This window comes from Chrysemys picta, chromosome 3, assembly GCF_011386835.1.
Source record: "Chrysemys picta bellii isolate R12L10 chromosome 3, ASM1138683v2, whole genome shotgun sequence".
Lineage (NCBI taxonomy): Eukaryota > Metazoa > Chordata > Testudines > Emydidae > Chrysemys > Chrysemys picta.
In genome coordinates, this window is record NC_088793.1 from 68,241,994 (window position 1) to 68,386,172 (window position 144,179).

The 144,179-nt window shown below is 43.5% G+C and overlaps 1 protein-coding gene, 1 long non-coding RNA gene and 3 other non-coding genes across 22 annotated transcripts in view; all 5 read right to left on the minus strand.

Moving 5' to 3' along the window:
* The window catches only part of SYNCRIP (synaptotagmin binding cytoplasmic RNA interacting protein), a 36,949-nt gene extending 23,399 nt beyond the window's left edge, over nt 1–13,550 (minus strand). For 6 of the 13 annotated variants that reach the window (XM_024102997.3, XM_065588188.1, XM_065588187.1 and 3 more), the window contains exons 1-8: nt 13,020–13,259; nt 11,503–11,662; nt 10,507–10,625; nt 10,204–10,311; nt 6,774–6,887; nt 6,503–6,679; nt 1,012–1,147; nt 6–211 (exon numbers count right to left, since the gene is read on the minus strand). In XM_024102997.3, coding sequence (XP_023958765.1) covers nt 6–211; nt 1,012–1,147; nt 6,503–6,679; nt 6,774–6,887; nt 10,204–10,311; nt 10,507–10,625; nt 11,503–11,650 — 1,008 coding nt within the window. In that variant the 5' untranslated portion in view covers nt 11,651–11,662; nt 13,020–13,259. Of the gene's footprint in view, nt 1–5; nt 212–1,011; nt 1,148–6,502; nt 6,680–6,773; nt 6,888–10,203; nt 10,312–10,506; nt 10,626–11,502; nt 11,663–13,019 lie in introns of all 13 variants that reach the window. The other 7 variants (XM_024102994.3, XM_024102991.3, XM_024102992.3 and 4 more) reach the window with 5 other exon arrangements.
* Nucleotides 13,551–48,468: 34,918 nt separating this feature from the next.
* On the minus strand, nt 48,469–77,010 carry LOC101940296 (uncharacterized). Of its 6 annotated transcripts, none has more exons than XR_010599528.1 (7): nt 76,986–77,010; nt 57,192–57,247; nt 55,952–56,029; nt 55,155–55,257; nt 53,342–53,371; nt 52,300–52,343; nt 48,469–51,667 (listed from the first exon to the last, which is right to left on the minus strand). It is a non-coding gene; the product is annotated as an uncharacterized LOC101940296 (long non-coding RNA). The 6 variants fall into 6 exon arrangements; XR_002888413.3 differs by lacking the exon at nt 76,986–77,010 and adding an exon at nt 59,073–59,268; XR_006176176.2 differs by lacking the exon at nt 76,986–77,010 and adding an exon at nt 58,489–59,116.
* Nucleotides 51,862–51,930, minus strand: LOC112059189 (small nucleolar RNA SNORD50). Its single transcript, XR_002888443.1, has one exon. It is a non-coding gene; the product is annotated as a small nucleolar RNA SNORD50 (small nucleolar RNA).
* Nucleotides 53,221–53,289, minus strand: LOC112059192 (small nucleolar RNA SNORD50). The gene has a single exon (XR_002888445.1). It is a non-coding gene; the product is annotated as a small nucleolar RNA SNORD50 (small nucleolar RNA).
* LOC112059193 (small nucleolar RNA SNORD50) lies at nt 54,319–54,388 on the minus strand. Its single transcript, XR_002888447.1, has one exon. It is a non-coding gene; the product is annotated as a small nucleolar RNA SNORD50 (small nucleolar RNA).
* Nucleotides 77,011–144,179: the final 67,169 nt, after the last annotated feature.

Sequence of the window (144,179 nt, forward strand, 5' to 3'; positions counted from 1 at the left end):
ATTACCTTTGCCATAACTTCAGGATCTGGATCTTCTATAGGGTCAGCCCATTCAACTGTAACAACATTTCCCCAGACTTTCACTTTTCCACTCATTAACCTACGTCTGGCCTGAGCAGCAGTTTTGTGATCTTCATATTCAAGGAAACAAAAACCCCTGTTCTTTTTCTTGTCATCAGGTTGATGATACAATATGACATCTGTGAGACCCTCTGTGAAATTAAGCAGAATATTTAATTTGGCTTCAATTGATGTGCTATACTATAAAGCGAAGAAATGATCCTACTTAAGGAAATAAGTAAGTTACAAGCCGATGTGAAAGCATGGATGAGCTTCAAAGATTGGTGTGAAGAAACGCCAAGATACATTTCTGTACTTTCAGAATACTAAGTTTTTACATCACATATCACTGCAGCATCTTAGCATCAATGGACATAATTATTCCTGTCCCATAAAAAGTAACACTGTTTTGTGTTTAGAAGACTTCTGAAAGCCTTGCTTCACGTTGCTCTTTTTGGATGCCTTTGTGCAGAAGTAACCCTTCAGCATTAAAGGGAAGTCAGTAACTTTAATCCACTAATGCAAAGGACTCAAGCACAGAACTCTCTTCATATTGGTTAAATTTTGCCTTTAAAAAGGAGACCAATACATTCTTTGATACTGAAGAAATTTTGGTGAGTTGTGGAACAATGCATTTCTTTGAAAGAAACTTTCCTTTTATTGTATTTGCCAATTATTCATTAGGTTAAATAAGTATATAATCTAAGGTTTAGTTACAGAGATTCAAATAAAACAAAATATATATTATTCCAAAACACCACAATGGTTTAGGCAAGGATACATTATTCCTGGTTCTTTCAAAAGTGAGAAGTCTGAACACTCAGACAAAGCTAAGTGATCTCAGTTTAAAAGATTGTCATCATTCAACATCAGCCGAAAGATGGTGAAAAAAAAATCATCATTGATCACTCACATTTATTTTACCCAGTTCCCAATACACTTACTAACTTACCTGTTACTTTACTAAATTCTTCAACAATCTGTTCCTTGGTTTTACTCTTAGGAATAGAGCCAACAAAAAGCCTATTATTGGCAACAGAGATGCATACACCAATGTGTTTTCCAGAACGAATTTCATGATTATTGTACTGAAAGAAAAACAGACAATGGCAAGTTATTACCAATCTTTCACTCTTCCCCACTCAAAAGCATCTACAGCAGGTATTTTACTTCCCTACAGCTGTGATGAACAGTGGGGTATTAACCCTTCAGTGGCCTGATGTGTGCATACAACAGCTGTTAGATTACTACACTTGTGGTATATTCATATTCTTTGCCACTGGTCCCCAGTTTCAGCCCACAACTATTTCTCCCTATGTCTTGACTCGAGAATTAAGCTTTACTTCTGGAAGGAGCTTCTACTATCTCAATCTTCACTAGATAATGCACTATGCAGAATTACAGCAGTTGGCGCTTATTCTACCTGAAGTGTTGACAATAAAGGTACTGCTTCCAGTCACACGGCAGAGAAAAACTTCCTCTGGTTACCAACTATAAGCTCTTCTTAAACTGAACAAAGCACATAATAGCAGGTATTCAGGTTCAGTTCAAAACCCTCAACAAGTCAGGGTCCAAGAAAAGCCTTCTATTGAAAAAAATATATATGGCTCTCGTATAGACAATATGCATACACTGCTTGACCTCACCACCAATTCAAGCAGCTTCTGGACAAAAACTGTAGCAAGAGAGAGACACACACCACGCACAAATTAGCTATTTTCCTTGCAAGCTTCACCATAGGCTGCTCTCCAGTTAGGAAAGTTGATGTTTCTTAGCCAACATCTTCTCAAGGCAGTTAGCTTGCCATTCATTCTGCAAGTGATATTTTGTTTGAGAGATTGACACAGGTAGTTTTTCTTCTATAGGACTAAGTTCTCCCATACTTCCTCTGCAGTGAACGCTTAAGTCTGCTTCTTCCAGGTTTTGCTAGCTCAATTCTCTGATCCTTCTAGAACACTGATTCCGTCTTGCTGAACATTTTCACCAATGCCTGACAACCAACAGTGAACTACAAGGTAATTCTTAAGTACAAACTTCCACGCATGGAGAGGATTCTCATTTCTCTATTGGCTGCAGTAGTAACTCCCAACCAGTTAAGAAGTACCCCCAAACCAAAACCTAAAAATAACCATTAATAGTATCTGTAGCTCCCGTTTCACAGGCTACAAAGAAAAAGCTTCAAAAAGGTTTCAATGAAGTTCCAGAGCTTGCATATCCACACTACGGTAGTACCAGCTATTATGCTATTGATAAACAGCATGTTCTACCTAGGAACTACTAAGTATGGGCATAAGTTTTCATGAGTAAAAACCTCACTTCTTCTTGTTAGTCTTTAAGGTGCCACCAGACTCCTTGTTGTTTTTGTAGATACAGACTAACACGGCTACCCCCTGATACTAAGTATGGTTTCCCTGGAAATTCAGGTGAATGGCCAATATCCCTCAAAGCTGAAAGGAGTCCATTACTTTGTGTGTCAGATAGCCTCAGTTAAATACAGGCATATTAGATCGAAGACTGCATATTACCATTAAAAAGGGCCTTAAAGGTTAGCCAGCATCAAGTCGGGCCCCAAAAGTAGCTTTTGTAAGAAAAAGTACTTACAAAATTTAAGGCAACAGGAATGTTTCCTTTTTTTTAAATTAAAAGTTTTAATAAACATTCCTTGAAGTGTTTGCAGCCCAAAGACATTACAGCAAAGCGCTAATTTAACAAGAAAACTGAGTAACCTATTCTCACTGTCCAATCTAAGAGAAGTAGAAAACATTAATAGCATAGTAAAAAATAAATCAGATCTTTAGTTTAATATCTATGGGTATTACAAATGTACATATGATTTTAAAAAGTTTTGTAAACCAGCAGAGTCCCTTTAAACATACCACCTGTAATTTTACATTAAGTGGGGTCAAGCCCAGTATTTACACGGGAGATTGCCATGGAACACAGACAATAGAAGCAGCATTGCCAATTCAACATATTTATGCTTTCTCCCAAGTCAGTTTTGAATCAATGCCCCAAACTGGTATTAGGCACACAACTGAAGTATCTTTTGAGCATGCAAAACAGGTCTGACCTCTTGGGGGCCAGTCATCTAAGATCCCATACTTTTTTCTGTAAACTAAATGCGTTAATCCAACAGCTCTGATGAGACTAAATCTGTGTCATTTCACCCACCGAGAATTCCAACAGCAGTTTTAGTTAGCGTATTCACTTCCTATATTGGACAGTAAGTTACACTGCTGTGTGCAGATGGCACAAATTACTTGAAGACACCTGTGGCTAATCTCAATTCTATCTGAGCTACTGGTCATCAGTTTTGCATTAGTTCTAGATTTTTCATTACAGAGTTAAATAAAACCATACTCATAATTTTATGGATTGTCACAATAAAACTTCGTTCCTCAAGCAAGCAAAAAGGCTTCTAAAATGGGAGAAGTTTAGAATGATGGAATCTTTCACAAAGTGGCCTGATAATCTTGGGTAGCGGTAGAATAAAGAAAAATATAATCCAGAACAATGGTTATATTACAGCCAGGCATGGAATATTTTCTATCACACACTCCATTGCAGTGCCTCAATCTCAATTTACAATCACCCAAATTACTCTAGTCATGGATTTCCTGAGTGAAGTCTGTTAATAGTTCTAAGTCGTGCAGTGGACTTGTGATGAACACACATGTTCACCGAAGAGTAGGATGACCCCAAACTCGCTTTCAATAGTGATCCATAGTAAAATGTTAAGCCAGTTTATCAGACGATAAATACAGTGTGCTAAAAGTAAAAAGATGTAACCACACACGATTCTCCTGCTAAAGTACTGCTTTGAAATCTACTTGAGATTAAGGGGGAAAAGCAAATACAAGATGACAAATGCTCACTTTAACATGCTGAAGAACAGGCGTGTGTGTGAAGACTGATTATTCCGTTCAGATTTATTACAAGAAATAAGGGTGAAAGCCAAAAAAAAAAAAAAAAGGATTACAAATTCCACAAACTCAATTTACTTCCACAAAATCTAAGGTTTATACAAAAAGTTTGCCACTGAGCAGCCTCCCTAGTCCCATGACAGAGAGGCGTCTCACCAAGGCACAGTGCCCCGATCTTACTGGTATCCCCATACTCCTACCTTCTGAATTGGCCTCTTTTTTCCAAATCATGATTTAACCAGCCAAGTGTGGCTGGCACCTTATACAAAACCAACTAATGCCAAGGTACTTGCTTTAAATTAGTATCTTTTCCCATACCCACTCCTCAGCTGAATGGACGCTGCTAATTTGTCAAGAACACCACATTGTCATGTCCTAGTACTTAGGCTGGAAAGGTTTCCCTGCCAACCCCAAATTTTCCCTTGTATTTCCCTAATCCACCGCGTCTAACAATTTAAACAGCATACGGTTCTTTATACAATGTCTGATTATATAAATATCTTAGATGTAAAGCTTCATACTTTTGCAGCACTAGAGACCCCTTATACACAAGGGAAGGAGGATCAAGTCGAGCTTAATCATATCAGCTTAATATATCAATATAGATGGCCTTCCAAATCTACAAGTATGGTGCATTTAAAGATACCATCTATTTGAAAGTCAAGTTTTAAACCTACTGTTAAGTAACTTCTAAGATTCAATCTTTTTATTTGAGGGAAAAAAAGTGTGTTTCCAGTTTACTTGCAGCATCTGATAGCACTAAACATTCAGTCAGTTTTCATTGTTTTGCTGTTGGTCAGTTGCATCACTCTGGTGCACTAAACTGGACAGAACTCATGCAACAGGGTGTTTAACAGCAAAGCTGAAACCAAAAAGGCAACAAGCAGGTGTGTGCACGGACAAAGTGGATTTACCCCAAGCATGTTGGTTGGTGTTCTTTGAGCCCACCAAAATCTTTTATAAAAAAAGACAAATGCAGAAAAACCCTTATGTTTTTAAAGAAAGTTAAGAATTTGGAGACATTATTTAAAATGTATTCTATCAAAAGTTTAATTTATTTTAGTTCCTATATGAGTGTCCCAACAGAAAGCTGGCAATCCAGTATCTGTGAATCATGCAGAGTTCAGATCCAGATTTCACTATGCTGAAAAAACTAAAACCACAATGGTGACAACATGCTCAACACCAAGAGGATGGTAACATCATGCAATGCTGTCCAGAAAATACTCAGTTCTGAGTGGCCTGTGATTTTTATTCAGCATTAACTGAGTAGCCTCTGATCTGTATTCAGCCTTAATTTGGGGGTGAAGAGGCATGGCCAGGACACCTTAAGAAAAATCTTTATTACTTTTTTTTTTTTTTTTGGTAGAATGGAGGAGACACACAGTAGGTGGTTCAGTGTTCATGCTGCATATCTGAAAGGCCGTGGTCCATACTTTACTTCACAGTATTTCGTACTTTTGTTCAAATTAAATACTGTGTTCTCTTTCTTTAGATGTTGGTAATCTCACCATCCAAAGAGTTTTGAACAAGAGAGGTAGAATAGTTTGCTACCAAGAACAACCTGTCTGAGGTCTCTCACAAAATTCAGTACCTTTTTAAGAACAGTTACTTACCTTACAATAAGTTTCAGAGTAGCAGCCGTGTTAGTCTGTATCCGCAAAAAGAACAGGAGTACTTATGGCACCTTAGAGACTAACAAATTTATTAGAGCATAAGCTTTCGTGGACTAGACCACTTCTTCGGATGCATACAGAGTGGAATAAATATTGAGGAGATCTACATATACACACATACAGAGAGCATAAACAGGTGGGAGTTGTCTTACCAACTCTGAGAGGCCAATTAAGTAAGAGAAAAAAAAACTTTTGAAGTGATAAAGTTTTTTTTTCTCTTACTTAATTGGCCTCTCAGAGTTGGTAAGACAACTCCCACCTGTTTATGCTCTCTGTATGTGTGTATATATAGATCTCCTCAATATTTATTCCACTCTGTATGCATCCGAAGAAGTGGGCTGTAGTCCACGAAAGCTTATGCGCTAATAAATTTGTTAGTCTCTAAGGTGCCACAAGTACTCCTGTTCTTCTTACAATAAGTGTGGTTCTTCAATATATTTTGTCCCTGTGTATCCCACTATCAGCACACATGCACACAAAGTGTGTGCCAGCAGTTGGATCCACACAAACACCTAATTTAAGAAATTCTTCTAGAAGAAAGCAATCCAAAGTAACCCTCCTCAAACACCTCCTCTTGTTCAACAAATGGGGCATCAAGGATTTTTTACTAATTTGAAATTTTGGATTGCCCTACTAGATCATGCCAGCAGTGCATCTAGTTTAGTATCCTGTTTCTGATATTGGCCAGTAACAAATAATTCAGAGAAAGGTGCAATAGACTACCTACAAGTCCATTACATGTGTGACTGGCTCATAAGGGAACTTATTAACCACTTACTAACAGAGATTATAGTAATTGTTTATGGATTAGGGAGTGATCTCATAAAAGGCAAAGAAAACTTACCAGTTTAACAGCCTCCTGAGCTGCCTCTTTAGTACAGAAAGTGACAAAAGCATATCCTCTATTTAGACCAGTTAGTGGATCCATCATTAAGCGCAGATCCCAGATAGGCCCAGCTTTCTCAAATAATGGAACAAGCTCATCTTCAAATAAGTCTCTTGGAATCTTGCCCACAAATATCTAAGTAACAAACATATTTAACATTGTTTAAAAAAAAAAATACATGGTATAAGTGGGTTGTTCTTTACATGAATAAAAACCATCTCCTACTTACCTCTGTACCAACAGAAGGCTGTTGTCCTGAATACACAGAATCTGGAGGAGGACCACCATACTTCCTCTGTCCAGTAGTCACATCAAGTGTGTAGCCTGTTCTTTCCAAGAGTGCCTTCAAGAAGAAGTTGAATATCTTAGGTCACGTACAATTCCCAATTTATCAAGACAAATAGACTATAACAAATAAGTAACCATAAGAACGGCCAATGGCACATCTCTCCCAGTATCCTGTCTCCCAACAGTGGCCAGCCAAATGCTTCAGAGTGAGAGAACAGAACAAGGCAATTTATTGAGTGATCTGATCCATCCCCCATCATCCAGTTTCAGCTTCTAGAAGTCAGAAATTTGGAACACTTAGAGCATGGGTTTGCATCCCTGACCATTTTGGCAAATAGCCATGGATGGACCTATCCTCCACAAATTTATAAGAACAGCCATACTGGGTCAAGACCAATAGTCGATCCAGCCTCGTATCCTGTCTTCCAACAGTGGCCAATGCCAGGTGCTTCAGAGGGAATGAACAAAACAGGTAATCGTCAAGTGATTCATTCTCTGTCACCCATTCCCAACTTCTGGCAAGAGAGGCTAGGGACACTTCAGAGCATGGTTTTGCATCCCTTCCCATCTTTGTTAACAGCCACTGATAGGCCTATCCTCCATAAATGTATTTCCAGTTCTTTTCTGAACCCTGTTATAGTCGTGGCCTTCACAACATCCTCTGGCAAAGAGTTCCACAGGTTGACTATGCGTTGTATGAAGACAAACCTCCGTTTGTTTTAAACCTGCTGCCTATTAATCTCATTTGGTGACCCCTAGTTCTTGTGTTATGAGTAAACACCACATTTACTTTCTCCACACCGCTCACGATTTTATAGACCTCTATTATATCCCACCTTTGTCGTCTCTTTTCCAAGCCGAAAAGTCTTATTACTCTCTCTTCATATGGAAGCTGTTCCATACCCCTAATAATTTATGTTGCCCTTTTTTGTACCTTTTCCAATTCCAATATATCTTTTTTGAGATGGGGAGACCAGATCAGCATGCAGTATTTACAATGTGGGCGTGCCATCTCATTCTTGCCATCTCACTCTTTTTTAAAGAATTATACTTTTGGCCTCCACAACATCCCCAGGCGATGAGTTTCACAGGTTGACTGTGTATCATGTGAAAAAGTACTTCCTTACGTTTGTTTTAAATCTGCTGCCTATAAGTTTCATTAGGTGAGCCAACGATTCATTGGTTCATGTTTTATGTGAAGGGGTAAATAAAACTTCCTTATTCACTTTCTCCATACCATTCATTATACCTTTCTTTGGCATCTCTGTCTGTATTTCCATGTTAACATTACTGCTTTGAAACTTACAATAAACCTACAGTGTATATGCACATGAAACCAGAACCGTTAACAAGTGTAACCATACTGAATATTTTAATATATTCATAGAATATCAGGGTTGGAAGGGACCTCCGGAGGTCATCGAGTCCAACCCCTGCTCAAAGCAGGACCAATCCCCAGACAGATTTTTACTCCAGTTCCCTAAATGGCCCCCTCAAGGATTGAACTCATAACCCTGGGTTTAGCAGGCCAATGCTCAAACCACTGAGCTATCCCTCCCCTTGAGGCGGAACAGTTACTTCTGAGAAACAGGCAAGGTTCATCTTCATAAGAATAGATTCAGGAAATTTTATTTTTAATGTAACAATGAAACCAAGTAAAGACATCTCAGCCAGATACCCTTGTTTTTGCTTGCACATTCCTGCACATACATGCATGTATTCCAATGACTCAATGAAACTACTCACACATCAAGTTAAAGTGCACATGTGAGTTGTTTGTAGAACTGAAGCATTACCTCACCTGTCAAATGCAGCTACTACTTCCTTTCTCCCGCCCTTTGTCTTGTCTAGATTATAAGCTAGGGTCGGGGCGTATCTCCTACATGTATGTACGGCACCCCAGCACAAGTGACTGACCTTGGCTGGAAAATCTCGATACTAACGTAACAGAAATACTAGATAATAGAAAACAAATATAGTTTAACATTTGATATGTTAAATACCTCATCAAGCCTCTATCTGGAACAGCTTTGTTATAAGAGTAGTAAAAACGTTTGATTATTTCTCTTTCCAGAAATATTTCCACAAACAATAAAATGTCACCCATGAGGAAAAGGTGCATTACATAAATTTAATTACATCAAGAACACTGATTTTTTCACAACTGGAGCCATGCTGAATATGATTTTGAATGGTATGGCATTGACTTGCTGTAACCATGAACAGCAAAAGCTGTATTACTCCAGGAAAATGAATGTAATTAATACTCTAGCTGTTGACAAATCACAGCCTGAAAAATTACAAATGCAAGTCAATTTTAAGAAGTGGTGATATAAATCCCAGTAAGCCCTTAAAGTTTTCTAATTAACGCACTCAGGTCACAGCCTGCTTTTTCACCCATTTTCAAGCTGAGGAAAGTAAGAAGTTCTGAGAAGTACCCCACTACTGGTAATGTTAGAATATACAAGTTCATCATTCTACACTCATACAAAAAAGCTAAGGACAACAAACTGTTCTCCTTTCCCTAACCATCCATTTAGAGCATCCTCGGTAAAGCTTAACTTTTAGCTTGAGTCCATTTACTATCAAAGGTCCTTGGACATCAAGGAGTTAATTTTTCAGCCTTTTACTGCTGAGACAGACTTCTGTGCACTGAAACTGTTTTTGAAATTTAAGTTAATTTTTGTATAAAGTTTACTCCACGAAAGCTTATGCTCCAATACTTCTGTTAGTCTTAAAGGTGCCACAGGACCCTCTGTTGCTTTTTAACAGATCATGTGATCTACAATTGGGCTAACTCTCAAATCCACTGGATGTGTCTAAAAAGAGATAGCACTATTGCTACCCTCTTTACAATGAGTGGCTAAATTTCATTATTTAAGTCTGGGTAACAAAGAACAGATTTATCCTTAATTAAAAACAAGGTGTATTATTTGATCTTTATATTCCAAAAAAATCCCGTATTTCTTGACTTGCACAGTAGAACTTTGGGTGGAAACATTTGCCCCTAATTATGGAATAGTAGCACACAGTACTTTTCAACCTAAAAGAGGCATGTCTTTATAGCTAAGCAACCTGTTAAAGGGGTATTTTTACATTTAATATTATAACTCACTCCAATAAAGTGAGCAAATTATACATGCACCGATATGAAGAATTTACTACTGTTTACTTGATAAAAAGTTTTTAGTCCAAAATACATATAATATTTGTGATTACCAGGTTAATGAATTATCTGAATTAACATTTACCAGGCAAAGCACAGTTACTGAAGGAATTAAAAAGTCAGACCTAGATTTTTTTATTTTTTTTTTAATTTTTAAAAAGAGAGAGTGGATACTATCACATACTTTACAACTTCAGACACATACCTTAATTTTTGCCTCATCTGGTCCTTTGCTAGAGTCTGCCACCTTGGTCCCCTGTTTTTCTCTCTGTCTATACGTTTTCATGACTCCACATAAAAAGGCACTTTTGTTCTGAAAAAGAGTTGACATTTTCATATTTGTAGATCTGAAGCTCAGAACCCAATTTGTTTTAAAGTGATTATCTGATTCTAATTGCGCAAAGTTCTACACATCAAAACACAGACCACTGACAAGACTTAGGTACAGTTCTTGCCAATCTAGTAGCAGTTTGTTCTTCCAGTTATATACCAAATTGCTTAACATTACCTGAACATGTGAAAGATCACTGTCTTTAAACTGCTGAAGTACTGCCAATGCACCTTCTTCATTAAATTCCTTTAAAGCTTCAATAGCTCTTTCATCTAGATCACTGTGTGCAACTAGCCCTAGGGAAAAGAAAAAAAAATTACTAATTATATTTGAGCAGCAATCTCTGGTTAACTATATTCATCAAATTTTAGTGGACCAAGATCAATCATTGAGTTTCGGTAACAAGTAAAAAGGCTCATATTACACAACCTACCATTCCTCCTTAACTCATCCACATGATAAAAATTATTACCATTTCCCCATTAAGATAAAAACAAAGATATTCACTGAAATAGTTATTGTATTTATGTACTTATTTTAATACCATAGGGCATCCAGATATTACATGGGCCAAAATTATCTTCATCATCCTGAACTGAATGCGGAATTGTTTATAAGCAACAGACTTCAGCTTGAACTGCACAGTAACTTGGTACATTTTGAAAAGGGGCCATCTAGCTCAAAGAGATGTAAGTGCTCAAATTGATACCACAATCAAAATCAAATACAATGCTTAAGCAGCACAACTTCTGCATCCAAGAGTCCAAAATCAGAGTATCATCTACAACAAGAGAATATAACCAGTGCCTCAGTTACTGAAAAGTTACTTACAACTATTAATATGCACCAAGCACATCACTTGCTCCTACTATGAACAGCTGTTAGCAACAGCTGGTGTAGGTATTGTCTTGTACCTACCCATCTGATTTACTGACCTCCTTCCTTCCCACCTACCCACTCCAAGTGACTTTAATGACTAGTCCCAGACTTATTCACTGGTAATACTAGGAATCAGTTATAGTATTTGATTTTTAAAAAATCCATAAACCAGTACTAAAAGATACAACTGCAGTCCCCATACTTTTGGAAACCACAAAAAGTTGCTATTTTAGCCCAAAGCCAGAAGAGTCCAATAAAAAAACCAAAAGTGATTTTGCAAGTTTTACATCTTACCTGCAACGTAAATTTCATCTAGTTTTTCAGCAACTTTCTGTGGTAAACCAGCATCAAGCAATGTCTGGAAATGCTCAGAATGGGTAACTGCAGCAGAAGTATCCATGGGCTCTTCAGTACCATTCCCATTAACATGTTCAGTAGCCATGTTTCCAGATATCTGTTCAAACGCAATAAGCATCATAATTAAGCTAGAAATCTTCAAGCAGAACAATTCAAGTGACAATACATGCAACCGCCTGCTCTATGCTTCCAAAAATTTCTCAGACCACTCCCCTACAATTTTTGATTTCGGAAGATCCACAAAAATCCTCAAAAGAAAGCACTAACACAAAGGAATACCCTAGCACCACAGCCTATAGGGGGTAGGGTAGCCTTCACTGCAGGTTTTACACAATCCAGCCAGCCAGACACTCTGACTCACCTCCCTCTCTGTCTCTTAACACTCCCTAAGAAGCCCTGAACAAGTTAGAAATGGAGCAAGACGCCAATGGCGGGGGAGGAAGGGGGAAGGGAGGAAGAGCAAACCTGCCACATGCAGCAGCCGCTACCGCGCGATACAGTCACTGACACTCACTACTGCTTCCACCTCGATCGCCTATTTCAAGCCCCCCATCTCTTGGGAGTAAATCACAGGCCATCCCGCCTGGCCGTGCACGGGGTCGGGGTCTAGCCCTCCTCCGCTTCGGGGTCTGCCGAGCAGGCAGGAGGAACAAAGCGCTTCCCAGTCCGCACCCACGGGGGCGGCGGTAGCCGCCATGAGCCCAATGGAAACACGTGCTCTGCTGCGCGTTCAGATGTCCTACAACTTCCTCCAGTGACCGACTTCCCCCTCCCTCCCTAGTCCCTCAGAGATGCAGCCTCACCCCCCAGCCATCCCCCTCTCACCCCAACCCCCGGGACAGCAATTGCAACACCCCGGGCCCGATCTCGCCCCTCCATCGGGAGCTCGCCGCGCCTCCTTACTCCACCGCCTCCTCCGGCCCTGAAACAATGCGCTGGCCCGGCCCGGCTCCCACGCCACGCTGGGCAGAGTCGCCGCCCGACCCCCCAGTCCGTGAGCCGTAGCAGGCGAGGCTCGATCCCGCACGCTGGGCGCCGAGGCCGCAACCAAATAGCCCCTCCGCCGGCGGGCCCGGCCCGGCGCCTCATGGCAATGAATGGAGCTGCCGGGCCGGCAGGACAATGAGGCGAAAGCCACGCGCCCCACCCGCTGCGGGGCCTAGTGCGCGACCACCAGCTCGGGGCGCCCGCCCCCCGCCCGGCAAGAGCAGCCACGAAAGCAGCCAGCTCCCCCGCCCATCATGCAGCAGCTGGCAGCCGGGCCCCCCGCTCCCGGGAGCGGCTCACGCGGCCTAGGCTCCGCGTGCTACTCCCCGCCCGACTCCATTTTCCAGGGAGCCGGCTCCCCTCGCCCGAAAGCCCCAGGCCCGCTCCCACCCCACTCGTGGGGCGGCTGCTGCTGCCTGGAGGGAGCCCCGGCCGCGGATCCGGCCCGCCCCGGCCTGGTGTCTGACCTGTCGCTGTGGGGGAGAAGGCCGAGCGAAGGGGCTCGGGGCGCGGCTGGCGGCTCGGCGTGCGGAGGAGCTGCCCCTCTCCGCTCCCGCGGCGTGTCCGGACAGTGTGCTGGAGCTGGCGTAAAATGGCGGCCGCTCGAGCGCTCACGCCGCTGCTGGCACCAACCCCAGCCCCTTCCACTCGGCTCGGGGAGGAGGGGGGCGGAGAGGCGCCGCGCGCGCTGGCGCAGCCCCAAACCCGGGGTCTCCCAGGCAGTTCCGCAAGGGTTATCGCCTCGCCCCGCCCGCTGGGCCGCCAGCGTGCGCGCGCGTTCGCTTGTCCCTCCTCTTCTTCCTCGCTCTCCTCCTGCCGCGCGCTGTAGGTTCCACGGGAGAAGGGCGCTCTGGGGCTGTCCCCTCCCTTCCGCCTGGGCAGAGTGTGAATGAGCGAGCCCGAGACCTCCCCCTCCTCGCGTCCCGGGGGCCGAACGAGGACACACTGCCCCGGCGCCCAGCATCGGGGGCGCCGCGGCTTCCGCGTACCCCTCGCTCCCGGCATGCCAGGAATCCCGTCTCCCCACGCGGGGGAGAGAGCCGGCGGCACGGCCCGTCCGGGGAACGCGGAGCCTTCTCTGCCTCACTGAACGCCAGGCATTTGCACCCGTGCAGCTCGGGTGCAAAGCGGAGCACGCCGGTGCCCACGCTGCACAAGTGTGAATCACAGCGCGCCGTACCGTGCACGGCAGCGGGTTGAGAGCCATCGGGAAGGCGGCGCAACACTAGCGCTTTGTGTGCTTCGTGGTTGTGCTGCTTTGTACTCCTGAGAGCTCCGAGGGGTTTGTCTTCTCGCGCTGGGAGAGAAACGACTCATTTAGGTTTATAGTGAGCATTTAAAAGAGTTTCCCTTTTCCGATGGAGCGTGCCGTCTGTTTCTCCGTGTCTTACTCAAAGTCCCTTATCCTGCAATTGATTGCATTGGTAGATACCTTTGCATGCCTGGATCCCAGTTGGCATCACTGCATTACCAGCAGGGGGCTTCTGCATGGTTTCAACTCCAGGATGGGGCCAAATTCGAAAAGTTTATCAATCTAATTTGTGGTGGTTTCAAACAGATCCTACAAGTCATTAGCCTGTAAGGAAGCTAAAAATCCAGGATGGGTTTATGGGAGGTGCATATTATGTGCCCATAGTTTAAAATTAAAAGAGATTTCAGTGCCCAGATTTTATTTCATTTAGGCCATTGCAACTCCAGACTAGGTGGAATATGAGAGGATTCTAATGCTTCTATGCTAGTTAAGTGAAAGTGTAGATGCTATCCTGTGAGTAAGCACAGGGGAGTTGTAAAGTTGTTCTGAAATTGTACACATGTATTCTTTCTGTGGAGTTGGCTAAGGCTGTGAGTACACCAGGATCTGTAACTGTTAGTACCAGGAACCCCTGTAAGCATGTGCTATGTGCATATTGAGGCACTGCTGAAAGAGGGAAGATGACATGGGCAACTTTTTTCCCCTCCATTTTTGCTTGTTTATGTTGGAATCCCGTGGGTGAGAGTAAATGGGTTGTCAAAGGAGGTGAAGAGCTTATATATTTCAGCGTTGGCCAAATAAAGGTATGTGTAGTAAAGGGGCATGTAGGGCATTGTTGAAAGAACAGAATTAAGGGCTGCATGGGCTGCTTTTCCTGGTTTTCAGAAGTTTTCCTGGTTTTGCTCAATTCAGCATTTTGCCATTTAATATAGAATTAGAACAATTAGGCCTAACCTTTCTGCACTAAAGCTCCCACGAACATCAACTGGGGTTCTACAACCAGCAAAGTAACAGCACAAGGTGACCCTTAGACTGTAAGTTCTCCACATCAGTATCATACCTCTTAGCAGGGCCGGCTGTAGCGCTTTTGCTGCCCCAAGCACACAAAAAAAGAAGCCGTGATTGCGAGCGGCGGCAATTTGGCGGCAGGTCCTTCGCTCCCAGAGTGAGTGATGGCCCCGCCGCCGAATTGCCGCCGGACGTGCCGCCCTCCTCTTCATTGGCCGTCCCAGGCACCTGTTTGTTACGCTGGTGCCTAGAGCCGGCCCTGCCTCTTAGCTGTACCTCTTTTAAAAGACATCACGTATTATAGTTACAGTGTTATATAACGTTCCACACAATATAGCATCCCCTCACTTTTATTGTTTAAAATTTATATCAAAATAAAAAATTACAAAACTGAGGTAATAAAATCATGTATACTCTTTTAATGTATCCAACATCATTTGAAGCTTTCTGGATGGTTTTTTTATTGTTTTTTTTTGTCCCCGACCTGGAGTGGGGTTTTAGGTCTTAGTCTGGTAGACTAAGAGGTATGGGTACAATGCCTTCTCCCATAGTCCTCACAGCACCAAGAATACCTAATAAATAAGTCTACATGATAGAACAAGTAGAGCTAATTAGGTCAAAAGTCCACTTTTAAGAAATACCTATATATAAATATATCAGATATACAGTAATAGCATATGTGAGTTAAGAATCTAAACACCACAACTAGTAATTAGCCACCTACGTGACAGATCAAAATGCACACATAAAAATAATTTAGTATTTAATTTAAAAGATATCAGTGCTTGTAATCTATCTGGACAAACAAATACAAGTACATTGTAGATTACACTATATCATTATAGAGGTACATTGATGGGAAAAAATGGAAATGGATTTTTAATCACATTTGTTTTTGATTCAGTGAAATAGACTTTTTTCTAACGTGATTTTTTTCAACAACTTTTTTCTAAAACATATTGAGTATTTTTGTTTTCTGAAAACCCAGGTTCCAGTCAATCAAAAATGTTGATGTATTAGTTTAAAAAAAACTAAATCACACCAGTTATTCACAAAAAATTTTAACAATGTCAACATTTCTTCATTAAACTTTTTTCAAAAGGCCATTTTTTGACAAAAAATTGTTTACAAAATTTCAGTCAGTTCTACATACAGGTGACATCTATATCAAGGGAAGGATGTTTTGGAGCCAATTTTCAGGGAAAATGTTGCATGAAAATGTATTATTTATCTTATATAAACATGTAACTATTACAGTTCAGTTTTATTGTGAACGTGACTTCAAAAATGGTATCATGAGACTGATTCCCTATTGCTCCAGTTGCACCAAATTAAATTTACTACATTTACAAGTAAAACATGTTTTTCTTCTGAATTAGATGCTTATCTAAGGATTTTTGTATAGCACTCATCACCACAGTGTCTAATCAGTTAGCAGGTATCTCTTACTTGGAATCAAAACAAATTTGATCTGGAGTTATTAAGACACAAACATACCATTTTAAGTCATTTTGCATGGTAGAATTGCATCTTAATATAAAGTATTACTTATATAAGAGAGTGCATTGCCTTCAATGGGGTTTCTGTGGGCAGAATTTGGCCCTAAACTGGAATGTGTTTCATAGCTAATGAAATTCTGAGCCAGATAGTACCCACCTCTCACCCATAACTGTGGCTTAGCTCTGCAGTACTCACAGAAATAGTAAAAAAAAAAAAAAAAAAAAAAAAAAAAACTTTTGTCACTAAAGTTCTCATAAAAAAAAAATCAGCAGATATGACTGAATATACACATGGAGCAAATTTGTTGAGAAAGAAATTCCCATGTAGACTCACTTTTCAGAGGGGAACTTCACTTGAAGCATCGTCTTCATATTCCCCATCAAAAAATCACAGTGAAACACAGAGTTATGAAACTTTGCCACTAGAACCTATTTCCGACAAATTTATGCTATTGTTCAGGGCTGGCTTTAGGCCAATTCAACCAATTCTCCTGAATCAGGCCCCGCGCCCAAGCCCCGGTACGGCTTCCCCAGGGGGCAATTTAAAGGGCCTGGGGCTCCAGCCCCTGCTGGGATCTTTAAATTGCCACCAGAGCCCCACTGCTGGAGCCCTGGGGTAGGGCTGCAGGGGCTATTTAAAAAGTCCGGGGCTCCCGCTGCCTCTACCGCCCCGGCCCTTTAAATAGCCTGCTGGAGCCCCGCTGCTTCCCCAGGGCTCAGTCGGCTATTTAAGGGGCCGGGGGGGGGGGGGGCGGTAGAAGCAGGGGAGCCCTGGGCCCTTTAAAATAGCCCCGAGCCCTGGGGTAGCAGGGGGCTCCAGGGGCTATTTAAAGGGCCCAGGACTCCAGCTGCCTCTGCCGCCCCAGTCCTTTAAATAGCCGCCGGAGCCCTGCCACTTCCCCAGGGCTCCCTCAGCTATTTAAAGGGTTGGGGCAGTAGAAGCAGGGGAGCCCCAGGCCCTTTAAATAGCCCCCAGAGCCCTGGGATGAAGCGGAGGGCTTGGGGGCTATTTATAGGGCTGGGGCTCCAGCTGCCTCTGCTGCACCCCCTGCCTGCAGCCAGCCCTGCACCCCCTGCCCTGCCCGCAGCCAGCCCATCTCCAGCCAGCCCTGCACCCCCTGCCCGCAGCCAGTCCCTGCTGCACCCCCTGCCCTGCCCGCAGCCATCCCTGCTGCACCCCCTGCCCTGCACCCCGTCCTGCCCACAGCCAGCCCCTGACGCACCCCCTGCCCACAGCCAGCCCCAACGCACCCCCTGCCCTGTCTCCAGCCAACCCTGCCGCACTCCCCTGCACCCCATGCCCTGCCCGCACCAGGCCCGCACCCCCAGCCTGCAGCCAGCCCCGCACCCCCTGCCCTGCCTGCAGCCAACCCCTTTCACACCCCGCAGCCTGAAGCCAGCCAGTCCTGCACTCCTCTGTCTCCAGCCCTGCCAATCCCTGCCACACCTCCCTGCGGCCCTGCCTGAAGCCAGCCAGCCAGGAAGATTTTAGCATGCAGAATCAGCTCCTGGGGAAAAAGAAAAACAGACATCAGAAATGTTTGTATGCAATATGTGTAGGTAACCTGGGATCTTCACCAAGAGTTCTATTTCGTGTGGCTAATTGACTTTCTCTAATATATAGAAAGTTGTGCTTGTACCTGGAGTCTCCTTAGCATCTAAGGCCGAATACATGAAAAAAAGACTTGTGCCTGTACAAAGTCCTACTGGAGTCGGCAGAGCTCTATATGGCCATATGGGTCTGCCCATGTGCAAGATCAGGGCCTGAGACAGGATGAGCAGAAGAAGAATGCTGAAGGCCCAACAATTAAAGCAGATAAGCAGTAGAAGCAGAAACTGGATTTTCACCAGTTTTCAAAAAGGTCTAAGTTTTGTTTCTGATCCACTGGCATATATTTTAAAAGTTATAAAGTATGTACATTTAAAGAATGAAAATCCTTCAAATACTAAGTGTAGCAGCAATCTTGTCTTCACTTTCTATTTGATGCATACCATGGCATCCACAAAAGTGACAAAACAAAAAATAGCAGCACGAGTAAAATGAATGCAGGCAGAAGTCCTGTAGCAGAATGGAACCTATCCAGTTTATTGCACTAAATGCAGCATGCATGATTATTTGCCTTGTGGGCAGGTGGCATATGTGTGCATTTGGTGCAAGGAGCTCAGGACCCTTGGAGACCAAGTACAGGCTCTTGAGACCCCAGAGTGGCTGAACTGGAGGAGCTAAGGGAGACAGAGAGTCATATAGCTTGAGACTTTTCAGGACACAATAGAGTGGTCCCAGCCCCATTCTGACAGCCTCTGTGCTGTTGAGGAGAATGAAAGTCTCAGAGAAGGAAAACATCAAACTGGAGTGGAGGGAAATGACCCAACGTTGGGACCCTCTTTCCAGATGTCATGGTACCCTATCGCACTGAGGATACTCTCCCGGGGAGAGAATCCCAGTTATTAGGAAGAGACAGGTAATAGTAATAGGAAATTCAATCATTAGAAATAGATAGGTAGGTTTGTGATGACTGGGAGAACTGCATGGTAAATTGCCTGCCAGGTACAAAGGTTGCAGATCTCTTGAGTTATATAGACAGACTTATGTGCAGTGTAACAAGGAGCCGGTGATCGTGGTACATGTAGGTATCAGTGACGTAGAAAAAGGTAGGAGAGAGGTCCTGGAGGCCAAAGTTAGGCTGCTAGGTAAGAGATTAAAGTCCAGAACCTCCATGGTAGCATTCTTTAAAGTGTTTCCAGTTCCACATGCAGGGTCAATTAGGCAGAACTGCAAGGTCTCAATACATGGATGAGATGATGGTGTAGGGAGGAGGGGTTTAGGTTCATTAGGAACTGGGGAACCTTTTGGGAAAGGAGGAGCCTACACAGGAAGAATTGGCTTCACCTAAACCAAAATGCAACCAGATTGCTGGCATGTAAAATTAAAGAGGTCATAGAGGAATTTTTAACCAAGTGCTGGAGGAAAGCCATCAGGTGCGGAGAAGCACACGGTTAGGACAGAGACAGCTGATAGGGGAGGATATGTTAAGTGTGATTTTCTATATCGTAGTAAAGAGGAGAGGACAGAAGTAGATAAAATACAGGTAGGAACTGAAGAGAAACTGTCAAATGAAAAAAAGAGTTCCATTCAATTATATCACATGAAGTCAGACAATTAAAAAGAGACAAATTGTATAAGTGCTTATATACAAACACTAGAAGTCTAAATACAAAGAGGGTGAACTTGCGTGCTTATATTAATATCCTTGTTTAATACCAATATGCATCACAGAAATTTGCTGGAATGATGACAGTCAGTCAATGGGACACTGTAATACCAGGGTACAAAATATACAAGAATGACACAATAGGTCATGCTGGTGGGGGAGTAGCACTGTAGCTGAAAGAAAGCATACATAGTCAAACATAGTAAAAATCTGTAATGAATCAAACTGTACCACAAATGCTCAATGGATAGAAATTCCATGTTTGAATAATAAGAGTATAGTGGTAGAAATATACTACCGATCACCTGATCAGGATGGTGATGATGATTCTGAAATGCTCAGGGAGATTCGAAAGGCCATAAAAATAGAAAATTCAGTAATAATGGGAGATTTCAACTATCCCCTATATTGACTAGGTACATTTCACCTCAGGATGGGATGCAGAAATAAAGTTTTTAGACACCATTCATGACTGCTTCTTGCAGCAGCTAGTGCTGAAACCCACAAGGAGAGAGGCAATTCTTGATTTTGTCCTAATAGACTTAATAGAAAATGGAGCACAGGATCTGGTCCAAGAGGAGAATATAGCTGAACCGCTTGGTAATAGCAACCATAATATACGGTAATTAAATGCAACATCCTGTTGCGGGGAAAAATACCAAAGAAGCCCACAACAGTAGCGTTTAACTTCAGAAAGGGGAACTACATGAAAATGAGGAAGCTAGTTAAATGAAAATTAAAAGGAATACTCACAAGAGTGAAATGCTGCATGGAAATTTTTCAAAAACACCATAATAAAGGCTCAAGTTAAATGTATACTCCCAAATGAAAAAGAATAGTAAGAGAACCAAACAAATGCCACCATGATTAAACAGAGTAAACAAAGTGGTTAGAGGGGAAAAAAGGCATCCTTCAAAAATTGGAGGTCAAATCCTACTGAGGAAAATAGAAAGGAGCAAAAACTCTGGGAAGTGAAGTGTAAAGGTATAATTAGGCAGGCCACACACAAAAAATTGAAGAGCAACTAGCAAAAGACTCAAAAACTAACAGCAAAAAAATGTTTAAGTACGTCAGAAGCAGGAAGCCTGCCAACAACCAATGGAGCCGCTGGATGATTGAGGTGCTAAAGGAGCACTCAAGGACGACAAGACCATTGTGGAGAAGCTACATTAATTCTTTGCATCAGTCTTCACTGCAGAGGATGTCACAGGAAGATTCCCACACCTGAGCCATTCTTTTTAGGTGATTAATCAGAGGAACTGTCCCAGACTGAGTCGTCAGTAGAGGAGGTTTTGGAACAAATTGTTATATTAAACAGTAATAGGTCAGCAGGACCAGATGGTATTCACCCAAGATTTCTGAAGGAATTCAAATATGAAATTGCTGAACTACTCATTGTGATATGTAACCTATCACTTAAATCAGCCTCTGTACCAGCTAACTGGAGAATAGTTAATGTAATGCCAATTTAAAAAAGGCTCCAGAGGCGATCCGGGCAATTACAGTACCAGGGAAATTGGTTGAAACTACAGTAAACAGAATTTTCAGATATATATAGATGCATACGATTTGTTGGGGAAGACTAAACACAGCTTTTGTAAAGGGAAATCATGCCTCACCAATCTATTATAATTCTTTGCAGGGTCAACAAACGTTGACATGGATGATCCAGTGGATATAGTGTACTTGGACTTTCAGAAAGCTGTTGACAAGGACCCTCACCAAAGGCACTTAAGCAAAGTAAGCAGTCATAGGATAAGAGAGAATATCCTCTCATGGATCAGTAACTGATTAAAAACAGGAAACAGAAGGTAGGAATAAGTTATCAGTTTTTAGAACGGAAAGAGGTAAATAGCAGTCTCCCCCAGGGATCTCTACTGGGACGAGTGCTGTTCAACATATTCATAAATGATTGGGAAAAAGGGGAAACAGCGAGGTGTCAAAGTTTGCAGCTGATACAAAATTACTCAAGATAGCTAAGTCCAAAGCAGACGGCGACAAGTTACAAAACTGGGTGCCTGGACAACAAAATGGCAGATGAAATTAGATGTTGATAAATGAAGTAATGAACATTGGAAAACACAATCCCAACTATACATACAAAATGAAGGGGTCTAAATTAGCGGTTATCACTCAGGAAAGCGATCTTGGAGTCATTATGGATAGTTCTCTGAAAACATCTGTTCAATGTGCAGCAGCAGTCAAAAAAGTTAACAGTGTTTGTTAGAAACCATTAGGAACAGGATAAATAATAAGTCAGTTAATATCATATTGCCACTATATAAATCCATGGTCTGCCCATACCTTGAATACTGCATGCAATTCTTGTCACCCCATTTAAAAAAAGCTATATTAGAAATGGAAAATGTACAGAGAAGGGCAACAAAATGATTAGGGGTATGAAACAGCTTCCATATGAGGAGATATTCAAAAGACTGGGACTATTCAACTTGGAAAAGAGTCGACTGAGGGAGAAAAAAAGTCCAGAAAATCATGAAAGGTATGGAGAAAGAGAATATAGAATGTATTATCCCTACACATAATACAAGAACCAGGGGTCAAATGAAATTAATATGCAGCAGGTTTAAAACAAACAAAAGGAAGTACTTCTTCACAAAATGCACAGTCAACATGTGGAATTTGTCAGGGGATGTTGTGAAGGCAAAAACTATAACTAGATTAAAAAAAGAATTAGGTAAGTTCCTGGAGGATAGGTCCAACAGCTATTAGCCAAGATGGTCAGGCATGCAACCCCATGCTTTGGGTGTCCCCAAGTTGCTGACTTCCAGATGCTGGGAGTGGATGACAGGGGATGGATCCCTTGATAATTGCCCTGTTCTGTGCATTCCCTTTGAAGCACCTGGCATTGCCCAATGTCGGAAGACAGGATACTGGGCTAGAAGGATGGATAATTGGTCTGATCCAGTCTGGCCATTTTTATATTCTTATGTTCTTATTATAGACTAGTCAGTTTAACTTCAGTACCCGGAAAGATAATGGAGCAAATAATTAAGCAAACAATTTGCAAATACCTAGAATAAGGTGATAAATAACAGTCAGCATGGATTTGTCAAGAACAAATTGTATCAAACCAACCTAATAGCTTTATTTGACAGGGAAACAAGCCTTGTGGATAGGGGGGAAGTGGTAGACATGGTATATCTTGACTTTAGTAAGGCTTTTCATATTGTCTCGCATGACCGTCTCATAAACAAACTAGGGAAATACAACCTAGATGGGGCTATTATAAAGTGGGTGCATAATTGGTTGGAAAACCATTCCCAGAGAGTAGTTATCAGTGGTTTACAGTAAAGCTGGAAGGGCATATCGAGTGGGGTCCCACAGGGATCAGTTCTGGGTCCAGTTCTATTCAGTATCTTCATCAATGATTTACACAATGGCATAGAGAGTACATTTATAAAGTTTGTGGACAATGCCAAGCTGAGAGGGGTTGCAAGTGCTTTAGAGGGTAGGATTAAAATTCAAAATGATCTGGACAAACTGGAGAAATGGTTTGAGGTAAATAGGATGAAAGTCAATAAGGATAAATGCAAAGTACTCCACTTAGGAAGGAACAATCAGTTGCACACATACAAAATGGTAAATGACTGCCTAGGAAGGAGTACTGTGTAAAGGGGATCTGGGGGGTCATAGCGGATCACAAGCTAAATATGACTCAGTGTAACGCTGTTGCAAAAAAAGCAAACATAATTCTTGCGTGTATTAGCAGGAGTGTTGTAAGCAAGACACAAAAAGTAATTCTTCCACTCTACACCGTGATTTTACGGCCTCAACTGGAGTATTGTGCCCTGTTCTGGGCACCACATTTCGGGAAGGATGTGGACAAATTGGAGAAAGTCCAGAGAAGAGCAACACAAAGTTAACATGACCTATGAGGGAAGATTGAAAAAATTGGGTTTGTTTAGTCTGCAGAAGAGAAGACTGAGAGGTGACCTGATAACAGTTTTCAAGTACATAAAAGGTTGTTACTAGGAGGAGTGAGAAAAATTGTTCCATTAACCTCTGAGGATAGGACAAGAAGCAATGGGCTTAAATTTCAGCAAGGGCAGTTTAGGTTAGATGTTAGGAAAAACTTCCTGTCAGAGTGGTTAAGCACTGGAATAAATTAACAAATACCTTTCAGGGATGATATAGATAATATTTAGTCTTGCCATGAGTGCAGGGGACTGGACTAGAAGACCTCTTGAGGTCCCTTTCAGTCCTATGATTTCTCACTTGAGCAAATTTCCATTGGAAATGTAGACTCACTTGCACACTTATATTTGAACTGATGAAACATGCTAGCTTCATAGTGTTCATAGAACAGACACAGCATGGTTTAGCAGCAGCACAAGCTTCTCCATGCTACTTCGCCTCAATCTTGAGCTGCACGAGCCATCTCTTTGGATTAGATGGTAGTTCAGTTTCCAAATCTATTCAGCCCTTGGCCTCTCTGCTGAGATTGCCACATTTGTCAATGTGTGTTTGTATAGCTAAACAAATATAGCAACAATAAACCTGATTAAAAAAACAAAATCAAACTCTGTGCCTCATACATTTAATCCCTCTCTAAAAACGTGTGCTCTCATCCTGCAAACTAAGTATGTGCTTAACTTTATTCAGTTAAGTATTACCATTTAAGTCAATGAGACTATACATACAAATAAAGTTAAGCATATGTTTGCAGATTCAGGGCTTAGGTCAATTACTCTAATTTTTACAATATACATTTATCAACTGGAGACAAAAGCACATTATTTTTCACTGAACAGGCCCTTTTAAAGACATAATTGAATTAGATTTAATTAATTTTCAAACACAAATGTGTGAACAGTCTTAGGGTTAAATCGATCTCACACTGCTAAATTCAACCTAAACTCATAGTGTAGACTAGGGCTTATTCTGCAATAATAGGGTCCACACATGGGGTTATTCAGGAACAGCAGCTCTTCCTTAATAACATCCTTTTGAAGGCAAGCCTCCAGGGCTTGTCTACATTTAACAGTTGTTTTGGGTTAACTTGAGGATTTTTGGATAAACTACTTTACATTCATACACAAAAGTTCTTGTTCTGAATTATCTTGTGTTTCAACCTGTGTTAATTAACCTTCTTTGAAAGCGAGTTTACTGAAATTCAGGATGCTTTCCTTCAACCAGTAGATGCATCCCCATTTTGAACCAACTGTTCCACTTCTGGCAGTCCTCCTCCCACTATTCTACACTGCTTTGTTGGATACCTGGGTTGGCATGTTTGTTCAGTCTGTGTGCTCTCCACTTTCTGGGGTTAATTTAAATGCTGGCATGCAGCCAGGTGCACCCCTTTGCAATTCCAGCTCATGCTGAGTTCACACACCAGGAATCACATACCAATTATACAGCAATTCTATATAGCTCTCATATAGTGCTTCTGCATGATCCCATGCTTAGGTCTTAGATTTTCTTGTCCTCTAGAGAGAGGGCTGTGACAAAGACACAAAGCTCTGGCAGGATTATAGAAATCTCAGGGAAAATAACAAGACCTCTGGCACAGTTTACACGGTCTGCAGCTACTACGAGAAGCTGGACCATATTTTTGAAACGGTAGGGTGACCAGATGTCCCAATTTTATAGGGACAGACCTGATTTTGGGGTCTTTTACTTATATAGGCTCCTATTACCCCCCACCCCCGTCCCGATTTTTCACATTTGCTATCTGGTCACCCTACACAAAGGGAGCCACCACAGAATAACAGCATGCTGTGTACACCATTAAGAACACCTCTGCAGATGCCATCCAGGACACCACTTAAAAGGACAGCTCAGATCTCTTTGAACTGCTAAACCGTGAGTCAGAGACAGTGCTACAGATCCAGGAGACCCCCAAATCACAGGGCAGTGAACCAACCTGAATCACGTGTGAAGAATCAACCTGCCAGTGTCGGGGAGGCAGCCTCTCTCAGTAAGTATTACACCGCTACCTCAGTATAACGCAAACTGATACAACACGAATTTGGATATAACGCAGTATAGCAGTGCTCCGGGGGGTGGGGCTGCACATTACGGTGGATCAAAGCAAGTTCGATATAACGCGGTTTCACCTATAACGCAGTAAGATTTTTTGGCTCCCGAGGACAGTGTTATATCGAGGTAGAGCGGTATGTGGTATATTACAGTACAACTGAACTGGGGAATTTAAGCAACTTTGTTCTGGGTACTGTCAAGGTGCTGCTGTTTGGCTACCCTCTCTCTGCCTCCTCTTCTTATAGTGTTTCCCCTCCTCCCCTCTCCCCCAGCATACTCAAAATGATGGCCACATAAGAGAATTCAAAAGCTCCATACATACCATTTATTTCTCCAAAATATCAAATCCCACAACCATTGACCAAATATGCTGGGCATCCCCCCCCCGACATCCCCTTCCCATACTGCTGATTGCTCCATCTCCCTCACTCTACTGAAAATAGCAGCACTGTGTGGGTTAAAAATTAAAAGCATTGCATGGCAGGCATGTTTATTGTAGCGCCAGATACAGACAAGAAAAAGCAACAGCAATATTTTGGCTCACAGTTTCATTAATGCCCTCATCTTTTAGCTGACTTGTGATTTTATGAGGTAAATTTGAGATTGTCAGATATCATAAGGCATTCATAGCTATCCCTCTTAGATCCAGAGCAATTACTGCAGAGTTCTGTTTATTTTGCAGTGCACTTTATGCTGATCTGCAAGTGTCACAAGAGAGAACTTTATGCAAAGACAGTGCTTCTATTTTGGGTCATACATTGCAAAGCAATGCAGCTCTCATGACTGCCCATGTAATTTGTGATTTTCCTTTCACTCATACACCAACTCTGGGGGCACCATGCTGGCAAACAGCAGGCATATCTCCTGGTTTGTCCATTACCTTTTTGAACAAGATCCTTTCCCCCTTCTTGGTGACAACTCAGGGTAATGTCCTAGGTCAGCTTACAAAGGTGCACATGCAGTTACTTACCTGTCCCTGCTCTCCCACCCCCATCACCCAACCAACCCCAAGCCAACTGACAGCCTGAAGACATGTACATGCAATTACTAATTACCCCCAACTGCTCTCCAACTCTCCCCCACAAAAAATACACTCCCCATCCCAGAGGTCTATACAAATTGGGAAGGAAGTTGGAAAACATCTTACTAGCTCCAAGACAACCCAGACTGAAAAGAGCCCTTGGGACTGGAATTTTAATTGAAGAAAAAAGAAACATTTTATCAGTGTTGGCAAGGACACTAAAATTGGGTAAGAACTACTTGTGCTTTTTATCTGTCCCCTCTCTTAGCACCTGGCATGTCGTGGTCCCCAACAACCATGGTGCTCTCACCAGGTGAATGCATGGCAAGTCTGAGGGAAGAGAATAAGGGATGACACATTTGGTGACCTTGTGGCTGCATCCCAGGAAAGGGAGAAGACAACAGAAAAGTGCAGGGAAAGTTTCCTTCTCATGATGCTAAGGAGAGAGATGAGAACAGGGCCACAGCAGACAATCCTACTGCAGAACAAAGTAGTATTACGTTCACGACACTACCGTAACCTACCTAAGTCCTGCAGCCCTCAGAGTTCTGCACACTGGGAGACACCCAGCTTCCACAACTCCAAGTAACAGGTCCTTCCCTGACCAATCCACACTACAAAAAAACAAAACAAAAATAAAAAAATAAAATAAAAAAAAAGAACAAGGAGAACAGTGAATACTAGGACAACTACAAGGGGCAAGCCCCTCTATCACCATCCCACACCCCAAGACGCAGAGAACTGCTCCACCTACATAAGTTTGTGACCTCACCTGCACAAACATGCATCACTCAGCCCTTTAGTTGTTTTTAATTTTGCCCTGCTTTTTAAACTTTGCACTATGTCATGTTCAACAAACATTCTTCTTACTTACAACTTGGTTATTATTTACCAAAATTATAAAAAGTGTCATGATATTGTTTGAAAATTTCATAAAATCATTGCATGAGGCATGATAAAAATCCATAACCAAAGCATGAGGAAATCTTTACACAAAGCATAATATGCTTACAGAAAGCCTGATAAAATCCTTCCCAAAGAGATAGCATTTTTCACAACAATGGCCTTGCCTACATCCCTGAACCGCCATCCTGGCTTATGTAGTGGCAACCAGGATTAGGCAACCTTTATGGACCAGTGAGACATTAAGCATGTGGTCAACAGTTTGAAAGGTTGCCTGGAAGTAAGAGACTGATGTCCCACTGTGGTGTTGGCTTCACTACTGGTGGGAAGGTCCTAGTCAGACCCTTTAGAAAACTGGCTGTTATTGGGTAAATAAATATAGAATAGCCAACCACCAGAGAGTAGAATGCACTGATTGCTATGGGTCCACCTAGCAACAATTTAATAGAAAGACCCTGTCAAGCTGTCTGGAGTGACTCAAGAGGATGAGTACCAAAATCAGGGCAGACTGTTACAAAACAGGGCACAAACCCTAAACTGCTTGTGAGTTCTATATTTAGATTTCACCAACCAAGCATCAAGTGTGAATTCCTCATGCACTATAAACATCTTAACATGGAATCACAGATAGATACCCAAAGGGACTATATCTTGCCACCTAAGCAAGCTTGTCTTTTGATAGATGGTCCCTTACATTTAAAAAAAAAAAAAAAAAAAAAAAAAACCACCACAACAGTGTTCAGGTTACTCCCAGCCCCAAAGGACCAGTCACTTACCCCAGGTCAATTGCACCTCAGAATCTCACACCAAAGACACTGCTGGTAGCCAATCCTATAGGAAACTATCTAAAGATTTATTAACTCAGAAAAAGAAATGAGAATTATTTACAAGGTTAAAGCAGATAAACATATACACACAAATGAGTTACAGTCTTACATTCCAAAAGGTGGTAGAAGCTTCTATAATAAGCAATCTCTATATGTCCTTTAGGGCTACCCAGGCCAAGCACTGGTGATCTTTAGCTTATGCCTAGTAATCCTTGCCCCTCAGGGCTTGTATATATGTACAGTGCTGCAGCTGTGCTGCTGTAGCGTTATAGTGAAGATGCTACTATGCTGATGGGAGAGCTTCTCCCGTCAGTGTAGTTAATCCACTTCTGGGAGAGGCAGTAGCTAAATCCATGGGAGATGCTCTCCTGTTGAGATAGCACTATCTACACCAGGGATTAGGTTGGTATAACTAAGTTGCTTAGGGTGTGATTTTTCACACCCCTGAGTGACACAGTTATATGGATGTAAGTTTGTAGTATAGACCAGGCCTCAAGAATTGAGCAGGATTCCTCTTGTCAGGGATTTTTATTCCCTTGCCCCTCAGAGGTCAAACTGATGGGACAAGTCCACATCCATGTCTCCTCTTCATGGATGTGACGGGGGAAGCAATCAACCAAGTCTTTTGTCCTCTGATATTCCACAATGGTTTGTCTGATGTCTATGTGCCTTCTTTTGTTGGGCAGGAGATAACACCTCCTGTTTTAAAATAGTATTTCACTCTTGGTAATTCTTTTTCTCATGACTGGTTAACAGTTTCAGAGCACACACTTTTACAGTTACGGAGCAAACACTTTATAACATGGGATGCAGATATTATAAGTAAAATTAACACATGCAGCAACTAACACACAGGTGAGCCAGACTGGTTTCCAGCTATACTATCTATCACTAGTGAGCATGAGGAGATTCAGGGTGCAGGCACTGCCCAACAGATGCTACCTGCAAGAATTTCCCATCTTGGGCACATGCATACTCACGGGTGCAATACACATAGGGACCAGCACTTGAAGAAGAATCATGTTTTCCATCCCAGGACAGGAAAGGCATGAGGCCTGACACCTAAGGGGGCACTAAGAGAAAACCATGAAGGGGACAGAGGTGCAGCTATCTCTGCAACCATGATATCCTTAGCCTCCAGCTCAGTCTCCTTCTGAGCTCCTCTTGTGGGGTGAGGCTTTTTGTTCTCTTACAAGTGGTTAATTACCCAAATTAGCATTATATATGGCAGCAGATTTTGGACATTAGCAAACTAGTCTTGATATGAAACTGAACCTAGAGGTAACAGGTTCTCTCTCCCATTATCAATCAGTCCCTTAAGCCAATGAGATCAGGTAATACAAACGCCAAGGGATCACATGTATGCCAGAGTACAAATCAAAGTTAACTGTTCCTTCATGAATCTTTAAATTACAGCTTGTTGAAATATAAATATTTCACAAACATTTTCAAAAAAGTTGAAAATGTTTGGTTTTGTTTAGAAGTTATTTTTTTTTTTTTTAAAAACCCTAATTTGGGGGGAGTTTTTCAATTTATTTGTTGTACTAAAAATGTTCAGCTTTTCATTTCTCCCTTTGTGCCCTCCTCCCCCTTTCCAATTTTGCCACTGGAAAATGGAGTCTGGGGAAGGATAAAAGCAGGAGAAAGGGGGAAATGTTTTCAGTTTTAATTGAGCAAAATTTGTTTTAAATCTTTTGCTTTAAAATAAAAGGCCCTTTTTTTTTACTAAAAAAATAATTACAAAAATGTCAATCAGCTATGCTTAAGTGGCTTTTCTAAATGTTGTGCCACTAAAACCTAAAACTTAATATTGCATAAACATTTGCAGAGTAAATTTATAAACCCCTATTTAAAATATTTCTAAATAGCATTTTTAAAAGGAGAAATATTTCTAAACATTTTTGCATATAAAAAAGGGACTGAAGAAAGAGCTTAAATGACTACTTCATTTAATCATCCCTATAACATCAATAATCATAATGGAAATTTCACCTCCGCTAAAGCATGTGCTTATCCAAATTTCCAGTTCTCGCCTTCCTTGCCCTATTTAACCATGTACACAAGTGTATTAATGCATAAATGCTAACTGGATAATTAAAATGATTAATGCATAAGTGCATTCTCCCAGCACAATAACACACAAAGCCTAGTGTGTGGAGCACAGGAAGGTAACCAAGATAATGAACATTAAATGGCAGACTATCTTGTGTTTAATAAAATAATTCTAACAAGAAACTGAAACAGAAAAGATCTCAGTTGACAACCGCAAATATTCAAAAAATGTGTCAGGCCTCCAAAATTCATGAGATTAGCTTAAAAATCATGAGTGGTTTTTTTTTAAATAACAAATTCTATGTTTTTTGTATTTACCTTCTGTCCAGTCATTAGAGAGTCTTGGGATACAATCTGTAACCACATGTCACAAATTGTTGGATATTTATTACCAAATGTTCCTTTGGTAATACTCCTGGGGCAGCCTAGTGGAAATAGTCATACAAAGAGAAATGAAGAATGAATCTCTCAGCTACTAGTAGTTGCTCTGCTATTGGTAGCCTCTCCTTGTAAAAAAAAAAATAAAAAAAAAAATAGCCCAACCATTGAGGAATGGTTCAAAAAAAAAAAAAAAAAAAAAGAGAAAGGGGGGGGGGATGTTGTAGTTATGGAAAAATTAATGCACCAATTACAAACCCAGCAAAACAGACTAAGAATAGATAGAAACTTAGATATTTGGTTACCTTTTATTCAGTACTCAAAGTACTTCCTATGCAAAAAACAAAAACAACAACAAAACCAAACCCACACATCTATCCATTTTTGTTTTAATATTAACATTTGATAGACATATCTGGTCTGTTAAATATGTTGGAGTACCACTCCCTGAATTTGGGCTGCAGCAGGCCAGTGGGCCTGCACAGGCAGGGAGCCAATCGGGGCCCAGATTGGAGGGAGCCAATCAGGGCCAGGCTCAGCCCTATAAGAAGGCTGCTCAGGACAGGCACAAGCAGTCTGTCCCAGGTCTTTAACAGGGGAAAGTCTGTCTGTCTGTCTCCAGGCTGGGAGACTAGCACCCGGGACAGTGCAGTGCTGGGCAGGCCTGGGGAAGCAGCGGGTAACTCCAGCCCAGAGTCTGTCAGGCTGTAGGCCTTGAAGGGAAGGGCCTAGCTGCTGCTAGGGGCTGAAGGGGAAGCATCCCAGGGACATGGACAGACAGACAGATGGAGGGTGAGAAGGAGGGCAGGATGGCTGCCACTAGAGGGTCCCTGGGTTGGGACCCAGAGTAGTGGGCGGGCCTGGGTCCCTCCCCCTTGCCTTATACCTGGCTGATGGAGTGGCCATCTAGAGCTGCACCAACCCCCTGCCAAGAGGGGAGTGACTTTGAGGGTGCAGTTGGCCACATCGGCCAGGACGCAGAGAGGCAGCCGATTGATTCCCCTTTCCTTCCCCCCCCCCCCCCCCCCCGAAGGGGGCGAGATTGGACTAAGGGGCATTGCCGGAGGGCAGTGGGTCGAAGAGGACACTGCAAGCTTGGGAGCAACGTGGGTCCGGACATGCCAACTGAGGGCAAGATGATGGATGGGACACCACCAGGAGGGGGCGCTCCACTGGACAGAGCTAATTCCTGAAACAACCAGTAGGAGGCGTCAGGTGGAGAGTCCCAAACGTCACATGTGGTGGAGAATGTGGGCATAGCGGTCTGCCCCTGACACAAGGGGCAGAGCAAAGGACTAGGCAGTTTGTGCCACAGCAAGAGACTAAGAGACAGACAAAATGGTGGAGAATCAAGACTTTTATTGGAGGGCTTGGGTGGCTCGGCTTGCCGAGCAGCAGAGCGAGGTGCTCTGGCTGCTGCGGGGGTGGGCACCCAGACCCTATAGGGGACCAGGTGCCAAGGGCAAGAGGCCATGGCTTGGGCTCAAGAAATGTTTCTCCTGTGGGCGAAAGGGCCACTTCAGGAGGGAGTGTACCTACTGGGAGAGGGCAGTGAGGCCACACCCAGACAAGGTGCCCCCTGTGAGAGTAACAGGGGGGGCCCAAGCTTGTTGGGCCTGTGGGGAGCAGGGACACCTAAGGAGAGAGTGCCCCTACAGGGCTCCCAAGGCCCGGGCCAGCCCAGAAGGAAGGGCTAGGGCCCAAACAAGTAGGGATAGGGCCGTGGCAGGGGGAAGGTGCCGAGGGTGCGTCCACTGCCACACCAAGGGCCACATAAAGAGGTATTGCCCCCTGAGGCAGAAAGGGGGAGTGCCTGAAGCCAAGGCTCGGTCTGGGACTAGCCGTCAGGAAGGGGTAGTCCAGGCTGAGGCCCTCAAAGAGAAGGGGGCTGGGGTAGGGAGGCCCCACCTTAAAAAGGGAACCCGCGTAGGGGCCGGGAGGGCTGATGTGGGAACCCACATAGGACCAGGGAGGTCTACGGTGGGGACCCAGACAATAGAGGAAGGAGGCAGGTTGCTCAGTTAGTGGAGGGCCTGTGCTTTGAAAGAGATTCCCTGAGGGCCCAGCTGTGAGGAGCACAGGGGCACTAGGGAATCCCCCCTTGAGAGGGTTTTCAAGGGGGAGGGTGTATAGTGGGGCAGCTGCCCCACTCCCTGAATTTGGGCTGCAGCAGGCCAGTGGGCCTGCGCAGACAGGGAGCCAATCAGGGAAGGCCTTATAGGGAGCCAATCAGGGCTAGACTCAGCCCTATAAGAAGGCTGCTCAGGACAGGCGTAAGCAGTCTGTTCCAGGCCTTCGACAGGGGAAGGTCTGTCTCCAGGCTGGGAGACTAGCACCTGGGACAGTGCAGTCTGGGCAGGCCCCGGGGAGCAGAGGGTAACTCCAGCCCGGAATCTGTCAGGCTGCAGACCCTGAAGGGAAGGGCCTAGCCGGTGCTAGGGGCCAAAGGGGAAGTGTCCCAGGGATGTGGACAGATGGCGGGAGAGAAGGAGGGCAGGATGGTTGCCACTAGAGGGTCCCTGGGTTGGGACCCAGAGTAGTGGGTGGGCCTGGGTCCCCCCTTGCCTTATACCTGGCCGACAGACCAGCCATCTAGAGCTGCACCAACCTCCTGCCAAGAGGGGAGTGACTTTGAGGGTGCAGTTGGCCACATCAGCCAGGACACAGAGAGGCAGCTGATTGATCTCTTCCCTCCCCCCCCCCCCCCCCAGAAGAGGGCAAGGATGGACTAAGGGGCACTGCCGGAGGGCAGTGGCTCAAAGAGGATGCCGTGAGCTTGGGAGCAACACGGGTCCAGACACGCCAACCGAGGGCGAGACTATGGACGGGACACCACCAGAAGGGGGCACTCCATTGGACAGAGCTAATTTCCAAGACCTCCAGTAGGAGGTGCCGGGTGGTGAGTCCCAACCCTGTCATGTGTATATAGAGATTTCACTCAATTTAATAAAATCACTAGAAACACCACAGATGTTGTAATGATGCTCACTCTGATATCGTAACACCCTGTTAAATAGAAAGATCTGATGGTTATATTCCTATCTAACATCTCTTTAAACAAAAGCTTACTGTTGTAAAGATTGTTTTGTTTCCAATATTTATATAGCAAGGATTGGTAAACTATAAAGTGTCCTGAAAGAAGGCAATATGGAAAAATACAAAATGTCCATACAAAAAGGTGTTGGAATGTATCAATAACTTCAGAAGGTGGAGGAAACAAGCAGGGGGATAGTCAGAATCAAGTTTAAAATGGCTAACGGAGGAATTGGTTTGAATCTGAAGGTAGAAAACAATTTGTGTTATAGTGATCATGAAATGATAGATTTCAAGAGTCTAAGAAAATGAAAGCGTTAGAGCAGCAGAGTTAGGACAAAGGACTTTAACAAACTCATAGTTGTTAGGTAAGGTTCCCTGTGAAGAAAATCTAAGGGGAAAAGAGTTCAGAATAGCTGGCATTTTTTAAAATAGACAATATTTCAGACATAACAGCCAACTATCCTCATGTGAAGCAAGATAGGATGAATAGTAAGAGGCCATCAGGAGCACTTTAAGGACCTAAACATTCAAAACAGGAATCCTACAAAAAGTGGAAACATGAACAAACTGTGAAGGAAGAGTACAAAAGAATAGCACAAGCATATCGGGACATAATCCGAAAGGCTCAGGGACAAAATTGAGTTATACTTTGCAAGGGTCATGAAAGGCAATAAGAAGAGGTTCTATAAATATTAAGTTACCCATGAGAAAGATGAAGGAAAATGCAGGTCCACTACTTAGTGGGGAAGGAGAGCTGATAACCTTGAGAAGGCTGAGGTGTTTAATGCCTATTTTGCCTCACTAAAAAGATTGATTATGACCAGATGCTTAACAAAATTAATATTAAATAATGAAAAGGAGGGGTGCAAGCCAGAATAGGGAAAGAACAGGTTAAAGAATGTTTAGATCAGTTAGATGTATTCAAGTCAGCAGGACCTGATGAAATTCCTCCCTTGGAGTACTTAAGGAACTAGCTGAAGCAATCTTGGAACCATTACTGATTATCTTTGAGAACTCATGGAGATTGGTCAGGTCCCTGAGGTCTGGAGAAGGGCAAACATAGCACCTATCTTTAAAATGGAAAACAAAGAGAACATGGGGAATTATAGACCAGTCAACCTAACTTTGGTACCTGGAAAGATATTGCAACAAATTATTAAACAATCAATTTGTAAGATCTACAAAATCATAGGGTTAGAAGTAATAGCCAACATGGATTTGTCAAGAACAAATCATACTAAAACAACCCCATTTCCTTTTCTGACAGGATTACTGGCCTAGTGGATGGGGGGGAAAGCTGTAGATGCGATATCTTGATTTTTAGTAAGTCTTTTGACACAATCGCACATAACATTCTCGTAAGCATACTAGAGAAATGTGGTCTAGATGAAATTGCTATATGGTGGGCATGATGCTGACAGGCCAGGTGCCAGCTCTTGCAAAGACTGCAGGCATTAGCTAAGAAATGATACTCATTGCTGGAGACCAGACCAGTTCACTTGTATCTTAGTGTTGCTCAAAAAAGGTATTGGCTTTATAAGAATGTACTTAGTGTTTAGACTCTGTAGAATGTTTGTAAGTTGCTGCATGTATTAGTCTTATTTGTAAAGTCTGTATTCCCTGCTATAAGGAAATATGTAATTTATGCTTTATAACTTTGAAAATGTTTGCTCTAAACTTGTGAAGTCAGATGGGAAGCGTGTTCCCACCCCCTTCTCTTGATCCAGAAGAATATCAAAATCAGATGGGCCAAGGACAACTGGAATACAATAACTCCTCACTTAGTCATTGCAGTTAACATAGCTCAGCAACCTAATAATGAAACCATTAGAGAACATACTCGTTTAAAGTTGCACAATGTTCCCTGATAAGGTTGTTTGGCTTGCCCCGCTCTGTTTGCCCACCTGGTGCTCCTGCTGTGGAGCGGGGTCGGGGCACCGGGGCTTACCCCACTCTGCCCATCCAGCATGCCAGCTGGGGAGTGGGCAAGCAGCTGATTCCACTCCCTAGGAGGAGTGCCGGGCGGGTGGAACTGGGCAAGCCCCTGCTCCTCGACCCCGCTATGCCCGTCTCAACCAAGCTTCACTATCATCATTGGTGAGTACAGTATTAAATTGTTTGAAAGTTATTTTAAAATTTATACTGTATATGTATATAATGTCTTTTGTCTGGCAAAAAAAATTCCCTGGAACCTAACCCCCACCATTTACATTAATTCTTCTGGGGAAATTGGATTCACTTGACATCGTTTTGCTTAAAGTAGCATTTTTCAGGAACATAACTACATTGTTAAGCGAGGGGTTACTGTACAATGGATTGGTGAATGGCCCTGTTGGATCTTGGAAATGCTACATGCAAGGAAGCTCGTCCTTGGAGGCTGAATGAAGGACATAAGAGACACAGGAAAATTTTGCATGTCTTTGCAGATTGAACTCTCACAGGGCCAGAGATGCTAAACTGAAGCTAGAGATCTCCCGCAGCTACCTCTAGGTCCATCCTGAAGGACATTATGAATTGGTAATCACTACAATTCTGTCACTCTGAGGTTTTAGATTGCAACTCATTTGTGTGTCCCTGTTTACATATTTTAACCTGTAAATAACTCATTTCTTTTTCCTTATTGATAAACATGTAAATAGTTTATTACAGGATTGGCTACAGGTGTTGTCTTTGGTGTAAAATCTAGGGTACCCATTGACCTGTGGTAAGTGACTGGTCTCTTGGGACTGGAAGCAACCTGAATATTTTATGGTTTTTGCTGGAAGGGATTATTTATCACTAAGTCCAGCTTGCCTGGGTGGCAAGATAGACTCTCCAGTCTAAGGGGATGGTCTGTGACTCCATGGTAAGACTGATGTAGTGGATCCAGGAATTCACATTTGTTACTAGGTTGGTGAAATCCAATTACAGTAGAACCTCAGAGGTATGGACACCTCAGGAATGGTGGTTGTCCATAACTCTGAACAAAGTGCAGTTTGGGCTCCAGATCCAGCAGCCAACACTCCAGGCCAGGCTTCAGCAGAAGCTGAGCTCCCTACTCAGCACTGGCATGAGATTGCAAGCTTCCCCCATCCAGGGAGGGTGGGTGGGTGTGAGTGTCCCTTCCAGCCAGGGGAGAGGGGCTAAAATAATCTTGTCCCCCTCCTGGTGAAGAGGTGAAAGCCATGCAGACCCCAGCCCTGCTCTTGCTCTGCTGGCTCTGGCAGCCCACATCTTGCTGTAAGAGGTTGCCCTGCATGGTGGGGGTGGGGACAGGCAGCCCAGATGTGCCTACCTTTAAGATAAAATACAAGCACAGAACAGTATTTGTTGTGGGTTTTTTCTCTGCTACTGCCTGATTGGTTACTTTGTTTCACATGGTGTCTGGTTGACCAGTCAATCCATATCTTTGAGGTTTTACTGTATAGAACATATCAGGAGTTTGTGAGGTATGCCCTGTTTTTGACCATCTGCCCTGAGATAGGCACTCACGGTCATGAGTCACTCTAGACAGCATGCCAGTGGGTGCATAACTGGTTGAAAGACCATATGCAAGAGCAGTTACCAGTGGTTCACTGTCAAGCTGGGAGAATGTATTTAGTAGGGTTCCACAGAGGTCTGCCCTAGGTCTGCTACTAGTCAAAATTTCCATTACTTAGATAATGGAATGGAGAGTATACATATAAAATTTGCAGATGATACCATACTGGGAAGGGTTGCAAGGACTCTGAAGGAGAGGATGAGAATTCTAAATGACACTGACAAATTGGAGAATTGGTCTGAAATCAACAAGAAGAAAATCAATAAAGACAAGTGCAAAGGACTATATTAGGAAAGAAAAATCAAATGCACAATTACAATATGGGAATAATGGGCTGGGTGTCAATACAGCTTAAAAGGATCTGGAGGTTATATTGGATCACAAATTGAATGAGTCAACAGTGATGCACTTGTGTGAAAGGCTAATATTCTGGGGTGTATTATCAGGAATATAGTACGTAAAACATGGCAGGTAATTGTCCTGCTCTAATTGGCATTGGTGAGGCCTCAGCTAGAGTATTGTGTCCAGTTTGAGGCTCCATACTTTAGGAAAGAAGCAGACAAATAGGAGAGAATTCACAGAAAAGCAATAAAAATGATAAAAGGTTTAGAAAACCTACAAGGAAAGACTAAAGCAACTGGGCATGTTGAAAAAGGGAACCTGATCCGTCTTCAAATATGTTAAGGGCTGTTATAAAGAGGATGGTGATGAATTATTCTCCATCTCCACTGAAAATAGGACAAATAATAATGGGTTTAATCTGCAGCAAGTGAGATTTAGGTTAATGTGATGGGGTATACAAATGCCACACTGGGCTAGAAGTGGTTAAAGGATAGTATTGGGCCTAGATAGCTTTGCCCCTCCTACCCTGCAGAGAAAGGGTTGAAAAGGGAGCAACGCAGCTCAGAAGGGAGGAGGCTGGGGAAGAGGACAATCCTACTCTGAAGGCTCCTGACAAAGGCACCAGAAGCCTTCTTGAAGGAATAGAACTATATGTTGAGCCCAATTGGGGCTAGGGTGACCAGATGACCTCATTTTATAGGGACAGTCCTGATATTTGGGGCTTTGTCTTGTATAGGTGCCACCCATCCTGCTTTTTCACATTTGCTGTCTGGTCACTCTAGTTGGGGCTGATGGTTTGTTTTCTTCATTCTACCTCATCTGGGACCTGAAGGTGAAGGAGGAAAGTAGCAGTAGGAAATGACCCAGGGAGGGTAACTCACAGGGTCCCCTGGGAGGCCAAATGCTGTTGACCCTCCTAGGGCCCTGGGTCGGAGCCTGGAGGAGTGGGTGGGCCAGGGCTCCCTTACCACTGCCCCCACTACAGGGTGGATGCTAACCACTAGGCCACCCAGCCCATCAAGGACCTTATTACAGTTAGATATTAGAAAATCCTTTCTAATTATAAGGATAGGCACTGGAATAGGCTTCCAAGAAAACTTGTGGAATTCCTGTCATTGGAGAGTTTTATGAACAGGTTAGACAAACATCTGTCAGGGTTTGACTAGTATAGTTGATCCTGCTTCAATGCAGGGATCTGGACTTGATGACCTTTTGAGGTCCCTTCCCACCCCTACAGTTCTATGATTCTATCTGAAATTGGCACCATCTTAATCAAACTCACTCTCTCAATCCACTGAGTTTTAGCTGTTTACTTTAGTGACAAAAGTTTTTACTACTTTCTACTTCTATTATCACTGCAAAGAGCTGACACAACTAAGAACACAATTCTATTCCCTTTGCATGTAATAAACAGAGTTTTTTTTAAATAGCAATTTTGCTTTGAGAAGGGACTAAAAATGGCATGTGGATGGCGGAGGGCAGTTTCCATGTTCATTCCTAATGCCAACTCTGCATACTAAGCCTGGAATTTGAAAGACTATTATTTCTCCCAGTTCATGCATCATCGCCCACAAAGAATCTGCAGAAAAAATCCTGAACTAGTTTGCACCTATCCAAGCCCCACTGGATACAAAAAGATTACATAGGTTTAACTAAGGACTTAATTTAAAGATAATAGGTTTTCAAAAGTATAACTCAGGACAGAATTTAGTTTGTGGAATCTTTTACTGGTGATGATCAAGAAGGAAAGAACCTAAATTACCTTTCAAATCTTATGTTCCCTATGCAGAGACCGAAGTTAGGCAAAAAATGTTTTTATGTATATATGTAATAAATATATGCATACACTTAACTGAGTAAATCTGATTATGGCAATTATTAAAAAACAATAATGATGAATCCCCACTATGCTATTTTTGTGGGTACTTCTCACAATGGAACCACACAAAAAACTGGATCATGATGTTATAAAAATATACTATACATTCAACTTTATATCAAGATTTCAAGGAAAAAATGGTTATTAAACTGTTCTGTAACTGTTGTTTTTCAAGATGTGTTGCACTTGCACATTCCACTCTTGGTGTTGGTATGCCCAGTGCACAGCCATCAGAAACTTCTTCCCTCAGTGGTACCTATTGGGTGGCTTGAGCTTCCCCTACCACCTTTGTTGGTTGATGCAGCAGCAACTAGATACCAACAGTTCAAACAGGGGACCCAGAAGTCTTGATATTAAGTTTAGATCCCACAGAGCAATGGTTCTCAACCTGCAGCCCACTTGCAGTCCAATCAGCACACAGTTGCGACCCATGTCACATCCTCAGGACGGACCATACCGGTAGTATATATATATTGTGTGGATGCAGCCCACATAACACAGAGCAGCATATGTGGCCCACAATGGTAAATAGGTTGAGAAGCACTGCCACAGGGGAATGGGGCATTGCACTTGAGGGTATAATTTTACTAAACTCTTTAAAAAATTTTATGGATGTGTCATTGAAGAAAATGGAGAAATGTAAGAACATAAGAATGGCTGTACTGGGTCAGACCAAAGGTCCATCTAGCCCAGTATCTTGTCTGATAGTGGCCAATGCCAGGTGCCCCAGAGGGAGTGAACCTAACAGGTAATGATCAAGTGACCTCTCTCCTGCCATCCATCTCCACCCTCTGACAAACGGAGTCTAGGGACATTATTCCTTACCCATCCTGGCTAATAGCCATTAATGGACTTAACCTCCATTAATTTATCCAGTTCTCTTTTAAATGTTGTTATAGTCCTAGCTTTCACAACCTCCTCAGGTAAGGAGTTCCACAAGTTGACTGTGTGCTGTGTGAATAACTTCCTTTTGTTTTAAACCTGCTGCCTATTAATTTCATTTGGTGACCCCTAGTTCTTGTATTATGGGAATAAGTAAATAACTTTTCCTTATCCAAAGTGGAGAATAGTCCACTTTAGGATAGAATGCTGAAATGGCAGCCATATGTACTTAGATGGAACTAATTACCAAACCTTGGTATTTCAGGTATAATAAGTCATCCAGAATATGATGCCCATACTGACAATACTAGATGGAGAAACGCTTCCATTTTGCAAGGTAAGTAGCTCTTGTAGAGGGATTTCTACTATTTAGCATGACCTCTTGAATGTCTTTTGAGCAAGCCTGTTCTCTAGTGTCTACCCATGGAGGATCCATGCAGTTAAGTGAAGGGACTGTAGGCTCAGGTGGAGCAGGTGACTGTGATCTTTAGTGATTAGGTCCAATTGTAGTGGAAGTGAAATTGGAGGTTTCACTGACAGTGCCAGGAGAGCAGAGAACCAGTGCTGATGGGCCCAGGCTGGGGCTATAAATATGATTCTGGCCTAGTTCTGTCTTATCTTTAGAAATATTCTGTGAATGAGCGGGATTGGTGGGAAAGTGGAAAAGTCTGCCTGACGATGTCAGTAAAAAGGCGTCTGTTGTAGAACCTGGGCTGTGACCCCACTGAGAGCATAACTGCTGACACTTTCTATTGGACTTTGTAACAAACAGATCTATTTGGGGAAACCCCCACTGCTGGAAGATGTATATGGCCACATCTGGGCGAAGAGAACCTTCATGGTGACTTGTAAATGATCTGCTTAGGTGGTCTGCCAGGTCGTTTTGTACCCTTGGCAGGTAAGATGCTTCTAGATCTATTGAGTTGGCAATACAGAGCTCCCAGAATAAAGTAACTTAAAGTGGGCTCCCTGCTTCTTGTAGAGGTAAAACAATGCCACCCTGTTGTCTGAGGACTAACAGGCTGCTTCCTCTGATCTATGATAGAAATACTTAGCACGCCATTCTGACAGTTTTCAGTTCTCTGACACTGATGTGTAAAGCTAAGTCCTTTGAGGACCATAGACCCTGTGTCTATAGAGAACCCAGATAGATGCTTCTGCTCTGCATGGAGAGACTGTCAGGAGCATGAGTCATTTGTGGGTGGGTAAACACATACTTTGACTGGATTTGTCTACCACTCTAGGGATGTGAGGACATGGGAGGGCACTCTTACCACTGAGTCTAACTAATGCCAGCCAGCTCTGCAGAGATTTGAGGTGCAGTCTTGCATATTGAACATAGGTGGCAAGAGGCCATGTGATTTAGAACCTCAAATAGTTTCATGCCATTGTGACCAGATGAGCTTTCTAACCTGTAACAATTGATTGGATAGCCTGGAACCTGAAGTCTGGAAGAAAGGCCCTGGCTTGTGATGAGTCTATTACGGCCCCTATAAACTCTATCCTTTCTACCAAGGAGAGGAGAGATTTTTTTCTGTGTTAATCAACAGTCCCAGAGCATTGAACATTGACTGGATTAAGGCAACGCTGTTTTGTATTTGCAGTTTGGACTGCCCCCTGATCAGCCTGTTGTCCAGGTAGGGGAAAAACTTGAACTCCTGATCTATGGAGGAATGCAGCTACTATGGCCATGACCTTTGTAAAGACTCTGGGAGCTGCTGACAAGCCGAAAGGCAGTACAGTGAACCAGTAATGATTTTGATTTATCAGAAATTGGAGTTTGATTGCCACGTGGATGTAAGCATATTTTAAGTCAAGGGTGGCATGCCAATCCCCGGGATCCAGGGAAGGGATAATAGAAGCTAGGGTGACCATGAGAAGCTTTGTCTTTTTTAAGAATTTGTTGAGTTGATGCAGGTCTAAAATTGGTCTGAGACCCTGCTCCCCCCTTTACCTTTGTAATTAGGAAATATTGGGAATAAAACCCCTTCCCTCTGAAACCATATGGAAGCTCCTCTATGGTTCCCAAGTGAAGGAGCAATTGTACTTCCTGGATGAGGAGTTTCTCATGAGTGGTCCCTGAAGAGAGACAGGGAGGGAGGGGTAGAAGCAAATTGGAGAGTATATCCCACTTCTACAGTGCTCAAGATCTACTGGTCTGAAGTAACTTGGGATGAAGCACTGTGGAAACAGGACAAAACAGTTTGTGAAGGTGAGGGACCTTGGGTCTGGAGAGATGGAGACTGGTATGTCGACCTTGACTGGCCCAGCAAAATAACTGCTTTGCACCTCCCAGGTGTTTTGAAGGGCCTGGAGTGGAGCTGGAGCAAAACCAGCAGGAGGGAGAGGCCTATGCCTGTAACCCCTGGACTTCTCTTTTGACAAGTCCTGTTGAGGAAAAGGTATGAAATATTGGTGCATCTGCTGTGGCCGATAGTGGTTCCTAACTAGGGCAGGTGTGTATAGACCTAAGGACTTCAAGGTGGCTCTCCTTAAGTCCATGGATCTTACTGTCCATCTGGTCCAAGATTAGGATGGAAGAATCCTATGCACTGCTACAGACTAGGGACCGAATGGCTAGGTAGCAGTTCTGCAGAAAAAGACCTAGGGGTCACAGTGGACGAGAAGCTGGATATGAGTCAACAGTGTGCTCTTGTTGCCAAGAAGGCTAACGGCATTTTGGGCTGTATAAGTAAGGGCATTGCCAGCAGATTGAGGAATGTGATCGTTCCCCTCTATTCGACATTGGTGAGGCCTCATCTGGAGTACTGTGTCCAGTTTTGGGCCCCACACTACAAGAAGGATGTGGAAAAATTGGAAAGAGTCCAGCAGAGGGCAACAAAAATGATTAGGGGTCTGGAGCACATGACTTATGAGGAGAGGCTGAGGAATCTGGGGTTGTTTAGTCTCCAGAAGAGAAGACTGAGGGGGGATTTGATGGCTGCTTTCAACTACCTGAAGGGGGGGTTCCAAAGAGGATGGAGCTCAGCTATTCTCAGTGGTAGCAGATGACAGAACAAGGAGCAATGGTCTCAAGTTGCAATGGGGGAGGTCTAGGTTGGATATTAGGAAACACTATTTCACTAGGAGGGTGGTGAAGCACTGGAATATGTTACCCAGGGAGGTGGTGGAATCTCCTTCCTTGGAGGTTTTTAAGGCCCGGCTTGACAAAGCCCTGGCTGGGATGATTTAGTTGGAAATTGGTCCTGCTTTGAGCAGGGGGTTGGACTAGATGACCTCCTGAGGTCCCTTCCAACCCTGATATTCTATGATTCTAGAGAATAACCTTCAAATAGCAAGTGCTGTATGGTATTTCGGACTTCATAGGGAAGACCAGAAGACTGCAACCAGGATGATCTATGCATGGCAACTGTGGAAGCCATGGTTGCAAACCCTCATTGACTAAATCTTTCTGCTGAATAAGTCTAGCCTCTTACCATCTTTTGGTTTGGAGGGTGGCAGCCTCATGCCCCTGTTGCGCACTCTCATTAGCTGCTGTAACAACTAATGAGCCTGGATGGGGATGAGTATAAAGGTAGTCAAAACCTTGGGAGGGGATATGGTACCGAGGTGGGAGACAGAGGGTGGAATCTGGCATAAAGCCTCTATAAATTCTAGTATTGCCTTGTTAATTGGCAGAGGTACCCTGGTGGAACCCACAAATGACAAAATGTCCACCAGCCAATGTAAGAACTCTCTAACCACCTTGACCTGTACACCTAAGTCTGCAGCCATTCTTGTTAACTATGTCTGATAAACTTTAAAATATCAGTAGGGGGTGAAGTTGTTGAAGACAAAGTGGCTTCATCTGGACAGGACAAAGAGGAAACAAAGACTGGAGGGGGCAAAATCTCTTCTATCAGCAGTTGCTCTGGAACCTCTTTTTCATGCTTAGTACAGGGCAAGGTATCAGACTCTGGAGATGGAGCCACTCAGTGCATAGATTCTGCCCTTCTAGATGAAGGCACTGAGCATGCATGGTGTGGGGAAGATCTGGAAGCTGTGGGAAAACCCGAAGGGTTCCAAAACAGCCACTGGTATGGGGCAGGGCCCCACTGCCCTGGCCACATTCCCATGGCAGGTCCCATTGAAGGGACATGCTGGTAGCTCAGAAAAGAGGATCTTTGAGGAGACTGGCAGATCCTGCTTCAGGATTGTGAGATGGATGTAAGAACCCACCTCCAAGTCCGACAACAAAGAGTCCCCTACCTCTGACCATGGTGGGGATGATCCACTTGGTACCAGGGACTGGTGCCAAAAGCCTGGTGATGGGTGGAGTGATACCATCATTGCAGGCTTCTCCTGGATGGTACCAAAGGCCTGCCTGTCCAGAAAGCAGGCAACTGCAGTTGAATTTCTGATGCGCAGGACAGGAAGCAGAGATTTCCTGCCATTGCAAACACCTCTGGGGTAGCTGGCACCAAGATGGTCTCTTGTTGCCATGCCAAAGAAGTTGATGGTTCCAACAGTGCTCCTTTCAAAGCTGGAACCAACTATGCTGACTTAGGCACCAATTTGGTGGTGGAGTGGTTTCAGGTGCACTCTACTTGACACCTTCTCAATCCTCTTATCAGATTTAGAAGGGGGACACTTCTCCCTGGCTAGTACCTCCCTGGAAGCTTTGTATTTTTTTTCTTGGAATGGGCAAGGAAGAAAGTGCCAGGATTCTGCTAAAGCTGTAGGTGCACTACTCACTGAAACTGTAGCACCTTGGTACCGAGTCAGAGTGGGATGGCTCCAACGGTGGCCTAAATGCCACCTCCATCAGCAGGAATTTCAGCCTAGCCTCCCTATACCTGCAAAGGCATTGGTCCTTCCCAAGTGCTTCCTCCAAGCACTTTAGGCAGCTATTGTGTGGGTCATTCACTGGCACAGGGCTGGAACAAGAAGCACATGGCTTGAAACCCAGTGAGTGGGGCATACCTCGGTACTCTGAATAGAAAAATCCCAAAACGGGGAAAAGTCCAAAAAACAGGTGCAATCACTCAAAGAAAAACAGGTTACTAACCTGCTCCGTATCTGTTGTTCTTCAAAATGTGTTGTACATGTCCATTCTATGAGCCACCCTCCTACCCCTCTTCATCAGTTAGGGCAAGAAGGAACTGAGGAGGCCTAAGGACAGCTACTCTTTTTGTGCCTGCATGCACTGGCACATGGCAGCAGGGGAAGCTTGAGCTGCCCAATGGGTACCCCTAGGGACACGGAGTAGAATGCACATATAAAATCACTTCAAGAAACTGATATTGTAGGATATGGAGGGCTGGGAGACCTGGCTGTGGTAATACATGGATAGGAAACCTTCATCAAATGTCAAAGATCTACATTTCAGTTTCTCCCCCCAATGTTGATGCTATCTATTTTAATATTTTCAATATAATTTTGTTTCATATGGTATCTGTTTCTGATGGAAATTGTGACAATTCTATTCTGATATTTGCTGTACATTAATTATTTTAGCTTAATTTGCTATAGAGGCAAGTTATCCCAATATAAGAACAGCCATACTATATCAGACCAAAGGCCCATTTAGCCCAGTATCCTGTTCTCCAACAGTGGCCAATTCTCAATGTGGATGGAGTTTATCAAGTGTATTACAGATGCTGATTATTCTACAACACATTACAATTAGCATAAATATGTATGTGAAGTGATAAAGTTGTATTTTTAAATGAATGTATTTTATTTAAACATTAGGGTTCTGCGACTATTACAGATACAAAACTTAAAAGAAAATGAGTTACTTATTTGTAACCCAAGTTCTTTGAGATGACTGCACCAGGCGGTGCATTACCCAGAAATGGAAATACACAGAGCCACTCGAAGAAATATCAGTTGCTCTTTATTGGTGGTATTTTATTGCTCTCTATATTAATGCATGCAAATATTAATCATAAAACATTCATTAATTTGATATGACTGTCCTAGTTTAGCTAGGCTTACTTTATGAAGTATATTAAAGTTAAAATTCAATCACAGGAGATCTTCCCTTGACCCAGAAGGACTGTAAACGCTTTTGGGCAGTGAACATCTTACTCTATGTATCATCTCATGTTGAGAAGAACCTTCCTCTGGAATTAGTGCCACTGCAATCCATGGGACCATTCATGATGTACAGCACTACTCAATGTGCATAAGGGTGGTAGAATTGGGCCCTTATATTTGCAAAGCTGTATATTTGTAGTTATATATAACTGATTATGTACTTTTTTGCTCCCACTTCCATGTGGGAAAGCAGAGTAAAGAAGTGACCTTAGGATTCCCATTCTGAGCTGTGGTTTCTGAGCACTTACTTTTTTATGTCTAGATGGAGAACGGGGGAAACACAATGCTAGTATATACCATAATGAATGCCCTCCTTATCAGCTATTAAATAAGCATGTACTTTATAAAACAAACCAGAAATAGAGGCTCAGGGCCCAAATGATTTCTATTAGGAGTTGGATCAGGTCATTAGGTCAATACAGAATTCCAGATCAATACTAAGTTCTTAAATGCAGACATTTTCAAAAACTTCAAAACTTGCTTGGACAGGATACCTGAACACCATTTTTTGCCTCTTTTGTATCTTTTTCAGTATTTTCACTACTGTCAGAACTTACAGCAGAATCTGCTTTTTGTCAGAAGCACCTCCACTTACCTCTTAAGAATCCAGGCATGGCTCCCTGTAATAGGATTCTTGCAATTAAATTTTTCATCATGGTGAGCATCTACTATATTACAATTTAAAATTTTATATTCTCCTGGGCTAACTTGCTCTTGCCCACTAAATGTTTAGTGTCTAGTCTGCCCTTAGCTTATGTGAAGAATGTGTGCAATGGGAGACATTAGTTCTTTCTAACCAATGTCCCCTCAGTGTCAGACCAGCAACTTAACAGTTAATCTCTTCATTCTGTTTGGAATTGAAGATACCATTCCTGAAAGTTGGCTAACAGTATTTCCCTAAGTAGAAGAGTCAGATTCAAACAACACAGGATAAAAGAAATGTACCTAGCTTAGGGTACAGCAGACAAACCATACTGGCAATAACAATTGTTTAAATGTAGTTGCATTTTTAAAAATACAAGTTTTTGCTAATAGTTAAAGTTAAATGTGCATGTTTGATTAGAGTAAAATAGTTATTTACAAACATATATAGGTCTGTATTGGGAAAAATGTGTTGCCCACAAAGCCCCATCCTCAAGCTTTGTGCTGGGCATTAAGGACCAGATGCCTAAAGAGAGCAAGGTGCCTAAACCTTAAATTTAAGCACCACTGGAATCCACAAAACCCCTGCTCAGCTAGTGCCTAACATCACTTGACACCTGAATTTGTGCTGTAAAAGTTTTTTAGGCACCTAAGTTTCTGGCACTGAGCATGTGCACTGCACCATCACTAGGTGTCTGAACACCTGGCTCCTACTTAAGCCCCACTGCTCTACAAAGGGGGGAAAAGGCACTCTCCACCTACCTTACCTGAAACTGTTTGAATTTGGCCTAATGCCTTTTCAGCCTGATGGTCAGGGCACCCCCAAGGAAAGGCCCACTCTCCATTATCCAATGACAAGCTATACACAGCAGAACAGCTTTAATAGGACACACTGAGGGAGACCTCTGTCAGAGTAACCCCAGTTCAGTGGTTAAGAAATTCTCCCAAAGTGCAGAGAATCCTCTTCCCCTCAGGCAAAAGATAGAATTGAATGTGGGTCTGCCCCTGTCCCTACCATAGAAAAATATGCTAACACCCAGCTCAAAACATGTGAGGCACCATCTCCACTTTCTCCATCTTTGCAGTTACCCAATACTCACAAGAAACAGCTTAGGGGCACCTAAACTGTTTGACATGAGGAGAGGGATTTTTGACCATAGAGCACATTCCTTATCTTCCACAGCCTAGTTTAGGGAAGGAGCTGCTTAGCATACAGAATTTGATGGCTCCCGTTCTCATTTTTAACCAGTTTAAGTTCAGTTGCACAAAGGATTGCACACAGGGTCTAACTATTTTTAATGACAGCAGATACTGAGATGGAAAAAGTTAGAGGTTTATAACCACACCCATTATCACAAATTAAGAGATACTAATATTCTTAAATCAAACTTGGTTCTCAGGCAATGTAAGAAAAACACTGCTTAGCTGTGAATTTTTATTGTGTAAAAATAGTGTACAGTGAAATCAATGTTTGCCAACATTTACCATACAGTCAAATCCTTCCTAGCCTACTTATAGACAAGAGTAGAAAGCCCCTTCAGGAAGGGGGTGCAGGCTCCTGCCTCATCCTAGAAAGGTGAGCAACGTAAGAGGTACCAAGGAATTTATGCAGCACCATTCCAAGTTTTTTTTCCCCCTCCCATGGGGGAGGGAAGGAAGAGTGCAAAACTTTTCTCCCTCCACTCCATGATGCAATTTAGATGAAGGTAAAAAAAAAAAGTCTACCTGAGAAAAGGCACATGGTTTATTCTCAGATGTATCAAAGGCCAAAGTACAATAAAACTGAGTAATGTAGCTTTAACTTCTCATTTACTGGCTTGCAACAGACAACATTCAAATCCAATGACAATTGGTACAGGATGTCAACAAAGTTTTGCATGATGCATGTAATGTTTTAATGCTTCATTTACAAAGCAACTGGAGATAGCAGGATCTTCTGGCATGATACCATTTTCTGCTACTTTCATTAAACCTAGATCAAGGAGCAAATCCCAGAGTGACATTTTGGAATATGATGCATGTGAGGTACTGGGGGTTCCCAAAAAGATCTCACCTTTTGAAGGTTGAAATCTTTCAATTTTGCTCCAACTTTCTTCTATTTGATCCCTGATGCTAGAAGAGCTTATTTTCTTACCATTCTAGTAGAAATACATTTAGCAACCGTATCTGAGAACAGTTTGGTGGTATTCTATATTAGACTCACCCCATGGCAGAAAGATAGATAATGCATCTTTAAATCATGGATCTAAAAAAAGGTAGCAAAAATGTACTCCTCAGACCCCCTAATATAAATTATATAAGTCTTCTTTCAGAATGGCTAATATACTATTTACCAAATAGACTGCTGCAATATCATCCACTCTTCTAAACTGTTCTTGCAGGCAGCATAATTTCCCCCCCCTCTGGGAGGCACGTGCAGTACATTTTTTCCCCCCCTCTAGGAGGCACATGAGCAGAATGACTTGGCTAAAACTAGCATAGTTTTAGCTCACCCTTTGAATGCTTCATCAAAAGGTCTCCACATACTACATAGGTTTTTCTTAAAACTACACTAATAATTTTTTATTGCCCCAGTAATTGCTCAAGCACAGAGAGGTGAATCCCATTTGTCTGGCCCATAGTGTTTGAGTTGGTGCAATGGAAGGCTATTTTGCCTTTGCAGTTCTTGTAAAGTGTAAGCATCTGTAAAGGAATAGCTGAAGTAACTGCAGACTTGACATGCAATGGCCAGCACTTCACATTCTCATCTTTGTTCAGAAAAGAATGAATTACTGCATCAAGAATGTGTACAAAGCATGGCACATGGAAGTATCCCCCTTCCTTAATTGCACATACATCTGATAATGGGACTAATGTGGTAATAAATCCTGCTAAAAGCAAGCAAGGGGAAAGCCATTCTGCAATTTCTCCAATACACAATGGAGTGTAGGGTTTTTCAAAACTTCAGTGTTGCATGTTGGGCTGTAGTCTGTAGCAAAGTGTCTAGCTACCTGCTACCATAGGTAACTGACAAGGAAGAGCTACCCAATGAGCTGATACACAGTCCACGGTCTGACCACTAGTCCACATTTCAAAGGTGAGGAAGATCCATCTGACCACTGACATCCTCAATGCCTTGGACACTGCAATATGAGTTTTGTACAACTATGGTATTGCCTTAGCCAAAAAAGTAGGTTTTGCTAGGTATTTGCAACTTGGGAATGGTGTATTCCATTAATGCCTGAAAGCCCTCTACCTTGCCAAATGAAAAGGGCTGCAGATCCACTACTAGCATTATTGCCAGTTTTGTATTAAGCATGGGGATTGTAGGATGGTTTTTCCTTATAGTTTGATGTGTCTTTAAGTGTAGGTTGTGTCAGTCGCTGGGTAGTTTGCCTGTGTATCTTTTTTCATTGTGCTTCCCTTCCTAACACTAAAAGGCATACTGGATGTTATGCCACTGACTGGAGTATTTGTGGATCTCCTCCATCTCTTTCCCTACTGCATTAAGGCTTAGTTGCTGAATGCAGCAGATATGTTTCTCCCACATTATGGCATGGTTATTTTTCAAGAGGTTTCTTAAAGCAGAAGTTGCCAGGTGTGCCTCTCTTCCACACAAAACATAGATGGTAGCAATGCTTTCTGCTCAAGAGAGAAAAAAAAAGTTCCACACCAATGCATTGGTCTTATCATGCGGTTGGGCAGCGGTGCATAAAAACCAACTTCTTTCCCCATCAGCATAAACAGAACCCAGGCTGTGGTTTAAGTCTAGTTTTCTCTTGTGACCACAACTCCTACGATGACTGGTGATTTTTGCTTTCTTACAAATGTCTGATTTTTTGCTTCCTCAATGCCTTCATTGATTAATACCACAACCTGACATTCCTCTTTCACTTCCTGAATGAAATGGCACTCAAAAGGGGCAAGCCTCATTACTATGATTTTCTGCATTAATTGGTACTCTCGCCATCTTTCTACACAGGGTGCCTGGGTTTTCCCTTGCCCATTTTATTACTGTTCAGGGCATACACATTTCCCCAGTAATATCAAAGTGTGCTTTATTTCTTTGTTGTGCTTTTATCTCCTTCAGAGGAAACTGGCTAGCCACTGGGAGTTTTTTTCCAACCCCCATCCCCCAAGCTTATTGTTTGTTGCCCTTAATATTTTCTTTACTGAGTAGGGGAGGCTCTCCTGATAAACAGTGGGAAAAAATAGATTTTATGCTACACTTTTAAAGTATGCTCTATTTCCCTTCAGCCACCATAATCTCCTGATAAGTCATGTCAGAAAACAGAAGATGTTAAATCTGACTGATTCTAGCAAAACTGAATTTTCTCTTCTTTGATCCCACATGCAGTTTCCCTATTATAAGACAGCTTTGGTTTCACTAGAGGGAGCTGGGTCTAAAATTTTGGAAAGATCTTTAGATTTCCACAAAACATGATTGCTCACTGTTTTAAGAGAAGTAGAGACCAACTGGTTCTGTGCCATGTGAAGTTTCATAAATATTAACTACCAAACTATCCCACAAACTATTTCAGAAGCATAAACCTGGTAACATTTTTTGTTGTTAAAATCTTGGTATCTGGGTATCTTCAGGTGTCAGACTTCTTCCAGTGATACAAAAATTCCACCTCATCACTAAAAAGGGAAAACAAACTAAATAAAATGGCTTATTTTACATGAGAAACTGAATCCACAAAGGAAAAAAAAAAGTGTTACAAGACATTTTACATTTTATTCTTAAGCAAATGAAGCTTTCCACCTGAAAGTGTGCCTTTATGGTGGAAATAGTTGGTAGATTTAGCCAATAGAGAAATTTAAAATAAGATCTTATTTCAGAAGCTAGATCCATAGAGATTTTCAGCAACAAAATCAGGTTCAGAATAGGATCATAAAGACCCCAATAAATTACAATTCAATCCACATTTAAAGTACAATACTTATACGTGTATAAGTTCTCTGGTTCATAAATTTAAGTTAAAAAACAAAACAGTGCAAACAATATGCTCAGCCCATAGAAGGAAGGCACACTGACATTTCACAAACACCTCTACAGATTAGAGGAGGGCAGTGTTGATTAATTCCAAGGCTAATTAAGATTACTGACATATTAAGGGCCTTGGAAAGAGGAGGGATGTCCTTTCAGTTCAGGACAAATTGAGATCAGCTCCTGACCAATTTAAGCCTATAGATATCTGTGAAATGAGAAACCCAAAATTACCAATACAAGGCACTTTTCAACAAAGAGTGCATTTTCTTCGAGTACATACCTGAATAACTAAATGCATCTGCTCCTACATTTTCCACCATTTCACTGTTCAAAAAAAGATTCAGTTAGTAAATCATTCATTTTTAATTCTTAGATTAGGCAAGAAAATGTGCCAACGTCATTCAATGGGCAAGTCTAACAGCTATTCATCCTTTCATATAAGACTTCAATAAGCCGTAGTATTAAATATATACTATATCTAAGCATTCTGCAAATTCTGTTGAGTTGCATGTATAACACCATGATTACACATCCCTTTCTTATCCTAAAAGATCTGCTTTTCTGGCTCACATACAATTTGGCACCTTTGTAAGGCTGGGTAAACAAGCAAACAAATGTGATCATGACACTAGACTACTAAAATTCCTATTTTCCCATCCTCCAGAGATTAGAACTGGAGGGAACTCCCAAAGCATAAGTTAATTCTCAGCCTATGATGAATAAAAATCCCAAATGGGCCTAAAAAACCGCAGGTATTCCTAAATTAAAGGCCTACATCCAGGCCACTTTTATTGCACTGTCAGGTATTCAATGCATTTTAATCTATTACTGCAACAAATGGAAACTGAAGTGGCCTCATCCTAGATTGAAATATCAAATATTTCATGATCACACAGTATATCCTATTAGGAAAGAAAGCATACAAACCAAACCATTTAAGTACATAAAATGAGCCACTGATCATGCAACAGCCCATGCATCACAAGTTCAGAAATCAGACTGAAGTGGGGAATAACAGTGCAGTTTTAGAAAAAAACAAAGGCAAGAATTATGCCTTGTGGAAAACAGTAAATGAGGATACAATAGGCAAATTTTCAGTCAGTACATGAAATCTACCAAGTAAACAAAATCTACTTGTTTGAAATACTACTTTCACACAGCTCTAGTATTTAGAAAAAGCAATATGAATCATGGTTGTCTAATCTCAGAAGCCAGATCCGTATGAGTTTTTCATCAAGGACTCAGGTTCGGGATAGTATCATCATTGATCAGACCAGAATTACTCATGCTTCATCAATATCAACCTTTATTAGAATACATACCTTTAATATTGAGTCAGCCTTCGGAGATCTCTGCAACAAGACAAATTGCACAGTAGTTTGGTGAAATTGAATACTCCAAGGGTTAGTATGTTCATTTATTATTTTAAAGAAGTATTTCCCTAGAGCAACTGTGATGAGGAGGTCACACTTTCCCACTAGTCTGCTACCTGTCCAGATGCAGGAGTTGACTGCACAGGAAGTTAGGATTATGTAAGTACTTTACATGTAAACACTTTACAGATGTAGTATGGATTACACCAAGTCAGAAATTTGATATTGGCATTTTATTTATGAAGGTTAGCTTTAGAAATCTCGGATGGGCTCCTGAAAGTGGAAAAAGTATGAATGGCCACGCAAGGGTCCAGCAGTTGTGCTACAGGGCACAATCAATTCTTGTCCCTAAGGATCTGCCCATGCTTTTGGCCTCTATATATGCAGGCTGTCTGCCATAGGGCTTTTCCTCCTGATCTGGTTCAATGCTGTATGCAGATACTCCACTCATTAAATCCACAATACTGTATTTTAACTAATCTTCAAACCTCCTGACTAAGCAGAGACATTCTGATAATTATCAATGGTATTTGAGAGTTTAACTCTTTAGTTCTTTTGAAAATCCCAGCCTAGTTACTATTCTTCACTAAAGGGAGTGTTCTGGGAATTATGGTATTTGACCCCTCCTACTATAATTTCCCAGATTTGCCAAAAGAATCCGGACCAAAGTGTCCAGAACGCAGCACACCAACAAGCCTTGCCAGGAATTCTGGGATAGGTTTCCAGACAGCAGTGTACCACAGTGCAGCACAGCCCCAAGTGTGAACACTACGTAACTGTCATTTTTGTGCTGTACTAGTTGTACATGCAATTTGAGTAACTGCATCAATTGACAGATACTTTTCTAGTGGTAGCAGTAAACATGTCTAAGTAGTGCACAGAACAGAGGTGTAACCAGGTTAACTCTTCTGAATGCCAGTGGTCTCATCTCAGAAGCCAGATCCGTATAAAATTTCTCATCAGCAAGTCAGGTTCGGGATAGGTTCATCACTGACAGACCACTTCAAAAATAAGACACTTTTTGGTATACTGGAACACTATACCAAAATGAACATGTGAACTATAACTCAGTTTAGATCCCATCCTAGAATGAAATTATTTCTCAACAAGTTTAACAGTGCCCTTTATCCATTTGGGTCAGATACCTTTATCAATACAAGGCTCTGCAACTTATATTGTTGCGGGGGGGGGGGGGGGGGGGGGGGAGAGAAATTGCTTTTCATATATATCTATATATCTCTATCTCTATATCACGCATGCATGCCCTGACAAAGGAAAGCACTTAACAGATCCGTCCCTATTACATGTCTTGTCTTGATTTAAAAAGATTGGAACTGCTTAGACACCTCTGACACGATATAACACGAATTTGGATAGAACGCAGTAAAGCAGTGCTCACGCGCAGGAAGGGGGCGGTGGGGTGTGCGCTCTGGCAGATCAAAGCAAGTTTGATATAACGCGGTTTCACCTATAACGTGCAAGATTTTTTTGGCTCCCAAGGACAGCGTTCTATTGGGGTAGAGGTGTATAAGCTAGAAATATCTAAGTCACTTTTATCGAATAAGAGGCAGGAATGTATAGGCAGTTCCACAAGAAAGACTACTCAAAGGTTAAATTGACAAAGCCAGAGCTTACTCCATATCTTAGCTATGTCCCACACTTTACAGTATTTTAAAGTATTTGTGCTTTGAAGATTAGCATATTGTGTTGTGTCAAAATAGTCAGAAAAGTGTATTTTTCAATTGTTTTAAGTTAAGAATACCTGTTTTAGTAGTACTAGAGTCGCAAGTAGTTTTATATCCCAACTGCGGTCAGTTATTCATTCATTAATTCATTATCCACTGGATACTTGCTAATAAGTCACACTAGAAATAAGGATAAAGTAACCATTTAAATTGTTACTAATAAATATTGCATAATACAGCATTTTGAAAGTGACTTAACAAAACAAGTTATGTTCCCTTCAAGCATTTTCAGGAAAGGGAAATACTAGATACTCTTGTTAACCAGCATGAAAGCTGTAAAAAAGTGGTCCAAAGTTTGCACTATTCCAGGGTCACTGGCCAAGACCCTGAAAACCACAGCTAGTTTGCATATAAGTGAGCATATTTTTATTAAAACCACACACCACAATACATGTTCATTTTCTCTGATAGATTTGAATTCACCACCAACAAAAATCCTTGAGTAGGTCAGTTTTGTTCCCATCCCCTTAAGAGTTGAGAACACTAAACTTCTATCCTGAGTTAGATAATTCAGGTTAATTGACAATACATTAACATGGTTGTAAAGCCTAGTGGGGCAACTCCACAAATGGATATGGTTTACAATCAAAATAAACTACACCACCACATCTACCCCCATGAATCTCGCAACTGTTCACAATATCAAGATGGACCACGTGATACCTCACAAGACTGAAAGCAACAATTTTACCTCAACTATTCAGTTAAATATGGATTAATTAAATGAAAACAATGCATTAAAGTCTAGATTTTTGCCAATCCATTTATCCCCATCTTAATATTTATTCCTCCACTTGACCATTCACAAACATACTTCTGTCTTAAATATTCAGGAACATCCACAACTGTATATCATATAGTCTTCTAGAACTGTTGATGTTTTCATGAAGGGCTGCAGTTAAAATTAAACAGAAGAAGGTCAGATTTCAATGTAGAAAAATCAATAGCAAATTCAAGTTTTATAATATGGGAATACTTACGCTGTCTTTGTTGTGATACAACACTAAGTCATACTGCACCATAAAAACTGTTTAAAAGAGTAAGACGTTCCCTGCCCCAAAGAATTTATAATCTAAGTCAGTCAAAACAAAGCTTCAGCTCATGTGTCAGAGAAAAAGTTTACATCTAATCAATAGACACTCAAAATTAACATGGTGTATTATGCTAACCTGAAGTATTGTCTACCTATGCAATGACAGGGGATTTCTGAAAAACCAAGTCATATCAGACATACACTTAGGCCCCAATCCTGCAAACACTTATGCACAAAATAACTCAATAGGACTAGTCACATATGTAAAGCTATTCATGCTCAGATACTTGCAGGATCGAGGCCCTAATTACTGCAGATGACAGTCAACTACCTGGCTTAGTCCATATGGCCAATTCACATATTAACCCTAAAGGTATGTCTAACACGACCACAGCACAGCTGCAGCCACATCTCTGTAGTGTAGACATTTACTACAGTGACAGACGGAGTTTTTCCCATTGCTGTAACAAGTCCATCCCCTCGAAAGGCAGTAACAAGGTCAACGCAAGAATTCCTGTCAACCCATCTACAGTCAACCTAAGTACATTGCACAGGGTGTGAAATTTTTCCCAGCCCTGAGCAATGTAGCTAGGTTGACCTAAATTTTAGGTGTATAACATGTCTAAAACCAAACATAGAACAACATAGTGCCAGGATAAACAGGTGCTCCAGAGTCCAAAATATAGCGTACAGTGTTGGTAATAGCATCAAAGTGCTTTAATCTACTAAGAATAAGTAAGCAGAAGCAGTAAGATGCTAGAGAGCTGATAAATGGAAGATTATATGAAATGAGTCCACTAATTTACTGTAACTATCTTTTCGTTCCGCTCTACCCAGTAATACTGTGACACAGTAATTGACTCTCTGGCACGTATGTAAAAGGGAATTACTTTCAAATAGATAAAGACGTGGAGAGCGCACTATGCAACTGAAGCACTTTGGAGTGTTCAATCTTGACCAAACCCAAAGATATAGTGCCCTTTCCAGCCCAACCAAATTCAAAATATTCTCAGAATCATACCTCAATTATTCTGCACAACTTCCAGGATATCACCATGAAGTTTATCTCCATAGTTCCTAGAATAAACAAAATTGCAACAGAACTAGTTATATGCACTACCTACTTGAAATACAGACAGTTGAAACATAACAAAAGTGGCTAATGTGTGTTATTTAAAAGTTCACATGTCCCTTTAAGCAGCAGTCACCTAATTTAAATAGGTGTTTTGTTATGTGAAAAGTTTGTTAAAACAAGTTTGTGCTTCTACCTTGGTTCCTGCTCTTGGCAAATTCTGAGAGGCTGTTTAGTCTTCTATATAGTCTTGTCTCCCAATTGACAGGCCACAGAAATGTGTAATTAACAATAACAAGTACACAACCTACTTAATTAAGGATGTTTCAACTATGTATCTTAAATTAGGCAATCTCACAGATTAATTGTTGGAGGATGTCCTGTTACAGCTGAATAATATTAATTCAAAAGTTTTATACACTAGTGGTTCCACATTTTGGTGTTCACACCCCAGCTGCCTCAATATTCAATCAAAGCAGCCCACCCAACTCTCCCAAATCAATACAACCACCTCCCAATTGCTTGTTGCAGCCCTTCCTCTCCCAAGGCTGCTGCTGTAGCACCCCTGGTTGTCCTTCAGGAGTCTAAAGAGCCTTAGCTGCTGAAGCTCTGGGCTTTCTGTTCCTTTGCCACCCCTCTCCTCCAAGCCAGTTCCACATCTAAGAGTACTAGGCCAATTCGAGTGAGACTATATCATCGTCGGAAAAAACTCCAATTTGTGTAACTCATCTTGATTGTAGTTTCAAATCCCTAGAGTTAAAGATTAATCAGTAATATTCCAAAAACTAAGATTCCCAGCTGACTTCAGTTTGTGTACTGCTCTGGTTATAGGTATACTAATTCAAGCATCAGCAACTAAATTATACTGGGTGGGAGTCGTGACTGTACAATTGCACTAAAAGGGGATTTCAATATGAAATACCGCAACAACCATAAGGATTAGGAATTAAAGCTATCAGTTTATAGCATTCATTTTATAGCCACGGAGGACCCATGAAAGAGCCCATTTAAATTGATTGAGATGCTTTTAAATTTCTACCTTAATACATTTTCAACTTAATATGACTACAGCAACACACTTACATAATTAAAGCAAGTTTATTGCACACACAGCTACTAGTACCATATTACGGATGCCTGGTCAAGTGTGAACTCCACACATCATACAGCTGAGCAATAAGAAATCAGTTTCACAGGACCAGAGATTAGCAAAAAACGGGCCCCTTGTTTTGCTTAGAACACTAACCGCTGGATGTCGCGGAGAACAGCTCAGGCCCCGAACAGGAAGAAGAGGGACGAAGTACCCGGTGCTGCACAGGAGCAGACTGTTGTCCAGGACAAGTTTCTTTCGCGCTCCCTTTGCGGCGCGGCACAGCACGTGACACTGCGCTATTTCTTGGCGCGGCCCAAACGCGGCGCCGCCACGAATGCAGCACCCTACACCCGCTCCGCAAGGTACGGGACAGAGGCCGGGACCCACCGCCCAAGCCACATTTCACGCGGATCAGCCTCGCCGCGCCCAGTCACGCAGCGTCTCTATGAGCTACTGAGCCCGCCGACCCCAGCATGCACCGCGCCACCTGCAAGAGGCGGCTCAGTGGAGCGCTGCATTTTGGGACTTGTAGTCCCCGCAGCCCTCATCCGGCCGCCGCCGCGAGTCACACAACCCGGCCTCGGCAGGTGCCGCCGGCGGCTGGCCGCTCCGCCAGCGCCGGTGGAAACGCGGCGAGAGCTCCCGGAGAAACCTAAAACGCGGTCTCCCGAGAACAGGGACCAGATCGGACCAGACCAGCTTGTTCCCTCCCCGGCTGCAGGACTCCCCAGACTCACCCACTAGTTGCACCACCATCTCTGACTCTCCGCAGGAAAAAGGGAGGGACCGTCCTCCAGAGACTGTTATATAGCAGCTGCCTGAACCAGAGCGAGGCCGACTCCTCCCCTACCCGCCCATTGGGCAGCGTGCACAGGGGCGGAGTTTTCTGAGGGAGGGTTTGAGTCCCGCTTACCTCATCGTGCAGCCGAAGCCACGCCCCTCGCGCCGAGGGCGCGCGTCCTAGCGGCGGGAGGATTCTGCGCAGCAGAGCCGGCGCGCGCAGGGTGAGGTTCCAGTGGTTAGCTCCACCCGGAGCTTAGGTACTGGCACTGCATTGGCAAACTGTGGTTCAGTCTACAGCCCCGGAGAAGAGCGCTGTGATGCTCCAAAGTGTGTCTGTCCCACCCTAGCCGGCTCTAGGTTTGTTGCTGCCCCAAGCAAAAAAATTTTTGGCCTCCTCCCCCCCCCCCCCCCCCCCAACCTGGGCTCTTCCCCCCCCCCCACCCAACCCCTGCGGCCACCCCAGCGCTGGGCATCCCCACACCAGTGCTGACTCTGCCCACTCCCCCCTTGCCTCCAGCCAGTCCAGCACTGGCAGGGTCGGGGTAAGCAGCAGGGCTCCCGGGCCGTGCCTCAGCCCAGGGTCCCTAAAGCCGGGACTCCCACCTCCAGGACCGGCTGGGACTGGGGAGGACAGAGCCGGGGGACCACCCTGGCAGGGGACTGAAGAGCCGGGGCAGGGCAGCCCCAGAGGGAGCAGAGCCCCTGAGAGCGGGACCTGGGCTCCGCACGGCAGCACCCCGCCCTCTATAGCCCCACTCCTGCTGCTGCTGCTCTTGACCGCCCTGCCGCAGTCCCTGGGCAGCTCTGGCCGCTTCGCCCAGCCCCAGCTGCGGTGCTGGGGGGTGGCCGCCCTGCGGCACCTGCAGGGGGCTCCATGTCCCCGCGAGATGGCCCCCAGCCTGAGTGTCCCGTGCTCGGAGCCTGCCCGGCCATAAGGTGCGGGCACTGCTCCCTGACGCGAACTGCAGCGGCCCCAGGGTGTCCCCGGTGCAGGATGCGCTGCTGCTGCCAGGGCCCGCTCTAGGCTTTTGCCACCCAAGCGTTAAAGAAAAAAAAAAAAAAAAAAGCTGGCTGGAATGCCGTCCCTGAAAACGTGCTGCCCCAAGCACCTGCTCGCTTTGCTGGTGCCTGGAGCCTGCTCTGCTTCCCACCTGCAGAAGTTGAGCCAATAAAAGTTATGATTTGACCTCCCTGCCTTGTAGTTCTCAGAGTGCATGAGAAAAATTTGCATGAGAAAAAATTATTAAACAGAATCTATTTGTACATTGTCTAATTAGTGCCAGAATAGTGTTTGTTAGGGTTATGGCAGCGTTTTCAGCTGTGGCAGCCTAAGTGAGGAAAGAAGATAAAGTGTTTTCTCAACAATTGCATGGGCAAACTATTGTGATTTTTTTTTATGTGAAAAAAGGGACAGTACATGACCTGAAATGCTCAGAAGGTGAGAATCACTATTGCTGCTTAAATTGCTGTAACTGCCCTTACTTGTGTTTTACATAGCTTCAGCATTAAGAAACTCTGATCATATTACCTGTGATTGATCTCACACTTGGTAAGGCAATGCCCATCTTTTCATGTATTTATACCTGCTCTTGTATTTTCCACTCCATGCATCTGATGAAGTGGGTTCTAGCCCACAAAAGCTTATGCCCAAATAAATTTGTTAATCTATAAGGTGCCACAAGGACTCCTCGTTGTTACAAATTTTCTTGTTGATCAACTTTGCCTCTCTCTTACAGACACAGGGAAAAGGTGAACATAGGCTGTGTTTGAATCTGAGGTAACAGTGCAGCCTCCTGTAGCATAGTTAAGAGGGTGCTATGAAAAGACACAATGTGAATGGAAATAGGCTTAAGATGAATTTTTAGTAATTCCCCTGCTGGTTCTTGTATATTTTTCAAAGTAGGTATGAAAACACTGAGGTTTCTTTCAAATAGTAAATATATCTATGAATTGTGTACTCTGTCTCTGTCCATGTTATAGAAGCATTACAATTTTAAGGCAAGCTTCGCAAGCATTATAATAAAGAGCCTGTGTTCTTTAATATTGTATATACTAGCCAAAATAAGCACATAAATGCCAGTTGGCCAAAGGGAGGACCATCCCCCTAAATAAACAGCACTAAGGCCAAAAGTTTAAAACTTGTGTTCCTAAGCTTACATAAAAATCCAATGTCTTCCGTGGTAGTTTTGAAATTGCAGATCTCTTACTTATTTAGGTGCCGAAATAGGTACTTAGTTATTTAACTTTTCTTGAATGGAATTTATTACTTCAGGATTATGAAATTTAGTATTCTTATTTTCAGTACATTTTCTAATTTATTTTTAAATATCCGTAGTGATAGGTCTTCCACTAATTCACAAGGGAGGCCACTCAGCAGTTAAGTTGCACGGTCAGTCACTATAATATTTCAGGACTAGATCACTCAGCCCTTACGTGGAGGACTATTTATCTACAAAAACAATTCCACTAAAGACAGTAGGCCTACTTGTGTAACTGCTCATAATTGCAATGGATGGGGGGGAAGGGCATGGATTAGTGTTCACATCGCACTCCCCATCAGTACCAGTACCAAGCTGGGGAAGCTAATGATTCAAACAGTGCTCCAAGTTCGGTGATGAATCCTAGTCACATGCCACCTGAGGCACGTTGTGCCTTCTCTAAGAAGTGCAATGGATCCAGATCCACAATTGCTCCCAAAGCACTTTTCCTGATATTGAAAAATCCCTTTTCTTTATTTGAATCTATTATCCTTGGTGACCTCCTTACACCATCCTAAAATATTGTTCTCCACACCTGGTGTTTACACCTTTCGTATACTTGTAGAATGGTTAATACATCCCTGTTTAATAACTTGGCTAAGCTATATAATAGACTGATTAAAATAACTTTCTTCACCTGTTAATCTGTTCAGCATCTGGCTATTGATCAAATTTCCTGACACTGAAGTAATAAATATTTCAATGTTTTGTCTCAACTGAGTCATACACAGAGAGATTATAATTTGTTACTCCAGAACATGTCATCTTCTTGTATGCAGCATAAAATCATATTGACATTCTTTATTTTTTGCTGTCATCCTACATCATACACTATAGTCTTATTTCTTTCTTTGTCCCTCCCAGTCACTGCTGGAAGGCTACTTTCCAGGTTTGACCCACCCACTGAATATCTGTTTTCAGATTATTATTCCCCACCTGTATTAACTTGCATTTTCCTAAGGTGAATCTCTTTATTTGCTGACTAATAAAGAGACCTATAAAGGTTAGAAATATAGTTATATGTGCACAATGCCTCTCACTTAAGTATTATTATGCTGAAGAGTATTGATAGCTGCCAGTCAGGAATTGCTCTAGCTATAGACAAACTAGGCCACAGCAGATTTTTGAGATGGAGGCTGGTGGGGCTGCCTTGGACAGGGGCCATCCCCTAACAGGCACTCCAAGGAGCAGGAAGAAGCCCCCCGCTGGGGAAGCACTCGTGCCCCCAGTGCAGTAAGATCATGGCTCAGGGCTGCTCCTGGTAGCACCATGAGTGCTCCTGGGGCTTCAGACACTAATACAATGACTCGCCCTGTTCCCTGTCGGCATGTGGGCTCTGCTACCCAGGCAGCAGCCAGCCCCTGCCCACCTCTGCCACTTCAACCCCACTGTGGCTGGGTTCTGGAGGTGCTACCACAGTGTGGGATAGGAAAGGTGTAGGCTGAGGGTGCAGAGGATGGGCAGGGGTTGCAGAGCAGGGGTGGAGCATAGGGGACTGTATAGGCCATGCAGGCTGGGATGGGCTGGGGGTGGGGAGCGGCGGGTGTGGAGTGCAGGGGACCAGGCAGGTGGCTTTGGGATGGCATGGAGGGCTGGGAGCATGGGGCTAAGATGGGGCTGTGGTAGGCTGGGGCTGAGATCCAGTGATCCTCACTCTGTCCAGTAGGAAGGAACCTGCTGCTCCCTGTACAAGGGGTGATCTTCCAACTTGGAGTAATAGTTGTCAACCTTCTCCCTGTGGGCCCTTTCCAAATGTCAAAATTGTCCTTCCAACAAATGGTAACATCTACTACTACTGTAGTATCACCCCTTCACAAAAACATCCTGCTTATGCAAATTCCCTTCAGTATTTCTAAGATGTGGCTCCACTATTATCTTCCACCCAAGTTTACTATCAGTCACAGCTGAGACTATCCTCTTATGTCTTTTAATCTGAGCATCTTTAGTTTTATAGCACTGTCTAGATATATGTGGAAAGGTTAGGGTGACCATCCCCACCCATCTACACCTAGGATAAACTCCCTAGTTGGATAAATGTTAGCCCTCATTTGTAATGCAGCAATTGAAGAGACCTTGTATAGCTAAATCTTCCTCCTTAAGAAGAAGTTACTGATATCATTCTTACAGTACTTAATACCCACTGTTGTCAGATGCTACCGGTGAGGTGCTCTGCTCAATGTTGATAACAGTTGTCTGTGTGCGTGTTCCCTCTGTGTGCTGCCCCAGCTCTGTGCAGATAGCTGACCCAGCAGACTCCAAGAAAACCCAATTACCACAGACTCTAGTAAGGTATGAAGGCACCTGGGCCAGGTTTATTGTTGAAGAGAAACCGTCTCCAGCTCCCTGAATCAGAGATCCAAGGTGCAGCTAACTAGTACTTATGCGCTCTCTGACAATGGACCGGCTCAGGCAGTGGTAGGACTTTCCCCTGCCCCCTAGGCCAGACAAAGATACTGCCCCAGGGGTGCATTCTTATACACAGGTACAAACAAGTTACACATCACTCCTGACCTAGTGAGGTACAACCCCACTACAAAGTAAGGTGCCACCTCTCACCTTGTACATGTTGGTTTGAACAAAACAACTATCATATTACCCTTTTGGCCCTGTCATTGGGATGGGTCAGCTTGTTCCTAGTTATCTGTGTGGAATGTACAAGTATATGAATGTTCGGATATCTGGTGTCCAGTATCTTTTAGGTATGTCTCTTTTTGCAGCATCAGCCCTTTCCTTGCCAGCTTCTGTGAGCAGGGCCTGCCTCTGGCTCACAGCTTAACTTTGCTTTATGTTAACAAAGTCTTGATCATTACTTTAGTTCAGGCCTTAGGCCTCATACTGGGCCTCTGATACCAAGGTTTATATCTCAGGGCCTCCTCTTACTACACCCACCCCTGACACCTCAAACTACACCATCTGGAAAATTCCTCATCTCTCCATTTCCTTAGGTGAGGAGTATCAGCACTATAAATCAAGATCTTATCCACTAAATTTTTTCCAGTGTAAAAGAAAGATAAATCAATCCCATTATCCCTTGAGACTATATGCTTCCTCCATTTACAAATCAAGATTTTGGGAATCTGCACACTAAATTTTGTTAATGCTAACCCTCCATCTCTTTCCTTAAGATAAAATAATCCATCTGTAGTACACTGTTGGAGTTGTAAAATATTTAACACCTTTCCTAACCAAAACATCCAATCCACTTAAAATATAAAAGGGAGGCTTGACTAAAAGCAAATTCTAAAATAGCCTAGGTAAAAATATATGTCTGGAAAATCACCAGTTTTTGGGCAGGCTTAAAGGGAGCCCTGCATAGACTATCGCACCACTCGGTCAATTTAACCTCTAGAGACATCACCCATTCCAATCCAGGGGTTGATTCTTGCCTCCAGATATTTTTCAAACTGACCTGGTTGCACATAGTCGATACTCTCGCTATCCAATTTCCAATTCTCCTTAAGGTTAATCACGTAAGTCGTATGTTTAGATAATATGTAAAACCCTTTTGTCTTCTTAACACTGAACTGTAAACTAGTAGTCATACAAACTCAGTCTAAAATCAAGATTTTTACGCCTCCTCCGATAAGAGTTACTTAAAATTGCCACATAGTCAGCAAATGCCAATGACATAATACTATTTCCCTGAACATAAAACCCAGACCCCACTGATTCTAATTTAACTAATAAGGGATCTATAGCTATATTAAATAAAATTGGAGACAAAGGATCTCCTTGTTTTACCCCGCTCCGTATAAAAATGGACTCAGCACTATCACCACCAACCTATACCTTAGTAGTGCAAAAAGAAGAACAGGAGGACTTGTGGCACCTTAGAGACTAACAAATTTATTAGAGCATAAGCTTTCGTGGACTACAGCCCACTTCTTCGGATGCATTTATTAGAGCTTCTGCTCTAATAAATTTGTTAGTCTCTAAGGTGCCACAAGTCCTCCTGTTCTTCTTTTTGCAGATACAGACTAACACAGCTGCTACTCTGAAACCTTAGTAGTGCAATTACTATACAAATCCCTAATAACTTCCATAAAATGTTCACTAATGCCAAACCTCTTAAGGCCAGATATAATATGCCCATGTCCAACAGAATCAAAGGCTTTGGCCAAATCAACAAAAATAGCTAACTCGTCCCCATTCTGTTTCACTCTTAATTTAATTATCTAAAATAGAAATATTCCCCTCACACCCTGGGGCTGAAATAAATCCCTTTTGTCTGTTACATATTTTAAACTGCAGTTGTCAATCTCTTGGCTAACATTTTTGTATACAATCTAATCCAAATACATCCAATGGTCAACTGTCTCCAAGAGGACAGTTTTGTCAATTCTTCCTCATCCTGTACCCTGGGAATTAAAATTGTTTTATTTTCTTTAAAATAAGGATCTGTATATATATAAAAAAAATTAAAAAGTGTGAGAATTTGAGAGTCCAAATGAAATATTTCCCATAAATAATTAATAATTACCCTATTAGGGCCTGGGGCACTAGTTTTACAAATAACTTGCAAGGCCTCCCCAGCATCCTCCATAGAGATCGACTCAGTAATAAATTATCTGCATTCTCAACATCTGGGGGCCATCCTCTCATAATACCATGTCCAATATTATCTAATATACCTACATAATATTGTTTGATCTCAATCAGGGGAGTACTACATTTGGCTTTTAGTTCTCCCATAATTATCTACGCCAATCTTTTCTTATCTTTAAGAAATAACTGTTGATAGAATTTGTATTGGGCCTTTTTAGTAGCATACCTTCCAGTAGCGATCTACTGCTTCTTTCCATCTCCATTCCCTTTATTCCTTATCCTATTTCCATTCTTCATCTCTTGTTCCTCAGCACCACAGCTTAAATCAACATCAAGGATTTACACCAGAAGTCAGCAACCTTTCAGAAGTGGTGTGCCGAGTCTTCATTTATTCACTGTAATTTAAGGTTGTGTGTACCAGTAATACGTTTTAACGTTTTTAGAAGCTCTAAGTCTATATTATATAACTAAACTATTGTTGTAAGTAAAGTAAACAATGTTTTTAAAATGTTTAAGAAGCTTCATTTAAAATTAAATTTAAATGCAGATATTAGTTTAGCACAGTGGTTCTTAAGCTGGGGTGCATGCACCCCCTGGGGGTGCAATATGTCCTTTCTGGGGGTGCGAGGCATGCGAGATTTTTTTAAAAGGTAAATCATCGAAAACACAGGCACATAAGTACAACTACTTTGTTTCATCAAACTTATGTATTAACATTATGTTTTAACAATTACTGTAATATACAAAGTTTTTCAGTTTTCAAGTTTTTAAAACTAATTTTAGTGTAATTTTTTATAAGGGCTGCAGAGTGCTGGGATCAGGCCAGGAGCAGAGCCCTGGGCTGGCTGCTGGTACCCCAGCAGCGAGGTGAGCGGGGCCGGCGACTGGTATCCCAGCCAGCAGCAGGCTGAGCGGGGCCGATGGCTGGGACCCCGGCTGGCAAGGGGCCAGCGGCTGGAACCTCAGACTGGCAGTGGACTGAGCAGCTCAGCCCGCTGCTGGTCTAGGGTTTCGTCCGCCGGCTCCTGCCAGCCAGGGTCCCAGCTGCTGGCCCCGTTCAGCCGCTGCCGGCTGGGGGTTCCGTTCACTCAGGCTGGCAGTGGGCTGAGCAGGGCCAGCTGGGGTCTCTGCCACCGGCAAGGGGCCAGCCCCCAGAACCCCAGACTGGTGGTGGGCTGAGCGGCTCAGCCTGCTGCCGATCTGGGGTTCCATCCACTGGCTCTTGCCAGCTGGGGTCCTGGCCGCCAGCCCTGCTCAGCCTGCTGCTGGCTGGGGGTTCCCTTCACCCAGGCTGGCAGCAGGCTGAGCGGGGCCAGCGGCCAGGACCCTGGCTGGCAGCAGTGTGCCAGTAAAAAAAGGCTCACATGCCACCTTTGGCACGTGTGCTGCAGGTTGCCAACCCCTGATTTACACAATTCCTCTACCATCCCTCGACCAACAGAAACCATATGAGCTTCTCTCAATAACTTTTCAATTTCCTCCAGACTACCTAAAGTCTGCTCAGCCTTTCTACTTAGTCTACCTTGCCTACACAATGTAACCACAGTATCCACCGATGGATTCTCTCTTAAAAAGGAACAATTTTTTCCCTAGGGGAATATACACTCATCACAAACTCCTTCATTACTTAAATGGTATAGGTTGGTGGTGATACTTCCCAGGGTCAGCTGGTGGGTTCTGCTATTCAGAATGTCCTTCAACTAGGAACACTTGGAGAAGTGCTTCACTTAGCCAGCTATTTGGTCTCATCAGAAAGGTGTACATCCAGAGCACACACTCCTGGACCTCATGCTGGACTATCATCTAGATCTAAAACCAGACTTTAGCTGCCAGATTCACTTTTATAGAGCTAATAGCAATTTTGGCTTTGCACGTCTTAGTGGATAGTAGATTCCTTTTCTCCAACCCCATTGTCAGATTCCTAAAGGGAATAGTAAGATTGTATTCCCACCCACAAGATCCCATCCCTCCTTGGGATCTGAACTTAGTCCCATCAACTTTGCTAGGACTATCCTTTGAGCCCCTTGCAACTTGCTGCCTACACCCCTCTATGAAGGTAACATTTCTAGTTGCAGTTACCTCAGCCAGAAGGGTAGGTGAGTTGAGAGCCTGATTATCAGAGCCTCTCTATACAGCTTTCCATAAAGCTAGAGTTCTCATAAAAGCAGTCTAATTTTCATGTTAACCAGGAAATCTTTTTGCGGATGTTCTTGCCAAAACCCCGTGCACACAGGGACAAGAAAAAAACAACTTTATTTTTTGGATGTCAGAAGTACTTAGATTTCTGTTCACTGCAGTTGCAGACAAAGCTAAGGGCTACCAGTTTCCACTCAGTCTCATCCTGGATCTCTTTCTGCATTTTTCTGTGCTACCAACTGGCTAATATAACCTCACCAGCTAGAGTATTGGCACATTCTTCTAAAGAGGCAACTTTGGCTGCTTTCTTGGCACAATTGCTGCTTGTAGACACTTGTAAAGCAGCGACTTGGTCATTAGGCCACATTTTTGCTTCTCATTATGCCATTTCCCATTAGTCCAGAGATGATGCCAGTTTTGGACAGGTTGTCTTACAATCACTGTTCAGGTAGATCCAGGCCCACCTCCATGCAGGTTTGCCTGTGAATCACCTACACTGAAATGGATGTGCAATCACTCACAAAAATAGGTAATCACTTTTCTTAGAACAGTTGTTCTGAGAGAGGTGTTGCACATCTCCAATTCCACAACCCTCCCGCCTTCATCTCTTTTGGATCCTATTTGCCTGGTATGAAGAGACTCAGGGGGGATGGGGCAGCCCTGCCCTCCTATACCAGCACACAGGGGTGTGTGGCAACAGAGGGTGCTTGAGCCACCCTGATGGGTACCACAGAGTAGAAAAAACCTGACAAGTGGACAGGGTACACACACACAGTAGAATGGACATGTGCAATGCACCTGGAAGAACAGTTACAGGTAGGTAGCCATTTGTTACCATCATTCTTGCCTTAAATTGTGTTATAAAACTATGGTTACGTTTTGAATAATGCTAGTATTCCTTCTTTGTTACTCATATTTTGAACTAATTTTACTTTAAGCTTTTATATAGCACCATAAATATACACAGCACTTCATAATGCTCTAGTTTGAAAGAAATTATTTTGGTGAAGTTCTGTTGCTTGTATTATATAGTAGGTCAGATTATCTGATCACAATAAAAGAAACAGTTTTGAAGGGTGTTGAAGTGGGAATCGCATAGAAATAGCCTTATCTCAGGTATCAAATCTACTTAAAATATTCCATGCAGGTAGGAAATAATGCTAGTTCATTGAGCCAATATTAGTAGTTATAACTACTGTTTGCCACATCTAAGATTCTTCAAGGAATAAGATGTAAGTGGTCTATTTAAGCATTTGTCTAGCATAGATAGATGTGCAGAGAGGATTGATCTCAGATACAGGAAATGTCAATTGATTTGTTTAAATTGTCTTAGTGATCCAGTAGTTCATTAGCACAAATAGTTCCCCCTGATTTCATTGGGAGATCCACACATAGGACAGCAGGATCAGGCCTTTGAGAGCAAGTCAAGGCTTGAAATAACTTTATTAAAGTATATACACACGGCACATGAACTAGTTATCTTGAACTGCATTCAAATAATTCTTTCAAACACAAGAGGGCACTCACACCTCACTTAAAGTGTATAGCAAATTTGAAAATTAAATGTATTATGGAAAGTCATAAAGGGTCTGAATTTCTGTGATGCTAAGCTTTGCAATACCTAACTTTTAGGCACCTAAAATATCACAGGAACAATGCAGGCTTTGTGAATCAGAGTTAGGCACCTAGCCTCCCTATACAATGAATGAGGAGAGATAGGCACCTGCAAGTCACAGAAGCCAGCATACTAAAGCAGGGCACTACCTAAAATAGCAATGGGAGATTCTGAAAGGGGGAGGGCTTAGGACACACCCCTCTCATCAGCATTAGGTGTTTAAGTCCAGGCTACTGAGATCCACATAGCTCTGCTTGCAATTCTCTGCCATGAACCCTCTCCTGGAGTTATGCACGTGTGACATTATCTGATAAAATATGACCATGTAGATTTGTTGCAATTATCTAACAGTGGTAGCAACAATCTTGTACAAAGTATGTCAAGTAAGGAGTCTATGGAAAGGTTATGATTTGCAGCTTATGCTATTTGTATGCATGTATATTTTTGTATCTGAAGTTATGAATATTAACAATGTACCTGTATTTCAAATATTTGCTCCTGGGGTAACACCCACATGATATTTAGCCTGCACATCTTGAAGGGTCTATTCAAGTTAAGTGTTCCTGATGAGCCTTTTATCTCTTAAAGGACCATGGAAGATGCCTCTCTACACTTAGTCATAGCCAAGGCCATCACAGGAAAGTCCACTAAGTGAAATCACACATGGACATGTGATTTGCCCATGTGACTCCAAACACCATCTTGGTACCTGTAATTTTCCACAGTGAGAACAATGGGATTCCCCTCATTTGGCAGAAGCTATAAAAGGCCCTGGAAACATCTCCCTTTTGCCTCTTTCCTACTCCAGCCTCTGGACTTTACTAATGGGAGCATTCTAACCAAAGGACTGAGGCTCTTCCAGTGATTTGGAAGCAACCAGATTCATCTCTAGGAAGAAATTCCTTTCTGCCTCACTTAGGACTCAACCTGAGTTAAAGGCATCCCTCCATCCTGGAACCTAGATCTTGGGTTGGGGAGGGCTGACCCTTCCCTCCTGGGAAGTTCCTGGTGCCCCATCCCCTCCCTGCATTTCTGTCATGTAGCTGGATGTCTGGGCTTGATCTGGGTCTGTCTCCTCCATGGTGTGCTGCTCTGGTATTTTGGTGTCTGACCTCAGCCTCATGCACAGGCTGCCCTACTCTAGCCTAGCTATTTCATTGCCACAAAGATAGAAAAAAAATTGCTTGTTGGACTTCCTGGCTTTGCAGTAGCCAAAAGGAAAAGTGCGTCCTTCTGGTTCAAAATGATCCCACCACTCTGCCACCATGTCAAGGTGGATTCCCCACTCTGACACTTTGAGTGCAGAAGGTGGGGGCCCGCAAGGATTCTAAAAAACAAACAATACTTGCCACTCCAGGCTTGTATTAAACTTCAAAGGCTACAGCTTCTCTCTGACCTTGGCTTGGTAAATACTGCCACCACCCAAGTGAAAAAGCTGCCTCTTGCAAATCCTGGAAAAACTCACTTGGGAAGTTTTTCCTGAGGCCCCTGAGCTTTTCCACCCCTCCTTTGGGGAAGCTGAGAAGAAAAAACAAAAAGGAAAACCCAGCTGTTGCCACCAGCTAATTGAAAAACATATGCACAGTCAAAACCAATCAGGTTTTTGAAAAGAAATTTTATTAAAAAAAGAAATGAAACATCTAGCAATAGCCTGATTTTCCAGATGTTATAGAGCAACTGAAAAGGGGTTAACACCAGGAATGGCTCCCTGGGGTCCAGCTTAATGTTACAAAGAAAAACATATCTGAGCTTAGCACAGAAGACGTCCACAAGCCAAAATAAAGAAATCTGAGCACATCTATCTAAACATCCCCCTGTCCCAATGAATCATTCTAAGTATGGAATCACACAGCATTCCTGCTGCCTGTCTCTTCAGCCAAGAGGGACTAGAGACAAAGGGAAAGCTATTTTCTCATTTTAAAGAGTTCTAGCTTTCCCATTGGCTTTTTTGGTCAGGAGCTCACTCCCTTTTCTTTACCGGGGGGGGGGGGGGGGGGACGCTTTTAAAACCCTTTACAGGTAAAGCAAGCAGCCACCAAGAGGGACTTTATAGCTGGCTGTCCCACCCCTTCGTTTATCACAGGTACCTTCTTTGTGTTTTGTCAAATCTGCTGTGAAAGTGTTCTTAAAATGACCATGTGCTGGGTCATCATCCAATACCACTATAACATGAAATATATGGCAGAATGTGGGTAAAACAGAGCAGGGGACATACAAGTCTCCAAAGAGTTCGGTCAAATTTAATTAATGCATTAAAAAACAAAAAACCACTGTCAGCATGGAAGCATGTCCTCTGGAATGGTGGCTGAAGCATGAAGGGGCATATGACTGTTTATCATATCTGGAACATAAATACCTTGCAATGCTGGCTACAAAAGTGCCATGTAAATGTCTGTTCTCACTTTCTGGTGACATTGTATAAAAGAAGTGGGCAGCATTATCTCCTGTAAATGTAAACAAACTTGTTTCTTTTAGCAATTGGCTGAACAAGAAGTAGGACCAAGTGGACTTGTAGGCTCTGAAGTTTTCCATTGTTTTGAGTGCTGTTATGCAACAAAAACCCTACATTTGTAAGTTGCACTTTCACCACAAAGATTGCATGCACTGCTGTATTTGTATGAGGTGAATTGAAAAATACTCGTTTTTCATTTTACAGTGCAAAAAATAATAAAATTTACACTGATTTCAATTACAACACAGACTATATATGAAAATGTAGAAAAACACCCAAAATATTGAATACATTTCAGTTATTCAATTAATAGTACAATTAAAACTGCAATTAGAGTTAATCTCACGAGTTAACAGATCAATCAACAGCCCTGAAATAAATCTTTAAATTTTAGATAAAGGATTGGCAACAGTATGATTATATATTGACCTGGGTATGTGGCTGGTCCTTTGGGATCAGAAGAACCCTTTTGTTTGATGAAATTGGTATTCAGTTGTGACCCACAGAGGCACAGTGACAGCACTTAAGGTATTTCTTGCAAGTGGGGGATGGAGGGCGAGGTGAGGGGGAAGAGCTCCCTCAACTTTTAGGACAATGGTTAGGGTAGGGTGGTTAGCCAGGATGTGGGTGAACTATGGGTCCCTCCTTTGCCTGACGAGAAGAAATTTGAACAGGATCTACCACCACTCAGATGAGTGCCCTAACCACTTGGCTAGGAGGTCATAGCTTGAGGCAAGTCTCCCTCAATTTCTACTGTTGAAGCTGTTCCTCTGTGGATAAATAAACTGCCTTTTTTTTTTTTTTTTAAAAGTATCCAATACAGTAATGAAAACCCAGGAATAGAAAATGGAATTTTTTGTTTTTAAATGTGTCTGACTTGCAAACAGTAATGCCAATTTGCAGGGAATACCACCTTTATAAACCTAATATTAGTAACGTTAAATTGGTATTTTGCATTTTCAGAACAGAGGGGTAGGACACCATGGTGTTTCTGGGGCAGGCCTGGCCCTTGTGTTGTGTCAGGGTTGGGTACAGCCTCCCTGCCAAGTTCATGTCCTTGGGGTGGCTGCAGGGTGCTCCCCACTGCCATGTTGGAGCCTCCACATTTGACAAATAATATTTGCAGAATTTTACAATATGGTGCACAGAATTTTTTTTTGGTGCAGAACTCCCTCAGGAGTACTTTATTCACATAAGATGCATCTTGGCCTTCCCTCAACTGCCCTTTCTGGATCAATTTGTGGCCAGCAGGAGGCTTCTCTGGAGTGCAGAGGTTTCCTGCCATCTGCCTGACAGCCATTCTTACCCTTGCACTGAGAAACTATGCAAGGCTTACAGAAGTGCAGTGTGCCTTGCATGGAGCCTCTGAGCCTGGTGAATTCCACTCAAATAAAAAAATACTCTAATATATGGAACAGGTATAGTGCAGACCAAGCAGGTCAGATTATGGTGGATAATTGTGCCTTTTGATCATTATGTATATGATCTTCTCTTTCTGAGGCAAACCTTCCAATAGCCAGCAGGAGCCAGCTCACCAGTTGACAGTTATTTTCCTTATCAAAAATGGTATGGAAAGGAAGGACAGAACATGTTAGTTTCTAGTGCAGCACATTGCTTGCTAGTACTTTTTTGAGAACATTTTCAAAGTATGAAATATTGTGGGTGCTTCCATGTTGATCCTTGAAGCATAGGAGTTTATATTGTGGTGCTCTTCAGCTCCATTTTACTTTAATTTTTTTTTTACAGTACCTAGCAGATATAGGTTAAAAGCAGATATACTATAAATATTTTATTTCCATGTATGAATTTTGTTTTATTCAATTCTTTTCTGCTAGGGGCCAATCAGAAAACATGAACCCCCCCTCAGAAAAACCCACACCAGATTGCCATAGTAACAGTTTGTCGGCTCCAAGGGTCCCTTGAGAAAAGCAGCTCACTTCATTTTCATTTCCAAGGGTAACCTTCTCCTCAGATAAGTCAAGTGATTTGCATTTATAGAAATTCTTAGAGATGATCACTATTAGTACTGATCCCTTTAATGAAAAGGCTGGCTGTACTATAGGAGACTGCCTCTGCCATCAATTGGCAACTGTCCCCCCCAGCAAGGTTTTATGGTGACTATTACATAAATTTTTTTCCCCCTGAAATGTTATTCAGCATCTCCAAGGCCTTCACTGTGAACACACCCTATTCCATCAGGCAAAACTTACAGCAATTTTTTTAGATTCCATTACTGGGTAAAACTCCACTGGCCTATAAGTGTTAGACTAGTGCATACCAGATGTGAATTTGACCCTATAAGAGAAGTTGCCTATTGTAAAATTCAACTTACTGATGTCAGTAAGATGAACAGATGACTATGAACATGGGCAATTGCACTTTTCACTCAGACCTGCCCCCAGGGTGTGTTAGGCACAAAAGTCAGTTTACTGCTTTTTATTCCATTTAGCCCTGCTGAGTCAGAGAGGATCTATTTATCCATCTTCCTTTTTGTACTAGTACCTTTGTTTTCTTCCCTCTACTGGTGGAACATGTTCCCAAAACTTATCTGCTAAGCCACCACCCTTGCCTCACTCAAATCTCTGAAAAGCACTCATAAGAGTAAAATACCACTTTAAACTATTAAAGATGCACTATGGAAGAAATCCACTTGTCATGGAGTTGCTGGACCCTTTAAGGCCAGTCCTAGCCCTGGCTTTCTGTGATGACCTAATTTAAGGGGAACTAGCCCATCCAGGCAGTTAATTGATTAACTAGCACCAGAGCCTGATAAAAGTCCATCTGGGCTCAGCAGCAGGGAGGTGCTCATGGTGAGGTTGTGCAGACTGCAACCCTGAGAGAGGAGACTGTGTGGCCCCCTGCAGAGAGACTGTAGGCCAGGGAGGGGAAAACTCCAGGGTTGTGCAATCCTCTGCACCCAAGTGGAGAGACTTTATTTCAAGTTAATTTGGATTTATTGAAGTGGAACCCCAGCAGGGGAACTTTGTCTTACACCCTTTTGGAGTATATGGAGTTCTTGGGGAGCCTGAGAGAGGAAGGGAGTCTTTAACAAACCAGCTCTCCCAGTCTCTTCTGGTGCTCAGTGCAACCAGACTGAGCTTCATCATTGCTCATATTGGGGTAAATACATCCTGCATGCCCCACTTCTTTAGTCAATACATAGAGTTGGGCAAGCCCTGTGCCTTTTCTTTCGGTGTTGACAACAATTGGGCTGTTCCCTGTCACAGACCCTCCCTGACAGGCTTCTGGTGCTGCTCAGGCATTTCCAAAACTGGAACTGGAAGTCCTACCCCCATGGCTGCCCCTCCATACATCAATGTGGGAGGGTAAACATCTCACAGCCAAGGAAGGGGCTTGCACAGTCATCCCTCCTCAATGGGAGAGATCTCAGAATCCCACTTCTGATATCAGTGATCAGAGGGTCTGCCCAGTAGTGCCCCATGCTGATCTTGTGGTGCTGTAGACACTCATGCCTCAGTTTCCCCTTTCTCAGGGCTCCCCAAGAACTCTGCACAGTCTAAGAAGCATATAAAATAAAAGTCCCCTGCTGAGATTCCACTTTACTCAGTCCAAATGAACTTGATATAAAGTCTTGCCCCTTCAGACCAGGGGGTTGTATTTCTCAGTCCTGCCCTCCCCAACCTGCAGTCTCTCTCTGGGCCCAGGGGGCAATACAGCCCTCCTATCTGGGGGCCCATGGTCTCTGGGATTGTCCTTCTGCCTCCCAAACAGGTGCTCCTCTCTATAACTAATCCCTGATGGCTTTTTCCCCAGGTGCTAGTTATTCAATGAACTGCCTAGTTGGACTCATTCCCCTTATATGACCTCATCACATTATCTGGGCCTGGACTTGCTCTAAAGGAGACAACAATCCTGGGACATCATTCAAATCCAAGTATGCAGACTCCAGGCAGATTGAGTACAGAGGTGTCAGGGAGATAAAAATCATTCTCTTCCTTTGGCAACTCAGAGCCAGGGTAGGAGGCTACTATGCAGCTACTTGCAGTTGCTATTCTAGCTGTGTGGGTGTTGGGGCCAAAGGATCTATGTTAGAGTGTAAAATAGGCAACCATCCTCACACCAACACCTGCTTTCATAACACATTTGAGGGGACCATGGGCATACAGAATCAATTAAGTCAGATGCAATAGCATTACAAGAATTAATGCCATATGAAAAATTATTTACTCCATCTCTGACCCTCACATGGAAAACTCCAGAGAGTCCAACTAATACATATCTTCCCCCTAGCAAGTCCCAGCATACAGAGTGTACTGGGGTTGGGGACAGTGATGATGGAAGGGCTGCAGCACAGTTCTGTGCAGGTTCTGGCCACTGTTGCTGCCAGTGACAGGATGTCCTAACTTAGATAGCCCCAGAGCTATTATGGAGGGAGCTATTCTGGCCCTTGGAGCAGTCCTCAGCTGGGAGGGTGCAAAGGTGGCTAAGTCTGCCTTCAGCAACAAAATGAAAATATTTGGACTGTAACAGGGCACACATCTCTCATGAGCACCCCCTTGGTCAAGTGCATAAGCCTGCACTCACTCTGTTTGTCCCTGCTCCAGGGTAGGGCAGTGCCCCAGGGCTCCCTCCCTGGAGACAATGTCTTCAGCCTGTTGGGGCCTTTCTGGTCACAGGTCTCCAGCCAGGATAGTGCAGTTCAGTTCCTCCTCTGGGGTGCCTCACTGTCCAGGCCACTTTTCCCAGTGGCTAACAGGTCATAGGGGACCCAGGTCAGCCAAATACTCCAGGTCCCAGCTCAGGGACCCTGTGAGATAGCAGCCATCTGCTGTGTCTATTTATCTACATTGAAAATTCCCTGGGCCATTTACCCATGGCCCCACATTGCCTTCACCCTTACCTCAGGGCCTTGTCCTAATGGAGTCCAGCAACAAGCTCAAGGCTCCTTCTCACTCTCCCCAGCTTCTGGCAGCACTGCCCTGTCCAAGGTTCAGCAGCACCATCAGTCACACAAACACCATCCATGCTCCTCTAACTCTAGCAAAGAAATGATCTCCTTCTGCCTCTGCAGCTCTTCTTATACTAGGCTGCTGGGCCCTGATTGGCTCTGTCTCACACAGCCACTCTAGGCAGCTTGGAGGACCCTCTCCACTGCCCTTTTTGGGGGCAGGGTGTGGCAGGGCCACGAGGGCTCCAGCAGGAGGCCTCAGAGGGTCTGGTATACCCCATCACATGGACATTTTAGGAAATAATGAAGACTGTGTAAAATAGCTATTGGTATAAAAAAAAAACATACAGTTAAGAGTATCGTAATTTGGCTGGCATAGTCAACCAGTTGTACAGTGCCTTATATACATATGGCTTAGTATAAATATTAATAATAAGAACAACATAAAACAAATTGTAAGAGAAAAAAATCTGTATGTATCTCTAGCTTTATTTTCAGAAGAACTAAGCACCCACAAATCTCAATGAAGTTGGTGGGAGGCACTGATGCTCAGCACCTTTGAAAATCAGCCCATCAAAGGATAATGCATAGAACTGTGTGCAAAAAGCAACATGGGTTTATAATGAACATAACCTGGCAGACAAACCTGATTGGCTTTGTTTTTTTGTTTGTTTTACATAAAGCTACAAAATGAGTAGATAAAGAAAATGCAAGAGATATGATCTATCTTGAGTTTAATAAGGTATTTGGTACAATGTTTCATGACATTCTGCAAAGTTTGGCTTGGAAGGAAGGATTGTCCCATGAAGTGAAAAGTGACTAAAGACCAAAAACAAATGGTAATGATAAAACGGGGGTAGCGTATTGATTTGGCAGAGATGGCTAGGGGGGTTCTGCAAGGATACATTTTGGATCTTATTTAACATGTTCATTAACAATCTAATAAGCAGGAATGAATTCAATGATAATAAATGAACCTTCCTCAGTATAATTGTTAACATGTAATATATAGCCCCCTTAGTGCTGCTCTAACCTATTCCAGCCTAGCTATGATCTGCAAAGGACCAAACCAGGGGAATCCCAGAATGGGATTTCTGGGCAGTCTCTGCTCTCTGTGTGCCAGCAGAGCAGTACAAAGAAAGTAGAGCAGGGGTGAGAATCTGCCTCAGCAGACTGTATGTACAATTTGCTTTGTAAATTTAGAGAGTAAATGACTGGCACTTGATTAAACAAAATTGGCCAAATTCTGCTATCACTTACCAGATTTAATTCAGTTCAGAGTGATGCTACAGATTTCAACAGTCACTCTGTTGTAAACAAGATCAGAATATGTTCCAATAGGAAGTGTGGTTTATTGTTTTTGAACATGAAAACATTTAGTAGCACATAATGGAGCATCCATAATTCCATGAATGCATGTATCAGCAATTCCTTCATTCCAGCAATTCCTGTTTTCACCAGAGATTGAAGATGAAAAATTTCTGTGTACATAATCACAAGGTCATTCACTCAATCCTTATTCAACCAAAATTCTCTTTAACTTCAATATACGCATAATGTTGAGAGGTTATTTATCCCTGGAGGGCACACTGTGTAGTTGCTGTTCTTATAAATTCTGATGCATTGTTAAGTGCTAGACACTTTAAGTACACTATTAATTGAAGTTATCAAACAGTACAAAACAGTATAACATAGTTTATGGCTCTTATTTATACATGTTTTTATTGCTGTCTTAGAACAAGTTTTAGAGGGGTTTGGACATCTTTTGAGGTAGTCATTCCATGGCAGTTCCATTGCTTTGACTTGACACAAAAAATTAATTTAATGATCATAACACTGAGTCCCAAAGAACAATAGGCCAGATCCTCAGTTGTTGTAAATTGGTGTAGTGTCATGAAACCAATGAGCTACTCTGATATAAACCAACTGGGGACCTGGCCCAACACATTTAAAGTGCACTTCAAGAAATGTTTTGAATAAAAGCTGCAATACTAGTTATATAGTTGTGAGGGTGCAGTTTATCTCGCTGACACCCAGTGCCACCGCGCCTCTATTTCCCTCTTCTATATAAACACACACTATATTTTCAAGTTCACCACAAAATCTCCCTTCCTGTGGTCTTATTCATTAATCCTGGCATTTTAGTCCAATTCTTGTATGGAAAACTTCCCATTCTGAGCCTCCTCTTCCAGTCTGGTTTCCCTCAAGGTTCCTTCTGATCAAGTCAGTCAGTTCCCAAAGTCTTAAGCTTTCAGCTCCAGTTTCCTCATGGCAAGACACCTACGCTGTCCTGATCCCCTGCCAGCAGGGGCCACTACTGGTTCTTACAGATCTAGGACAGCCTGCAGTACACACCGGTTCTTTCAGGCTCCCTCTCCTACTGAGAACAGGCTGCCACTTACAGTGACAATAGCATTCACCTAGATTGGGGGCTAGATTGACTCCAGGATTTACACCGACATATGCCAGTTTAAACCATGGTGGAGGTCCCTGGCAGCAAACGGTCTTTCAGGAGACCAGGATGCTGTGGCTCAAAGTTGCTGCCTACTGTCCTGTTCAGAGAGTGGCATTGCCTCAAACATGGGTGTTGATGGCCAAGAAGGAGATGTGGTCAGAAGAGCCAGGAAATTCACTGATTCAGTATTACTCCCACAGTGCCTCCCACAGGTGAGAAGCAAGCTGCTGCCTCCTCAATCAGAGGGAATGTCCTCTGGGGCATAAAGAGCCTCACTGCTGGACTCTCACTCAGATCTGACTGCTAGAACACATTGGTCCAAATCCACAAATGGATTTAGACGTTGTTATTACAGGCCTGGTCTACACTATGAGGTTAGGTCGACTTTAGCAGCGTTAAATCGAATTAAGCCTGGACACGTTCACACGATGAAGCCCTTTCTTTCGACTTAAAGGGCCCTTTAAACCGGTTTCTTTACTCCACCTCCGACGAGGGGATTAGCGCTAAAATTGGACTTTGCGGGTCGGAATTGGGGTAGTGTGGATGGAATTTGACATTATTGGCCTCCGGGAGCTATCCCACAGTGCTTCATTGTGACCGCTCTGGACAGCACTCTCAACTCAGATGCACTGACCAGGTAGACAGGAAAAGCCCCGCGAACGTTTGAATTTCATTTCCTGTTTGCCCAGCGTGCAGAGCACAGGTGACCACGCAGAGCTCATCAGCACAGGTAACCATGATGGAGTCCCAGGATCGCAAAAGAGCTCCATCATGGACCGAACGGGAGGTACGGGATCTGCTCGCCATATGGGGAGATGAATCAGTGCTAGCTGAACTCCGTAGCAGTAAACGAAATGGCAAAATATTAGAAAAGGTCTCCAAGGCCATGAAGGACATAGGCCATAACAGGGACACACAGCAGTGCCGTGTGAAAATTAAGGAGCTAAGGCAAGCCTACCACAAAGCCAGAGAGGCAAACGGAAGGTCCGGGGCAGAGCCGCAAACATGGCGCTTCTATGCGGAGCTGCATACCATGCAAGGGGGTGCAGCCACCACTACCCCAACCGTGTGCTATGACTCTGTCACTGAGAAACACACAGGGAAGCGGGTTCAGGGTACGAGGAAGATGAGGATGAAGATAATGTAGATAGCTCACAGCAGCAAGGAAGCGGAGAAACCGGTTTCCCCAACAGCCAGGATATGTTTATCACCCTGGACCTGGAGCCAGTAACCCCCGAACTCACCCAAGGCATGCTCCCAGACCCTGAGGGCACACAGGGGACCTCTGGTGAGTGTACCTTTGTAAATATTACACATGGTTTAAAAGCAAGCGTGTTTAATGATTAATGATTAATTTGCCCTGGCAATCGCAGCCAGTACAGCTACTGGAAAAGTCTGTTAACGTGTATGGGGATGGAGCGGAAATCCTCAAGGGACATCTCCAGAAAGCTCTCCTTCATGTACTCCCAAAGCCTTTGCAAAAGGTTTCTGGGGAGGGCTGCCTTATCCCGTCCGCCATGGTAGGACACTTTACCACACCAGGCCAGTAGCACGTAGGCTGGAATCATTGCATAACAAAGCATGGCAGCGTATGGTCCCGGTGTTTGCTGGCATGCAGACAACATCCATTCCTTATCGCTCTTTGTTATCCTCAGGAGAGTGATATCATTCACAGTCACCTGGTTGAAATGGGGCAATTTTATTAAGGGAACATTCAGAGGTGCCCCTTCCTGCTCTGCTGAACAGAAATGTTCCCTGCTGTTAGCCACGTGGTGGGGGGAGGAGTGAAGAGATCATCCCCGATAATTGGGTGTGTGTGTGTGGGGGGGTTAGTTGGGTTTGTGCTGCATGTTAACCCGGAAACCCCAGCCCCTCCTTTTACATTGCAAACCCATTTTAAATGGTCAACCCAACGGGTGCTTGGTATGGGAAATGAGGGCGCTACTGTTTGAAACCATTCCCACATGTTAAGAAGGTTAAAAAAGCCAAAAGACTGTGGGTTACCATGGCTGCCTGCAAACCAAAATCTGTTGCCTGGCACTGCGTAAGTGATCTCTCACACCAAACCGGCAGGCCCTCAATATAAGAGGAAAAATGCGACCTTGTAACGAAAGCACATGTGCTGTGTAATGTGAACAGCAAAATTTAACGTGAAAGAGTGTACCCATTGTTCTCTAAAATGTGTCTTTTCTAACCACCTCTCCCTTCTCCTCCACCAGCTGCAAATGTTTCTCCTTCACAGAGGCTAGTGAAGATTAGAAGGAGAAAACGGCGGACTCGAGATGACATGTTCACGGAGCTCCAGATGTCCTCCCACACTGAAAGAGCACAGCTGAATGCGTGGAGGCAGTCAATATCAGACTACAGAAAGGCACAGTATGAATGAGAGCAGAGGTGGCGGGCTGAATCGCGGGATGAACAGAGCAAGTGGCGGGCTGAAGATGATAGGTGGTGTCAGCTTGCAGACAGAAGGCAAGAGTCGATGCTCCGGCTGCTGGAGCATCAAACTGATATGCTCCAGTGTATGGTTGAACTGCAGGAAAGGCAGCAGGAGCAGAGACTGCTGCTACAGCCCCTGTGTAACCAACAGCCCTCCTCCCCAAGTTCCATAGCCTCCTCACCCAGACGCCCAAGAACACGGTGGGGGGGCCTCTGTCCACCCAGTCACTCCACCCCAGATGATTGCCCAAGCATCAGAAGGCTGGCCTTCAATAAGAGTTAAAGTTTTAAACTGCAGTGTGTCCTTTTCCTTCCCTCCTCCCCCACCCATCCCGGGCTACCTTGGCAATTATCCCCCTAGTTGTGTGATGAATTAATAAAGAATGCATGAATGTGAAGTAACAATGACTTTATTGCCTCTGCAAGTGGTGCTCGAAGGGGGAGGGGAGGGTGGGGCGGTTGGTTTACAGGGAAGTAGAGTGAACCAGGTGGGGGGGTGGGGCGGAGAATTCATCAAGGAGAAACAAACAGAAGTTTCACACCGTAGCCTGGCCAGTCACAAAACTCGTTTTCAAAGCTTCTCTGATGCGCACTGCGCTCTGCTGTGCTCTTCTAACCACCCTGGTGTCTGGCTGCATGTAATCAGTGGCCAGGCGATGTGCCTCAACCTCCCACCCTGCCATAAATGTCTCCCCCTTACTCTCACAGATATTGTGGAGCGCACAGCAAGCAGCAATAACAATGGGGATATTCTTTTCGCTGAGGTCTGAGCAAGTCAGTAAGCTGCGCCAGCGTGCTTTTAAACGTCCAAATGCACATTCCACCACCATTCGGCACTTGCTCAGCCTGTAGTTGAACAGGTCCTGACTACTGTTCAGGCTGCCTGTGTACAGCTTCATGAGCCATGGCATTAAGGGGTAGGCTGGGTCCCCAAGGATAACTATAGGCATTTCAACATCCCCAATGATTATTTTCTGGTCCGGGAAGAAAGTCCCTTCCTCCAGCTTTCGAAACAGACCAGAGTGCCTGAAGACGCGAGCATCATGTACCTTTCCCGGCCATCCCACGTTGATGTTGGTGAAACGTCCCTCGTGATCCACCAGGGCTTGCGCAGCATTGAAAAGTACCCCTTGCGGTTTATGTACTCGGTGGCTTGGTGCTCCGGTGCCAAGGTAGGGATATGGGTTCCGTCTATCGCCCCACCACAGTTTGGGAATCCCATTTCAGCAAAGCCATCCACTATGGCCTGCACGTTTCCCAGAGTCACTACCCTTGATATCAGCAGGTCTTTGACTGCCCTGGCAACTTGGATCACAGCAGCCCCCACCGTAGATTTGCCCACTCCAAATTGATTCCCGACTGACCGGTAGCTGTTTGGCATTCCAAGCTTCCACAGGGCTATCGCCACTCGCTTCTCAACTGTGAGGGCTGCTCTCATCCTGGTATTCTGGCGCTTCAGGGCAGGGGAAAGCAAGTCACAAAGTTCCATGAAAGTGCCCTTACGCATGCGAAAGTTTCGCAGCCACTGGGAATCGTCCCAGACCTGCAACACGATGCGGTCCCACCAGTCTGTGCTTGTTTCCCGGGCCCAGAATCGGCGTTCCATGGCATGAACCTGCCCCAGTAACACCATGATTTGCACATTGCTGGGGCCTGTGCCTTGTGAGAGGTCTATGTCCATGTCAATTTCCTCATCACTCTCGTCGCCACGCTGCAATCACCTCCTCGGCTGGTCCTGGTTTTGCTTTGGCATGTCCTGGCTCTGCATATACTCCAGGACAATGTGCGTGGTGTTCATAGTGCTCATAATTGCCGCGGTGATCTGAGCGGGCTCCATGATCCCAGTGCTATGGCGTCTGGTCTGAAAAAAGGCGCGAAACTAGTATCTGACGGACGGAGGGAGGGAGGGAGGGGCGAGTGACGACATGGCGTACAGGTACAGGGAATTAAAATCAACAAAGGTGGCTGTGCATCAGGGAGAAACACAAACAACTGTCACACAGAATGCCCCCCCCCAAAGATTGAACTCAAATCCCAGGGTGCCCTGGGTTTAGCAGGCCGTTGATTTCACGGAGGGAGGGGAAGCAAATGAATACAGAACAAATCTATTTTTTACATCTTAAGCTGGCAGACGATGGTGCAGCATGACTGATAGCCCTCGGCATCTTCTGGGTGCTTGGCAGAAAATACTGGGCGCTTGGCAGAAAATAGCATACTACGACTGATAGCCATCATCGTCAAAACTGCCCAGGTGCCCATGATTGACAGCCACTGCAGTACGACGACGACGACGGATATCAGTTGTAATATACCATCTTCTACTAAAAGGCAAGGGACTGCTGCTGTGTGCAATGCAGCCCCACGTCTGCCAGCCCCACGTCTGCCAGCACCCAGATCGCCGATGAAGGCTACCAGTCATACTGCACCGTCTACTGCCAAAAGGCAATTAGCTGCTGCTGTGTAGCAATGCAGTACCACGTCTGCCGGCACCCAGAGGACATATGGTGATGGTGAGCTGAGCTGAGCGGGCTCCATGCTTGGCGTGGTATGTTGTCTGCACAGGTAACCCAGGTAAAAAGGCACGAATCGATTGTCTGCCGTTGCTCTGACGGAGGGGGAGGTGCCTGACGACATGTACCCAGAACCCCCCGTGACACCGTTTTGCATCATTCAGGCATTGGGATCTCAACCCAGAATTCCAATGGGCGGCGGAGACTGCGGGAACTGTGGGATAGCTACCCACAGTGCAACGCTCCGGAAGTCGACACTAGCCTCGGTACTGTGGACGCGGTCCGCCGACTTAATGCACTTAGAGCATTTTATGTGGGGACACACACAATCGGCTGTATACAACCGATTTCTATAAAACCGGCTTCTATAAATTCGACCTAATTTCGTAGTGTAGACATACCCACAGTGTCAGGGCAACGGCACCTGTATTCCCCCGCTGTGGTCCACCGAAGGCACCCACTTAAAGGTTTCCATCTCCTTGCCATTGCCACTCCTTGGCACACTTCTGAACACCCCAAGAAAGTAACTCACCCTGTTCCCCCTCTGCCTTAGCAAAAGAGGGACTTGTTGGTGCTAAACTGTGTGCCATCCCAGTCTGTTAGCCAGCCAGACAAACTCCTTAGGACTCTGCCAGCTTTTACTTTACTGGCAGAGTCCTGAGGGATGGAACACAGCTAGGCGGTAATCCACTTAAGATAGCCAATGGGAGATGCCAATGACTGGAGTATAGCTAGTGCTTAATTTGTAGTGAAAGAGGTCCTGGGGCTCAAACAATTTTTTATTTTCATAACTGACGTGGCAAGCCCAGAACTGCTGGCGCTATGAACTGCCAAGCCTAGAGATGCCAGAGCTCAGCCTTGGCACAAATTAAGCACTGGATATAGGTAGGGCCTTACCAAATTCACGGCCATTAAAAACGTTTTACATGAAATCTGGTCTTTTGTGTGCTTTTACCCTCCACTATACAGATTTCACAGGGGAGACCAGAGTTTCTCAAATTGGGGGTCCTGACCCAAAAGGGAGTTGTAGGGCAGTTGCAAGGTTATTTTTTGGGGGGGGGACCCTATTGCCACCCTTACTTCTGTACTGCTGCCTTCAGAGCTGGGTGGCCGGAGAGTGACAACTGCTGACTGAGGCCCAGCTCTGCAGGCAATAGCACAGAAGCAAGGGTAGCAATACCATACCCCATGCCATCCTTACTTCTGTGCTGCTGCTGGTGGCGGCTCTGTCTTCAGAGCTGGGACTGGAGTAGATGACATCTTGAGGTCCCTTCCAGCCTTACATTTCTATGATTCTTTGAATGTTCATGGGTCACTGAGTGCAGAGAAGGAGCTGGAGCAGGGCTGGTGCCAGCCACCGTGGTCTCAGCTGAGGCAGAGCAGATGCTCCCCACTTCTGTGTACAGCCTGTCCTATCTCACCCAAGACTCCCAGGACCTGTTCAGGGAGGAGATGAAGGAATAGACCAGGGGAATAGTCATGGGAGAACACAGAAGAGGAATGAGCATAGCCTCAGCTGGGTAAGGAAGTGATTCTCCATTGTTGCTATGGTTAGGGGGATATGACAACATAGGGGGCCATTATTACCTGTACAGGACCAACCTCTATTACTGTAGTAGGGAATGTTGCATGCTGAAGAGTGGGCTTTTTATGCAATGCCGATAGTAGCTTCACTTGAGGATGGATGAACCACCATTCGTCACCTTGATCTCTCCCCCTCACCTCCCAACCGGCTCCTGCTAGGTAAGTGCAATCCAAGATGGATTCCAAGTGGGGGAAACAACAGTTTAAACATGCAACCAGGGATTTAGTGTGGCATATGCTGCTGCACGTGTGCAAAGCAGGCAGAACAATGCCAGCAAGCACAAGGACAGGTTTGGGACAAGCAAAATTGCAGGGTGCGTTCCTCAAACTAGCATTAGTGTTACACCATTTTTAGAGGAAGATAAAACTTAAAAAAAAATAATAAAAAAAAATAACACGGGCCTAGGATATAAGTCCACTATGTAGCCTATGGTGGTATGAAGACCTGAGCACTTAAATAGTCTCTTGGAAATACAGGTCTGGTGTCTGACTGCTGCAGACGAAAGGGGCAGGAGGTTGCAAAGGCACATCTGTGTTGCTTGTATGCTGCCACATCCTAGTTCAGCTTCCTGTTGGTATTGGCCTGAATTTTAGTCTACTCCTGGGTAATGATACAGGAGAACCAAATGATCTGTCAGGTTTTCAGGCACAGAAAATTCCTCAGACTCCCCCTTTTATAGCTCTGCTAGTTACCTCCAGTCATGAATTTGCCCAGCTCCCTGGCAAAGATGGATAATTTTCTTCCAGAGGCTTGGAACAACTGTTCTTTCCTCCACTTTGGGATCTCAAGCAATTTCACATCTTCCAATGCCATCACAGACTGAACTATGTTAACACCATCACTAGTACTGTTCTACTGTCACAGGCCTGTCCCCATCCCAAACCTTTTTTGATTTATTTAAATAACTATAAAGCACTTGCCATTTTCCTGATGGGGAGTAATACTAAGACTGAACTGCTTCTGAGCAGAGAAACGCAGAAATGAAGAATGAATGCCAAGGAAGAGAAGTTGCAACTTTTCCCTTGCTGTGAACAGAAAGTTAAAGGGAAGAAATGTTTCATTTTTTTCCACACTGTTCAGGGTTACATCATCCATGGCTGTGTCCTGAAGGAGCAGGACTGGCAGCAGCAGCAGCAGCAAGAGCACCAGCAGGAGAGGGGCCTGTTTGAACATATGCTAAGATTGGTGGCTGGCCGCTTCCAGGACAACCTGATTCCAGCCCTGACCGGGGTCAAGGTCCTGGCTCCAATCCAGGTCCAGCTTCCTGCCATGTCCCCCTCCACACTATCATATCCTGCAGCTGATTACTGGTGGGTGGGTTGTTAGCCAAAGTGCACATGGCCATCTGTATTCTGTGCACTCCACCTCCAGGCAGCTATGGTAGAGGGATGACAGGTGCTTTGATGACGTGCACTTCCAGTACATGTGACATGACACTTCACCCAGGACCAGCTCCAGGCACCAGCAAACCAAGCGCGTGCGTGGGGTGGCACAATTCCAGGGGTGGCATTCTGGTGAGGTTTTTTTTTTTTTTGCTTCGGCAGTTGCGCTCTCAGAGATTTTTTTTTTTTTTTTTGGTTGGGGTGGCAAAAAACCTAGAGCCGGCCCTGACTTCACCCTCTTTGCACCTAACCACCCTGTGCCCTTAATTATTTTATGCACTTAACTCGCTGCTAGCAGGTCTGCCAGTGCACTGCCCTGAGGCAGTTGGACCACCAGTCTTGTTCACTTTTGCACTGCATTTACTTTGTGGCAGTTGGGCTGCCACTGTTGTTCAGAATTGTTTGCTGTTCAATGACTTTTGACAAGACAGATAGAAGAACTTCAAAACATCAATATTTTAATGCAGTCACAGTATGACAATACATACACAGGCACACAGTCATCTCATAGGCCCGTTGACACAGCACATTACTGTAATGCTCAGCTGATCTCATTTTCCCCTTCCTCCATTTCCCCATCCAAGTTAAGGATGTGGAAACACAAGGCATCCCTTACTTCCTTAGCTGTCCTGCTTCTAGCTCCAGCTGGTTCATTTTCTGGCAGCCTGTTTCTCTAAAGCAGTGCTCTCAGCCTTTCCAGATGACTGTACCCCTTTCAGGAGTCTAATTTGTCTTGAGTACCCCAAGTTTCACCTCCCTTAAAAACTACTTGCTTACAAAATCAGACATAAAAATATGAAAGTGTCATAGCACACTGTTACTGAAAAGTTGCTTCCTTCTCATTTTTACCATATAATTATAAATCAATTGGAATATAAATATTGAACTTACATTCAGTATATAGTATCAAGAGCAGTATAAACAAGTCACTGCCTGTATTAAATTTTAGTTTGTACTGACTTCGCTAGTGCTTTTTATATAGCTTGTAAAACTAGGCAAATATCTAGATGAGTTGATATACCCCCTGGAAGACCTCTGCATACCCTCAGGGGTACACTTACCCCTGGTTGGGACCCACTGCCCTTAAAGCAACACAATCATTGGTCATTAAATTGTGACCAATGTAATTTCCCCTTATCCTCACATACATTGTTTAGAACACTGCATGCCCCAATGACATGAATGGCATTATAAATGCTGCCAAATGATGGTTCTGTAGATAGCAGCTTCTGGCCTTCAGCCGGCCAAGTGAACACTTCACCACCATTCTGCAACTGAGCAGTGTGTAATTAAACTTCTGCCAGATGCTACCACAGCAGGGTAGGGCTTCATGAGCCAGGGCAGTAGAGAATAGGCTGGATCTTCCCAAATTACAGAGTCTGATTGCCACTGCAGAAAGACCCTCTATCGTATCTCATTCCCTGTATCTGCCTCTTGTTCCTGAAAAGAGAATTCTATTAATGCCAGCATTGGTCCAGGTCATTATTCTCTGGGGGGTCCATGCCTTCCCACCATGAACACTAAACCAGAAGTGGTGAACTGAAATGAGTTGCGAAGCTAATACCACTTCTGCCCACGTGCCCAGGAATCACAGACAACATTTCCCGTAGTACCCCACAAAAGATTTCGAAGAGCAGCTCACACTAGTGCAGTGCTAAGCACCAAGGGATCTGTCCCTAGAAGGCCTAGTGCCTCACTTGGTTCACTGCCTCACCAGTGCGGACTCAGCAACCTGAGTGTGGCTCAAGTTACCTTCTGCAGTGTGAATGCTCTCACTCAAGCTAGCCTAACTGGAGGTCACTCTGTAGTGAAGATATACCTTACATTTAGACTGACTGCCTTTTCCTTTTATTGTGCATTTTCTACAACTGTTCAAATATCTGAGGTTGTGGTTTGAATTTTAATATGCTTTAGAATGTGCTCCCCAATGCATTTTTCACAACACCACCATCCAACACATTACATACCATAGACAGCCAGCAGTGAGATGCTGTACAATTTTAGAAATAGTCCCATAAAATGTAATGCAGATATCATGGATGATCAGTGTAATGCTAAAATGTTTTATGCCCCCACAGTAACGAGATGGCATTATGTTTTTGTTACACTGCTCTGTTTGAAATGTGATATAAATAGGAGAATGATGTTCAAATGCTCTCAAGTATTTACAGACACTTGGATGGAGTTCTAGAGAGTCTGACTTGCCCTCCTCTGCCAAGGATGTCAAAACCTTTGATTACAATGAGAGATTTATCTCAGAGCAGATTGCAGGCCTGGGTCTTGTATTTGGAATTATTATTTCAAGTTTCAGAATTCTATGTTCATCTACTTCCATATAAAAACTGTTTCACACAGACAATCAGAGAACCTATTTAGTGCAGTTCACTGTTTCCAATATAGCAATGTTGTAAATAACTTAATGGCAGCCCACACTAAAATACAGACATTAGAAAGTTATATCTGAAGTTCAACAAAGATATAAACAGTGTAACAACAAATGCTGCAACTTCAGTTTTAGGAAGTGTATGCAAAAGAAACCTAGGAAACTCTTTCTAGTATTAAGGTAATGTGAGTATAAATGTCATGCTAGAGCAGGCTGTGTTTTCTGGTGGTTAGAGTGGGAAACTGGAAATCCATATTATTTATTTCTATTCCCAGCTTTGTCGCTGACTTTCTTAGTGACCACAGTTAAATCACTTAGGCCCAGTGTGGTGAAGCACATGGATAACCCCTTCTAATGAATTCAGCCCTTTGGCTTGTGCAGTCACAGTTTCTGCTGCCTTTCATATTTGGAGAGCTTTTTCTAAAGTTAAGTCTCCTTAATGGAGCAGTATCTCTCTTAACACATTGTCTTTAATGCCACAAATGATTCTATCTCTGACCAGAGACTCTGTCATCTCACCAAAGTCACAGGTTTTACTGAATTTCCTTAATTCTGTGACATATTGCGCTATGGTGTCATCAGTCTTTTGCATGCATGTAAAAAAATTATGTCTCTCAAAGGTTTCATTCCTTCTTGCCATGCAATGTTCCTCAAACGTAGTCAGTATTTTACTTAACTTCATGCTTTCACCTTTGTCAGACTTAAAGTTGTTATAAATACTCAATGCTTCTTCCCAACAACATGCAAAAAGATTGATGATTTCACTTTATCAATTTTCTTCTTTGCCCCTATAGCTACTAAATACAACTCAAATCTCTGTCTGATTTTTTTCCAGTTCTCTGCCACATTGCCTGACAATTGCAGACTGGATGGAGGTTACAACACATCCATTTTTGGCTTCTCCCCCAACTTAAGCTACCCAAGCTACTATTGTGCTCACCAAATACATGCAAAAGCCTCTGTGCCTGGTGCTCTGCGTGCTGCTCTGTTGCCTTCTTTGGCTCTGCTTTCAGTTGCAAACACAAGCGTTTACTTCAAAATGACCGCAGTTTCCTTCTCATTCAGCACTTCTGACACCATGTAACCAGCTTGGGGTTTGTTAAATAACAAACCAGTGAATGAGAACGGAATAAAACAAACCAGAGAGAGTCTTTGGTGAATTGCAGCACACCAGGGCTGGCTCCAGGCACCAGCGCAGGAAGCAGGTGCTTGGGGCGGCCAATGGAAAGGGGCAGCACGTCCGGGTCTTTGGCGGCAATTGGGCGGCGGGTCCCTCGGTCCCTCTCGGAGGGAAGGACCGGCCACCGAATTGCCACTGAAGAACCAAGCAGCACAGTAGAGCTGTCGCCGAAGTGGCTCCAATTGCAGCTTTATCTTTTTTTTTTTCCCTTTGCCACTTGGGGCGGCAAAAAAGCTGGTGCCGGCCCTGCAGCACACACAGCCATGTGGTGCTCCCAACCCCTGCCTTGAGGGCACATCTCCGAATTCCTATGTTCATAGTGTAACCCTTCTGCCCATCTAAGTTGGCAGCAACAAGGGCCGGGTTCTGTATGTAGGGGTTCCGTTTCAATAACGCAATGCAAAACCGGCTTGAGCCCCCACCCAGTGACCTGGGACAATTACATACCACCCCCTGGGTGCCTCTAAGAGGCAATACTTCCCCTCTCACAAGCATGGAGTCTGAGTATAACAGAAAATGTTTAATAACATGAGGTAAATGACATCAGCATTAAATTGGAAAAACACCACAAACAGGATTCATAACACAAACCATGAGCAAAAAAACCCACCCCAGCAAGTTGGGCTGTGTCCTTTCCCTTTGGGTTCTTGAAACCAGCAACCCAAGGATCACCAATGTCCCAAAAGTCCAACAACCCCCCAAAGTCTCTGTCCCTGGTCAGTGCAGCCCCAGAGTTCGGAGGGGGGGGGCACACAGGGTGTTAAGGGGCACCTTATGTGATCCGAGGCCGACGGGGTTCCGCCACAGCCTTCACCACGAGCCGCTCCACTCCACCAGCTGTCCCCGTGAGCTGCTCCCGCCGTCCCACAAACTGCTCTGGCAGCTGCTCCACTCTGCTCACCGACCTGTGAGCCACTCAGCTCTGCTCCACTTCAGCCATCCCTTGGGCCGCTCCCACAAGGCTCCGCTCTGCTAGCTGCTCCTCCAGCCGCTCCGGTCACCGACCTGTGAGTCGCTTAGCTCCACTCTGCTAGCTGCTCCGCCAGCCGCTTAGCAATATAGCTTCAGGCTCCCCCACTAGTTAACACAGCCTCAGTGATCTCAGCTCTTTTGTGATTTCAGCTCTTAGCAATTTCAGCTCATAGTAGGGGAGCCCCAGTGCTAGTGCACCATTGGCCCAAAGTGAATTCAGCTCAGCAGTCTGTAACTAGACTTCTAATGAAATCAAAATTAGCTCTGACATTCAACAGTGGAGAGAGAAGGTAATGCAATTGGTGTTTCAACCCCCTCAGAGAGGGGCCCATACCATCAGGTACAAATACCTGTCCCCATCCTCTCTCCATTCACTGGGAGTTGTAACCCATGCCCCTTGTCAAGCAAGTGCTACTTAGGTAATGGTGAAGGACTCACTCAGTCCTTCTGTCATACAACAGTTTCACTGCCCTTGATTCACAGAATCAGGGTAACAAGACTTTATTCTTCCTGCCCCAATAACAGAGAAGACTGGGGATCCCACACCAGCCAAAGTAACCACTTTGAGTTGCTGTTGTTTCATGCCAGGCGAATGGGTGTGCCTATGCAAACAAGATCAGCCCCTGGAGTTCTTTTACACACTCGCCATAATTCAGCACCAGATGTCAGGGTAGAGCTCATCCTGACTCTGCTTACAATAATACTGTCCCTATGAGGGAGCGTCTCCAAATTATAGTCTTCTACAAACATCTCTCTACAACTACTAAAGACAAGCCACCACAGACTTGGATACAGTGTCCATGCCCCCAACTAAAGGGGCAACAGTAGGAAGTAGCTCAGGGCAGAGGATGTAGTCTCACTGCTGGGAGCTCTCCTACTCAGGGATTGACTTATACAGAACCCTGGGCTGAGACCTGGTGGAATGGGAGGGCCCAGGACCCTCTACCATCTTGCCTTAAATATTGAGGCACCTCAACCACAGAAGTAGGGGACAGGAAGTCAAGCACTCCAACCACTAGGCCGACTGGTCCTCCAAGCTCTCTGTTACACCCAGATCCTCAAAGGTATATAGGTGCCAAAATACCTTTGAGGATCTGGGTTTTAACCTCCCATTCTCAGGTTACCTATGGCTGTAGATGTATGTACCCTACAGGGTGAACATGTGAAGCTTAATTGTTTAACTAATACTTATGAATTGTGGTGAGATACTAAAAAAAATGGTACTATGTTAATTATTATTGATTGATTAATTAATTTGTATTGTGGTAGCTTCAAAGCACCCCAGTCTGAATTGGGGCTTCATTGAGACAGGTACTGTATAAACACAAAAGATGTATTTCCTGTTCCACAATGTACAATTAACCAGTGGAATTAATTGCCACAAGATGTACAGGCCAACAGCTTAGCAGAATTTAAAAGACAATTAAGGGAATATCCACAATTATATTAGATAGGATAAACACAGTTTAAAAAAAAAGGAATATAACTCCTCATATTAAAGGTTACAAGCTGATGCAGTTATGAAAAAAACTTCCCCTGTGCTAGATAGGTTGATAGAGCTCTTCACTTCATGTAAGGAAATATGGCCAATGCTTTATTTTAGCATATGTAACAATGTGCACTTTGGTGATTTACAAAAACAAAGTGAGCCAAATTCAGCCCTAGTGTAAACCCATAGCAACAAGCTTGCATTAGGGATGATTTTGCACCAAGATATCTGTCTATGACTAATGGTTTATCATGCTGTAGTCCTTCTATCTCCCCTAACCAGAATGCTTCCTTTTCCTAGGTGTAATATATGTCCTCAGCTAGAGATACTCAAACAAAATTCTTCTCAGCAGTGAAACTAGAAAAGAAAAAGATTTTTTAAAGGGTTGCAAAGTAGTGAAATAATTTGCTGCAGCAATTTTTCTTCATGAAAGTACAAGCCTGTTTTCACAAATGGAAAATATTTCTCCCCCAAATGTATCTTTTCTTTCCATGGTACCAGTTTCTTTTTGAGTCAAGTAGACAGTAAGATTCTGCAATACTGTAAAGGCCCAAGTGAGGGTTAATTTAGTATTTCAAATTAAATTTTTTTTAATAAACCTACTTTTAAAAATTGGGACAGAAATGATAGATTCCTGATACAGAAACAAAGAGCTTGTGGTCATTGTTTTCTTGGGGACTACCTTTGTAATGCCATCTGTCCAGTGATAGTACTAAGGAGACACATTAAAACTTTAAAAAACTGTCTCAAGGTGAAACAGCTACATAACTGTAAAAACAATTGAGTAAGATCAATACAGGTTCATTTCTAATCAGAGGTACTTGATCTAGATGCCTCTTTAAAGTTAATTATCTCTGTTTTGTGCAGCTGGCTGAAGAAAGTACAGATTGAAATAGCTACCTTAGATCAATGTAGATTTTCCTTCTAATCTTGAAAATATGACTGTCTGATTTTTATTTTACATCATTTTATTTTAAAGAAGTTATTTTCTTGACATAGAATAAAATGTAGCATTGCTGGACATTAGATTTCTTTTTCAATTAATAGAAAAAGAAATGCAGCTGAATAACTACGGGGCATGATTGCCTATTCATACTAGCTCTTTCATAAATTTGTTAATATTTGCTTGCCTTTATTGATTTTGACATTAATATCAGTTTTTGTCACCTCTAGGGGGCAGTTTAAGACAAGCTATATAGTTGTTGGATTACGTATAATTAGAGTAGGCTGCAGGGATGGGAAGATATTATTATATAGTGGAAAACTATCTGTTTTTGTAGCAGATGCTGAAGAATTTATCTCTTCTTAAAGGGTTTGATTAAGCCAAAGTTAGTTTCTGGGGCTGCTGGTCCATGAAAGCTCTGCAATGGGTCTCCTGGACTACAAGAGCACAGAAGCTGATCTGTATTCTCAGGGAGATGTCAGCCTTTCTCAGTGGCTCCAGAAAACCAAATGTGGCTTTCTGAAATTTCCCTTTCTCAACAATAAAGTCCTTCCAGCCCGGTGTGGCAATCAGGCTCTTGGGGATTGTAATGGGGTAACAGCCCTTTAGGGCCAGAGGAGGCAATCTGAGAGACCAGTTATTCCATCATCTTTGCCAGATGCCCAAGGAAAGTGAATGAAGAACTGAAAGAACAACTGAAATGGACACTGGGTGAGAGGCAGATGGTCGTGGAAGGAGAAAGGAGTAGGAAAACTCAGGCCACTGTTCCTTTAAGGGACAGCCTGGGACCAGGTGTCTGGCTGAGTGATGGGACAAGGCTCCCCTCTCTCCCAGATGGCCCCAGACAGGTGTTTGGGGTTATTAGACACCTGGGAAGGATCAAGAACATGGTCAGATGACTGGGCTCCAACTCCAGTTAAGGAGAGCTGCAGAGACAAAGAACTCAGAGGTGTTACAGGCCCCAGAACAACAGTTGTGAAAACCCTGAACATAAAGGGAAGGTTTGGGGTAGGCTGGGAAGCCCAGGACTGGAACCATACAATCCTGAGAAGGATGATGGAGTATCCAACCTAGATGGGGATGTAGTGGGGGCTGTTTCTGGAGCTGGAAATTGTTTAATAAGTTATACCTTGGGTGTAGGAATATAGTCCCACAAATTTGGGTGAACTATGGTTTTAAATTGAGTTGGGATATTAGTATGAGCAATGGGCCCAAAGCATGTAACCAAAAAGAATGAGATCACAAGAAAGAAGAGTTGTGTTAAACTGGCAGTGATCCTGTGAAATGGCAGTGTTACCTTATTTAAGTTTGGGGCTGTAGTAACAGAAATAAAACATGGTTAACTGGGTACCAGGTGCAGTAAGTAACTGGCTAAGAAACTCCTTCATCTGGCCTTAGCTAAGGTCTGATAATTAGCAGTGACATCACTTGTTTGTTAAAAGATATAAAACCAGTAAACTCTTAAAGGGTTCATTGCTAATACCTGCCTAAGTTGGAGCTGACCAATATCGGTTGAAACACCTCTAGGTTTAGCCTGTTTTGTAAGTATCTTGATCAAATGCTTACAAATGTTTTGTTGCTGTTTGGATGTAGTAAATTGCCTATTATTTGGACTTTTAGGCATCTTTAGAGCAATTGTGTAAATATCTTTTAGCCTTTGGATTTCATAAAAAGAATTTTTGGTTAAATTAGTGACGAGGTAATACCCTGCATAAATAATAATAATTCCAACACCAGGAGAGGGGAAATACTGTTTAAAGATTCTGGGTGGTGTTTAAACTATTCTGACAGTTGGAGGGAAACTGAAGCAGGGGACTGCAGTGGCATGCCGGGCTGCCTGGGATTATGCTTGGAGACCATATCCTTCTTTCAGTGATGATGTCAGACTAGGATATCCCCTCAATTCTTTTCTTTTCTTTTCTTCCCCCAAGAAAGGACAAAAATAAGCAAATGCAAAGAATAACACATTGAAATTAATACAACAGTAATTAATACCAATGTCAGGCTGTCTAGGGCAAAGATGATTTTATGGTTAAGGCATAGGGTGTAACTCAGGAGGTTTAGCTTTGGTTCCTAGCTCTGAGACATACTTTATGTGTGTCCTTGGGAAAAATACAATCTCTCTGTGTCTCTGTTCCTACCCCTAAAACAGGGATAGTAGTTACAGCTGGTCCAAAAAAATTTTTTTTTAAACAAATTTCCCACCGGGCCATTTCACCAGCCAGGGATTGGCTGGGTGCAGAAGTGTTCCAACCATGCCTCCTTACCCCAAGAGAAGAGTGTCATAAGAGCCCTTATGCTGGTCCTTATGGCACCTGGTGATTCCAGTCAATGGGTGGAGATCCATTATTCTCATCAAGATAGTTTACCAAGGCAAACTTTGCTTATAACAGTAGTAACCTCCTCAGCATCACTGAGTTAACTAGGTTACATTCACACCAATTAAGGAGACACATTAACACCATTAGCCTTTTTAACCTTCAGTAGGTTGTATTTCTCCAGTTATTTTTCCAAGGTATTACAGTAAGTAGATGTCTTGTTCATGGCATTAACCTTGCAAAAAACAATGTAAGTAGCTCGAATCCTATCATAAATCAGATCTAAACTTCCTCTGAGTCTGGCAGTGTTTGGATTTGGGGTTTTGGGCTGGGTCTATATCTTATAGAAATACATAATATAGGCCATGGGGTATTCTGCAGTCAGATTTTCAAAACTCAAGCATACTGTCTAAACCAGGTAGATGAATGCCCAGTGCAGTTTTGGTAAGGTATTTTCAGAGGTTGTGTTAAGCACTCATATATTTTGAAATTCCAGTCACATAATTATGTATAGACATGGGCTATGCTTAACTGGGATATTCAGAAAGGCTGATGGAAGTAATTTGTACCTGATGAGCAGATGGTGAGGTAACTTGTGGCATGCTGCAACTGGTCCAGTGTGTGGATTTTGCAGTGAAGTCTCTTGTTTCTTGAAGGAAACTGAAAAGTTAACAATGCTTTCCTTTAGTTTATCTCTGGTTTCTTGCAAATATAAGAAAGTAACCATAGAAAGCTTTCCTTAAATCTTTATATCTGCCCTAAGGTGATACAGATGCAGCTTTCCCCTAAGCAACAGCCATTTGCCTTCAGGCAGAAACTCCAAAGGCACCCAACAGTGAGGGGGCATGAGCACAGTAGAGGAAGAGAGAGGATATGACACTGGTATGAGATATGGAACATCTGAGCTCTCACCCTACCCCAACAACCCTCTACCAAAGCTAAAATCTCCATGCCACTGACTATTGGCAGAGAAATTAGACTAGTATCCCCCCACCATCCTTGACACTAACACCCACCTCACAGTATTTTCCAGCATAGGCACCTCCATCCAACTGAAGAAGAACAGTCTCTTTCCCTGCAGGACCAATATCTGAAGCAGATAAGATAACTAACCTTGCAAGTACTGCCAGATGGTCCCTTCCCCAGTGCCTTCAGCATATGAAGAGGAGGTGCGGGTGTCCTGTAACCAAAAGTTCCTGTTAGAAATAAAAGCAGTGAGACAAGAGCATGCTGCTTGGACTGAAGAACAGCTGGCAGTCACCAAGGAAACAGTGAACTGGACCTACACACATGCAGAACATCATGGGGATGACTAGGACTTTCTGCTGGGCTCAGTCATCTTTACGGACAATACCATCAGCATGTAAGTTCCCCCACTGTTCCCACTTAGCCACGTATTTCCTACATAATAACACAGGACTGAAACCTAGACTATCTTATTCTTACAGCTTGACTGGGTTTATGAGCATGAGGGTTAGACGTAGGTTGCGAGAGCATCACAAACCACTGTACCATTAATCTCCAGGCTTGTTATGATCCATTACTACAACATCAGTAATATTGAGAATAAAGACATATTTTATAACAAAATATACCTCATGAATGTGAAATCTGTAGGTAAATTAGAAAGGAATTAGCACAATATATGATACTCTGAAGAAACAGGGCTTCTGGCAGTAACTCCCTGACCTTTTAAAAGAGAGACAAGCTGGGTGGGGAATAGCTTTTAAAAGACACTTTCAAATAGCTGATATACTTGTCCTGTTGGTATCCAGGAAGTGGGCTGGCAGAGCCCGCCCACTGCTAACGTACCTCCCCCCAGCCTAAGAGGAGGATCCACAGGTCCGTGATACCAAATAATTGTAGGGGACAACTAATGAGAGAACAGGAATGGGAGTGAGGTCACAGGGCTAAATTAAGGGAACTGGACAGGGACACCGAGCAGAGAACCCCGGACAGCACCCACTGCTCCTCGAAGGCGTCAAGGGAGCCAGCGGATGCCGCCCAGAGGAACTCTGCCCGGATGCGTGAACAGACGGAGGAGCGGAAATAGGCCCCACAGTCGCAGGAAACCCTGTCGGCCAACCTCCTTTCCCTGGTTTTGTAGATGGTCATTTTGGCCAGGGCTAAAGGAGGCTGACAAGGAGGAGGAGGTTGACAAGGAGGTCTCGCAACTTTGTGGGTCCATGGTTGGGGAGTGCATAGATGAACAGGTGAGAGGAAAAGTGCAACCAAAAACGTAATAATATATCCAAGAATAGGGGTTGCAACCTGGCGCATTCCAGATATATGTGCGCCAGGGTCTCCCTCACACCGCAAAAGGGGCAGGTGTCCGGGAGGGGAGTGAACCATGCCAAGTACACGCCCGTGCTCACGGCTCCGTGAAGGATCCGCCAGTTGACATCCCCGGTGTGCCTCAGGACCAGGGTGGAATATAGGCTGGCCCACCGGGGCTCCTCACCCTCCAGAAGTGGAAGAAGGTCCTGCCACTTCGTGTCGGGGCAGGATGTGAGGGTGTGGACATGAAGGGTGTGGAGCACGAGTGTGTACAAATGTTTTCGTGGTGCGGTCTGGAACTGGACCGGCTGCCGATATACTTGTGGCAGGTGGGCACACTGAACTATTTATCTTTACATTTGGAATCAAGGTGAAAAAAGTTACAACAGTGAATTGCACAACTGAATGAGGTGGGGTGATTGGGTGTACAAACCCCATAATGAGAAGGAAGAGGTTAAAGATCTGCTCTGGGCCCAGGCAGCCCCACCCCACCTGCAAAGTCTGCACAGGCTAGAGAAAAGGGAGGGAGAACAGAGTAGCTCAATGGGAAGTTGATCGTGGTATGGCATGCTGCTGAGAAGGCATGTGTGATGGGGCATCTGCTCCACACTAGCTCATAAAGGGTTAAAAGAACTCTAGGGAGGTGGTGCAACAGGCAGCCAATTGGAGAGGACCCTAGGGTGACTGTGCAGGAGACAGCCTATTGGAGAGGGCTATGAGGGGCAGCCAATCAGGGCTGGACAGACCCATATAAGAAGAGCTGCAGGTCAGAGCAGGTCAGTCACTCCCTGGAGTGGGAAGGGGACTAGTTGCCTTGTAGGCAGAAGGTAATTAGCACTTTGGACAGAGCAGTGCTGGGCAGGATCAGGGGAGCAAGAGTGAGCTCCTGGCTGACTGCTGACATGCTAGGGCCCTGAGACAAGGGCAGAGACGGTGCTGGGGCTGCGGGGAAGTAGATTGTGGGGTTGGAGGGGATGCAGTATGTGGCTGCTATCTACAGGGTTCCTGGTCCGGGACCTGAGTAGTGTGTGGATCTGGGTCCCTTTCCCCTGCCCCCGACTTGCTATTGAGGAAGTGGCTGGACAGTGGACTACGCTTCCCCCAGAAGCGGGGAGAACAGAGTGTGACACAGCTGGAGGGCTGTGTCTTGAAGAGGACACTGTTTGTTGAGACAACTTGCTTCCTGGAGCAGAAGTGATGGTGGTGAGACATCACCAGATGAGGGTGCATGAGCGAACTAAGCTAATTCCCACGACAGCCAAAAGGAGGCACCACAGAGGTGAGTTGAACCCTGTCACAGTGTGTCATAGGAACATCTGCTGCCTGAGAGCTGGCTGTAGTGTGTTGACCCAGCCTACAAAGATGGGACCTGTGACCCTCTCAAGGTTAGAAACTTTATCTTTGTGTTTAGCTCTTTACTTCCCCCTGTAGCAAGAGAGAACTGGTAGGAAGTAATCCAGGGAAGCAACTGCATAGCACCCCACGGTGCAGGATTTAGTTGCCTACCACTGTGCCCTGGCTTGTTGCCTGGTGGAGAGGGTGGGCCTATGCTCCCATACTAACCTCTAAAGAGGCTGCTGCAATTGTTCCTATCTCTGAATGGTGAACCTAGTTGGGGAGAAGACCCTGAAGATAAAAGGGGCAGGGAGATCAGAGGCCCCTATTTAATCCTGAAGGTTCCCCCATTGTTGGATTCTTTATACATACCCTGAAAGAGCCAGACTTGAATATGTGACCTGGCCAGAGGGCAGAGTCACTGGAAGAACAGACCACCACAGGCCAGATAGGCGGTAAGAAAGGAAGATACCTGAGAGGACGGCAACCTATCCCTCTTGTCTGACCACTAGATGGGGATACTCACACGGGGATACTCAAATAGAGCATTTAAAATAACCTTGAAGCATCATTAATGACCTGGATCAGACACTTATTCCTGAGTTATTCATCAATTTACATGAACACTCTTGATGTGTAATAATAATGGGTAGCTCTTTGTATATTTAGAGTACTTCACAAATGCCTGGCTGTTAATCTTTACAACAAGCTTAGGAGGTATTATCCCTAACTGACAGGTGGGAGAGGGTGTGAATGAGGCAGAAAGGTGCAGTGACTTGCTTAATCACACAGCAACTTAGTGGCAAAATCAGGGCTGAATCTAAGGAGTTCCTGACTTTAATACATTGGGCTCATTTGGCTGGCTGACACTGAATGGGACTAGTCACATGAGCAAAATTAGACATCTGTATATATGTCTGAATGACCAGGGCCAGAATGTGAGAGTGTATATACAGTAATCAACAATTACAGACTAGAGTTCCAAGAGAGTTGTCACTGGGATAATGAGTCAAAAATTACCTTCATACGTATTTACATAATGGATTTTAACGGCTTCCTTTTAAGCCCTTATAGAGCTTTTTAAAAGAGTATTAGCCTACATGTATGTGTTTACAAGAGAATACTGTCTTTCAAAAGTCCTGGGTTTATATCACAGTCTGTACATGAGCTGATAGCTATAAATACGATGAAAAATGCCAATGCTCTCAGGCCTTGCTTCTCATTTTTACACAAGGCCTCTTCACACAGCTCTGGAGGGTGAATTTATGGGCTGTGGAGCACAACTCATAGCCATGGGGAGGGGGGGGGGTGCTATGGTGGCTTTAGACTACCTTTGTGCCCTCTGAGTTTGGGGTTGCTCTGGGGTTGAAGAGGCTCTCAGTGTAACTTAGACAAGCCCCCAGGGGATATTTAAGTTACAGCAGTCACCCTGGACTGCTCTGTGGGTCACAATGCTGCTGGGAATCTGCCCAGAATCTGATTTGTCCTTCCCGCTCACAATCCCAGTCCTCCTCCACATATCCCAAGGCTAGCAAAGTGGTCTTTAGAGGACAGCATTATGTCCGCCTTCCTCAATTCCTGCACTGGATGAATCCTCCCTGGTTGGATATGGGGCTTTTAGTGCACCTTTATGCCACTCCAGCTCTTCTCTCTGTGAAAAGTGGGCAGAGTGGCTGTCACCTGGTTGGTTAAAGGAACAATAGTGTAGCTGAGACGTCAGGCCTCAGACTAGGTTATTTTTAAAATAACCGCTTTCAAATATGTTAAAATAATATTGGGGTTAAATTTGAAAGAGGCATATGGAACCCTCTGAGCCTCACCCACTACCTTCAAAATTTACTAACCTTTTGAGGTGAAGGGAAATATAGAATGGAGCAAGTTAAAGCTGAAATTTGTAGGATCTGGTATTTTATCTAAGGGATGTCAGAATAGTGAATGGCCTTAGAAGCAACATACTGTACTTAGATACAATAGGATGAGTTGGGGATAGTTAGTAACTTTGAGCTTTTTGATTTATAATTGGGTCCAGAATATTATTAGGAATAATCAATCGTAAGAGCTACTATACTAAAACCAAACCATTAATCTCTTGAATTTGCCATACTGGATTCGCCCACTGATCTGTTTTCTCTAGCACTAGGCCTTTGACAGTGACAAATACTTGATGCTTCAGAAGGAGGCAAATTTCTTTTAATGCATGTGACGTACTATGAATGGTTATTTGGAGGGGATGATAAATTCTTTCTCAACTCTCACAAGCAATTGGGTTGTGCCTTAAAACATGAAGCTAGATTTCCTTTGTATATTTTTGCTCTAGCCAATACCTTTTTAAATCAAAGGGAGCCTTTCTGGGGATTTCACCGGGGGTTGAGTCAGGTCCATAACAAAAATTATTATTTTATTACACATACAGTGCTCTGTCTTGAAAATCCTTATGCATGTGATTAACTTTACTCAGATGTGTAATGTCAGTTCTGTGTGGAGGATTAGACCTTAAATTCTGTAATCCCTTGAAAGATCCTACTAAACTATTTAACATTGGCTTCCTGTGGTAGTGGTCTAAACAACTTACTGTTAAATTGACAATCTTATCTCAATGTTTGAAGATTTATTTTGAAAATCATTTTAATTGTTACAACTCCACACTACTAAGGCTGAATTTAATTAGTTCATCTAATCTTCACTCATAAGGGGACAAGATTCCTACCAGGTAAACTCAATTCCGTGACAGAAATAATGGCTCTGATACATTCAAACTGATTTGAAATCAAGTTTGCTGATAAATATGTAATGTGGTATCTGGGATACTGAGTGCCATAGAACATTACACGTGTAATAAACAAATGTGGCAAAAAGGCCTCTTTGCTAATAAAGTGATCGAAGAACCTCTGAGCATTACATTAAGCTCTCAATAACTGTCATAATGAGAAACAAACTGAGCTAAAACGTGATCTTTTACACTGGAACAACCACACTACTTCAGTAGTTTCCTCAGTGTGGCTCAGCAGAATTAAGTCTACATTTAAATGTCAATTTAAAGATCAGTTATGTTGTAAAAATGTTTAAATTAGTTGCCTGAGAATATAAACTTAGTCACAGGTTCTTTATTTTATAACTCCATTAACTAAAAATCTGAGTCCCCAAAATTGCTGTGTTAATCAAATCTATAATTGCCAACATAAATTGGTGTATGTGTGTGGTGGTTTTTTGTTTTCAGAAAAGCCTGAGTGTTTTCTCTAAGATGTCTATTTGATGAACAGTAGTGCCTCATCTGGTGAATGACAGAACTAGGATATTGAACATTTTAAAGTAATCTCCTTGTCTCAATGTCAAATATGACCTTGTCTTTCAATGTCAATTTGTCACTTCTTAATTCTAACAGTAGTATCTTTACCATGTTGTCTCGGGGGGGAGGGGGGATTCTGGGTAATGGACAAACATTTCCAGAAACCTTATGCTTAACTCTCCTTTGTCTATAGAGCCATATTAAAGGTTACTGTCACTTGATATTAACTAGTTTTTTGTATGTGAAATCTTTAGCCAAAGTTTGCAGTGAAGCAACCTACAAGGAACTTGGAGGGAGAAGCACAGGCTGCCAGAGGGAAGAGTTTGGAAGAGGCATTGGGAAAACAATCTGTGCACACTTGGCTAGAATGCTAGCTGCAGTTGCAGCATCTCTATAAATAGTTCTCTATAAGAGCCACTTCAGTTTTAGAAACACAGATTCTAAGGCCAGAAGGGACCTGTGATGGGGCATCTGCCCCATGCTGGCCCATAAGGGGTTAATAGAACCCTAGAGAGGCTGTGCTCCTGCAGTCCTCCTCCAATCAGACCTGGGCAGTCCCATATAAGAAGAACTGCTGGGCAGAGCAGGGTCAGTAGCTGCCTGGAGCTCGAGGAAGGAAGATCAGGCTCTAGCAGAAGGAAGGAGCACCAGTACACTAGACAGAGCAGTGCTGCTAGCAGGGACCTGGGGGAGCTAAGGATGACTCTCGGTGGCTGCAGGGATTAGCAAGTTGAGGCCCTGAGGCAAGGACAAAGAGGGTGGTGGGGCACACAAGGAAATGGCCCAGGGAAATGAACTGAGGGGTCGGAGGGGATGCCGCAAGTGGTGGCCATCTACAGGGTCCTTGGGCCGGGACCCAGAGTAGTGGGTGGGCCTGGGTCCCCGCTCCTCATCACTGAGGAAATGGCCAGACTATTGGCTGAAGTTGCCACTGAGGGAAGTGGCTGGACAGCAAACTGCATTTTCCCCTGGAAGGCGGGAGAACAGAATGTGATACAGCTAGAAGGCTGTGTCATGAAGAGGACACTGTGGTCCTGGGAGTGAATTGGGTCCTGGAGCAGAAGTGGCAGCAGCAACACACCACCAGAAGAGGGCACACTGGCTAGCAGGTTGAATCCCTGAGACAGCCAGCAGGAGGTGCTATCGTGGTGAGTGAACCCTGTCACAGGACCATTATGATCATCTATTTGACCTCTTGTATAACATAGGCCACAGAACTTCCTAGAATATTATTCCACAGAATAATTCCTAGAGCACATCTTTTAGAAAAATCCAATCTTGATTTAAAAACTGTCAGTGATGGAGAATTCAACACAACTCCTAGTAGATTGTTCCAATGGTTAATTTCTCATTTGTCAAAAATGTATGCCTTATTTCCAGTTTGCATTTGTCTAGCTTTGACTTCTAGCCATTGGATGTATTATACCTTTCTTTGCCAAATCAAGTAACCCAGCAATCCTCTTTGTTAAGCTAAATAGATTGAGCTCCTTGAGTCTATTACAATAAGGCATGTTTTCTAATTCTTTAATCATTGTTGCAGCTAGCAAGAGATGTTAAGAGTAACAAGAAGGGTTTCTTCAGGTATGTTAGCAACAAGAAGAAAGTCAAGGAAAGTGTGGGCCTCTTACTGAATGAGGGATGCAACTTAGTGACAGAGGATGTGGAAAAAGCTAATGTACTCAATGCTTTTTTTGCCTCTGTCTTCACAAACAAGATCAGCTCCCAGATTGCTGAACTGGGCAGCACAGTATTGGGAGGAGGTGACCAGCCCTCTGTGGAGAAAGAAGTGATTCGGGACTATTTAGAAAAACTGGACGAGCACAAGTCATGGGCCAGATGCGCTGCATCCGAGGGTGCTAAAGGAGTTGGTGGATGTGATTGCAGAGCCATTGGCCATTATCTTTGAAAACTCATGGTGATCAGGGGAGGTCCCAGATGACTGTAAAAGGCTACCGTAGTCCACATCTTTAAAAAAGTGAAGAAGGAGGATCCGGGGAACTACAGGCCAGTCAGCCTCACCTCAGTCCCTGGAAAAATCATGGAGCAGGTCCTCAAAGAATCCATTCTGAAGCACTTAGAGGAGAGGAAAGTGATCAGGAACAGTCAGCATGGATTCACCAAGGGCAAGTCATGCCTGACTAACCTAATTGCCTTCTATGAGGAGATAACTGGGTCTGTGGATGAGGAGAAAGCAGTGGATGTGTTATTCCTTGACTTTAGCAAAGCTTCTGCTATGGTCTCCCACAGTATTCTTGCCGGCAAGTTAAAGAAGTATGGGCTGGATGAATGGACTATAAGGTGGATAGAAAGCTAGCTAGATCGTTGGGCTCAGCGGGTAGTGATCAATGGCTCCATGTCTAGTTGGCAGCCGGTATCAAGTGGAGTGCCCCAAGGGTCGGTCCTGGGGCCGGTTTTGTTCAATATCTTCTTTAATGATCTGGAGGATGGCATGGACTGCACTCTAGTGTCATCAGCAAACTTGCTGAAACTGGGAGGAGTGGTAGATACGCTGGAGGGTAGGGATAGGATACAGAGGGACCTAGACAAATTAGAGGATTGGGCCAAAAAAAAACCTGATGAGGTTCAACAAGGACAAGTGCAGAGTCCTGCACTTAGGACGGAAGAATCCTATGCACTGCTACAGACTAGGGACCAAATGGCTAGGTAGCAGTTCTGTAGAAAAGGACCTAGGGGTCACAGTGGACGAGAAGCTGGATATGAGTCGACAGTGTGCCCTTGTTGACAAGAAGGCTGATTTGTCTTAATTACATTACCCTCTTTTAGTTCATTATTAATTGAGCACTGTATCAGTCGCTCTACTATCTTGCCTGGGATTGACGTCGGGCTGACAGGCCTAGAATTACCCAAGTGATCCCATTTACCCTTAGCTTTCGTCCAATCTTCCCCAGTGTTCAGAACATGGAGTCCTCTCACATTATTATGTGAGCACACAGCACAGGGGAACATGGTAGCAGTGGTCAGTAGCATGACTTGCAGCAAGAAAGTGTGCTTAACAAGAAAACAAAGTAGCAGCTGGAACAGAGTAAACACACAGCATGAAGGGACTTGGACTACTGGAAAAGCCTGATTTCCAGACAAACTTTTCACAAGCATAGAAGCAAGAACTGACTCTGTATACAGAGCTGACTGTAAAAAGCTGATGATATCCTGAACAAACCTGATGGAATTAAGATAAACGTTATTGAATTAGGGATACTACCTTTGGGGTACATTGTATTAAAAATGCAATTGTGTATGTGGTGGTGTAGCATTTATATACCTCCCCTACTAGAGAAGGGAGATGCTAATGTATTTCCTCTGTATTGGCTTTTGAAGCCACCCCCTGGAGATATGCATACACTAATTCAAACTGGATTTTCCAGAGACCAACAGACAAAGAAAAGACTCTTGGATAAAAGCATGGGTCCTAAGCTGACTCAGGCTTGGTCTACACTAAACCCCCAAATCGAACTAAGGTACGCAACTTCAGCTACGTGAATAACGTAGCTGAAGTTCGAAGTACCTTAGTTCGAACTTACCTCGGTCCACACGCGGCAGGCAGGCTCCCCCGTCGACTCCGCGGTACTCCTCTCGTCTAGCTGGAGTACCGCAGTCGACGGCAAGCACTTCCTGGTTCGACTTATCGCGTCCAGACAAGACGCGATAAGTCGAACCCAGAACTTCGATTGCCAGCCGCCGAATTAGCGGCTGGGTGTAGACATACCCTTAGTCGTCTTCCTGATCCAGCAAAATAACAAGGACCCCTGGTCTATGGAGACCCCCAATCCTTAGGGGAGGATTGGAAGGACGTGACCTAGGGCGGTCTCATAAGACTGCTTGTTCTGAGCTGAAGCTATGATGAACTTGTAACCCCAAAGAAACCCCTGGATGGGGTGATTCCTGGTGAGCTTATTAGCATATGTGCAGGTTCTTTTATTATTTGAATGCTTTCTCTGTAATACCTTTTACACGAAGAATAAAGTAGGCTTGCTTTGAAAGAACTGTGAGGTAACATATCTGTAGAAACCACTCTTATCAGTCTCTGAAGAGAAAGCAAGCAGGTTTGAGACAGAATGTCTTAGCTGGGAAATACACAGTGAAGGCGGGAAACTGTGCAGCCTGGTAATACCTTGGTGAGAAGGGAGGGAGGTGTGGGTCTCCACCTAGAAAGGCAACAGGTGGGGAGCTAAGAGTGGGTGGCCTTGCTGAACCACTGAAGGGAAATACAGGTGCAGTTGCCCTGAACTTTGACAGGATAAAGGTGAGAAAATGAAGGTTCAACTTTTTTTTTTTTTTTTTTTACTGTGCAGTGTTGCCAACTCTTGTGATTCCTTTTATCATGTATCTTGTGATACTTGGTGTGTTTTCTTGAAGTCCCAGCTCCAGGAGTCATATGAATACAACAATTTTAGCTTTCATTTAATAATAATAATAAAAATAAAAAAAGCTAAGTTTCTAGCCCTCATGGTTGCAGATATGCTTGAAAACATGAACCCTAAAACTTCAAAAGCCAGAAGGCAAAGATTTTCAAATATATTTTTTATATCACATTTTTCTCCCTGTGATGGGGGTGTATAAACCCCATACTGGGACTGGTTTGATTAAGGGCACAGGTGACTCTGCTCTACCAAACCTCCAGAGCCTACTCCCCCTGGAGGAGATTATAAAAGGGAGCCAGACAGCTCAGGTATGGGGGTGGAGAAGACAGAACTGTGCTGGCTCATGTAGCTCTCCAACACATTGAGATGTTGTCACCCTTAAAATGGCATGGAGGGCTATGAAGGACAAAAAGCAGCTGTACAGCAGAAGGTTGACATTGGTTCCAACAGCTGCAAATAAGCAACACCCTTTCCATCTGCCTCTGGAAGAACGTAGCTGCAATTCCTGCTCACTTGCCACAATTGTCTTCATGACACCCTTCTTGTAACGGTGTTCCAGTACTCATGTCCAGCACTGGCTGGCAGCACTAACTCAGATATACAGCATGTCAGGGACATCACCTATGTCTTTGCCATTTTTCGTACTGTTTCAGGATTGCCAGAGTGCACAGTGTCTCATTGTATATGTCCTATTTTCCTTTCCAGTTTTTGTATCTGAATTTTTTCCTTGTTATACACTGAAAAGCAATTTGTAGTAAAATCCATCTCCTTTTTCCAATGGAAGCTTCATAGTTAAGAAAGGGAGAATGATATGGGGTCCTATAAACTACAGGCTTCTACCTCTTTCACTACAGTCTGGGGTTGGAGTTTATAGTTTAGCTGAAGTTCCAACAGATACACCTAGGTAGGGAGGAGAGTAGGCAGTTGTAGTAATTCTTTTTCTAGTGGTCTGTGTAGTTCATCTAGTTTTTCCCCCTCCTGATATGATTTCACCTGTTCTTAATCTTGTTTACATTTTTACCAATCTCATGAAGGGGAAGAAACATAAATATCACCAGCAATCTGTTAAAGTTGAAACGTTTTCTCCACACTCTCATTTGCCCTGGTATTGATAGGTTGGTGTGTAGCAGAGTTTTATGAAGAGCTGTTTGTTTGCAATAGTTCAGCTGACCTCTTTCATGGGCTTCCATTGTGGCTTTGTATTTCTGAAGTTTCAGGTTTGAATGAACACAGCAGTTTCACCTGGTTCCAATGCAAACAATCACTGGCTGGTCCCTTCTTTTGAAATTGGGGCCCAGCTACTTCAAAGATTCATGAACTTTTGAATGGACTTGAGCTAAGTGTCAAGTTTGAAACAGAAGATGAAACTAGCCTAGTTTTGCCTGTGTGATTGCAAGCACCACATGAATGTAGCAGTGTCACGCACAGATGTATGCATTGCTAAATGTCTCTATGTACACTGCATTGTGCACTGAATCTTACAACAGATCAACTTGTTCTCTTAAATATTGCTGTGTTGAGTGAGACATTAGCATGCTCTTCCTAGAAATAGTACAGAGAACTCAGTGTAACAGAGCTAGTTCCTCTGCAACAAGAGTTGTAATTTTAGAAGTGGACCAGTGTTAATTATAAGCCTGATTCAATAAAAATGTCCAGACTTCCTCACAGAGCTTTGGAAGCCATTGAACTCCTTTCATTTGTTTCTGCATACATAAGCCACACATTTTTCATTTAAGGTAGAGCTGGTCAGGAACTGTTTGATTCTCTTTTTGTTGGAGAATGCCAATTTGTCAAAACTGAAACGTTTTGTGGAAATATACCACTCTCCTCTCTTCCCCTCCTCCTCCTCCCCAAAAAGTCAGAGATGCAGACTAGCCAATAGCTCAATGGTTAAGGCACTCACCTGAGATGCAGGAGACCTGCATTCCAGGCTGTGGTTTGAATCGGGTATGGCAGGCACATGTATCTGTATCTTCCACATCCCAGGTGAGTGCCCTGTTCACTTGGCTTTTTGGCTATTCTGGAGCAGGGCTTTAGTGTTCTTTCATTATTATTTTTTTTAAAGGTTGAGTTTTCATTCCACATCAGAGAACCAAATTTCAAAATCTCAAACTTTTCATGGAACAGATATTGTTTTATGACCACATATAAGGTCCCATTTCTTCAGACTCTGTTTGGTGCTTCTCTTTTGTATCTGATGCAGTGGCAGATAACTGGCTTCAGTGTCCTTGTGTCTTGTTGCTCTTTACTGTATTACGCTTTACTGGGGGGGAGCATGGAGCAGCATTCACATTGCACTCCCCATCAGTACCCAGCCTGGCCCAGGGAAGTTAATGATCCAACCAGTGGACCAAATTCAGTGATGAATCCTGGTCACATGCCACCTGAGGCACCTTGCGCATACGCTAAGAAGATTCTTCATTGACTATAGCAGTATATTCTTTAAAAGCTTTATTAAGTGTTATTGGTGTCTTGTATAACAAACTTTTAATATATTTCATTAATAACTTTTTAAAAAAAACTTTCTGTAGTGAGTGAAACTTAAAATTCCTCAAAGAAATCTTTTTGGGCCAAATCCAATGCTGGTGTAAATTGATGTAGCTCAGTTGAAGCCAACCATACTACATCAACTTACAACAATTGAGGCTGTTACCTTCTTAACTCTAACTGTAAAATGCAGTTATAGAGGCTTTTTACTTTTTTATACATTCTAATACTAGACTTCTAGGATGTGATTTTTTGTTTAAAATCATCAGTTCAAAAATCACACAATTGTACATGTGATTATGTGTGCAAATCTGATTCTTCATTTGCATGCATACATAGCCTCTTATTCCTACAACTATTTTAGTAATAGAAACTTCTTCCAGCTATCTAATAAATTAACATTCTTCCTGAACTGCTCTAATTAATGTCTGCATCCTACATGATCTGCTTACTTAACAAGGAAGTATTTCTAATTCTAATGACAAATCTATTTTTCATATTGCTGCTTTTTTTCTGTTGCAAATACTGAAGTTGGCCCCAGTTCAATAATGCATTCCCTTCCAGCAAAGCATGTGCTTGTCTTAGGCTTGGTCTACACTACCCCCCTAATTCGAACTAAGGTACGCAACTTCAGCTACGTGAATAACGTAGCTGAAGTTCGAAGTACCTTATTTCGAATTAGTTCAAACTTACCTTGGTCCACACTCGGCAGGCAGGCTCCCCCGTCGACTCCGCGGTACTCCTCTCGGCGAGCTGGAGTACCGCAGTCGACGGCGAGCACTTCCGGGTTCGACTTATCGCGTCCAGACTAGACGCGATAAGTCGAACCCAGAAGTTCGATTTCCAGCCGTCGAACTTGCCGGTAAGTGTAGCCAAGGCCTTAAATGCACACTTAACTTTCCTCTTAACATGCACTAAAGTGCATTTCTGAATTGGGGCCTAAAGACCAAATTTCTGTAAACTGGCATAGGGCTATGGAGGCAGCAGTAAAAGTGACCCAAGGAGGAAAAGAGACAAAGAAGATGCATGGATGCAGAAGGTCCATGATGTACATCATCCTTGAGTGCGTATTTGATAGAAGCTAATTATATGGAACTGCCACTTGTGGATCTTCTCTGCCAGGAATTCTAAGACTTAGGACTAGTTACACTACCCGTGCTACATTGGTGCACTGCTGTAGCACATCTGGTGAAGACGTGCTATGCCAATGGTAGAGCGCTCTCCTGTTGGCATAATTATCCCACTTCAATGGGAGGCAGAAGCTATGTCAGCGGGAGAGCATCTCCCACCAACATAGTGCGGTCTGGACACCGCTTAAGTTGATGTAACTTGCATCACTCAGAGGGGGTGACTTTTTCACACCCCATAGCAACATAAGTTACATCAACTTAAGGAGTAGTGTAGACAAGCCCCCAGAGATGATGGAATTCAAATGGGGCTCTGAAAGTATAATGCAGGAGAGGAGGTGATAGACAAACTCAAGATTTGCAGACATCTGCCAAACAAAAGGACCTGGAGGACAGACTACTAGAAGAGGAGGGTGATCCATGGAAGAATGTGACCAGGAGGAGAATAGAGACGAAGAGACCACTAGTGGTGGCAAAATAGAGTTGGGGAACAAGAAGGAAATTCAGGCAGAAGATGGGGTGCAGAGGAAGAAAAGAGAAGCCAGTCTCTGCAGAAGAGACGGAGATGGCTCTGGTCCCTGGCTTAAGGGAAAACATACAGAGGACTGCAAGAGAGAACATAAGACAGCTTTATACCAATACTAGGAAGAGACAGGTCTCTGTGGCTGGGGACTCAGAAGAATTGAGAAGCCTGTCACCAGACCAGATCCAGAGAACAGAAGAGTGTGTCTGCCAGGAGCAAGGATATGAGAGATGGATGCAAAGCTGAAAAGGATCATGATGGGAGTAGGGAAAAATCCTTTGTGCTGCATGTCAGGACAAATGAGACTGCTAGATTCCCAGTGGAATGGATCAAGGATGATAAGCTCAGCTGGGTAAGATGCTTTAAAGAAGGGGAAGCTCAGGTGATCTTCAGCAGAATACTGTTTTTCCCCTAAGAAGGAGTGCAGAGGCATGACAAGATAATGAAAATCATAGAACTGGAAGGGACCTCAAGAGGTCATCTAGTCCAGTCCCCTGCACTCAAGGAATGACTAAGTTATATAGACCATCCCTGACAGGTGTTTTTCCAACCTGCTCTTAAAAATCCCCAATGATGGAGATTCCACAACCTCCCTAGGCAACAGGGCCGGCTCTAGGTTTTTTGCTGCCCCAAGCAAAAAAATTTTTGGCTGCCCTCCCCCCCGCGCTTTTTTTTGGCTTTTACACATGTTTGCACTTTGCAGTTTTGTTTTGATTGTTTAAAATAAAAAAAAATGAACACAGAGAATTTGTACTTAGTGAAATAAAACAATTTCCTACTAGTGTAATTTTAACATTTAATTTTAACAAAAACACAATAACAAACAATTTGAGTTCAACTATACACTGTAATGAAAAACTTTAGTGTCTTCCAGTTTCTCATAAATTAAAAGAATTTATATGAACTGAATTTTTCCGTTTTTTATACTTGCGTAGTCTTTTAATAAGTCAGTGAAATCTAATTTTTTTGCAATAGTACTTTCAATTGAAATTAATGCCAGTCCTGACATACAATTTTGAGACATGGTGGACCTCAAATAATTTTTTAGTAATTTCAGTTTTGAGAAACTGCGCTCACCAGAAGCCACTGATACTGGTAATGTTAAAAGAATGCGTAATGCTATAGCAGTGTTTGGAGTGAAAAAATCATTTCTTGCTATAAATTCTAATACTTTTAGAGGAGAAGTTTTAGGACTTATTAGCTCAGATAAAGCTATTAATTCATCATACAATTCTACTGCATCAGTGTCAGCAGTGTTATCAGTACTGAGCGCTAAATGTAGGTCTTGGCACTGCTTCATGAGGTCTTCTTTGGAAAACTGATTTTTAATATTTCCAATATCGTATAAAAATTCGAAAGTTTCACAATGACCATGCAACTGACAAAATCTTTCTTCAATGGAAGTTATAGCTACATCCAAAATACAATAGAAACATTCAACTTTAAACCTTTCGTTTGGCTCGAGAATAGGATCATCATGAGCCTCATAACAAAACTGTCTTGTTTTTTTCCGAGGATGAATGAATTGTTGAGGTGCAAACATTGCTTCAAAATCAAGATCCTCTGCTACTGTTGTTGCTTCTTTGACAGTTTCTTCAAATCCTTCATCTGAACGGTATTTTTTTAAATATTCCAGCGTTTTATTCAAAATCATCTTTGCCTTGGATATGTCTATGGTTATGTTCTGCATAACTTTGCTGGTCAAATTAATTTGAATTAGAATATTGTGCCAAATAACCGTGCAACATGAAAATTGAAACTGCATCATTTTCTGAGCCAATGTTTCAGCTTCATGTCGAAATGAAGGATCATACGACAAGTCCTGGCTTATTTCGAATAGTGCATCGTAAATCTCTCCTGATGAATATCGGAATGGTCTAATAGCTTCTATCCTGCTTTCCCATCTAGTTTGACTCAGAGGTTTAAGTGTGAGGTTTTTGTTCAAGATGCTTCTTCAAGACTGCCCAACAGTGTGTGGAAGCACTAAAAAAGTTGTAAATTGCTTGCACTGTGGTAAAATATGAAACGGCATCTTTAGATGATTTGGCGGCATCACTGACAACCAGATTGAGCGAATGCACATGGCAAGGAATGAAAAAAGCTCGATTGTTTAAATTCAATATTCTTTGCTGTACACCTGCATGTCGTCCTCGCATGTTTGAGCCGTTATCGTACCCTTGGCCGCGCATATTTTCTAAAGGTATTCCATAGTGTTCCAATCTCTGTAGAATTACATCTGTGAGGGTTTTCCCAGTAGTTTCATTCACTGGTATAAATTCTAGAAAGTGTTCACAAATTTTCACTTCTGCATTTTCATCAATTTTCAGAAATCGTAAAACTATTGACATTTGCTCGGTTTTGCTCAGATCTTGAGTACAATCAACTATAATTGAGTAATATTTGGCATGTTTCAAATTCAATAAAATTTCATTACGCACTCCATTAGAAATTAATTCTATTATCTCATGTTGTGTATTTTTACCCAAATAATGGTTGTGAATCTCTCCATCTTTCACTCTTCGTACATGCTCAGCCATAACATTATCAAATTTTGCCAATAACTGAACCAATTTTAAGAAATTTCCATTGTTATTCTCATATAAAATATCCGAGGCTCCACGGAATGCGAGGCACTGTTCGGCTAGGAAATTAATGATTGCCAGTAAACGTTCCAACACTGCTTGCCAACGTAGAATTTCTGAATTTAGTTGACGTTGCTGTACCGCATCGATTGTTGTACCGGTACGTAATCTGTTTGACAGCTCAATCCAATTTGTCAATGAGCGTAAATGATTTTTTGATGTTTCATGTTCTTTGAAATGCTGATGCAAATTTCGCCAGTCATTAAAACCTGCAGTTGCCAGAACAATATCCGAGTTACAGAACAGTTTGCAGCAAAAACAAAAAACTACATCTTTGGTCTGTGAATACACTAACCACGATCTATTAATTTGTTCCCCATTTTTCATTTTTTTTCTTCATACTGGATGGCATAAATTGACGATTTGACTCATTAAATGGATATTCAAATGTAGGATCTAGTTTTGAAGGACCTTTTTTCACAATAATAATTCGCATTGTATCAGTAATTATTGTCGGCCATGTACTTGGATCCGATCCTATGTCAGTCTCTCCACCTTCCAATAATTGTTCTTCAGTTTTAGATTTGGATAACAGTTCTTCATTTCTGGACTCTTCAGCTGAAGTAGTAAATCTTTGGATGGATTGTGATTGTTCATCTTTATCAGTTAGTGAAGATAATCTTTGGTCAGATTGTTGTTCATCTTTATCAGTTGATAAAGGTAATCTTTGGTTGGATCGGTCTTCATCAGTTGATGACTAATCACCTTCAGTGCATTGCTTAGAGCTTTCTCCTTGATTGTCGACTTTTTAAAAATACTTTTTTGAAGTACGAGAGAGTTTTTCTAATTCTTTTTGCCGTTTCTCTCTTTGTTGCCGGTAAGCAGCACCAGAAAGTCGTTTTTGTTTTTGTCCCGGCATTTTAGCCCCATAACCACTGGCACCGACGCGAAACGGAAATTAGCGCGAATGGCGCCGATAGGGCAGCACAGTACACACACGTAATCGTGATTTGAGTGACCGTGTCACAACATGACATGATATTTTTCATGTAACACTCCTATTGCACTACTGTACTTGCCGTAGATAAGGTGCTAGTCACTGGGGCGAGACAGCTCCCCACGAGCTCGGATACACACTGGACCCAGCCTTGCTGGCGTTTTCCCAGCGCTGAGGCCACCCAGCTGGGAGCCCGAGGGGCATGCAATGGAGAGAGCTCTGGGGCTGGAGGAACCAAGGAAGAGGTGCTGGGCTTGCTGGGCAGATGCTACTCCTCTCTGCCAGGTCACTCGCCCCCTGCAGGAGGGGAGGCAGAAGGAGACTCCAGGCACTGGAGTGCTGTGAGGGGCTGGGGAGGGAGGCAGCAGCCTCTGGGGCTCCAGCAGGCAGAAGCTCCTCAGGGGTCCTGGGGACCCTCCCGCCTGGCCCGACTCTTACCTTGCTGCAGATTTGGCCTGAGGTGGAGTCATCTCTGGTCACCGCCGCTCCCAGGGCCAGGGGTTGGGGCTGCTGCTGGATCCCAGCCCTGTTCATCCTTGGGCTTCTGTGACGATATTGATATAATCTGGGACCATATAGATCATTGTTGCAACCAAGGTCCTGTAGTGGCACGCAAATCTTGTATAAAGGGGGTCAAATGGGGTGTCTAAGACAAGGTTATGGTTTACTGGTTATGATTATGCTGTCTATATGTGTGTATCACTTTTGTAGTTGAAGTTATGAATATTGGCTCTATACTGTCTGTATTTCAAACTTATGCTATGCTGCTGGGTGACCTTCCAGACAAACTGGTGTTAGCTCTGCCTAGCCTGCTTGATGGCCCATTAAGGACCATCAGCTATACAATGGACCCATTGAGAGAAGGCAGACACGCCTTGTAACTCAGCAAAGTATGCAGGGACTGGCCCATGTGACTCCAGACTCCATTTTGCTGTAATTTTCCACAGTAAGAACAAAGAGGTGTTCTTACACCTGGAAAAGACTATATAAGGCTGATGCCTCATCTCCATCTTGTCTTCAATCCTGCTTCATACCTCTGGAGGAACTTTGCTACAAGCTGAAGCTTTGAACAAAGGACTGAGGACCCATCCCAGCGGGGGATGTATTCCAGAGACTTGATTTGAACCTGCAGTTTATTCCATCGCTGCTGCAAGCCTGAACCAAGAACTTTGCCATTACTGTATGTAATTGATTCCATTTAACCAATTCTAACTCTCATCTCTATCTTTTTCCTTTTATGAATAAACCTTTAGATTTTAGATTCTAAAGGATTGGCAACAGCGTGATTTGTGGGTAAGATCTGATTTGTATATTGACCTGGGTCTGGGGCTTGGTCCTTTGGGATCAGGAGAACCTTTTTCTTTTACTGGGGTATTGGTTTTCATAACCATTTGTCCCCATAACGAGTGGTACTGGTGGTAATACTGGGAAACTGGAGTGTCTAAGGAGATTGCTTGTGAGACTTGCAGTTAGCCAGTGGGGTGAGACTGGAGTCCTCTTAGTCTGGCTGGTTTGGTTTGCCTTAGAGGTGGAAAAAACCCCAGCCTTGGGCTGTAACTGCCCTATTTGAGCAATTTGTCCTGAGTTGGCACTCTCAGTTGGGTTCCGCCAAAACCGCATTGTCACAGCTTCGCCTTGGCTCTGGCACGAGCTGGGCTCAGCCCGGGCTGCCGCTCCACTCCCCTCTCCCCTCCCTGGCAGGAGGCGGCACAGGGAGGAGGAGGAGGCAGAGGCGGGGACAAGCTGAGGAGGAGCGGACCGCCCGGGCGCCATGTTCCCCCGTCTTCTGCAGCCGGAGCAGGGCCGCGCTACCGGCTCCCACCTGGGGGGGGTGAGGCGCTTCCCGCTGCCCGTGGGAGAGCGGCGCGAACAAGCCGAGGAGTGGCCCGTCCTCTGAAGCTGGGGCAGGGCCGCGCTACCTGCTCCCGCCGCTCTCCCGCTGTCAGCACCCACCCCCCAGGCGGAGCCGGTAGCACGGCCCTGCCCCGGCTGCAGAGGACGGGCCGCTCCTCGGCTTGTTTGCGCCGTTCTCCTGCGGGCAGCGGCCACTTCCCCCCCAGCATTTTGCCGCCCCATACATTTTGCCGCCCTAGGCACCAGCTTGTTTAGCTGGTGCCTAGAGCTGCCCCTGCTAGGCAATTCATTCCAGTGCTTAACCACTCTGACAGTTAGCAAGTTTTTCCTAATGTCCAACCTAAACTGCCCTTGCTGCAATTTAAGCCCATTGCTTCTTGTCCTATCCTCAGAGGTTAAGAACAACAATTTTTCTCCCACCTCCTTGTAACAACCTTTTATTTACTTGAAAACTGTTATGTCCCCTCTGTCTTCTCTTCTCTAGATTAAACAAACCCATTTTTTTTCTGCATCTAATAAACCCCACTGGGTACCTTTCTTTCCTTTTGGCTTTCTTTTTTCTCCTCTTCCCCCACCCTGCCGAGCCGCAACATGAAATACACAAGACACTTGTGGGCTGTATATAGGTTTAATAGAATTAGTTAAGTGTAGAGCACATTGAAGTTGTAAAATGCTATATAAGTGCTAAGTATCATTATTGTAGGTGGGCCTGGTCATATGCCCTATTAAGGTTGCCAAACACTTCCCATTATAAGACCCTGTTTTTAGATACTTTGCAAAACTCTGGGCCAAAAATTTTGATGATACATTTTTGCCTCAATGTTGTTGAAAAAGCTTCAGACAAAATAGTTTTATCAATTTCCTAGAACATTAGGAAAAAAAACAATTTGGCTTTTTCCATGTTAAAGACGTTGTTGTTGCTGTGAGTGCCCCCTTTCCTATGGAACAGGAAAGTGCAATTTATCAGGGATGGCCTCTGTGTGGTAGGAATGTGCTTTTTGCTATTCCTTTGAAAAATCTGTCCAAGTTTGGCTATAAACTTTTGAAAAAAAATCTTTGTACTTGAACAGTAAAAGCTAAACAGTAGGAAGTTTCTAAAATTGCTGAAGATTCAATGTGCACTGAACGTGCTTCAGCCTCTCACTGAAAGTGTGACTCTGGACTGTGCATATGTCATCCCCACAAAGCAACTGATCAGGCTCCATCCTCTCACAGCTGCTCTAGCCCTGGGTGAGGCTGGACACTGGAACAGAGCAGTGAGCCTGTCTCTTCTGTGCCCAGTGACCCCTCTGCACGCACCCAGGCATGCGGATGGGGAAGCTGCCTGACTTGGTTCCAAAGGGAACAAGAACTGGATAGTGCGGAGGGAAAGAAGTATATTGGAATAAGGAACTTGGTCAAACTGGGACTGGAAGTGGTGGGACAAACTAACTGGGAGTTGGGGGGAAGACTGGGACTGGCTGGGCCGGGAGACTCCGACTAGGACCTGAGGGGAACGGGAGGCTGGGTCTAGGTGCTGCTGAGGGGTGTGCCTAGGAGACACTAACCTGGAATTGAATGAAGAGTGGGAGAGAGGGGAGTAGAATAGGACTGGCTGGGCAAGGAGACTGGGAATCAGTATTGGGAAATAAGGAGGGGAGCAGTATCTGAGGATAGTGCAAGGGGAATACTGGGACTAGATGAGCAGAGAGACTGGGAAAAGTAGCCAGTGAGGGGTGTGTGTGTGTGTGGGGGGGGGGGGGAGAACTTGGACAAGGAGCCAGGAAAAGGATGCGGGGGTTGGTGGGAGACAGATTGGATGAGGAGCCCTGGGGGAGAGACGGGGACTGTCGGCCAATAAGGGCCTAAACGGGGCAAAGGAAGAAGGATTTGAGGCCGTGGAAGGGGAGAGACAAACTTGAGAAGGAGCTGGGAATAGGAACCTGGGCCTGGCTGGGCAAAGTGATGGGGGGGGGGAAGATTAGGAGTGGTGGGGAAAGTGGGATTTGGATGTGGAGCCCCTGGGAAAAACTAGTACTGACTGGGTAAGGCAGAGATCCCCAAAGTATGGGGTGTGCCCCCCTAGGGGGGCATGGAGGACTGCTGGGGGTGTGTGGCAGGCCTGGGCCAACTCCCACAGGGTGGGGAAGGAGTGCTACCTAGCCTTTCCCTGCCCCCAGCTCTGCTCCAGCTGTGTCCCTGGCTCCCGACCCCGCACCTGGCTCCGTCCCCAGCCTTGGCATTGCTCCACACCCAGCCCTGTACCATCCCTGGGCTGCTGGCCGCAGCTCCGTTCCTGACCCGGGACTGAGGCTGGGGGTAAGGTCAGGAGCGGAGCCATTGGCAAAGTGAATCTCATTCCCTATAGTGCAGGTCCACATGGAGGATGACCTACTATTGCTAGCAGTTACTCCATTAGCTCAAGTGGCAGAGGCTTATATGGTAGATACAAAGGTTCCAACCCTGCTGTTGAAGTACATATGTGTCAATATGATGTCACATGATGGAATTTCTGTATTTTTTATTCAAAAATGTAGCAAATAACACATCTCTTAAAAGAACAGTAATGTTGGAAAGTCAAGAACTCAAAAGTTAGGAAGCTCCAAAATTAAGGTTGTCTGTGCCATCTTTAATTATGATAGTTTCTAATTACATCATCATACTATTTTCCTCCACAGAAGCTGCCTTATTCAGTGCACAGGATGGATCTGCTTTGCAGATGAATCCAGTTGTGTAGTGAAGGAAGCTGTCTGTAGGACCCCTTCTTCATTTGTTGCAGAACTTAGGTGTGTTAAGACAGTTGAATGCTTCCTTGGAGAACTGGATTCTATCCCTACCTGTGCTGCAGATATTCTCTGTGCTAGTTAAGTTACTTAAACCAAACCTTTCATAGGTGTTCACTAGTTGCAGGTGCCTTATTTTCTGGATGTCCTGAGATCCTACTCTCTGACTTGCAGAAGTGTTGAGCACTCTCCACTGCAGCTGAAGTCTGTGGGAGCTGTGCTTTGAACATAGATTGTGTTATATAATTCTAAGTACTCTGAAAAGTCAGGTTTTAGGCATCTCAAATTGTCCACTCAAAATTAGTGGACTCTTCTGACCTTAATCTGTTTGTGCCTTCTTTCCCCATCTATAAAATGGGAATACCCGGCCCATCATTTCACAGGGGTTTTGTGAAGATGCTCAATATTTGTAAAGCACTCAGATAATATGGTGATGAGCACCAGAGAAAAGCCCACAAGGAAATCAATAATACTGTTTTCAGGGCAGGGTGTGCCTAGTGTTCGGTAAATAAGGCGTGATGCCATTTACTATAAAAATACTGAGTAGCTCCTTACTAGGTGAGAATTGTCCATCCTGTGCACTGAATGTCAGGGGTCCTGTGAAAAACCGTATGTGATCACTTAATTAAAAACCACATCATAATATATATGCACAAAGGGGCCAAATCAAGGTTGCACAGGAATCTTTAATTCTGCATTTCTTAACTTTTGAGTGCTTGTCTCTGCAATATTAGACACACAAATTAAGAAAGTTAATTACTATTAGACTTGTTCTAATTCTTTCAGTCTGTTCTGAACTATATATTTCATCAGTTGATTCCAACTTAAAATGAAAGGAGATATTGCTTGTTCAGCTGCACATTGCTATAAAGTGGTAGTGGAAAGGCTTTCTTCCCAATTGTCTCTTCAAATGGGGTTCTTAGTATCAGGGAAATTATTAGTTCTTAACCTCTCGAGTCTTTCATCCTGTAACCATTTGCCTGCTGTGCCTACCATTTTCATTAGTCTTTCCTCATGATTGCTGCTTGTATCTTGGCAGCACTATTCATAGGCATCCTTCTGCCCAAAGCTTGTGACCTACTCTCCAGGTCAAGTGCCTTTTTTTCTTATGCCTCATTTCAGTGGCAAGAACTTTTTCCCTTGCCTTCAGAATAGCTTGCAGGAATTGCCTCAGTGAGACCCTCTGTGCATTAGAAATGTGTACCTGTATTACAGCAACTCCCACCAAAGGTGTAGCTGCACTGGCACTAGCAATGGTGCCCCATATCATATCTTATTGACAAGCATAGCAGTGTCATGATAAACCCTTTATTATTATAAGCCAAGGTCTGAAAGCTCTTGCCTGCCATCTGTTGATGACTGGGGGAAGAAATTTCAGGAGCAGACCCTATTCGCTTAGGTGAAGTAGGTTGGTGTATATAGGTCAGCGTTTCTCAAATATGGCCACCAAAGGCTTTTTTTACTGCCACAGCAGCCTCCAAAGCATAGGCAGAGATTGGGGGAGGGGGAGAGGAAGAAGGATATAGAGGGCCTTGCTTCTCCAAACTGTATATGTTGATAGTGGAGGGGCACAAGTTAAAGTTTCAGCTACCCCTGAATGGCTCGACTCACAACCCCACCCCTGCAGTCTACCCTCCTGGAAACCAGCACTCCTTCCCTGCAGCACCCAGCCGTTGCTCCTGAATAGCTGTTACCAAGGGCAGCGAGATGCACCATCTTGGTGTTTGCACTGGTGCTGCCAGCAGGGATTGGTGCCTTGCACTGCACAGCCTCTTTGGGGGCTCTGGGCAGTGCCTCTGGAGACATGTGGGGCCGGTGTGCATGGTACTGGAAGCGGCTCTTGTCTGTGGAGGCAGCTGTGGCATTCAGTCACCAGGGTTCTTCCTGGGCAGTTCCCCTGCTTCTGCCCAGCCAGGGCATGAGATGCCTGGGGCTCCGCAGACAGCTGGTGAGTTCCTGACCCACCTTCCCTGCGACAGACTCTTGCTGAAGGGCTGTGGGAGGCAGGGACAGAGATGGGTCAGCGCTTGGATGTGTCTAAGAAAAAACAAAAATAAAATGCACAAAGTTAATTATGTATTTTTGGAAAAATTGTCAGAGTGGTCACCAGCAAGAGTGCAGCCATCAAAAATGTGTTGTGAGAACCGCTGGTCTATGATCATCTGATAAACCTGCTTTGCTAAAGTTATCAATTTTGGCTGTTTTGGGTTAAACTTCACTTTTAGTTTTGGCTGCAAGGGTAATGTAATTGTTTTGCTGCCCTTTAATCATACATAAGGATAAAAACTGTACTTAACATGCCCTAATTTCGGGGTGGGGTGGGGGAGGTGTGTCACTAACTTGAACCTCATTTGCTAAGTAGGGAGTAGTGATGCCAAGTGAAAGTCTGAGGTGGTGGGAATAGGTATTCCAACCTGGTAGTGCCACAGACTCTTAGATATCACTTGGCTCTCCCTTCCAGTATTTAAAGACAGGTGATCAGACTCAAGTTAGAGCCCTCTTCCTCTAGGGGGCTGAATCTTAAACCTGCTATGGAGATAGTGTGGTGAGAGACAGAATGCAGCAGCAGTGAGGTTTCCTACTACACACTAAAATCACTAAAAGCTGGGGCACGCAACCCTCAGAACACATCACATTAGCAGGCAGAAGTGATCAGTGGTGATCAGCAGCAAGTGGTAGCAGTGGCATTGCTTGACACATTCCCACTCCAGGAGTGGGCAGTGAACTCTCAAGAGCTCTCAAATTCTGCCTTGGTTGATCTAACAAACTGAGGGCAATGCAGTGGAGGGAAAGGGGAGGGGCACGTCTGAACTTTCATACCAAGAGGGGGGAAACTGTGGACACTGCCCAAGATATTGTGGGGGTAAGTGTTTACTTTGTGTCTCCATGCTTTTGAAATCATTTTTCCCAATTAATGCTTAATTCCTTCTACTCTTAAGTTTTCTCTTGTTCTACAGACTCCACGCTTGCCTCAGAGGTGCCCCAGGGGGGGAATACGACAAAATCCAAGTGAAAGGAAATACACTTTACCTGTACAATAGGCTTTATGCAGAACTGTATTCATAAGAGCATAATATTTTCATCTAGATTCTGAATGGACAGACAAATAGTTGCTAGAAATGAACCAACTTAAACTGGCAGTGGATGACTTTCATTGCAATGACAGTATCTCCGTTCTGCCATTAATTTCCTGCTTTATCCAAAATGTTAAATTATTCCCTTCTGTAGAGAAGATGGTCCTAATTAACTTTACTAAAATTAGCTTTGAAGAAATTGATTTGGTATCCATTTTGATCAGTGCATTTGTCTTTATCTGGCTCCCACGGTTGCAATACTAATGGTGCAAATAAATAGGATAAATATTTTGTTGACTCTGACTTTATATGCAAGATAGGTATCCTAGAACTGGAAGGGACCCTTGAGAGGTCCTCTAGACCAGTACCCTGCACTTGTGGAAGGACTAATTATCTAGACCATTCCTGACAGGTGTTTGTTTTTCCTAATGTCCAACCTAAACCTCCCGTGCTGCAATTTAAGCCCATTGCTTCTTGTCCTATCCTCAGAGGTTAAGAAAAACAATTTTTCTTCCTCCTCCTTGTAACAACCTTTAACATACTTGAAAACTGTTATCATGTCTCCTCTCAGTCTTCTCTTTTCCAGACAAAGAAACCCAATTTTTTCAATCTTCCCTCATAGGTCATGTTTTCTAGACCTTTAATCATTTTTGTTGCTCTTCTCTGGACTCTCTCCAATTTGTCCCCATCTTTCCTGAAATGTGGCACCCAGAACTGGACACAATAGTCCAGTTGAGGCCTAATCAGAGTAGAGCAGAAGAATTACTTCTCGTGTCTTGCTTACAATACATCCCAGAATGTTTGCTTTTTTAGCAATAGCATTACACTGTTGACTCATATTTAGCTTGTGGTCCACTATGACCCTCAGATCCCTTTCCACAGTACTCCTTCCTAGGCAGTCATTTCCCATTTTTGTATGTGTGCAACTGATTGTTCCTTCCTAAATAGAGTATTTTGCATTTGTCCTTATTGAATTTCATCCTATTTACCTCAGACCATTTCTCCAGTTTGTACAGATCATTTTGAATTTTAATCCTATCCTCCAAAGCACTTGCAACTCCTCCCAGCCTAGTATTATCTGCAAACTTTATAAGTGTACTCTGTATGCCATTATCTTAAATCATTGATAAAGATATTGAACAGAATCAGACCCAGAACTGATCCCTGCGGGACCCCACTCATTATGCCCTTCCAGTATGACTGTGAACCACTGATAACTACTCTCTGGGAATGGTTTTTCAACCAGTTTTCCACCCACTTTTATAGCAGTTCCTGCTAGGTTGCATTTCCCTAGTTTGTTTGAGAAGGTCATGCGAGGCAGTTTCAAAAGCTTAACTAAAGTCAAGATATACCACATCTACCACGCCGCCCTGCCCCGCCCCGCCCCCATCCACAAGGCTTGTTACCCTGTCAAAGAAAGCTATCCGGTTGATTTGACAGGATTTGTTTTTGACAAATCCATGCTGACTGTTGCTTATCTTATTAATTATTTGCTCCATTATCTTTCTGGGTACAGAAGTTAAGCTGACTGGTCTGTAGTTTCCTGGGTTGTCTTTATTTCCCTTTTTATAGATGGGCACTATATTTGCCCTTTTCCAGTCTTCTGAAAACTCTCATCTTCCATGACATCTCAAAGGTAATTGCTAATGGGTCACATATCTCCTCAGTCTGCTCCTTGAGTATTTCTAGGATGCATGTCTTCAAGTCAACAGGGCCTGATGAAATCTGATTTGTCCAAGTAATTTTTAACTCGTTCTTTCCCTATTTTTAGCCTCTTCTGTTCCTACCTCATTTTACTGACATTCACTATGTTAGACATCCAATCACCACCAGCCTTCTTGGTGAAAACCAGAACAAGTCATTAAGCACCTCTGCCATTTCCACATTTTCTGTTATATTCCGCCCCATTGAGTAACGGGCCTACCTGTCCTTGGTCTTCCTCTTGCTTCTAATGTATTTGTAGAATGTTTTCTTATTACCCTTTATCTTTAGCTAGTTCTCATTTTGTGCCTTGGCCTTTCTAATTTTGTCCCTTCATACTTGTGTTTTTTGTTTATATTCATCTTTTGTAATTTGACCGAGTTTCCACTTTTTGTATTTATTTATTTTTTTAAAGATCATTGAAGATCTGGTTATGCCAGGGTGGTTTTTTGCCATACTTCCTATCTTTCCTTCGCAGTGGGATAGTTTCTTCTTGTGCCCTTAATAATGTCTCTTTGAAATCTGCCATCTCTCTTCTATTGTTTTTCCCCTTAAACTTGCTTCCCATGGGATCTTACCTACTTAACTGAAGTATTTAATAAAAAGTCACCTTTTTATGAAGTGTTTATACAGAGTGTGCATATTCTACACAAACACACACTTTAAAGTCAATATAATTCCATTACTGGCTCTCTTATGATACCATATAAAACAGCATAATGGCATATAAAACAACTTCATATCAATGAAGTGAAATGTGATCCAGTTATTATAGCTTTCAATTACCACAAATACCTTTAGCTAAACTGAATTTAACTTTCCAGCACAAGTTTTAGCTTTGCTTGTCTGAATGAAAGAAAGTGTTGATCTAAAATGTAGCTCTGAACCATTAATATGAAATGGAGACTAAAAGTTATCAGTTGTGCCTGAAGCACCCAAGTAATCAGGAGAGCCAGAGCAACCTTTTGCTGATTGAAAGGATAATTCAGCATTTATTTCAGATCTTTCTGACACAATGCACTGATACCAGATGCTCTAAGTGCTAAAAACCTCACCAAGCATGAACAGCCTTGCCAATTTTTTTTCAGGTGCTTACTGTTGCTAAGGAAACTGCAGGAGCTGGGTTTTTTCTAGGCTGTGTGGTGCTGTGGCTTGAAGTGCAGAACCCTAAAATAATATAGTGGGGACATAAGGAAAAGAGCAGGAAAAAATGAAGAAATGTAAAACCACTTTCCTCCACCCTTTTTAAAACATTTACTGGACAAAATATTACCTAACCTCCCTAAATAGACACTCAGCTACTGCAGTGATGGAACAGAATAAAAAGGTGTATTCGTTAAAGGTGGGGATTATTCTTTCTTTTACCTACAATAAGTTCCAAAACTCAAGCCATATACATCTGCTTGGAGCTACTCTGATCAGTGACCTACGTGGACAGAGTTTGGTGAATGACTTTCAGGCCTAGAGCCTGAGCTGCAGCTGAGAAGTGTTCAGTGGCATTGAGCAGTGGGCTGTCAAGGGTAGATTACACCACCTTTCTCCTGGAGCCAGGCAGGTACCTGACATAAATTAGAATATTTTAAAGGTTGTTTATTACAGCAGCCAGGAATTGCCAGGCGTAACATAAGGGATTCCTGTCCAAGCTTCATTTTCCCAGGATATGCCCCCAGAACTGGCAGCTGAGACTCAACAATCAAGCTACTTCACACCAGTTTTAGAGGTATGTCCTGTTAAATGGACAGGTATCCACAATGGCCAGGACTAAGACCACCAATTCATTCACAGAGCCCCAGCGCAGCCATAAGAATATACTAACTTTTGTCCACTATCTGCTTGACCTGGATTCAAAATGGTAGCAGATAAAAGGCTCTATATCCAATCCCCTGACTCTTGTTCATCTGAATTTTGTGTATAGGCTTTAAATTCTAGTGTTATCACCCTACAATTTAAGGGGACCTTTATTTCCTTATTATGTATGTTTAGCACCCTAACAGGAGTTAATAGGATTCACCAGTCTGTAGAAGCATATATGGTCAATATTCTGCTGATTCACCATGTCCCCCAGACCAGGTGGACCCTATTAGCACTAATCCAGAATATAAAAGCACTTGAGTCTCTGGGACAGAAAGTAGGGAGAAAGGCAAAAACAAAAATTTTCTGCATGAAACAACTTTAGGAATAGGTAAGCTTAGTAATACGCCCTTGTAGGAAAGGTGTTATTGTTTAAGTTCATAGAGAGAACCCCAGTAATGCTTGCCAGGTATCTTGTAGTTTTATGGTGATATCCTATATTAAAATTTTCAACACCCTTGTGATTCAATAACAAAAGAAGATCAACCAGACAGTAAAGTTAAAAACCTGAGCTTACGATTTGCTCCTAGCTGGAGTTGAACAGCATTTAAAAATGCAGTGCTCTTCAGTGTTGGCTTGGATGGTGTTGGCTATTAGCTTACTGTCTACTGTCAGATGCCTATTCATTCAGTAGTGCATCTCTGCCAAACCAGTAGCAGGAAAAGACCCAAACAAACAGATGCTTACATCCATTAAGACCATATTACAGTAAAATCTGTGATATCCGGCTCTGTACCAACCAGAAAGCTCTATTAAACCGGCATTTCTAATCCTAATAGAAAGTCCAGGTTGGCGTGGGGCCAGCAGGCTCCCTACCTGGCTCCACGTGGCTCCCCGCAAGCGGTGACCTGTCCCTGCTGCTCCTAGGTGGGGGTGCGTGCTGCCTCCACCCACAGGCGCCGCCCCTGCAGCTCTCATTGGCTGTGGTTCCTAGCCAATGGGAGCTGTGAAGCCAGCTTTCGGGGCAGGGTGGGGGCAGCACACAGAGCTGCCTAGCCACACCTTCACCTAGGAGCAGCAGGGACAGGTCGCCGCTTGCAGGGAGCCACCTGAGGTGAATGCTCCCCAGATCTGGCACCCTGAAACCCCTCCCATACCCTAAGCCCTCAGCCCTGCACCCCCTCCTGCATCCAAACTCCCTCCCTCTTAGTTAACCAGAATTTTTCATTTACAGGCATCCCCCATTCCTCCTACATGCCGGATAAAAAAGCTTTTACTCTATTGTTTTAATGTGGGAACTCTTAGTTTTAAAGGTCATATAATGACACTGATAAATGTAATGCATATTGTGTATCAGCAAGAGATACTAAAGCTACGTTCACCTAATCTGTAGGCCCAGTTATTGCATCTCTGGTTTGGAAGGGCTGCTCTCTCTGATAGGGGACAAGAAGTTCTTTAGTTTTAAAAAGAAGAACAGGAGGACTTGTGGCACCTTAGAGACTAACAAATTTATTAGAGCATAAGCTTTCGTGGACTACAGCCCACTTCTTCGGATGCATATAGAATGGAACATATATTGAGGAGATATATATACACACATACAGAGAGCATAAACAGGTGGGAGTTGTCTTACCACCTCTGAGAGGCCAATTAATTAAGAGAAAACAAACTTTTGAAGTGATAATCAAGCTAGCTCAGTACAGACAGTTAGATAACAAGTGTGAGAATACTTACAAGGGGAGATAGATTCAATGTTTGTAATGGCTCAGCCATTCCCAGTCCTTATTTAAACCGGAGTTGATTGTGTCTAGTTTGCATATCAATTCTAGCTCAGCAGTTTCTCGTTGGAGTCTGTTTTTGAAGTTTTTCTGTTGTAATATAGCCACCCGCAGGTCTGTCACTGAATGACCAGACAGGTTAAAGTGTTCTCCCACTGGTTTTTGAGTATTTTGATTCCTGATGTCAGATTTGTGTCCATTAATTCTTTTGCGTAGAGACTGTCCGGTTTGGCCAATGTACATGGCAGAGGGGCATTGCTGGCACATGATGGCATATATCACATTGGTAGATGTGCAGGTGAACGAGCCCCTGATGGTATGGCTGATGTGAGTTTCAGCAAATTTGTGATCAGAGCTTAAATTAGTTCCATATAGCCATGCATCTCTTTCTAATCAAGTGGATTTTGGCTTTTCTCTGGATGAAACAGATCCCAGAAGCTAAACACCAAAGAGTAATCCTGCGCACTATTGAAGTAAATGAATAAACAGGAATGTAGAAAGTTTCAATTTTCCTTTTCAAAAGTACCAGAGATGCTAGCCACTTCTTATACATTTTAATATCCTCTGATAGCTGTTGAGATTTTAAGTCTGCCATTTTTTTTATTTTCATAGGTTTGCTATGTAGGATTTTGTCACCTATGGTCTATACAACTTGTGCTCAAAAGATCTAAGTGCTCTTTCATTATTTGAGCTTGGAGAAACAACACAACTGAGATAATTAGCCTTGGATAGTGTATAAAGCTTTATCTGGTTCAGTGATTCCCAAACTGGGGTTTGTGAACCCCTGGGGGTTAACAAAGTGTTACAGGGGTTTTTTGGGGGTGGGGGGGGAGGAATTCCCTTATGGCGGACAGAGCTGTCCATAGGGACCCCGGGCAGCACGGGGCAAGCAGCCCGGAGCCTCTGGACTTCCAAGAGCTAAGCAGATCACAGCAAGCATCTCTATCACACTGAGGAGATTTAAACTTCAAAACTCCTTATAAGAAATGGAAAGAGGTGAATATTTTTTGCTGTTTTTAAAATAAATTATTATGAAAAACAAGTTTAAGCTTTGTTGTAACGTGTGTTGTTGCCTGGACTTCTCAAGACCTGAATGCTTGTGTAGGAGGAACTCTTTGAGTTGGTTTCTTAGATACGTTTATGCTGTTTCACATCTGATACTCCTTGATGAAACATAGGAGCCTTGTCTTATAACAGGCTTATTCAGAGTGATACAAGCTACGAAAGTGAGATCTTGGAAGAGTGTTGCTGTTTTCATAATGTAATAAAAATACTGTAATAATAAAGTGTAATAAGCATGTCATAAAAACACATTTTATATTTCCAAGATCACGGCTTTTTATAATTTATACTCAGGTAAATATACATATAAAAATATGTATATTTATATATATAATTTATACTCCAGGGAGAAAATCCCTGGAAATATTCATTTTTAGGAGGGGGTTCATGAGACTTGACATTTTAGTGAAAGGGGTTCACAGGTTGTTAAAGTTTGGGAACCACTGATCTAGTTCAAGGATTTTATCATTTTAATGCAATTCTTTAATATTGTATCATGCTCAATAACTCATCCTTTTCCAGGTACTCCCTAGACTGATCCTAAACCATGACTTGGAGAAGGGCTACATTTGTTTTGAGCCCATCTTCCACCCCCCCCATGTTAGTTAGTGAATCTGATTCTGATCTCTTACGCTGGGGCTACGTCTACACTATGTGGGGGGGGGGATCGATTTCAGATAAGCAAATTCAGCTACGGGAATAGCATAGCTGAATTTGACGTATCTGATCTGACTTACCCTGCTCTGAGGACGGCAGCAAATCGACCACCGTGGCTCCCCCGTCGATGATGCTTACTCCTACCTGGGCTAGTGGAGTACGCGAGTCAATTCAGGGATCGATTATCGCGTCTTGTCGGGACGCGATAAATCGATCCCCAAGAGATCGATTTCTACCCGCCGATCCGGGCAGGTAGTGAAGACCAGTCCTGGTTCAACTCAGCAATAGTCAATAGAGCTGGACAGGAAACAGTTTTCCCATCCCATGAGAATTTGAGAGTTTGAAAAGTTTTTTCCCTTTGCAAATTGGGATGGGAAGTCACAACACCAAGTTTTGGTGCACAACCCTCCTCCCTTCCCCAATTTCAGTTTGTGTCAATTGAAACATTTTGATTTTGAAACATTGTTTCAATTTTTAATGTTTTAAAATTATCAAAACATAATGAAGTTACTTTGTAACTAAAATTTCTAAATAAAAAGTTGTTTCAAACAATCTAAATGTTTCATTCAAAAAATGTCAAAATATTTATATATTTTCAAAACTTTTTCCATTTTTTTTCACCATGAACAATTTTTGAAACTGATGTGTTCCAATTTCAATGAATCAGCATTTTCTGTGTGTAGGGGGGAAAACAATTAAATTCCCAGCCAGCTCTCATAGTCAAATATACTGGTGTGAGATCAGAATCAGGTAACTGATTTTCTTCTTTCATTTTCATGAAATGCATAAAATTCTAGCTGGAAAGAGCTGTATTACTTATACAATCTTTGATACAACTTTTTTTATACAGGTGTGGCAGATGCAGCCATCAGAATACCTTCTCCTACCAATTCATTCTAGTTTTAGAGTTGAAGAGAATCTTCTTATGAAGGAAACAAAACATGCTAGAGAGGTTGTTAAAGTGCATTAGCTCTAGACAACAGGGGAAGATGACAACATTGTCACAGAGAGAATCCATAAAGTTGGTATCTAAACACTAACTTTTCAGCAGTGGTACATAAATTATCCCCATATACAAGTCACCTTATCAATGCAGAATTAGGACTAGAATTCCTCAGGTTTAGGAGGAATAATACAGGCCTCTATCTAGTGAACTAGAAGAGCTGTTCCACTAACCTCAATATTGCAGCAGAGGGAACGGGTACAGGCTTGCACTACCTTTTCCTGGATAGTATGTGCCAAATCTATGCATTTGCTTAAGACAACACAGTATAGCATACAGTACAGCCAGTATTTTCTGCTTAAAAAGATGCATCACTTTTGAAGCAGCACAGGGAAACCTTGAAAATCTAACTATTTATAGAAAAGCAAACTAAAAGGGGGGGGGGGATAAAAACAGAGCCATGGATATTCAAACAAAGATGCTGCCCCACAGGCCTCTATATAAAAAAGCAATTCAGAATTCATGAAAAGGTTAGTGACTATTTTCCCTCAATATTTGCCCAGCTTTAGGGATTTCCTAGTTTCTTATTTCCCATTTACTGGGTTGCTTCTGTCATAGCACTGATGGAACATATACCATGAAATATTTGTTGTGTAAAACCACTACAAGTCTTAGAGAAAGGAGGTCACATTTCTGATGGACATCCATTAGAGAGTATGCAATGTTGTAGCTGTGTTGGTTCCAAGATATGAGAGAGACAAGGTGGATGAGGTAATACCTTTAATTGGACCAACCTCTGTTGGTAAAAGAGAGAAACTTGCACAGACCTCTTCAGGTCTGGGAAAGGTACTCAGGGTGGCACAGCTAAATGTAAGGTGGAACAGATTGTTTAAGAAAAGGTGTTAACACACAGTTCAAGGGACCATTCATGGTCGGTCAAGTGGCCCACCTTGAAGAATTTCTGGACAAATGCACTACAAAACTTATAATATAGATGAGATACATCAATGATATTTTAATCCTCTGGACAGATAACTTACTCCATCAAAATTTCAAGACCCACCACCTATCCATTAAACTCTCTCTGGAACACTTCCCACTAGCACCAACTTCCTGGACACCACAATCAGCTTCAACAATGGATCCCTCTAGACAGCCATATACAAGAAACCCATGGATCACCAATCTACCTTGATAGATCAAGTAACCACCCCAACCACAGCAAGAAATCTGTTATCTCCAGTCAGGCACTCAGATACCACAGAATATGCTCTGAGGAGGAAGTCCAGCATATACATCATAACACACTCAAAACTGCCTCCACCAGAGAAGTAGATCACATGATGGAATGAGCCACCCAAATATCCTGAGAGAACTTGCTTTGATACAGAAATAACTTCCCATTCCCTGACCACACAGGCTAGTTGTCATCTACCACCTCATTGGAATCTATACAAACAACTACCACCCATACTTGATGGAGACCCCTTCCTAAAGAAATCTTTCCTGAACCCTCCTCTTCCAGCCTTCAAACAACCCCCACCCCCCAACCTCTCCAAGCTCATCAGAAGCAACTTCCTACAGACCAGGACACCCCAACTCAAGTAACACCAGCCTCTGCCAGGGGTATTAATGAAGGGTGTTAATGAGCCACTTCACCTTGAATGGTCCCTTGAAAGATTTGTTAACTACTTATTCTAAGCAGTCTGTTCCACATTGTCTTTAGCTGTAACATACATTTCCCAGACCTGAAGAAGAGCTCTGTGTAAGCTAGAAAGCTTGTCTCTTTCATGAACAGAACTTGGTTCAATAAAAGATATTACCTCACCCACCTTGTCTATCCATTAGAGAGTGCCATTTGTGGGTCTAATGGCACTAGTATGTGCATGCAGCTCCTTCTGGTTTCAGAGTAGGGTAGCCAGGTGTCCAGTTTTCAACCGGAATGCCCGGTTGAAAAGGGACCCTGGCAGCTCTGGTCACTACTGCCGACCGGGCTGTTTAAAGTCCGGTCGGCAGTGCTGCGGGTCTAAGGCAGGCTAGTCTCTACCTGTCCTGGCACTGCACTGCACCCTGGAAGGGAACAGCAGGTCTGGCTCCTGGGTGGTGGTGGTGGTGGTGGTGGGGGGCATGGGGCTCTGTGCCCTGCCCCCACCCCAAGCACTGGCTCCGCACTCCCATTGGCCGCGAACCTCGGCCAATGGGAGCTGGGGGGCAGTGTCTGCAGGCGACAGCAGCATGAGGAGCCTCCTGGCCCCCCTGCCTAGGAGCCGACCTGATGGTTGCTTCCAGGGTACAGCACAGTGCCAGGGCAGGCAGGCAGCCTGTCTTAGCCCCACTGCACCACTGAGCTGCCTGAGGTAAGCCCGTGCCCTAACCACCTGTCCCAGCCCTGAGCCCCCCCAAATCTGGAGCCCCCTCCTGCACTCCAAACGCCTCATCCCCAGGCCCACCCCAGAGCCTGCACCCCTAGCTAGAGCCTGCACCCCCACCCTCTGCCCCAGCCCAGAGCCTCCTTCCACACCCTGAACCCCTCATTTCTGGCCCCCACCCTGAAGCCTGCACACCCAGTTAGAACCCTAGCCTCCTGCCCAGTGAAAATGAGTGAGGGTGGGGGAGAGTGAGCCACAGAGGGAGGGGGAATGTAGTGAGCAGGGGCAGGGCCTCGGGGAAGGGGTGGGGTTAGGGTGTTTTGTTTTGTGCAATTAGAAAGTTGGCAACCCTACTTCAGAGTCATGTGTTTGTACAACTTCAAGGACCAGGCTTTGGTTTAATGAAAGATAACTTTTGTTATTTTATTCTGTCTTTTTTTTTTGGGGGGAGGGGGGGGGAGGCAGGAAATCCTACAGGCTAAGTCCTCCTTTGTCTTCAGCTGCATGCAGCTATCTTAGTACAGCAACACAAACTGCTTACAGGCCTCTGCAAGGGCCCACTCCAAATAGCTCCAGCCTGACTTTAAAGGGACAGCTCCCTTGGTTTTATTGAATAATTGGGTACATCTATTTACAAAACAGACAAACAAGTATTCAAAACTACTGCTAAACAATATAAACCCACTTCTAGAACTCTGCCCTCAGTGAGGGCTCTGGAATAGGTAGTATTTAAATATAAATCAATAATAAATCTGACCTAATAAAATATTTCATAGGTAAAAGTCTCTTTCTACCGTGTCACTACGACAATATCTCCACTACATGAGCTTCAGAGAGTCATTTAGTTCTAGAGTCAGTGACAATAAACCCATCAGAGTATTCTGCTGAAGGGAAGCAATAGGGCCAAAAGGAGCGGCAGTTCTAGTCTCAAAGTGAATTTGGCAGCAAAATAACAGAAAATCTAGAATGAATGTGGCAGACTGAGTGTACAACAAGCCACAGGTGCATGTAGATGTAATAACTTTGATAGACATTGCAGGAGTGCTGGCGAGAGTCTGAACTTTATTTCGTGGTCTCAGTTACCTAACATGGGTCAAGGTTACAAAGGGTTATATCCCTGTCACATGGAAAGGGTCAACTTACACTTCAGTGACTACTATGGTTATGAGCAGCGTTAAATGCCTAAAAATAAACATTCTTGAAATAAGCTGGTGACTCCAATGCTTTTATGCAAGAAAGTTTTCTTTGGGCATAGTACTATGCTAGATGTCAAGAGGAGGAGGGAAATGATACAGTGAAGTTTTAAAGGAGAGAGAAAGATGTCAAGTAACAAACACACTGTGAAGGAGCTGTATTGCACTGTGGACGAGAGCCAAAGAAGAAAGCAGGGGCAGTGAGAAATAAATGGAAGACACCATGCTAACAAGGAGAGGTCTAGGGACAGCATATTATCTGGTTCATCTTCTCAGCAGCTTGGAAAATAATCCTATTTTCTGTCTTTATTGTGAATAAAGGTGTAAAAATGATATGTGAGCCTGTTTTAAAGGTAAACATCATGCCTTACTCTCTCAAGGCTGATCACCTTTATTTCCTTAAATTTTATGAATATTAAGTTAATTTAGTGGACTCATTTTTTCCAGGATCAGAAGAGCACAGAGATTTGATTATTTTGCCCTTCAGTTCTGAGTTTGTGCACCAAGCACTTGATCCAAACTCTGTTGAAGTTAATGGAAAACTGCAGTTAACTTCAATTGGCTTTGAATCAGGCTCCGCAGGAATATCAGATTCATTTTTCATGAACTGGCAGGTACTATGGTTGGTTGGTTCTTGATTTATTTTCAGATGGGTAATGAACTGTTTTGGTTCTCAAAATTCACAGCAGAGGGTTTGGTTGTTTTTTTTTTTAAATCTTTGATGCTAAATCTAAGTCTAAAATAATATGGTCAAAGTATAAAAATAAATTAGCTCTACTCTATAACAGATAATGCATACAGTGACAGCATAGAAGTCTTGCTTGTCCTATTTTGATAGCCAGAGAATTTTACAGTTTGATAGTCAAATGTATATGTACTGTATTGGGCCCTGAATTGAAATGCAATAGCTTGTCTAGAGTTCCAAATTGCAGTCTAACATGAAGCTACATTGGAACATGGTAGAATTGTTATTAGAAAACCTCTTTTGTAGAGATCACATGAGTCAGAAGGAACAGAAAATGCTGTCAAAACTCCTTCCTTGTTCTGACAGTGAATTACAGTAACAGCTGCTTTACATGATGCCATTTACTGCACTGTTGTTCTGGATGTATAGGTCACTCCCAATTGCTTCCTTCCTATATTCATGTTTCATAAAAAGCAGAGGCCTTGTAATATTAAATATTCAAATCACTTACTGTCAATGTAGTTATGGGATGAATTAGGCCCCTTGTATTTAAAACTGAATACTTAATACATGGGCTTAGCACTCAGTTAAGACAATCATCTCTGTATATCTGAAGAAATATGGTTTAGCAATAGTAACATCTCAGGACTAAAAATTACATAAAGCCAATTTTTGCCTTAATATACAGTAGGTCTACTCCACTGAAGTCAATTTACTTCACTGGAGCTCTACCAGGGATGAACTTGCCCCAGTAGGATTACGCCAGTTCAGGAAGCAGAATATAGCCCATAATGTGCTGGTTAATTACACTCTTTTTTTACCTTATTTTAATGTCATTCTACAATATCCTGAATAGTTCTGGTTCAGTGAAAACCTTTACTTTGCTTGAATTATTTGCATTTTAGATCTCAACAATAACTGCATTGAAGCAGGAGTTATGGCTGATTTCTGCTCCTTTTGTTTGGATCTGGCTCATAAGCACCTAAATCACTACAGTTTTACGGATCTAGCTCAAGAGATAGGGGCTTATGTTTTCAGATCAGAAGGTCCTAAATTGTATTCCTGTTTAAAATTAGGAATTCTTAGGTGGCTACAATATGGGAGCTACATGAGTGGACATAGTTTTGTTGCCGTCACCAGGCGGGGCTTAAGAGCTGGAGTAGTTTTTGCCAAACTAAGAATGGGGGTGGGAGTAGGAGCTTCACCTTGGAAGAAGAATGAAAAACATTGTGGAGAGAGAAAACATTGAAACTATCAAAAAGATGAAAATGTGCCTGCAACTCTCTGTGCACAAAACTTATTTACTGGGCTCTTTAAGGATGATTTTGGTAACAAAAAATATATTTTAGAGCAGGAAGAACCGATATAGCTCTGAAAATCTAATTCATTCGTTGTCAGCACAGAATGGTATATATTTATAATATGTAATGTCCCCACACATTTACACCTATAGAAAAGGAAGTTGGAAACCATCTGGAAAGCTGGCCCATGTTGCATTGCATTTCTTTCTACACCGAGAGATGGAAAGGAGATCACTTTGCCAGATGTAAGGCAGTATTAAAAGTATTTTTGTAGATAGTTTGTTCAAAGGAGACAAGACATGTAGGTCCTGGAAACTTTATTATTAATCGTATACATTTTACAGAACATATAGAAAGACAGGTCCCTGTCTGGAATGGCTTGCAATCTAAAAAAATCAACATCCAAACAAAGGAGTTGGGGGCAAAGTGGCTGGGAAGGATACAACCATTTTTGATTTTTCACATTAACCATTTGTCCTTCTCACTCATCCCTTTACATTTCTTGTCAGTTTTAACCTATTATATATGTCTTCATTTCTACCTTACCGAATGCTATTAATCAACTATAAACTGTGGTTATTAATCACCGTTTTACCCCTTCCCATTACATTTGCATCCTCATCCCCTGAATTTGACACAGCAAGGTCAGAGCACCATTGCACTCTGGCTATTCTCTGCTGCTGGAATGGCAGCTCCCGCAAGGCCATGTTGCTGTCTGAAACCTATTCCTGAATTTAGAAAATAAGGACCCTCTGATAAATGATCTCTGTGCATTTATGATGGAACATTGTGACCTTAAGAACTCCTTCTATGCCAATGGGCAAAGGGCACACCCAACACACTGCTATCAGAATATTTAGCCAAACAGCATCTTGTAAGGTATCTCATTAAAAACTGGTGATATGTTGGTCATGAATCTCTCTGCGTGATGTGTATAAAGAGTGTGTATATTGGTAATATGTTCTTAAAAATTGTTGTGGAGGCTGTTGATAAGCAAATTTGTTCTGGACAAAAGAAAGTTGTTTTGCTTGTGTCTCCACTGTAAATTGAGCTTGGCTTAACAGTGAAATCTTTGGTGAGCGTAAACTCAAAAAGGAAGCTTACAAGAAGTGGAAATTTGGACAGATGACTAGGGAGGTTTATAAAAATATTGCTAGAGCATGCAGGGGTGTAATCAGGAAGGCCAAGGCACAATTGGAATTGCAGCTAGCAAGGGATGTGAAGGGTAACAAGAAGGGTTTCTACAGGTATGTTAGCAACAAGAAGGAGGCAACATAGTGACAGATGATGTGGAAAAAGCTGAAGTACTCAATGCTTTTTTTGCCTCAGTCTTCACAGACAAGGTCAGCTCCCAGACTGCTGCACTCGGCAACACAGTATGTGGAGGAGGTAAGCAGCCCTCAGCGGTGAAAGAACAAGTTAAGGGTTATTTAGAAAAGCTGGACGTGCACAAGTCCATGGGTCCATATCTAATGCATCCAAGGGTGCTGAGGGAGTTGGCTGATATGATTGCAGAGCCATTGGCCATTATCTTTGAAAATTTGTGGTGATCGGAGGGAAGTCCCGGATGATTGGAAAAAGGCAAATATAGTGCCCGTATTTAAAAAAGGGAAAAAAGAGAACCCGGGGAACTACAGACCAGTCAGCCTCACTTCAGTGCCTGGCAAAATCATGGAGCAGGTACTCAAGGAATCCATTTTGAAGCACTTGGAGGAGAGGAAGGAGATCAGGAACAGTCAACATGGATTCACCAAGGGCAAGTCATGCCTGACTAACCTGATTGCCTTGTATGATGAGATAACTGGCTCTGTGGATATGGGGAAAGTGGTGGATGTGTTATTCCTTGACTTTAGCAAAGCTTTTGATACGGTCTCCCACAGTATTCTTGCCAGCAAGTTAAAAAAGTATGGATTGGATGAATGGACTATAAGGTGGATAGAAAGCTGGCTAGATTGTTGGGCTCAACAGGTAGTGATCAATGGCTCGATGTCTAGTTGGCAGCCGGGATCAAGTGGAGTGCCCCAGGGGTTGATCTTGGGGCCGGTTTTGTTCAATATCTTTATTAATGATCTGGATGATGGGATGAATTGCACCCTCAGCAAGTTCTCAGATGACACTAAGCTGGGGGGAGAGGTAGATATGCTGGAGGGTAGGGCTAGGGTCCAGAGTGACCTAGACAAATTGAAGGATTGGGCCAAAAGAAATCTGATGAGGTTCAACAGGGAGAAGTGCAGAGTCCTGCACTTAGGAAGGAAGAATCCCATACACTGCTACAGGCTGGGGACCGACTGGCTAAGCAGCAGTTCTGCAGAAAAGGACCTGGAGATTACGGTGGATGAGAAGCTGGATATGAGTCATCAGTGTGCCCTCGTTGCCAAGAAGGCCAATGGCATATTGGGCTGTATTAGTAGGAGCATTGCCAGCAGATTGAGGAAATGATTATTCCCCTCTATTCAACACTGGCGAGGCCACACATGGAGTATTTCGTCCAGTTTTGGTCCCCCCACTACAGAAGGGACGTGGACAAATTGGAGAGAGTCCAGCGGAGGGCAACAAAAATAATTAGGGGGATGGGGCACATGACTTACGAGGAGATGCTGAGGGAACTAGGGTTATTTAGTCTGCAGAAGAAGAGGATGAGGGGGATTTGATAGCAGCCTTCAACTACCTGAAGGGGGGTTCCAAAGAGGATGGAGCTCGGCTGTTCTCAGTGGTGGCAGATGACAGAACAAGAAGCAATGGTCTCAAGTTGCAGTGTGGGAGGTCTAGGTTGGATATTAGGAAACACTATTTCACTAGGAGGGTGGTGAAGCCCTGGAATGGGTTACCTAGGGAGGTGGTGGAATCTCCATCCTTACAGGTTTTTAGGGCCCGGCTTGACAAAGCCTTGGGTGGGATGATTTAGTTGGTGTTAGTCCTGCTTTAAGCAGGGAATTGGACTTCATGACCTCCTGAGGTCTCTTCCAACTCTAATATTCTATGATTCTATGATGCCAGAGACAATGGAAGTTCATTTGCATGTGAGTCCACAGGAAAAACAAAATTGAGAGGAGAGTGAGGAATATAGGTTGGCATCGGCTTCCTGGAGTACAAGCAGCAGGGGGGAGAAACTTTATCTGGGGATACACTTGAAAGGTTTACTGGATTATAAAAAGAAAGATGGAGAACACCTTAGCTCTCCAGCACTTAAGGAACAAAAGAGGCCAGAGGTCTTGAAATCTGTCAAAGATGGATCCTTCAGCCATGTGGGTTGAGATGCTAAGAAATTGTCTGGGAACAGGATTATAATCTATTAAATTTTAGACACTAGAAATTGTTTTGTTTTTTGTTTTGTTTGCAACCATTTTCTGGCTATTATCTCTGCTTAATATCACTTAATCTTTGTTATTAATTAATCTTTTTATCATAAATTAATCTCAGTGTTGTTATATTAAAGTAAGCTGTGCACCCTCAGTTGAGCCAATAGGCTTGTGTATATTGTCTCTTTGGAGACTGTAGACTTGCTAATTTCTGTCAGTGTGTAGTGAGCGGGACTGGACACTATAGAGCAGAGATCTCAAACTCAAATCACCATGAGGGCCACATGAGGACTAGTACATTGGCCCAAGGGCCACATCACTGAAACCTTTTCATACAACAATACAAAAGTATAGTCAAAAATGAAAAAAATTAAGAGTAACACAGTATGCTATTAAAAGCCAATGTATTAACTTTTTAAAAACTGTAATGTGAAGAGCGGTTTTAATAAAATATAAACACCTGTAACTATTCCTTATGTGGTCAGTAACACTGATGATGATCTACACTAACAGTCTATCAATATAGCTGTAATGGCAGGAACTTTTTAAAGTAACTATTCATACAAAATACATTGCCACTTTTAACAAACATTCTTCCCAACTACTCACAGCAAAGAATCATATATGCTGAACTTCATACCTCAGACTGCTTGTCTAGTCCATGACGCCCCTCCTCTTCCAACCCCTTCCCCAAAGTCTCTGCCCCAGCTCCGCCCCTCCCTGCCCCTATTCCAACCCCTTCCCCCAAATCCCCGCCCTGGCCCTACCTCTTTTCCTGAGCACGCCATGTCCCCGCTCCTCCTCCCTCCCTCCTGGAAAGTCCTAAGCCTCCAAACAGCTGTTTGGCGGCAGGAAGCGCTGGGAGGTAGGTGGAGGAGTGGAAACGCAGTGCACTTGGGGGTTCGGAGGAGGAGGAGAGGGGGTGGAGAGGGATGGGAGCTTGGCTGCCAGTGAAGTTGGCACCTATGGCAGGCCGCAGGAAATAACTTAGGCCACGTGTTCGAGACCCCTGCTATAGAGAGATGTTTCTGGGGAACTCTGGAGGGGGGTTCACTGAATGTTACCTGCAAGGCAAGGTTTAGACTGGCAGAATCTCAAAGAGTTTACTAGTCCATCAAGCAGACAGGTGTGGCACACAGTTTAAGCTCCAGCAAAGCTCTTTCTTGCTAAGGCAGAGTGGTAACAGTGGCTTATGGTTTTGGGCTTCCTGAGGAGAGCATGTTTTAATGAACATTAATGATCTAGATTGCACAGCTGTAAAAATAAGATAATGTGAAATAAAAAAAGATGACTACCTCAGTCTTTCAGATGCATAAACATTATTTCAGGATTTGGCTATATGATCACTCTATTCTGCAAAAGTGGAAAATTTATTTAATATGAGGAGTATGCTGCTTCTGAAGATTTCATGAAAGACTTAAAGGCTGAACAAGGCTCTTTTTGTTCAGTCCAGCACGGAATCATTATCAGCAAAAAAAGAAGGCCTCTTTTTATATAAAAATGAGAGATGAGTTGTGCAGGAATCCTCAAAATTGCACCCAAAATGCAGATCTGGGAATCTAAGACATTTGGCTGGGATACATAGTTCAAGGAATTCATTGGGCTCAGAATCCATGGTTGGCTGTTTAAGGAGCAGGAAGTTCATTGGCATGGGAACATGGCTATGCAGCAGGTAGAGAACCCCTCTACCGTCCCAACTTTGTAAATCAGGATCAACATTCTGCAGCCTAACACATGGCTGTGAGTGGATTCTTCACCTTATGGCAATGTAAAGGTAGGACAGGATTTGGCCCATAGGCACCGACTCCATGGGTGCTCAGTATCTACCAGCCACCTGCCAATCAGCTGTTTGGCAGGCCCCACTGATCAGCTCCTTTCCCTCCCACCCAGTGCCTCCCGCCCACTTCCGATCAGCTCTTTGGTGGAGGGTGAGAGGTGCTGGGGGGGAGGGGGAGGAGCAGGGTCAGGAAGAGGTGGAGCAAGCGTGGGGTGTGCTTGGGGGACAGGTGGAGTGGGGGTGGGAAGGGGCAGGGGCCTCGGGCAGGTGAGGGGCGGAATGGGGGCAGAAAGGGGCGGCGTTAAGATGGGGCCTTGGGGGAAGGGGTAGAGTGAGGCGGGGCCTTGGGGCCTGAGAGAAAGCTGAAAGTCGGCACCTGTGATTTGGCCCATAACATCTACTGAGATCTGCAGCAGCAACTTGAGCAGAGTTAAAGGGTATTAATATCTAGATAAAATACAGCTTGATAGTCTTGATGGGAAATACGGGATTTTGCCCTATGTTAACAAGCAAAATGCTATTCTTTGTGGTTTACCCCAATGTGTAAAACATCTTGTGTTTTAGCTCTAATGGCTCTGATTCTCCACTGCTTTATTCCAGTTTTACACTAATGTAAGTCATTGGTTTCAGTGGAGTAAAGAAGTTGTGAAATTAACAAGAATTGTATGCTGTGCTTTGCGGTTCACTCATTTGGGTCTTCTTGCATTTCTTCCCCTGTCCTTGGTCTAAGCATCACGGTGTCTATTTAGATTGTAAACTGCTCAGGGCAGGGAATCTGCTCTTTTGTTTATCTGTAAAATGTCTAGCATATTTTTGACAATAATAATCACGACAGTATTTTCAGACCAGCAGTTGTGTTAAGAAGCTGCACATGTGAGGGAGACATGAAAAGTTGTGTTTGTTCAATATGTCACTGTCTGTTTCTTTTATAATTCATCTGCATGTATGAGTCCTACACACTCACCACACCACATAAGAAAGCTGAAAATCCTCAGTAAAACTCCCAGGAGAGACTTAGTTATGATTAAAGGCATTACACAGCATTTGGTAATCCACAAACGCCAGTTCACTAGGTGCATTGCATATTATAGAATCAGACCTTTTCTGACTGAAAGAAATCTGATTGCTGAGAGAACATTTCCGGGTAGGAAGACATGTGAGTGTGCATCAGAGAACAGCAATTACAGCTAAGTCATTTTAATGCACTTTCTCTAAAGATAGCTGAGCATTTTTGGTTGGGGCTTTTCCCTTTTTCTGGTGCATGATACCACAGCTATGGGCCACAACTGGGTACTTATGTGTATCTTATCCAGTAGGAACCACACCTGCCTTGTTAAAATAATCCTGAATAGAAATTGATAGTGTTCTTCAATTGTAGGAAGAAATAAAACCTAATAACATTACAGAACACTTCATAATTCAGACACTTAAATTTCCATGTTTGGAGGCTTTCCTGCCCCAACCCAGGAGAGACTGTTGCCTGAACTCTATTTCCTCTCCTGCCGTCGGTGCTAACTCTGAACTGCTTCTGTGCATCCTCTTTCACAACCCTTTTTTCTTTTTACCTTTTTCCTTATTGTTACTTTTGTTTTTCCTCCTGATCTCCTTTTTCACATATCTTCTGCTTTTCTCGCCTTCCATCTTCCCTCTTCTTTCCTTCCTTGGTTCTGTCACTTTCTTTCTCTTAGCTCTCCCCCACCCCCAACTTCTTCATTCTCTCATGATTCTTTCCCCCCATTCTCCCTTTCCTGTCTCTTCCTTCTTATGCTCATGTGGTCACCTGTGCTACACACAGGGCTGGCTCCAGGGTTTATGCCACCCCAACCAGCCCCCCCTTATCTCCTCCCCCCAAAAGCAAAAAAAAAAAAAAAAAGCCGCGATCACAATCTGCGGCACTTCGGCGGGAGGTCCTTCGCTCCGAGCTGGAGTGAGGGACCCACTGCCGAATTGCTGTGGATGAGCTGGGCGTGCCGTCCCTCTCCGGTGTGGCCGCCCCAAGCACCTGCTTGGTAAGCTGGTGCCTGGAGCCGGCCCTGGCTACACAACATGGCTCCCTGTCTGTTGCCATAGAGACTGCAGGCAACAAGGCTGTGTTTTGCCATCTAAAGCAAAGGGAAAGAACCCAGGGCCTGAAGTGGGAATGGCAGCAGCAGCAGAGAGATGAAAATAAGCACTAAGCAAATCATTGTCTCCCTGCAACTAGAGAACCTTAAATGGGTCTGATCTCCCTATAGTTTGGGAATGTTAGCTG